This window comes from Triticum urartu, chromosome 7A (assembly GCF_056163025.1).
Source record: "Triticum urartu cultivar PI428250 chromosome 7A, HENAU_Tu73, whole genome shotgun sequence".
Classification (NCBI taxonomy): Eukaryota; Viridiplantae; Streptophyta; class Magnoliopsida; order Poales; family Poaceae; genus Triticum; species Triticum urartu.
Window position 1 is genome coordinate 81,919,627 of NC_141879.1, and position 144,179 is coordinate 82,063,805.

At 45.2% G+C, this 144,179-nt stretch overlaps 4 protein-coding genes and 3 pseudogenes across 5 annotated transcripts; 2 read left to right on the forward strand and 5 right to left on the reverse strand.

Annotated features, from left to right (window-relative positions):
- Window positions 1-1,503: 1,503 nt before the first annotated feature.
- Window positions 1,504-2,162, reverse strand: LOC125526055 (uncharacterized; annotated as a pseudogene).
- A 16,833-nt stretch (window positions 2,163-18,995) lies between these two features.
- LOC147958013 (uncharacterized) lies at window positions 18,996-78,308 on the reverse strand. Its single transcript, XM_087531920.1, has 2 exons — window positions 78,134-78,308; window positions 18,996-19,470 (listed from the first exon to the last, which is right to left on the reverse strand). The coding sequence occupies exons 1-2, from the start codon at window positions 78,211-78,213 to the stop codon at window positions 18,996-18,998; spliced, it is 555 nt and encodes a 184-aa protein (XP_087388046.1). The 5' UTR covers window positions 78,214-78,308.
- Window positions 78,309-80,592: 2,284 nt separating this feature from the next.
- Window positions 80,593-83,994, forward strand: LOC125518361 (U-box domain-containing protein 21-like; annotated as a pseudogene).
- Window positions 83,995-85,748: 1,754 nt separating this feature from the next.
- LOC147958014 (uncharacterized) lies at window positions 85,749-86,615 on the reverse strand. Its single transcript, XM_087534374.1, has 3 exons — window positions 86,590-86,615; window positions 86,052-86,181; window positions 85,749-85,925 (listed from the first exon to the last, which is right to left on the reverse strand). The coding sequence occupies exons 1-3, from the start codon at window positions 86,613-86,615 to the stop codon at window positions 85,749-85,751; spliced, it is 333 nt and encodes a 110-aa protein (XP_087390500.1).
- An 11,300-nt stretch (window positions 86,616-97,915) lies between these two features.
- LOC147958015 (uncharacterized) lies at window positions 97,916-99,463 on the forward strand (annotated as a pseudogene). Its single transcript, XR_015612191.1, has 2 exons — window positions 97,916-98,058; window positions 98,559-99,463. The product of XR_015612191.1 is annotated as an uncharacterized LOC147958015 (transcript).
- A 4,226-nt stretch (window positions 99,464-103,689) lies between these two features.
- LOC147958016 (uncharacterized) lies at window positions 103,690-106,105 on the reverse strand. Its single transcript, XM_087531921.1, has 5 exons — window positions 105,855-106,105; window positions 105,419-105,749; window positions 104,062-105,298; window positions 103,757-103,971; window positions 103,690-103,704 (listed from the first exon to the last, which is right to left on the reverse strand). The coding sequence occupies exons 1-5, from the start codon at window positions 106,103-106,105 to the stop codon at window positions 103,690-103,692; spliced, it is 2,049 nt and encodes a 682-aa protein (XP_087388047.1).
- Window positions 106,106-106,403: 298 nt separating this feature from the next.
- Window positions 106,404-108,092, reverse strand: LOC147958017 (uncharacterized). The gene has a single exon (XM_087536835.1). The coding sequence runs from the start codon at window positions 107,585-107,587 to the stop codon at window positions 106,973-106,975; it is 615 nt and encodes a 204-aa protein (XP_087392961.1). The 5' UTR covers window positions 107,588-108,092; the 3' UTR covers window positions 106,404-106,972.
- Window positions 108,093-144,179: the final 36,087 nt, after the last annotated feature.

Below are 144,179 nucleotides of genomic sequence, written 5' to 3' on the forward strand. Positions count from 1 at the left end.
ATGCGTTAGCGCGTTGGGCGCATTGCCAATCCAAACACGGACGGATGGGTCTTGTCCATCACATGCTAAGCTAACGGATGGGTCTTGTCCATCACATCATTCTTTTAATGATGTGATCCCGTTATCAAATGACAAATAATGTTCATGGTTAGGAAACATTAATCATCTTTGATCAACAAGGTAGTCAAGTAGAGGCTCACTAGCGACACAGTGTTTGTCTATGTATTCGCACATGTATTTAGGTTTCCGATCAATACAATTCTAATATTTATAATAAACATTTATCATGAATGAGGAAATAAAATAATAACTTTATTATTGCCTCTATTGCATATTTTGTTCATAAATACAGTTTGACTTTTCAATAAATTATAAATACACTCTTTCAAGGACAGAGGGAGTACATACAATACTGGTCTGTAGCTAATGATTCTATGCTGTGTGAATTCTAGAGCTTGTCCCTCGGTTCAGCAACATCTACTGCCTACATTTCAATGATAAGACGCCACGTATCTCAAAATTAAACTTTGACTATAAATAAAATGGAATGCAGTACTACCTTCGTTCTGGTTTATTGGTCCCATTGTATATTGTGTCAAATTTTAACTATAGATTGAACTAATAAAACATTCATGCATGTTACCAAAAATTATATCATTAAAAAGTATGTTTACGAAACAATATAATCTTTGTTGGCATGCATTAACATTTTGTTAGCTAAATCTTTGATCAAAATTTGGCACAAACTATAAAAGTGACCTATAAACCAGGACGAAGGTAGTACTCGGGAAGCAGGTTCAGTTTTCCAATGACCAATGAAATGCAGGAGCCGGCTCCTCTGACTTGCAGGAGCAAAGGCAAGGAAGCTACAGTGGTTGATTGTGTAAATTAGCGGAGGCAAGTCAGAGAGTAAACAAGGCACTGTAGACCAAAATACTATAGGTAATTACTATATTGAATTACTGTAGATAAGTATGTGTTCCAACCATTGTTCACGCATGGGTAGTGAAGCAATGTCAGGGAACAACCCATGCAACACCTGACATCCTAGCTTGTCTCAACTGTTATTAGTTTGATTCAGCTCAGATTAATTCGTTCGTTCCTAGAGTATTTTGTAGTTTTAGATCAGTTTTGAGGTGAGTTTTCAAGAGCAGTGTAATGCGAAAACATTTCCCCCTTCGCTATTCAGTCATACGCATCATGCCGCTACCTGTGTACTCACACTGTGTGTACCAGTAGACAGCATTGATCTGCAGCTAATGATTCTACGCTGTCTGAATTTTAGAGCTCGTGCAGCGAACTCTGTTCAACGACAACGAATTTGGTTTATCGTAGATTGGTTTCAGTGTCACTCCCAGTTCCTCTTTCAATAACAAGCAGATCAGTATGCCTAGAGTGCAATTTGAAGTTACACATCAGAGTACTCTGCCTAATGGAAAAACCAACCAACAACTTCAGTTGTTTATATATTCAGAAGACTTGCAGAAAATCTGCTTGCTCGGAAGAACATATTTCTGAATCTCAAAGAGAAATCATTAAAGCACAGGAAATTTACCCATTGCTTCTATTATGAATGAGCTCTACAAGTTACAGAATTTCTAGAGAGCCCGCCGCGAGCTCATAGACGAGAGCCGTGGGGCGCCTCGAACCCCAGGCTCGCCGCGGTCACCGGCTTCAGCAGGCTCTCCGGGCGATCACCTCCACCAGCCGCGGCCACAGCCTCGTGCCGCCCACGAACCATGAGCCGTCCCCACCCGGGCAGGGCACGACCGTCACGGACGCCGACCCCAGCCGGCCGTAGCCACGGCAGGACCAGCCTCGGCTTCCCGAACCCCAGGTCCCCGTTGATGGCGAACGAGAGCAGCCCCGAGATCACCAGCGCCGGGCTCCCGAGGCCGAGGTTCACCGCCTCTGTCCACTTCCCGCCGTCCTTGTACGTCGATTTGTTCACCTCCACCCAGTCCACCAGCTCCTGGAACCTGCTCCTGGTCATCACCGACGTCATGGCCGCGCGCGGGGCGGCCGCCACGTCCTGCAGCGGCGCGCGCCGCAGCTCCGCCACGCTCGCCGCGGGACGTGTAGGTGACCACGTTCTCCATGTACAGGTCCAGCGCGCCCTCCGACGCCTCCACGCACTTCCGGTCGTCGATGATCCACGCCATCCGGCAGTTTGGTAACTACTCGGATATTTTTCTTCTAAAAAATAATGATCTAAACGCTCTTACATTTTTTTACCGAGGGAGTCGCCGACCGCACGGGCAGTTGGGATCGGACGGAGTCGCCGCCTGCAGTCAAAAGAAAGAAATAAAAATCAAGTGATTAATTTCTCTAAGAAAGAATAAACTAGTGGCATTGGTATTACCTTTAGAAAGAAAATTAAAATAAGAAACATGCACACAACTTTGCATTGAAATGACACTTTTTAAATATGGATGAATCTCTACTATTAGAGGAGAATGGAACGTCGTGATGGTTTGATCTCCTCTCCTATAACCCAACGCTAGAAAAGATCGCATGAAAAACCCACGTTCGAGTATAGCGAAGAAAAAACATCTCGCACGATCTCCCCCCCCCCCCCCCCCCCCCGACCTTCCCATTTGCATCCCAGATCTCTTTCCCCAAACACGACCCGTCCGAACCCTTCTCCCATGACCACCCAGCGCCTCCGATGGACGCAACACTCTCGGGCGACCGCCCGACTCCCGTGAGCGTGACTCCCTCTACGCCAAGCTATTATGTGCCGCCTGGCCATGGAATTTTCGCCATGGGCGCCTCCTTTTGCCATGCCCGCAAGGTAGGCATGGTCGGGACCGGCACAACACGGCGGAGACAGTGACGAAGGTCTAGGATGGGAGGCACGAGAGCTGCGGCGGTGGAGGCGGCGGCAGAGGTCGGGGAGGAGGAGGAGGAGTGCTCGGGGAAGTGTGCAGGGTGCTTGCCAGAATACCTACGCCGCCGATGGGCACCATCACTCTCCCCGGCGGGTTCAACTTTGTCGTCTACTCTAGCGGCATCACGGCTGCCGCGCTCTACCGAGTCACGGCATCACCACCCTCGACAACTCGTTCAGGCACGACGCTCACGTCGGTGGAGACTAGGGAGGGACGAGTGCAATGACTACCTCCGCGGTGGGTGCCACGCCGTCCTCCCTTGACGCAGGGCCGGTCCTGAGATATTGGGGGCCCGGGGCGAAACTAGAACCCGGGGCCCCTTAATACAACATCAAAATAATAGTAAGCATGCCTAAATTCCATTTAATAACTATGTATAGGATCATTAATTTGCCGAGAAACTTAAGTTACTTACTCCAAGAAATAAGTTGCAATGATGTTTCATATTAGACAAAAGGTAAATTTGATTTTCACACACCTCTTGTGAAATCAGACACAAGTGAAACTCCATATATTAGGTGGGCAAGAAGTTGTCTATCCACCAATAACCTATCCTCCTATAATCATCCACGAACAAACAAAAAAATTGACGGCATGAGAAAATTCCATCGCATAAAATGTACAATCGGCCAGATGACAATTACGATCAGCATATGCAAAAAAAATAAGGACTAGAGAAGGATCCTGAAATTTTATACTAAATTATAGTGATAAAACAATCAGCTGTAATTTATAACATAAATTTGGACGCCATAAAAACCAGGGAAAACAAAAATACCTACGGTGCCGCACCTCTGTTTCGCTATCACCACGATGTGCGCCCAGGCGGGAAGCCTCGTTGGCCGTGCGTGCAGTTCGTAGATCACCGCCGTTTTATTTTACTTTGTTAGGGTTTGGCTCGGTGTGCTGCTGCTTTTTGGCCGCCGCAGCTAAACGAGGAAGGTATAAATCAATCGATCGCTTCCTTCCAAAACAGGATTGCTATTTTGTGCTAAAAAAGGCCCTGAGACAACCAGCCCACCACCACGTAACTCACGTTATAGTAATACTAATAAAGAAATAAAGGCCCAAGGCCCATTGCGCTAGAGCATAAACATAACATATCGTCTTTCTTCTTCGTTGAGACAACAGAACAGCAGTTGGAGCGCCTTCAATGCCTGAATTCAGGGTACCAATGCTCACACATATACCTGGAGAGGGGGCCCCTTGGCTTGGGGGGCCCAGGGCGGCCGCCCCCCCTGCCCCCCCTCAGGGCCGGCCCTGCCTTGACGACTCGTTCAGGCATGGCGCCCACGTCAAACAGTCCAAGCTCGACTGGGGAACTTCACCATCTGTCTCGGATACTGCCCAATTAGTACGTGCTTGCCATTGTCTCGAATTCTCACACCCGGATGGATTTGTACTCGGACGACGACTCACACCTGACATGTCTCCTCCTCCCTCGCTGCCGGTAGGCAACTTTGCCTTTCTAAATTTCTTCAGCGACGTTAGACGCATGGTTAAACATGTGATTTTGGTTCTGGCTAGCTTGATCATCTGTCATGTGTGATGATGCGCAACGCCCAATAGAGTGGCTCTACTTGTCTATATGCTTTTCGGAAGTTAATTTTGCAGGCACCCCTAAATTCTTGCTTAATATGCTAAGTTAGTTTTTGTTGTATGTTGCTTTTGATGGATGGATCAACTTCTAACTTGGATTGACTTTTGTATGAACTAAAGGTGTACTTCTCAGCTACCTTGGAACCTGTCATCCTTGATTTTTTTCTGAAGAATTAGAACTGCATACGAACTATGCGTCTGCCTTCTGTATCATCATTGGTGCTGACCTAGACCATGTTTTTGCACAGTTTTGCTACCACCTCGCTGCCCCTGGTACAACAACAATAAGGGCAACAGATGGCTTGACAAATTAGGAGACGGAGGACGAGGATAGCCTGTCCCTCAGCAACACTATTATCATACCATGAATTAGAGCAACTCTAGCAAACCCTGCATCCTCCCGATCCGCAAAACGTTTTTGCAGTTCGCGGAAAAACGTCTTTGCGGGTCGGCGCGGACGGCCGCAGTTGCAGACCCCGCATAATGAACCCGTAAAAAAGGATATTCCCAGAATATGCTTTTTTTCGGGTTGGGGTTGCGGCGTCTGATCTGGCGCATCTCCTACCGGCCCGCAAAACTTAAATTTGCAACTCAATTTGATCTAGCATATTGCATTGCTTTGACAACATTGGATACAAAAAGCATCACCAAATCTTTGCTAGAATAGCAAGACCAAAGAAAACAAGAACTACAAGAATGCATTTTAGAAGATTTCCAATTTTCATAACTGCTCCCACTAGTTGGACTAATATCTTCTCCATGCATTCGTTGTTGATCTGTGGATTCTTGATTTTGCATTCTTCTTTCTTCATCTTTGGTTCAGAAGAAGTAGATGTTGCTTCCCCTCTAGTTGCACATGCAGCCGCATCATTGCCTTCGATTGTACCAAGGAGTGCACTAACATCTATTAAATTTCTTTCTATCAACAAATCAATGTATTGCCCTTCCCAAAACCAAAATGAGCATCCTTCGTCCTACACAAAAGAATGAGCAACCTCGAAGTGAGCCACCGCAATTTAGCTAAAGAATGAACTGTGAAACTGTTGGGGAACGTTGCAGAAAACAAAAATTTTCCTACGGTTTCACCAAGATCCATCTAGGAGTTCATCTAGCAACGAGTGATTAGATGCATCTACGTACCTTGTAGATCGCAAGCGGAAGCGTTCAAAGAACGGGGATGATGTAGTCGAACACGACATGATTCAAATCACCGATGATCAAGCACCGAACGGACGGTGCCTCCGCGTTCAACACACGTACGAAACGAATGATGTCTCCTCCTTTCTTGATCCAGCAAGGGGGGAAGATAGGTTGATGAAGATCCAGCAGCACGACGGCGTGGTGGTGGATGCAGGGCGTCACAGTAGCAGGGCTTCGCCTATACTACGAGAGAGAGACGTAACGGGGAGAGAGGAAGCACCAAAGGCTGAGGTATGAAATCCCTCCTCTCCCCCACTATATATAGGAGGGCCAAGGGGGGGTGGTGCGCAGCCTAGGAGATCCAATCTCCTAGGTGCGGCGGCCAGGGGAGGGTTTCCCTCCCCCCCAAGGCACCTCGGGGTGCCTTCCACCACTTGGACTCCTCCGTGGTGGAAACCCTAGGCGCATGGGCCTAGTAGGGATGGTGCCCTTGGCCCATGAAGGCCAAGGCGCACCCCCTACAGCCCATGTGGCCCCCCGGGACAGGTGGCCCCACCCGGTGGGCCCCCGGGACCCCTCCGGTGGTCCCGGTACAATACCGATAACCCCGAAACTTGTCCCGATGGCCGAAACAACACTTCCTATATATAATTCTTTACCTCCGGACCATTCCGGAACTCCTCGTGACGTCCGGGATCTCATCCGGGACTCCGAACAACATTCGGATTACTGCATATACATATCTTCATAACCCTAGCGTCACCGAACCTTAAGTGTGTAGACCCTACGGGTTCGGGAGACAAGCAGACATGACCGAGACGACTCTCCGGTCAATAACCAACAGCGGGATCTGGATACCCATGATGGCTTCCACATGCTCCATGATGATCTCATCGGATGAACCACGATGTCGAGGATTAATCAACCCCGTATACAATTCCCTTTGTCAATCGGTATGTTACTTGCCCGAGACTCGATCGTCGGTATCCCAATACCTTGTTCAATCTCGTTACCGGCAAGTCACTTTACTCGTACCGTAATGCATGATCCCGTGATCAACCACTTGGTCACCTTGAGCTCATAATGATGATGCATTACCGAGTGGGCCCAGTGATACCTCTCCGTTATATGGAGTGACAAATCCCAGTCTCGATCCGTGTCAACCCAACAGACACTTTTGGAGATACCTGTAATGCACCTTTATAGTCACCCAGTTACGTTGTGATGTTTGATACACCCAAAGCACTCCTACGGTATCCGGGAGTTACACGATCTCATGGTCAAAGGAAAAGATACTTGACATTGGAAAAGCTCTAGCAAACGAACTACACGATCTTTGTGCTATGCTTAGGTTTGGGTCTTGTCCATCACATCATTCTCCTAATGATGTGATCCCGTTATCAATGACATCCAATATCCATAGCCAGGAAATCATGACTATCTGTTGATCAACGAGCTAGTCAACTAGAGGCTCACTAGGGACATATTATGGTCTATGTATTCACACGTGTATTACGATTTCCGGATAATACAGTTATAGCATGAATAAAGACAATTATCATGAACAAAGAAATATAATAATAATGCTTTTATTATTGCCTCTAGGGCATATTTCGAACAGTCTCCCACTTGCACTAGAGTCAATAATCTAGTTACATTGTGATGAATCGAACACCCATGGAATTCTGGTGTTGATCATGTTTTGCCCTAGGGAGAGGTTTAGTCAACGGATCTGCTATATTCAGGTCCGTGTGTACTTTGCAAATCTCTATGTCTCCATTTTGAACATTTTCACGAATGGAGTTGAAGCGACGCTTTATGTGCCTTGTCTTCTTGTGAAACCTGGGCTCCTTGGCAAGTGCAATAGCTCCAGTGTTGTCACAAAAGAGTTTGATTGGCCCCGACGCATTGGGTATGACTCCTAGGTCGGTGATGAACTCCTTCACCCATATTGCTTCATGTGCTGCCTCCGAGGCTGCCATGTACTCCGCTTCACATGTAGATCCCACCACGACGCTCTGTTTGCAGCTGCACCAGCTCACTGCTCCACCATTCAACATATACACGTATCCGGTTTGTGACTTAGAGTCATCCAGATCTGTGTCGAAGCTAGCGTCGACGTAACCCTTTACGACGAGCTCTTCGTCACCTCCATAAACGAGAAACATTTCCTTAGTCCTTTTCAGGTACTTCAGGATATTCTTGACCGCTGTCCAGTGTTCCTTGCCGGGATTACTTTGGTACCTTCCTACCAAACTTACGGCAAGGTTTACATCAGGTCTGGTACACAGCATGGCATACATAATAGAACCTATGGCTGAGGCATAGGGGATGATACTCATCTCTTCTATCTCTTCTGCCGTGGTCGGGCATTGAGCTGAGCTCAATCTCACACCTTGCAAAACAGGCAAGAACCCTTTCTTGGACTGATCCATTTTGAACTTCTTCAAAATCTTATCAAGGTATGTGCTTTGTGAAAGACCTATGAGGCGTCTTGATCTATCTCTATAGATCTTGATGCCTAATATATAAGCAGCTTCTCCAAGGTCCTTCATTGAAAAACTCTTATTCAAGTAGGCCTTGATGCTGTCCAAGAGTTCTATATCATTTCCCATCAAAAGTATGTCATCTACATATAGTATGAGAAATGCTACAGAGCTCCCACTCACTTTCTTGTAAACGCAGGCTTCTCCATAAGTCTGCGTAAACCCAAACGCTTTGATCATCTCATCAAAGCGAATGTTCCAACTCCGAGATGCTTGCACCAGCCCATAAATCGAGCGTTGGAGCTTGCACACCTTGTCAGCATTCTTAGGATCGACAAAACCTTCCGGCTGCATCATATACAACTCTTCCTTAAGGAAACCATTAAGGAATGCCGTTTTGACGTCCATTTGCCATATTTCATAATCGTAGAATGCGGCAATTGCTAACATGATTCGGACGGACTTTAGCTTCGCTACCGGTGAGAAAGTCTCATCGTAGTCAACCCCTTGAACTTGTCGATAACCCTTAGCGACAAGTCGGGCTTTATAGACGGTCACATTACCATCCGCGTCTGTCTTCTTCTTAAAGATCCATTTATTCTCTATGGCTCGCCGTTCAACGGGCAAGTCAGTCAAAGTCCATACTTTGTTTTCATACATGGATCCTATCTCGGATTTCATGGCTTCTAGCCATTTGTCGGAATCCGGGCCTGCCATCGCTTCTTCATAGTTCGAAGGTTCACTGTTGTCTAACAACATGATTTCCAAGACAGGGTTGCCGTACCACTCTGGTGCGGAACGTGTCCTTGTGGACCTTCGAATTTCAGTAGGAGCTTGATCAAAAGTATCTTGATCATTATCAATAACTTCCTCTCTAGTCGGTGCAGGCGCCTCAGGAACATTTTCTTGAGTTGCGCCGTTTTCCGGTTCAAGAGGCAATACTTCATCAAGTTCTACTTTCCTCCCACTTACTTCTTTCGAGAGAAACTCTTTCTCCAGAAAGGATCCATTCTTGGCAACAAAGATCTTGCCTTCGGATCTGAGGTAGAAGATATACCCAATGGTTTCTTTAGGGTATCCTATGAAGACGCATTTTTCCGATTTGGGTTCGAGCTTTTCAGGTTGAAGTTTCTTGACATAAGCATCGCATCCCCAAACTTTTAGAAACGACAGCTTAGGTTTCTTCCCAAACCATAATTCAAACGGTGTCGTCTCAACGGATTTCGACGGAGCCCTATTTAAAGTGAATGCGGCAGTCTCTAAAGCATAGCCCCAAAAAGATAGCGGTAAATCGGTAAGAGACATCATAGATCGCACCATATCTAATAGAGTGCGATTACGACGTTCGGACACACCATTTCGCTGAGGTGTTCCAGGCGGCGTGAGTTGTGAAACTATTCCACATTTTCTTAAGTGTGTGCCAAATTCGTGACTCAAGTATTCTCCTCCATGATCTGATCGTAGAAACTTGATTTTCCTGTCACGTTGATTCTCAACTTCACTCTGAAATTCCTTGAACTTTTCAAAGGTTTCAGACTTGTGTTTCATTAAGTAGACATACCCATATCTACTTAAGTCATCAGTGAGGGTGAGAACATAACGATAGCCACCGCGAGCCTCAACACTCATTGGACCGCACACATGAGTATGTATGATTTCCAATAAGTTGGTTGCTCGCTCCATTGTTCCTGAGAACGGAGTCTTGGTCATTTTACCCATGAGGCATGGTTCGCACGTGTCAAATGATTCATAATCAAGAGACTCCAAAAGTCCATCTGCATGGAGCTTCTTCATGCGTTTGACACCTATGTGACCAAGGCGGCAGTGCCACAAGTATGTGGGACTATCATTATCAACCTTACATCTTTTGGTATCCACACTATGAATATGTGTAATATTACGTTCGAGATTCATTAAGAATAAACCATTGACCATCGGAGCATGACCATAAAACATATCTCTCATATAAATAGAACAACCATTGTTCTCAGATTTAAATGAGTAGCCATCTCGTATTAAACGAGATCCTGATACAATGTTCATGCTCAAACTTGGCACGAAATAACAATTATTGAGGTTTATAACTAATCCCGTAGGTAAATGTAGAGGTAGCGTGCCGACGGCGATCACATCGACCTTGGAACCATTCCCGACGCGCATCGTCACCTCGTCCCTCCCCAGTCTCTGTTTATTCTGCAGCTCCTGCTGTGAGTTACAAATATGAGCAACGGCACCGGTATCAAATACCCAGGAGTTACTTCGAGTACTGGTAAGGTACACATCAATTACATGTATATCACATATACCTTTTGTTTTGCCGGCCTTCTTGTCCGCTAAATATTTGGGGCAGTTCCGCTTCCAGTGACCCTTCCCTTTGCAATAAAAGCACTCCGTCTCAGGCTTGGGTCCATACTTTGACTTCTTCTTCCCAGCAGCTTGCTTGCCGGGCGCGACAACTTCCTTGCCGTCCTTCTCAAAGTTCTTTTTACCCTTGCCCTTCTTGAACTTGGTGGTTTTATTGACCATCAACACTTGATGTTCCTTCTTGACTTCTACCTCTGCTGATTTCAGCATTGCAAATACTTCAGGAATGGTCTTTTCCATCCCCTGCATATTGAAGTTCATCACAAAGCTCTTGTAGCTTGGTGGAAGCGACTGGAGGATTCTGTCAATGACCGCATCATCCGGGAGATTAACTCCCAGCTGAGTCAAGCGGTTATGTAACCCAGACATAGTGAGTATGTGCTCACTGACAGAACTATTTTCCTCCATCTTACAGCTGAAGAATTTGTCGGAGACTTCATATCTCTCGATCCGGGCATGAGCTTGAAAAACCATTTTCAGCTCTTCGAACATCTCGTATGCTCCATGTCTCTCAAAACGTTTTTGGAGCCCCGGCTCTAAGCTGTAAAGCATGCCGCACTGAACGAGGGAGTAGTCATCAGTACGTGTCTGCCAAGCGTTCATAGCGTCTTGGTTTTGTGGGACAGGAGCTTCACCTAGCGGTGCTTGTAGGACATAATCTTTCTTGGCAGCTATGAGGATGATCCTCAGGTTCCGGACCCAGTCCGTATAGTTGCTGCCATCGTCTTTCAGCTTGGTTTTCTCTAGGAACGCGTTGAAATTGAATACAACGTTGGCCATTTGATCTACAAGACATATTGTAAAGATTTTAGACTAAGTTCATGATAATTGAGTTCATCTAATCAAATTATTAATGAACTCCCACTTAGATAGACATCCCTCTTCTAGTCATCTAAGTATAACATGATCCGAGTTGGCTAGGCCGTGTCCGATCATCATGTGACACGGACTAGTCAACGTCGGTGAACATCTCCATGTTGATCGTATCTTCTATACGACTCATGCTCGACCTTTCGGTCTTCTGTGTTCCGAGGCCATGTCTATGCACATGCTAGGCTCGTCAAGTCAACCTAAGTGTATTGCGTGTGTAAATCTGTCTTACACCCGTTGTATGTGAACGTAAGAATCTATCACACCCGATCATCACGTGGTGCTTCGAAACGACGAACTGTAGCAACGGTGCACAGTTAGGGGGAAAACTTTCTTGAAATTATTATGAGGGATCATCTTATTTACTACCGTCGTTCTAAGCAAACAAGATGCAAAACATGATAAACATCACATGCAATCAAACAATAATAGTGACATGATATGGCCAATATCACATAGCTCCTTTGATCTCCATCTTGGGGCTCCATGATCATCCTGTCACCGTCATACTCATCGACATGTAAGTTGTGATTCCTATTACAATAGCATGAACATCTCATACATCACATATAGATCATTCATCATTCATCACAACTTTGGCCATATCACATCACACAGCATACCCTGCAAAAACAAGTTAGACGTTCTCTAATTGTTGTTTGCATATTTTACGTGGCTGCTATGGGTTTCTAGCAAGAACGTTTCTTACCTACGCAAAGACCACAACGTGATATGCCAATTGCTATTTACCCTTCATAAGGACCCTTTTCATCGAATCCGATCCGACTAAAGTAGGAGAGACAGACACCCGCTAGCCACCTTATGCAACTAGAGCATGTCAGTCGGTGGAACCTGTCTCACGTAAGAGTACGTGTAAGGTCGGTCCGGGCCGCTTCATCCCATGATGCCGCCGAATCAAGATAAGACTAGTAACGGCAAGCATATTGAACAAAATCAACGCCCACAACTACTTTGTGTTCTACTCGTGCAAGAGAACTACGCATAGACCTAGCTCATGATGCCACTGTTGGGGAACGTTGCAGAAAACAAAAATTTTCCTACGGTTTCACCAAGATCCATCTAGGAGTTCATCTAGCAACGAGTGATTAGATGCATCTACGTACCTTGTAGATCGCGAGCGGAAGCGTTCAAAGAACGGGGATGATGTAGTCGAACACGACGTGATTCAAATCACCGATGATCAAGCACCGAACGGACGGTGCCTCCGCGTTCAACACACGTACGGAACGAATGACGTCTCCTCCTTTCTTGATCCAGCAAGGGGGGAAGAGAGGTTGATGAAGATCCAGCAGCACGACGGCGTGGTGGTGGATGCAGGGCGTCACAGTAGCAGGGCTTCGCCTATACTACGAGAGAGAGACGTAACGGGGAGAGAGGAAGCACCAAAGGCTGAGGTATGAAATCCCTCCTCTCCCCCACTATATATAGGAGGGCCAAGGGGGGTGGTGCGCAGCCTAGGAGATCCAATCTCCTAGGTGCGGCGGCCAGGGGAGGGTTTCCCTCCCCCCAAGGCACCTCGGGGTGCCTTCCACCACTTGGACTCCTCCGTGGTGGAAACCCTAGGCGCATGGGCCTAGTAGGGCTGGTGCCCTTGGCCCATGAAGGCCAAGGCGCACCCCCTACAGCCCATGTGGCCCCCCGGGACAGGTGGCCCCACCCGGTGGGCCCCCGGGACCCCTCCGGTGGTCCCGGTACAATACCGATAACCCCGAAACTTGTCCCGATGGTCGAAACAGCACTTCCTATATATAATTCTTTACCTCCGGACCATTCCGGAACTCCTCGTGACGTCCGGGATCTCATCCGGGACTCCGAACAACATTCGGATTACTGCATATACATATCTTCATAACCCTAGCGTCACCGAACCTTAAGTGTGTAGACCCTACGGGTTCGGGAGACAAGCAGACATGACCGAGACGACTCTCCAGTCAATAACCAACAGCGGGATCTGGATACCCATGATGGCTCCCACATGCTCCACGATGATCTCATCGGATGAACCACGATGTCGAGGATTAATCAACCCCGTATACAATTCCCTTTGTCAATCGGTATGTTACTTGCCCGAGACTCGATCGTCGGTATCCCAATACCTTGTTCAATCTCGTTACCGGCAAGTCACTTTACTCGTACCGTAATGCATGATCCCGTGATCAACCACTTGGTCACCTTGAGCTCATAATGATGATGCATTACCGAGTGGGCCCAGTGATACCTCTCCGTTATATGGAGTGACAAATCCCAGTCTCGATCCGTGTCAACCCAACAGACACTTTCGGAGATACCTGTAATGCACCTTTATAGTCACCCAGTTACGTTGTGACGTTTGATACACCCAAAGCACTCCTACGGTATTCGGGAGTTACACGATCTCATGGTCAAAGGAAAAGATACTTGACATTGGAAAAGCTCTAGCAAACGAACTACACGATCTTTGTGCTATGCTTAGGTTTGGGTCTTGTCCATCACATCATTCTCCTAATGATGTGATCCCGTTATCAATGACATCCAATATCCATAGCCAGGAAATCATGACTATCTGTTGATCAACGAGCTAGTCAACTAGAGGCTCACTAGGGACATATTATGGTCTATGTATTCACATGTGTATTACGATTTTCGGATAATACAGTTATAGCATGAATAAAGACAATTATCATGAACAAAGAAATATAATAATAATGCTTTTATTATTGCCTCTAGGGCATATTTCCAACAGAAACGAGCTACCGCAAGTGCACGTACCCCGTCGTTTTCGCATTTGAAGAACACCCATCCGGGGTGCTTTGGCGTGCTCGAAGTGAGCCGCAGCCCTTTCCGCGTGCAGTCGTCGCACTCTATGAGCGGCATCGGCAAGCCACAAAGACGCTGCGCGAGCGCCGAGCCCGGTGGACGGCCGGACGAGTCCATGCCCGCAAACCTTCGGCGACGGCGGGCGGACGAACTCGCACCTGCATGCGCCGATGCGCCCTTGCCTGGGCTGCGGGAGAGGCTCCCCGACAACTCCATAGCTTGGCGCAGCAACCGGCGGCCGGAAAAAGCCAAATCCGGCGGCCCACGATGAAGTGCCGTAGATCTGCAAATCCGGCGGCCCGCTGACGCAGGGGGGAGGCCTCGTGCGCGTGGCGGCCTTCTGGCGTGCTCCTGCCGGCTGCGGTCGCCGGAATCTTGGGCGGCGGCCGGCGGCGCGCGCGAGAGAGGAGAGGAGAGGTGGTTGGTGGGAGAAAGCGTGGGATGAAATGTCCCCCTACCAACCGCTTCCGCTTATATACAGGGCACCGCAGCCGCGAGGGAAAAACCCGCGTTTTCCCGGGTTGGCCTTGGGATTTTGCCGCGCCCCCTAAAAATTTTTGCGGGCCGGGGCGTGATGCGGGATCTGATCGGGCGGGTTTTTCCGCCCCGGCCCGCATTTTGGCGGTTATTTTACGGGTCGGGGTGGGATGCGGGGCCTGCTAGAGTTGCTCTTACTACTGGTTAATGTCGGTAAAATTCAGGATGATGTCTTTTTCTATCTCTTGCCTGGCACAACACATGTGCGCAAGTCTTCTCTGCTGTAGCTGAATATTTGCATTCCCTACTTGGGTAACATTATTTCCACTTCTCTAACCTTTCTTTCTACTTAATTGATTAATTATCATGGTTATTCATTTAGCTTTGTTTTTCCCATGAGCAGAGCAACTTCCTTGTAGATGACAAAAGAAATGAGTCCGCAAAATATTTTAAATTCATTCTTTATATCTGGTGCAAGGAAGCCTGCTTTCACTTGTGCAACCTGCTACTAAGAAGTTTCACTTTTTTACGAGTCAGGACACGGAGGATGAGGACGACCAGGCCCTCGATCAGCAACATTATTATCATACCATTAATTACTACTGGTTAATGTTGGTAAAATTTAGGATGATGTCTTTTTTATCTCTTGTCTGGCACAACAGACGTGCACAAGTCCTCTCTGCTGCAGCTAAATATTTGCATTCCCTACTTGGGTAACATTATTTCCACTCTCTAACTTTTCTTTCTACTTAATTGATTAATTGTCATGGTTATTCATTCATCTTTGTTTTTCCCATGAGCAGAGCAACTTCCTTGTGGATGACAAAAGAAATCAGTCCGCAAAATATTTTAAATTCATTCTTTCTACTAAGAAGTTTCACTTTTTTACCAATGCACATCAATTGGTAAGGATGAAATGATGACACTTTGCTTTACGTTGGTTATACATGTGCATACTTTGCTATGTTAGATTTAGGAGAAAGAGTTATTTTATTCACCCACCCATCTCTATGTTTTTGTTGGTAATGCTGATATGTTTTTTCATCTTCCGATCTAGGAGTACTTTGCTGCAGTTGTGCTCTTGTTACTTTGTTTGCAGGTCAGCGGGACTGAATTTTTCATGTTAACATGAGTCATGGTAGTAGGCTATTGCGACGCTGAACTAGGAGCCCCCCTAGTAGAAAAAAAATTGAAAATGGCCCCATCCTCCTATCCATGCTTATCTTAAATACTTCGCTATGGTTTGATGTGTATTTTAACGCTGTAGCTTACTAGCTTTCTACTTTTGTGTATAATTTCAATTCGGTTCAACTCATTTAGCTTGACTATAACTGAAAGTGGATAAAACATATGCATCAGTTTGTCAAAATGCACACTGGTTATCTTATGAAGGAGTATATTTATCACCAGAGCACGAACAAATATCTTTCTTTTCTCATGAAGCAAACTCATATTATATTTATCACATTTTGATATTGGACCAATGGCCGACTTTAATAAATGGTTAATGTAGTCTACACCTGTCCTTAGCACTTGCATTTAGTGTGCTTCCTAATTTTTCGATCACAAAAACCGAGATTACATTGTGGTTGTAGAGGTAGGAAAAAGCAATATATATTTGGACCGAGTGTAGTTTGCTTTACAATTCCATAGTTTTTCATATGCTAAATAATTCCTCACCGTATGTTGCTAAACTATGCTTGAATAGGTCAATCGCAGTTGGCACGTGAGAGCCCCACCTTTCAACTGAGAATGTCAATAGTGATATAGCCTGAGACCATGGTGAGTGTAGATTCTGTACACTCTGCATCTTGATGGAAAGGTAAATGAAGTTGGGTGTTATTATGTACACACATGATCTGCTAAGCCTATTTTTAGCATGTGCATTCTTTTTAGTTTTGTAAATTTTATTTTGAATGCCGTCTTGGTGCAAGGAAATTTGCAAATGTCTATTGCTTGTTCATAGCCCTCTGGATGGTGCATGATGCAAATGTTGTTTGGTTGTGTACTTAACTATATGGAATTGACGAGGATGAATGAATGGGGGGTTTTTGGATATAGATATGTGTTTGATGCAATATGCATTTACACGAAACCTGTGAATCTAGCACATTATTACAGGTGAGTCTACAAACCGGTTGGATTGGTGGGGAGGCATGATAGACAGTGAGGGGTGGACGAAGAGGCAAGATATGCCTGAGGAGAGGGAAGGCAACATCGTCAAAAAAAAATAAGTAAAAAAACAGGGGAGTTAGGAGAGGAATTTGGTAATGTATAGGGTTTCAGTACCATGCCACGACGGACTGAGTTTCTTGGCTCCATCGCCACCACGATAACGTAAATATGCTAAGCCTATTTTGTTAACATGTGCGTCATTTTAACTTTTCTAAATTTAGGAGTGCAGTCTTGGTGCAAGAAAGTCTGCAAATGTTTATATTGGTGAATGCCTAAATTATAGTTGGTTTGCAACATTTCAGTATGCATGTGACAGAATATAATTGCTTTGCTTCGTATTGCATTTGTCTCTCCTTCCACTCTTATATAACAGATATCATCCTAGCGAGGATTGTGATGACGTGTTAATACATTTGTTTCCAAGGCTCTTCTCTTTCTATCTAGCTTATTCCCTTAGTGTATTGCTTCTTTTGTTTTGGTTACGGATATTTTTGTTTGCACATCAGTTAATGAGAACCAAAAGTAAAGTTACTAATGTATGCCCACTTTCAAGTCTGCTTTCAGAAGTACACAATGAAAGACTTTTTATCTTTCTATTTTGACATAAATTGGTGTGCCTAATAGCGGTGCCAAGTGTGCTTTGAAAAATACTGCACCCAACCTAACATGTAGGTTCCATGAATTTGGTATTTAGTTACAAAACATAGTGCCAATATGGATCTGTGAATACACTATGACCTAACAACTTTGAACTGTATCTATTCCAAGTTGCAACTAAGATTTCTTTTAAGTATACTGAGATGCCCCTTGTGCTAGATTTTCTATGATCGGTGGAGGTTACGACTTGATGCGGCGGAGATTTACTTTACGACATTAGTTCCAATGTGTATGTGGGCTTAGTAGTGTGGTTGTTCTTGTCTTTCCTTCACTCCAACAACATGTGCTGTGCCTTTCGTATGTGGTTTTTGACTGATTTTCCGAATTAATTAGGAAATCTTCCTTGCCCCTTTCAAGGTGCTATATGACAAAATCTTAAATATTTCAATAGTTCTACATACATTTTAAATTACAGACATGTTTAATTAATATTTGTATGTCTAATTTTACTGTCCCATGGCAACACACGGGCATTCAACTAGTAAACATATAATAGTGCAATTTTCACACCCTAGTGTGCGAGAGATAAGGACAACTAACCAGGGCAGCCGGCGGATGAAAAGAAGAGGGAGAAGAAATCAAAATCATGCGTTGGGTGAGCTTGGAATCGCCATGAACAGAAGCAACTGCCTCCGCCTCCTCCGTCGCTTGAGCTCTCTCCAGTGGCAGAGCCAGCCCATAAATGCAGCCCGGGCATGACTGAACTGTGACAGCGTGAGCTGCAACCCAAAGAAATAAGTCTTCTAACCATAGATTATCAGTAGTGCTTAGTAGTAATTTTTTGGACTAGCCCGGGCAGCTGCCCGGGGTCGCCGGGAGGTGGCTCCGCCACTGGCTCTCTCCCTCTGCCTTAACGAAATGAGAAAGGGGAACGACACCCTGCTCCTACATTCAAAACGACAAAAGCCAAGAATAAAGCTGCCGGGGAGGGCGGGGCCAAGGAAAACGGGCTAAAAGCAGAAAACAACTCCTGATAAGAAAACCAACACAAAGCAAGACAGGACCAGGCGCGAATCTCAGTGCGAGATCGAACAGACACAAAATTGAATGAAGGCGAATTGAAAAACAGTCGACTGAAAAATAGCAAATCCGTATTAATATCAAGCGACGCTCACATCGTCCGCTAAAAGTTCAAACATTAAATCCAAAGGTTGTTCACATCTTCCCAATCACATATGCGGTGAATCAATACGTCCATTTTGCGTTAGCACATGAGCAACCATATCAAACTTCTCTTTCCTTGCTCTTCCCAATCTCAATATTCTCCGGTTATTCTCTCAGCAAAAAGAAAAGTCCAATTGTACGGCGAATTCGTGATTGAAGCGCTTGGTTATCTAGAGGAACTACGTGAGTCAGTCTACTTAGTCCATAGTATGGTATGGATCAAACGTTACGTAGTAATCATCTTGTGCACATTTCGCTCGAAATGAAAACCAAAGGAAACATCTCACCGGCCTTATTAGTCAGAGAAGAGCAGACAATTACACGTTTCTATGAGGATTCAGTTCCAGTCCTCGGATTAGAAGCTCTGGTTGTGCTGCGATCGTGTCAGGAATAAGCTCGGACGCTCCGAGGGCTGCTGCGTAGGCGGCCGCGTAAACAGCGAGCTCTTCTTCTGATGCTGCGGAGCAATGGAGGGTGCCGAGCCGGCCCCTGTGTTGGCGTGGAGGGCACGATAGCGAGCGGCGAACTGCTCCGCCAAGCCGAGGTCGGTGACGCAGGCGGTGATCCTCGCCTCGACCCTCTGGAACTTGGCTGCCGTCGTGCCGCTGGTGATCAGCTTCTTGACCCCGCTGCCAAAGCCGCCCGGCTGCTGGGACTCCACGAGCTCAAGCGCTTCTTCGAGCGCGGCCTTCAGACTCTTCAGTGGGGGCTCTCTCATAATCATCGTGCACCTGGTGCCGCTGCCGCTGCTCCTCTTGCTCGCCGTGGAGGATTCGAGGTGGTCGATGATGTGGCCGACGGTGTGGGCGCGGTCGGCGAGGGCAAGGCATCTCTTACCGTTCTCTCGGTCCCTCGTCGCCGCCTTCACTATCGCCTCACTAGTGCAGAACAGGGCAATAGCACCGGTTCGTAAGGCCCTTTAATGCCGGTTTCGGAACCGGCACTAACATTTCGGCACTAAAGGCTCCCCCCCCCCTTAGTACCGGTTCAGCACGAACCGGTGCTAAACGGCAACCACGTGGCACGAGCCAGCTCCGGGGGCCGGGAGCCCTTTAGTACCGGTTGGTAACACCAACCGGTACTAAAATGTTTGGGGGATTTTTGGTTTTATGATTTCTTTTTCATTTAATTTTGTGTTTTCCATTTTAATTCTTTTTCGTTTGCTGGTATTTTACGGTACTACACATTGTACACGTTGTGCATATATATATATAAATAGAATTTCTAGTAGAACCAATCATATATATATATCATCAATGTCTCACAAACCACCATATTAATTTACATATACACACATGTATAGCTATATACAATTTCTCCTACATATGCATGTTGCCTTCGGAGCCAGTGGCATTAGCCTAATTGGTGCCTTCGAAGCACGATGACAATTGGAAGTGGTTCATGACATGTTCGATGGGGGCGGTAGCGGGTAATAGTATTCTCCCTTCGGATTTATGACCTGGTCGAGCAAAAATCCCGCTATTTCCTCTTGAAGTGCTTCTACACGCTCCGTTTCTAGGAGCTTGTCCCGCACCTCTTTGAACTGTTAAGAAGGAGATCAATATGCATGTGTATTAGTTGTGTGACTAGATATCGACAATGGTATAAAAATTGTGAATAGTGTTCTGACAAGCGTACCCATTCCTGTCTTTGAGATCTGCTCCTTTCGGACGCCATCATGCGAATGTTCTCGCAAACGCAGTATGCACACAGATTAGTCCCCTGCGCCTGCTTCAGGGCCTTTATTACGAGAATGAAATTTAATTTGATCAGATAATAATTAATCAAGCATGATAATTAAAGAGATGGCAGCTAGCTAGCTAGCTAGTACTACTTAATTACTTACCTTGGATCGAAACCATTTCAGCTGTGGTTTCCATTCGCCTTCCGTGACGCTGATGAACCTTGCCCAAGCCCTGCCCGCCGACAAAGAAAATGAATAAATGAGTTATTAAATAGTTCATATCATGAAATGACGAACTAAATAGGCCGAGATATATAGTTAATAATGATTGAAATTACCTGTTGACTATCCCATACAAGATGTTGTAGTCACTATTTGCTTTGAGTAGCGAGTCCAGTATTTCAACTGTTCCGGCGTCAACTTTAATGATACACAAGATCCAGTGAAATCTGCATGCACACATGTTTGCATGTCTTAATTAAGCGGGCATATGTAAGCAAAAACATGTAGCTAGCTAGTAGGCAAAAACAGAGAATTTGTAGTACAAGAAAGTGTGACTCACTCGAAGTTGTAAGAAAGTAGTATATCTTCATTGTATTTGAGGCGCTTCAAGAACTCTAGCATGCTGTCCTCTACCTGCTTTTCATAATACTTGCTCATTTTCCATGTGTATTGATTAACGGTGTTTGGTTCAATGAACCCAATGCCATAGCGCCCACCTTTTCTCATTTCATACATCTTCATCCTGCATAATACCACAGAAAAGAATATAGTGAGGATAATTACAGGTAATGATTGATCAAAAGGATCACTACAGCTAGCTTGAGACTTAAATTACAGAAAGAAATCACTTACAGACAATAGCAACTGACGATAGATTTGTCGAGTGCGTCTTGATTGTATAACTGAAACAGTTCAGAATACTCAACGGCCACAGCTTTCTCATGGTACTAATGATCCTTCTTGACATACACCATGAGGGACTCTCGATCGGATCTCTTGGTAATGTCCATGTACCATTGATGCAATTCATACATTCTTGTTGGGACCTTCTTGACATCTTCTGGCTTGACCAAAGGTTGGCCCCGGACATATTTCCGTTTTATTTCCTCCTCTGTAATCACAGGCATGTCCTCGATCTCGAGGAGTTGTCCAACAGTGATCTTGAGTTCTTCAACCTGCATTATATGCTCCTGGGTTATTACCACATCGCCCACCTCGGGAACGTAAACTGTTTGGCCACAATAATATTGGGCGCGCGTACTTTCACGTGTTGTCGGCACAACAAGCGGGGGGGGGGGGGTCGATTGCGCCGCCTGTTCTCCCAGCTGGGCAACGGTTTTCCCGCATTTTTTGACAGCTGCTTGTTGTTTGCTCGAGCTCGAGCTCGCCTCCTTCTGTAGACGTTGTCGATGTAACTTCCTGATGTGGCGCTCATAGTCTGTGTCAACAGGCTTAGGAGCTGGTGGTTGAGCCATACGAATGAAGTGGTCAACTACTTCCACAGGCACTTTCTCCCTTGGCAGCGGTGGCGGTTTCGGTCCAAAATGGGCGTCAACTTCTGCCCGCACTATGGCATTGGTTTGCTCCTCGGTCCTGTCGTAAGCCCTCACAGGAAGAGGAGTAGTGAGGTTTGGACCATATTTATATCGCTTGCCTCTGCCTGTACTTCCTGTACTATGACCTCGACTGGTACCGCTACGCACCATAGCTGCGGGGTGTCTCTTCTGCGATTGCTGAGGCGGCGGAGACGGCTGACGGGGCTGAGTTGGACGAGGAGGAGTGGCCTGAAGCTGTGCCGGACTTGGAGAAGGAGTGGCCTGAGGTTGTGCCGGACTTGGAGGAGGAGTGGACGTCTGACGCTGTGTCGGACTTGGAGGAGGAGTGGCTTGACACTTTGCTGGACTTGGAGGAGGAGGAGTGGCCTCACGCGTTGGTGGACTTGGAGGAGCGGGAGTCTGCTGACTCGGTGGCGGATTTCGACGAGGAGTCGGGTGACGCGGTGTCGGTGGCCTTCGAAAAATGATGCAATCCTTTCTCCATAGGATGATACGATGTTTGGCATCTCCGAGTGTGTGCTCCTCATCACCTCCAGGAATGTCAAGCTCTAGCCCCGAATATTGGTCCACCACCTCATCAACCAAGACACGAGCATAGCCCGCTGGAATCGGGTTGCAATGGAAGGTTGCCTCGGGGGAATTTGAAAAAGCAACGGCGTCCGCCACCTTCATGGATATGTTCTTCATTTTGAAGTGTAGCTCGCAGTTAGTGTTCTCCGTGATGTCATCCACGGGGTATCTATCCAGCACTACTGCGTCGCCCGGGGCGGAACCCACGCTGCTTCTCGGCATGGATGGGGCGGTGGTATCCAATGCTGGATCATCCGCTAACTGCTGCAGCTGCTGAGACCCCCTTTGCTGGCTAAGTGAGTCGATCTGCTCCTGCTGTTGCTGGAATTTAGCTGCCAATTCCGCTTGACTTGCTTCTAGGCCTTGAAGGCGTTCATAGTCGAGCTTCCTTTGCTCCTCCTCCATCTTCCTCTTCTTCTCCTCCGCAATCTTCTTTCTCGCACGGATTCTGTAGTCGGCGTTCCAGTCCGAAAACCCCTCATACCACGGAATAGCGCCCTTGCCTCGTGTTCTTCCCGGGTGTTCAGGATTTCCCAGGGCACGCGTAAGCTCGTCGTTCTCTCTGTTGGGCTGGAACACCCCCGATCGAGCCTCTTCTATTGCAACAAGTAGCGCATCGTCGGCTCCGTTCAGACATGCCTTCGTCGAAACATTGCCTGTCTTCGGGTCCAACTCCCCCCATGCGCATAGAACCAAGTCCTGCACCTGGGGGGCCAGCTCTTACTAACCGGAGTGACACCTGCATCCTCCATCTCTTTCTCAGACTTATCCCACTTAGGCATTGCCACCGCGTAGCCACCTGGCCCCAGCTTATGAAACTTATCCTTTTTTTCGGCATTCTTCTTGTTTATTCTCGACCGTTCCTTAGCTAATTCTGAATCCTTGAATTTCACGAAATCGTCCCAATGAGCACTTTGATTCTCTAGTATCCCCTCGAATACTGGAGTCTTCCTTCCTCCCTTGACGTACTTCTCCCACGTCATTCTCTTGTGGTTCTTGAATGCAACCGCCATCTTCCTAAAAGCAGCGTCCTTGACTTTCCGCACGTCTGCTTCTGTGAAATTATCTGGTAAGGTGAAATGTTCCATGAGAGTATCCCAAAGCAGATTTTTTTGCTTCTCGTCGACAAAAGTAACATCTGGACGTGGATTTGCTGGCTTTCTCCATTCTTGAAGGGAGATCGGGAGTTGGTCCTTCACAATAACTCCGCACTGACGAACGAACTTGTCCGCAATCTTCTTAGGCGCTAATGGTTCGCCATTAGGTCTGATTGCCTCGATATTGTACTTTACGCCCTCCTTCAACTTTTTGTTCGGGCCTCGTTTCGTCCTTTTGCCTGAAGATTTGCTCGATCCGGATGGCTGAAAGAAGAAAGATCGATTCGTTAATATATCTTCAACTCATTTAAAACATGCGATGATCACCAGATTCCTGCTTATATAAATATATATACCTCGCCGGTGTTTGTTGTTTCAGGATCAACATGTTCTTCGTCGTAGTTCATGACTTCATCTTCTCGGTCGTCGCGATCGAATATCATATCACCCTCTCCGGTGTTGTTTAGAAATTCGGAGCCGTCAAAATCTTCTTCATTCTGATAATCATCTGGCCCGCGTATGATATCGAGCATGGTCTGTTCTCTCTCTGTCGGTATTGTCCGCCATAGCTTTTATTTAACTATGCCAAAAGAAATATAAAACAATTTAGTATAATCTTGAATAATAGATATAATCTCGAATACATCGTCTCGAATAATAGATATAATCTCGAATACATCATCTCGAATAATAGATATAATATTGAATACATCACTAGCTAGCTAGCTAGCAAGCTAATAAAGATCGAATAGTACAGAGTAATCTAGGCCACTCGAGGTTCCTGAGGTGCGGGCGGTGGACACCCAAAGAGAAGGAACCATCACTGGATCATAGCTCGGGTGATCTCCCCAAAGAACCTGTCAGGTATTGGAGAACCTGACGTCCATAGCAGCCATGTAGCGATGGACGTGCTCGTCCTCCTCCCTGACACGGCGACGTACCACCTCCGGCGGGGCCGGCTCCCTCCGCACCAAAAGTGGCCCACGTGAATGCCACCAAAGGAGATGAGGGTCGACGACGGGACCCGGGGCCGGGTTCCTCACCAAGCGTCGCGCCCCTGAAGGTAGCACCTCCCAGTGCCAGCCCGGCGGAGCCCAGTCCCGGACATGGGTCCTCTGAAGCAGGACGTCGTCGTGGACGTGTCGACGGCGAGGATGCGGGCCGGGCATCGTCGACAACAAAATACTATATGCCGCAAAAGTAAAGTAACATTTTTTAAATGATGGATTGTGATGATTTCATATATGCAAATTCTAAATTTTATAACTAAAAATATAAGAAACTAAAAAACCATCGATCATCGTCTAACAATTTGAAATTAATCTAATTCATCTAGCTAGCTAAAACTAACATTTCCAAAATTTCTAACATTTCTATATAACTAACATTTCTATAACATTTGACATTATATATATTATAACTAACATTTCTACATACTATTTGACATTAATCTAATCTAATTAATTAATTCATCTAAAACTTTGTATGAAAAACAGAAAAACAGAAAAAACTAAAAGCTAAAAACAGAAAAATTGTGTGTGTGTGCGTCTAGTGTGTGTGTAGTGTGTGTGTGTGTGTGTGCATGTAGTGTGTGTGTGTGTGCGCGCGCGTGTGTGCGCTACGGTCGGCGCCGGCGCCGGCGCCGGTGTGCGCTACGATCGATTGGAGGGAGGAGAGGGGCCGGGGGAGGGGCTCACAGCGCACGCGGGCAAGGTCTAGGCGACGGCGACGGCGAGGGCGAGGTCGATCCAAAGGCGACGGCGACGGCGAAGCGAGGGGATCGGCGACCGGGACGGCGACGGGGGTGCCGCGGAGTCGACGAGGACGACGCGACGAGGACGGCGCGGAGTCGACGGGGACGGCGCGACGGGGGCGGCGACGGTGCGGGACGGGGCGGCGGCAGAGAGAAGTGGGAGATGAGAAACTGAAATTTTTTGAAGTGTTTCTTATATAGGGGACACCTTTAGTACCGGTTGGAGCCACCAACCGGTACTAAAGGCCTGTTTTGGCCAGGCCAAGCGGGGGGGGGGGGGGGGGCACCCCCCTTTAGTACCGGTTCCTGGCTCCAACCGGTACTAAAGGCCCCCCCTTTAGTACCGGTTGGTGCCACGACCCGGTACTAAAGGGGGTGCGCTGCCAGGCGAGGGGCGCAGAAGTTTAGTCCCACCTCGCTAGCCGAAGGGCGCTCACACCTGCTTATAAGCCCCGCCGCCGCTGCTGTCTCGAGCTCCTCTCTAAAGCAGGCCTTCTGGGCCTACCTCTGCTACTCTGCCCTATGGGGCCTATTGGGCTTGCGGGCCTGCATCCTGGCCCAACAACAGGTTGGGTTTCTAGTCGTATGCAGGCCGCTGTGGCCCAGTAGGTGGGCTTTTTTCATTTAGTTTCTTCTTTTCTGCTTTATTTATTTTGTTTTATTTATTTTGTTTTATTTATTTTTAGTTGTTTTTTGTTGTATTTAGAGTTTCTTTGTGAATATTTTTGATAGTTTTTAGAAACTTTCAGTTAGTGCCGGTAGTTTTTAAATTTGAATAGTTTAAATTTTGAATTATTTGAAATTTGTGTGAATCACTAGTTTGTGAATAACTTAACTTTAAAAATACATTTTCCAGTGATTCTTTTTTATTATGTTTAATATTAGTGTGTTTTATCATTATATTCAATTTGGTAATGCTTAAGTTATTTAAAAATGAAATGCCTTTGTAACGGATGAGTTTTCGTCCGAAACTCTGATACTTCGAAACAGATTGTCCATTTTGTACACGAAGTGTATCCAGTTTTTGCGGTAATCCTCTCTACTTTTTTGCACATGCTATGTGGGTGAAATTATGATACCATGCCAACTTTCATCCTTTTCTGAGTTCATTTGAAATGCTTTTCAATTTCAGGGTCATTTAGCTGAAAAAAATCAATAAATGCATGAAAGAATTTGCCTGCACATAAAATTTCTTCGCGTTTCAAATGCCAAAACACATAGCTAGCTACCCTAACTATTACAGAGATTCTCTCCTAGGTGTGAAACACAGAAGAAAGTGATGATAGCTAAGCCGATCACATCCCAGATCTTTGGGTGTGAAACTTTTTCTTCGCGTGTGTCCCTTTGCGTCGTAGCCATGGAAAATCTTCATCATTTAACGGGATGCTCGGGTCAATATTCACTGTGAATGGAGCAATTTCATCAAACTTTTCATAATCTTCTGACTTGTCTGTCTTGTCATCCACTCCCACGATGTTTCTCTTCCCAGAAAGAACTATGTGCCGCTTTGACTCATCGTACGATGCATTCGCTTCCTTATCTTTTCTTTTTCTTGGCTTGGTAGACATGTCCTTCACATAGAAAACCTGTGCCACATCATTGGCTAGGACGAATGGTTCGTCTGCATACGCAAGATTGTTGAGATCCACTGTTGTCATTCCGTACTACGGGTCTTCCGTTACCCCGCCTCGTGTCATATTGACCCATTTGCACCGAAACAAAGGGACCTTCAAACCACGTCGATAGTCAAGTTTCCATATGTCCTGTATATAACCATAATATGTTTCCTTTCCCGTCTTGGTTTCTGCATCAAAGCGGACACCACTGTTTTGGTTGGTGCTCTTCTTATCTTGGGCGATCGTGTAAAATGTATTACCATTTATCTCGTACCCTTTGAAAGTCATTATATTCGAAGATGGTAACTGGGACAGCAAGTACAGGTCATCTTCAATAGAGGTGTCATGCATGGTACGTGCTTGCAACCAGCTGGCGAAACTCCTGGTTTGTTCACGTGTAATCCAGTCATCAGAACGCTCCGGGTGTTTGGAGCGTAGCAAATTCTTGTGTTCATCCATATACGGAGCCACCAAGGCGGAATTCTGTAGAACTGTGTAGTGTGCTTCAGTGAGAGAATGTCCGTCCATATATATTATTTGTTCCCCTCCTAGCGTGCCTTTTCCATCCAGTCTGCCCTTATGCCGCGATTCAGGAACACCAATCGGCTTAAGGTCAGGAATAAAGTCAATACAAAACTCAATGACCTCCTCATTTTGACGGCCCTTGGAGATGCTTCCTTCTGGCCTAGCACGGTTATGAACATATTTCTTTAAGACTCCCATGAACATCTCAAAGGGGAACATATTGTGTAGAAATACAGGACCCAAAACGTTAATCTCTTCGCATAGGTGAACTAGGACGTGCGTCATGATGTTGAAGAAGGATGGTGGGAACACCAACTCGAAACTGACAAGACATTGCACCAAATCATTCTGTAACCTTGGTATGATTTCTGGATCGATTACCTTCTGAGAGATTGCATTGAGAAATGCACATAGCTTCACAATGGCTAATCGAACGTTTTCCGGTAGAAGCCCCCTCAATGCAACCGGAAGCAGTTGCGTCATAATCACGTGGCAGTCATGAGACTTTAGGTTCTGGAACTTTTTCTCTGCCATGTTTATTATTCCCTTTATATTCGACGAGAAGCCAGACGGTACCTTAATACTGAGCAGGCATTCAAAGAAGATTTCCTTCTCTTCTTTGGTAAGAGCGTAGCTTGCATGACCCTGATGTATGCCGTCTTTTCCGTGCATACGTTGCTGGTCCTCCCGTGCCTCAGGTGTATCTTTTGTCTTCCCATACACGCCCAAGAAGCCAGGCAGGGTCACACAAAGATTCTTCGTCACGTGCATCACGTCGATTGCGGAGCGGACCTCGAGGTCTTTCCAATAGGGCAGGTCCCAAAATATAGATTTCTTCTTCCACATGGGTGCGCGTCCGTCAGCGTCATTCGGAACAGGTTGTCCACCAGGACCCTTTCCAAGGACCACCTTCAAATCCTTGACCATATCATGTACATCAGCACCAGTACGGTGGCGAGGCTTCGTCCGGTGATCTGCCTCACCTTTGAAATGCTTGCCTTTCTTTCTTACGGGATGCCTGCTCAGAAGAAATCGACGATGTCCCAGGTACACATTCTTCTTACAATTAGCCAAATATATATTGTCGGTATCGTCCAAACAGTGCGTGCATGCGCGGTATCCCTTGTTTGTGTGTCCTGAAAGGTTACTGAGAGCAGGCCAATCATTGATGGTCACGAACAACAACGCCTTTAGGTCAAATTCTTCCCCCATGTGCTCATCCCACGCACGTACACCTGTTCCATTCCACAGTTGTAAGAGTTCTTCAACTAATGGCCTTAGGTACACATCAATGTCGTTGCCGGGTTGCTTAGGGCCTTGGATGAGCACTGGCATCATAATGAACTTCCGCTTCATGCACAACCAAGGAGGAAGGTTATACAAACATAGAGTCACAGGCCAGGTGCTATGGTTGCTGCTCTGCTCCCCAAAAGGATTAATGCCATCTGCGCTTAGACCAAACCATACGCTCCTTGCGTCATCCGCAAACTCCTTCCCGTACTTTCTTTCGATTTTTCTCCACTGCGACCCGTCAGCGGGTACTCTCAACTTTCCGTCTTTCTTACGGTCTTCTCTGTGCCATCGCATCGCCTTGGCATGCTCTTTGTTTTGGAACAAATGTTTCAACCGTGGTATTATAGGAGCATACCACATCACCTTGGCAGGAATCTTCTTCCTGGGGCGCCGGCCCTCGACATCACCAGGGTCATCGCGGCAGATCTTATAGCGCAATGCACCACATACCGGGCAAGCGTTCAAATCCTCGTACTCACCGCGGTAGAGGATGCAATCATTAGGGCATGCATGTATCTTCTGCACCTCTAACCCTAGAGGGCAGACAACCTTCTTTGCTTCGTACGTACTCTCGGGCAATTCGTTGTCCTTTGGAAGCATATCCTTTATCATTACCAGCAACTTTCCAAATCCTTTGTCAGATATACCATTCTCTGCCTTCCATTGCAGCAATTCCAGTGTGGTGCCCAGCTTTTTCTTGTCACCTACGCAATTCGGGTACAACAATTTTTTGTGATCCTCTAACATGCGCTGCAACTTCTTCTTCTCCAAATCACTTGCGCAGTTTCTCTTTGCATCGATGCAATGGCCCGACCTAGATCATCAACGGGCTCATCTGATGCCTCTTCTTCAGCTTCTTCCCGCATTGCTGGCTTAGCTTCTTCCCGCATTACCGGCTCAGCTTCTTCCCCCATTGTTGTATCATCGTATTCAGGGAACCCATGGCCAGGATAGTTGTTGTCGTCCTCTTCTTCTTCATTGTCTTCCATCATAACCCCTCTTTCTCCGTGCTTGGTCCAAACATTATAATGGGGCATGAAACCGGTCTTAAACAGGTGGACGTGAATGGTTCTTGACATAGAGTAATTGTGACCATTCTTATAGCGAGCACATGGACAAGGCATAAAACCATCCGCCCGCTTGTTTGCCTCAGCCGCAAGCAGAAAAGTACGCACGCCCTCAACGAACTGGGGAGAGCATCGGTCATCGTACATCCATTGCCGGCTCATCTTCATTACACAACACCGAATAGACCAAATTAATACAAGTTCATACATAAAGTTCATACAACACTTAAATGCAACAAACAAATAACTCTCTAGCTAAAGCATTTAAATGCAACAACAAATACGATCAAGATCGCAACTAAGGTAACAATGGATCCAACAGCATAATGATACCAAGCCTCACTATCGATGGCATATTTTCTAATCTTTCTAATCTTCAAGCGCATTTTCTCCATCTTGATCTTGTGATCATCGACGACATCGGCAACATGCAACTCCAATTCCATCTTCTCCCCCTCAATTGTTTTCAATTTTTCTTTCAAGTACTCGTTTTCTCTTTCAACTAAATTTAACCTCTCGGCAATAGGGTCGGTTGGAATTTCAGGTTCAGATACCTCCTAGAAAAAATTTCTATGTCAACTTGATGGGCATAATTTGTCATAAACACGAAATGCAACTAGTTTTAAAAGAGAATATACATACCACATCCGAATCATAACAAGGACTAGGGCCGACGGGGACGGATATCAAAACCATGGCACTATATGTATAACAAACAACGTACGGGTAAGATAATTATACGAGTAACTATATATCCAAATCACACACATCAATTTTTATATAAAATTTCATGAACAAGAGGCTCACCACAAGGTGGTGCCGGCGACGGGACGGTGCGGGCGATCGACGGTGGCTACGATGGAGATTTAGAAGGCACTAAGTAAACCACACCTACATATGCAAACTAAGTGTTATTTTTGACCTCAAATTGCATATAAATCAAATACTAGCACATATATATATCCTCCCAAATTACTAAACTCACAAATTAATCACTATATAAACCAATGCAAGAGCTAATCTAGCAATGAGAGATGAAAGGACAAAGTTGCTAACCTTTGTGATCATTTGAATGGATGAGGGCCTTCAAATCTTGACAAATTTTGGGCAAATTTTGTGATGAACTCGAGAGGAAGAAGGGAAGAACAGAGGAGAGGGCCGGAGAGGGGAAAGGGGGAAGAACAGAGTGCTGGTGGACGAAGGGTTTATATAGGACGACCTTTAGTACCGGTTCGTGGCACGAACCGGTACTAAAGGTGCTGGAGGGGCCCCACTCTGGCAACATCCTGCCACCACTCTCATTAGTACCGGTTCGTGGCACGAACCGGTGCTAAAGGTTCACCACGAACCGGTACTAATGAAAGCGGCCCGGCTAGCCGTTGGAACCGGCACTAATGTATACATTAGTGCCGGCTCAAATACAAACCGGCACTAATGTGCTTCACGATTGACCCTTTTTCTACTAGTGCCTGCACCACCTTGGCGATCGCGCTCACCGCCTCCATGATCTCGATCTCGAGTGTCGACGTTGCTTGTGAGTTCTCGATGGATGAAGAGCTCGAAAGGAGGATGGCTTACCTACTGGACGAAGAGTTGAGACGATTTCGGATAGCTTAATAAGCTTGTGATAACTTAATTAATGGTCAACTTGCGTTAAAAAGACAGAGAAAAACGCGTACCCATTGTTTGTTGATTTCGGCTAGCTTAATATGCAGACTTGCGTTGAGTCGATTTCGGCTAGCTTAATATGCAGACTTGGAAAAACGCGGTTGCTAGACAAGAGTCGCAGCCAAAAAGACAGGGTAGGTATCCGGCAAGGAAAACGCGGTTGCTAGACAAGGGTCTCTTTTATTTAAGTGCACTGTAGATTCTTGAACTATTTAAGAAGTGTCATGTAGGTTCTGGAACTATAAAAATTATCATACAGGTCCTCGAAGTGCAGTAAGTGTGTCATTCAGGTCCAAAATCTGCCTGATCCCATCTAACTGGCCAGCTAGCGCCGTTAACCGTAACACGCCGGACAGGGGGCCCCGTAGGATAACGGATGTTGGTGAACAGTGCATCGGCGAACAGTTTTCGTACGCGATGAACAGTGCACGGGTGAAGAGTAAATTCAAAAAAATAGCAAAAAACAGTCAAAAAATCCTATAGTGCACTACCATACTGCTCAAGAACGATAATTTTGAAAATGTTCACGAATGATAAATTCAAAAAATATTTGTTCATGACTTTTAAAATTTTCGCGAGCAATAATTTTGAAGATGTTCGCGAATGGTAAATTTTAAAAAATAAAAACATATTTGTTCACGACCTTAAAAATATATGTGGTTTGCGACATAAAAATGTTCATGAACAATAAATTCGAAAAATATTTGTTCACAACTTTATAAAAATGTTCGCGAAAGATAAATTTGAAAAACATTTGTGATTTGAGAACATATTTTTAAGCTATGAACATTTAAAAAAATTGTGACTTGTGACTTTAAAACAATGTTCGCGAATGATAATGTAAAAAACGTTTATTAAAGATATTTTTTATTCATGACTTTCAAAAAGATGTTCGCGAACGAAAAAATTGAATATGTTTGCGAAAGATAAAGTTGAAAATGTTTACGGACGATAAATTTGAAAATGTTCATGAACGATTAATTTTAAAAATATTTGTGATTCATGAACATTTTTTAAACTTGTGAACATTTAAAAAAAATATTTGCGATTCGCAACTTTAAAAAAATGTTCACGAACCCTAAATTAAAAAATATTTTTGAAAAATAATTATGATTAGTGACTTTAATAAATGTTCGCAAACGATTAATTTGAAAATGTTCACGAACGATAAATTTGAAAATGTTCCTGAACGATAAATTTGAAAATGTTCTTAAACAAAAATTTTGAAAAATATTTGTTCACGAATTTTAGAAAATATTCACGACAAAAAAATTTGAAAAATGTTCCCGAATGATAAATAAAAAAACCGCAAATAGTAAATTTGAGCCGGTGCACTGGTGGTTGTTCAATTGGCGCACTGTTTATCGCGTATGAAAAACTATTTGCCGGTGCACTGTTGACCAATGTCCGTTACCCTGTGTGTCCCTCTATCCGACATGTCACGGTCAACGGCACCAGTTGGCCAGTGAGATGGGGTCAAGCAGATGTTGGACCTGTATGACACATTTACTGCACTTCTAGGACCTGAATGACAATTTTCATAGTTTAAGGACCTACGTAACACCCCAGAAATAGTTTAAGGACCTACAGTGCACTTTACTCTTGTAGGATCTTTGAAGGATTAGAAACCTTAGGATTTTTTCTTATGTTGATCGTTTGATTCGTAGGATTAAATCTTATAAGATCTTTTTCTAAGGATTTATTTGTACTACATTTCACTGGAATTCTAACATTCACTTCAACTTCTTGAAAGAAATCCTTTGTTTTTTCCACGACACAAACAAACAAACTCAAATCCTATAGGGAGTCAATGGACATGCTATTCCAATCCTACGCTTTTTCCTATTCCTGTGTTTTGCAATTCTATGAATCAAAGAGACCCTATATGGGTAAAGCAAGGACGCGTTGCATGGCGAAATTGTTACGACACAAAGCCACCAAACAAAAAGCTGAGACTCACGACTCCCTCTTCCTTGCCCAATCTTAGACAGCTAGGGTAAACATTTTCCTTCAGACTTCATCAACGAGTTCATGGATTTGACTCCTCTTTGTCTGCCGCTCCACAGACAATGATGGGGAGAGAAATCTCGATGTCTCTGTTCAGGTTAGTAGTTTTGTTTAGGGTTTTTCTTAGTCCTCCCAGGTACGGCGCTCAGGCAGATGGCGGCACTTCTTTTTTGAATTTGTCTTCTTTCCGCAAAAATGGGACACACCACATGACATTCGCCCACAAAGGGATTACCGCTGGAGTACCCGCCTCCTGGGAGCTTCGCAGGAGCTCTCCACGCCACCTGATCTGCCATGCAACAAACACCGGAGGTCCATAATGGATGGACCGCGACCATTGCCGGGGCCATGCTCATGTGGGGATTTTTACCACACCCGCGTGCGCCCTCCTGTGTGTTGGGCCGTGCACGACGGCCAAGCCCGAGCCGGTTGCATCTGCATGCCCTGAATGGTAGGAATTAGTGGCGGAGACAGGGGGCAGCAGGGGCCTTACCCCCCCCCCCCAAAACCTATTTTTCACTGGCTTGCCCCCACCCCCACCGCCCAAGCAATTTTCCTGGCTCCGCCACTGATGGGCATGCCCGTGCTGTTGGTCTTGGTCAGACACAGAGGGGGCTTCGATACCCTAGCACAACCGAACGCGGCTCAGAGACTTTCCTATAGTTCACTGTTTGCCGCCGTCGGCCGCCGCCCACATGTGTAGCTATCCGACCTCAGATGGTCAAATCTCTAGGCATAAGTGACATCCCTGGATCGGCAATGCTGACACACACAGTACTCGAAGGATTTATAATAGAGTAGCAATCACACACTTATTACATCGATAGTCTCAAGAGAAAACTTAATACAATAAATATGGCTTAAGGCCATCTAAATAAGATAACAACAGATGGCTTGAAAGATAAAATGAGTCCATCAACTCCAACGACATAGCTGAGTGCACGACAACGACCTAACGCACCTTACTCTTCGTCTGAAAAGTCTGCAACATGATTTGTTGCAGCCCGAAAAGAATCAGCACATGGAATATGCTGACAATGTAACACAGTAGAGCAATGAACAGAATAAAAGCTATCACTACATGCATATATGGCTGGTGGAGGCTCTATGGTCACAATGTTTTGCGAAAAGCCAATTTTTTCCTACAACAAAGGAATATAATTTGTTTAACTATCATGGTAGTTGTTAAATATTGAGAAGGTTCCTCCAACAAAATCCCAATTAAGCAGTATTAATAACCCAACAAATTAATTTAGAGTAATGAGATCAACATGATAATCCAAGAACCAGATACTCAAGATGTCCATAACAGGGGACACGGCTAACCATGATTAGTTTGTACACTCTGCAGAGGTTTGCGCACTTTTCCCCACAAGACTCGATCTCCTCCGTTGGATTTGTCGCACTACATGGTGTTTGAGAAACGGATGACCGAGACACAGTCTTTCAGAAACATTAACTCTTTACTCTGGATGGACAGTTACACCTACTTTCCCCTACATCTGCTAGCCCATCACTGAAAGAGGTCATGCAACATACTCAACTATGCTAGAGCCCATAATAGCTTGTGGCTGCACATGGAAGTTTCTAGCATGAATAATCTTATGATCCCTTTGAGCCTGGGTGGCGAACCATAGTATGATCACACGGGTACTCCGGGATATCCTAGGACAACACTGGATTCTCCAGGTGCCCGCAACCAATCCACCCAGATGTGTATGTAAGTAGCCACCTTAAGTTAACCATTAATTAACAATCTCACATCTGTCATGGATACACTCAAACCCAATCCACGTCTACTAGCATGGCATGGCAATATAAGCATAACGTAGAAGTAACTCCCAAGGGTTTGATAATAAAAGGGCAATAGGTTCTACCTCATCATCTACTTCCCAATACCCACATGTTAAGATATCCTACTCATGCAATGGTTGATGGGTGAAACTAATGCATAAAAACTGGGTATGAAAAGAGTATGATCAATGCCTTACTTGCCTTGCTGACGATCTGCAAACCCTAGAGACTTGTAGTAGCATGCTTCGCACTCCGGTAATTCTATCGCAAACAAACAATAGCATACATAAGAAATCAGGCAAAGATGCACAGGTAAAACTCAAATAAGAAGATCCAATCTGAAAGTTCAACTGAAGAGATTCGATCTGCAAAAAGAATCAATCGAATCGGAGCTATGGAATTGAAACTACGGTCAAAAGAACCTCAAATTAAAATATGCTTGAAACCAAATTTTAAATTGTCATAACCTTGTTCAAGTTGATTAAACAGAAAGAGGGGCTCGAGACGAAGATTTTGGCGTTGGTTTCACTCGATTTGGACAAACGGTTTAGAAACAATGAGGGTTTAAAGTTCAGGGGCTAATCTGCGATAAAAATAATCACGGATAGGTCCCTTGTCGAAAATAAAATAAAAAAGAAAAGACTAACAAATGAACGTTCTCTGTCTGAACCTAACCGGCGAACAACGTTCGTTAAAACGAACGAACGGACGAACGTCCGCTAAATAAAATAAACCGACGAAAACCGATCTAAGAAATTAAACTGGAAAACTAAAAAAACCGGGGTTTAACCGAGAAAGACGGACCGGTCTAACGGGTCAACGGCGGCGGCTCAGTCGAGATCCATGGCAGTGGAGACGGCGTCGGGCGGCTGCGGGGTGATGGGGCGTGGCTACGGGCGACGGTGGCGCGGCGCAGGGCAGCGGTGGCGAGCGGGGGCACAGCAGGGGCAGCGGCAGCAGCGGCGGGCTCGGGGTGGGGTGGAGGCGGCGGGGGCAGCGCCTTTTAAAATCCCGAGGGAGGGGCGACGTGCGGTAGAGGGCACGAGGGGAGTCCGGCTCGGATTCCGTCGACGGCGTGCGGCTGCGGGATTCCTCCCGCTCGGGAGGAAGGCGACGGGGAGGTGGGCTGTGGCCCGGCTCGGTTGGGCCTTCAACCCAGTCAGGCGAAGTTTTTTTTAAGATTCCGCCGAAAAATCCTAAGTAAATAAAAATAAACATCTAAAAATGCCAAAACAAATTTTCACCGTCTAAATAAAATATTTAGAACTCAGTGAAAATTTTCTTGACCTAAAATGCATAATTTTCTAATTCAAATAAAATAACAATAAAATCCAGTTAAAATTATTTATGTGATTTTAACATTTTTCCTCCAATATTTCATTTATTTTGGAGAAGTCATAATATCTCCTCTCATATATTTTTAATATGAAATATTTTTGGAAAGAAAAATAATTAAAACCCAAAATGATCTGTGTTTTGATATTTGAGAAAATTCAAATATGAAACGGTGAAATCCCCAACTCTCTCTGTGGGTCCTTGAGGTGCTTAGAATTTCGAGGACCGCAAAGCAATATGCAAATAAAAATATGATATGCATATGATGACCTATGTATAACATTCCAAATTGGAAATTTGGGATGTTACAAACCTACCCCCCTTAATATGAATCTCGCCCTCGAGATTCGGGTTGGCTAGAAAAATAGGTGTGGGTGGTCTTTGCGTAGATCTTCCTCTCATTCCTAGGTGGCTTCATCCTCGATATGGTGGCTCCACTGAACTTTGCAAAACTTGATAACCTTGCTGCGTGTGGCTCGGTCGCAAACTCGAGAATCTTGACTGGTTTCTCCTCATAGGTCAGTGTTGGGGAACGTTGCAGAAAACAAAAATTTTCCTACGATTTCACCAAGATCCATCTATGAGTTCATCTAGCAACGAGTGATCGGATTGCATCTACATACCTTTGTAGATCACGCGCGGAAGCGTTCAAAGAACGGGGATGAGGAAGTCGTACTCGACGTGATCCAAATCACCGGAGATCCTAGCGCCGAACGGACGGCACCTCCGTGTTCAACACACGTACGGTCAGCGTGACGTCCCCTCCTTCTTGATCCAGCAAGGGGGGAGGAGAGGTTGATGAAGATCCAGCAGCACGACGGCGTGGTGGTGGATGCATCAGTCACCGCAGCAGGGCTTCGCCGTTCTTCTGCGAGAGGGAGAGGTGTAGCAGTGGAGAGGGAGGCGCCAAGAGTCAAGGGTGTGGATGCCCCTCCCTCCCCCCCTTTATATAGGCTCCCCAAGGGGGGGGGAGCCGGCCCTAGGAGATGGGATCTCCTAGGGGGGGCGGAGGCCAAGGGTGGAGTGGCCCCCAAGGCAAGTGGGGCGCCCCCCCATCCTAGGGTTTCCAACCCTAGGCGCAGGGGGTGGGCCAAGGGGGCGCACCAGCCCACTATGGGATGGTTCCCCTCCCCACTTCAGCCCATGGGGCCCTTCCGGGATGGGTGGTCCCACCCGGTGGACCCCCCGGGACCCATCCGGTGGTCCCGGTACAATACCGGTGACCCCTGAAACTCTCCTGATGGCCGAAACTGCACTTCCTATATATAATTCTTCACCTTCGGACCATTCCGGAACTCCTCGTGACGTCCGGGATCTCATCCGGGACTCCGAACAACTTTCGGGTTACTGCATATTCATATCTCTACAACCCTAGCGTCACCGAACCTTAAGTGTGTAGACCCTACGGGTTCGGGAGACATGTAGACATGACCGCGATGGCTCTCCGGTCAATAACCAACAGCGGGATCTGGATACCCATGTTGGCTCCCACATGCTCGTCGATGATCTCATCGGATGAACCACAATGTCGAGGATTCAAGCAACCCCGTATACAATTCCCTTTGTCAATCGGTACGTTACTTGCCCGAGATTCGATTGTCGGTATCCCAATACCTCATTCAATCTCGTTACCGGCAAGTCACTTTACTTGTACCATAATGCATGATCCCGTGACCAGACACTTGGTCATTTGAGCTCATTATGATGATGCATTACTAAGTGGGCCCAGAGATACCTCTTCGTCATACGGAGTGACAAATCCCAGTCTTGATCCGTGTCAACCCAACAGACACTTTCGGAGATACCCGTAGTATACCTTTATAGTCACCTAGTTACGTTGTGACGTTTGGTACACCCAAAGCACTCCTACGGTATCCGGGAGTTACACGATCTCATGGTCTAAGGAAAAGATACTTGACATTGGAAAAACTCTAGCAAATGAACTATACGATCTTGTGCTATGTTTAGGATTGGGTCTTGTCCATCACATCATTCTCCTAATGATGTGATCTCGTTATCAATGACATCCAATGTCCATAGTCAGGAAACCATGACTATCTGTTGATCAACGAGCTAGTCAACTAGAGGCTTACTAGGGACATGTTGGTGTCTATGTATTCACACATGTATTACGATTTCCGGATAACACAATTATAGCTTGAATAAATGATAATTATCATGAACAAGGAAATATAATAATAATCCTTTTATTATTGCCTCTAGGGCATATTTCCAACAGTCTCCCACTTGCACTAGAGTCAATAATCTAGTTACATTGTGATGAATCGAACACCCATGGAATTCTGGTGTTGATCATGTTTTTCTCTAGGGAGAGGTTTAGTCAACAGATCTGCTACATTCAGGTCCGTATGTACTTTACAAATATCTATGTCTCCATATTGAACATTTTCACGAATGGAGTTGAAGCGACGCTTGATGTGCCTGGTCTTCTTGTGAAACCTGGGCTCCTTGGCAAGTGCAATAGCCCCAGTGTTCTCACAGAAGATTTTGATCGGCCCCGACGCATTGGGTATGACTCCTAGGTCGGTGATGAACTCCTTCACCCAAATTGCTTTATGCGCTGCCTCCGAGGCTGCCATGTACTCCGCTTCAGATGTAGATCCCGCCACGACGCTCTGCTTGCAACTGCACCAGCTTACTGCCCCACCATTCAAAATATACACATATCCGGTTTGTGACTTAGAGTCATCCATATCTGTGTCGAAGCTAGCGTCGACGTAACCCTTTACGACGAGCTCTTCGTCACCTCCATAAACGAGAAACATTTCCTTAGTCCTTTTCAGGTACTTCAGGATATTCTTGACTGCTGTCCAGTGTTCCTTGCCGGGATTACTTTGGTACCTACCTACTAAACTTACGGCAAGGTTTACATCAGGTTTGGTACACAGCATGGCATACATAATAGAACCTATGGCTGAGGCATAGGGGATGACACTCATCTCTTCTATATCTTCTGCCGTGGTTGGACATTGAGCTGAGCTCAATTTCACACCTTGCAACACAGGCAAGAACCCCTTTTTAGACTGATCCATATTGAACTTCTTCAATATCTTATCAAGGTATGTGCTTTGTGAAAGACCTATGAGGCGTCTTGATCTATCTCTATAGATCTTTATGCCTAATATATAAGCAGCTTCTCCAAGGTCCTTCATTGAAAAACTCTTATTCAAGTAGGCCTTAATGCTGTCCAAAAGCTCTATATCATTTCCCATCAAAAGTATGTCATCAACATATAATATGAGAAATTCTATAGAGTTCCCACTCACTTTCTTGTAAACGCAGGCTTCTCCATAAGTCTGCATAAACCCAAACGCTTTGATCATCTCATCAAAGCAAATGTTCCAACTCCGAGATGCTTGCACCAGCCCATAAATCGAGCGTTGGAGCTTGCACACCTTGTCAGCATTCTTAGGATCGACAAAACCTTCCGGCTGCATCATATACAATTCTTCCTTAAGGAAACCATTAAGGAATGCCGTTTTGATGTCCATTTGCATATCTCATAATCATAGTATGCGGCAATTGCTAACATAATTCGGACGGACTTCAGCTTCGCTATGGGAGAGAAAGTCTCATCGTAGTCAACCCCTTGAACTTGCCGATAACCCTTAGCAACAAGTCGAGCTTTATAGATGGTAACATTACCATCCGCGTCCGTCTTCTTCTTAAAGATCCATTTGTTTTCTATCGCTTGCCGATCATTGGGCAAGTCTGTCAAAGTCCATACTTTGTTTTCATACATGGATCCTATCTCGGATTGCATGGCTTCAAGCCATTTGTTGGAATCTGGGCCCGCCATCGCTTCTTCATAGTTCGAAGGTTCACCGTTGTCTAACAACATGATTTCCAAGACAGGGTTGCCGTACCACCCTGGTGCGGAATGTGTCCTTGTGGACCTACGAAGTTCAGTAGAAACTTGATCTGAAGTTTCATGATCATCATCATTAACTTCCTCTCTAGTCGGTACAGGCACCTCAGGAACATTTTATTGAGTTGCGCCATTTTCTGGTTCAAGAGGTAATACTTCATCAAGTTCTACTTTCCTCCCACTTACTTCTTTCGAGAGAAACTCCTTCTCTGGAAAGGATCCATTCTTGGCAACAAAGATCTTGCCTTCGGATCTGAGGTAGAAGGTATACCCAATAGTTTCTTTAGGGTATCCTATGAAGACGCATTTTTCTGACTTGGGTTCAAGCTTTTCAGGTTGAAGTTTCTTGACATAAGCATCGCATCCCCAAACTTTTAGAAATGACAGCTTATGCTTCTTCCCAAACCATAATTCATACGGTGTCGTCTCAACGGATTTCGACGGAGCCCTATTTAAAGTGAATGCGGCAGTCTCTAAAGCATAACCCCAAAATGATAGCGGTAAATCGGTAAGAGACATCATAGATCGCACCATATCTAATAGAGTGCGATTACGACGCTCGGACACACCATTACGCTGAGGTGTTCTAGGCGGGGTGAGTTGTGAAACTATTCCACATTTTCTTAAGTGTGTGCCAAATTCGTGACTCAAGTATTCTCCCCCACGATCTGATTGCAAGAACTTGATTTTCCTGTCACGTTGATTCTCAACCTCACTCTGAAATTCCTTGAACCTTTCAAAGGTCTCAGACTTGTGTTTCATTAAGTAGACATACCCATATCTACTCAAGTCATCAGTGAGGGTGAGAACATAACGATAACCACCGCGAGCCTCAACACTCATTGGACCGCACACATCAGTATGTATGATTTCCAATAAGTTGGTTGCTCGCTCCGTTGTTCCTGAGAACGGAGTCTTGGTCATTTTACCCATGAGGCATGGTTCGCACGTGTCAAATGATTCATAATCAAGAGACTCTAAAAGTCCATCTGCATGGAGCTTCTTCATGCATTTGACACCTATGTGACCAAGGCGGCAGTGCCACAAGTATGTGGGACTATCATTATCAACCTTACATCTTTTGGTACTCACACTATGAATATGTGTAGCATTACTCTCGAGATTCATTAAGAATAAACCATTCACCATCGGAGCATGACCATAAAACATATCTCTCATATAAATAGAACAACCATTATTCTCGGATTTAAATGAGTAGCCATCTCGTATTAAACGAGATCCTGATACAATGTTCATGGTCAAACTTGGCACTAAATAACAATTATTGAGGTTCAAAACTAATCCCGTAGGTAAATGTAGAGGTAGTGTGCCGACGGCGATCACATCGACCTTGGAACCATTCCCGACGCGCATCGTCACCTCGTCCTTCGCCAGTCTCCGCTTATTCCGTAGCTCCTGCTTTGAGTTACAAATGTGAGTAACTGCACCGGTATCAAATACCCAGGAGCTACTATGAGTACTGGTAAGGTACACATCAATTACATGTATATCACATATACCTTTCGTTTTGCCGGCCTTCTTGTCCGCTAAGTATTTGGGGCAGTTCCGCTTCCAGTGACCACTCTCCTTGCAATAAAAGCACTCAGTCTCGGGCTTGGGTCCATTCTTTGGCTTCTTCCCGGCAGCTTGCTTGCCGGGCGCGGCAACTCCCTTGCCGTCCTTCTTGAAGTTCTTCTTACCCTTGCCTTTCTTGAACTTAGTGGTTTTATTCACCATCAACACTTGATGTTCCTTTTTGACTTCTACCTCTGCTAATTTCAGCATTGCAAATACTTCAGGAATGGTATTTTCCATCCCCTGCATATTGAAGTTCATCACAAAGCTCTTGTAGCTCGGTGGAAGCGACTGAAGGATTCTGTCAATGACCGCGTCATCCGGGAGATTAACTCCCAGCTGAGTCAAGTGGTTATGCAACCCAGACATTTTGAGTATGTGCTCGCTGACAGAACTATTTTCCTCCATCTTACAGCTGAAGAACTTGTCGGAGACTTCATATCTCTCGACCCGGGCATGAGCTTGAAAAACCATTTTCAGCTCTTCGAACATCTCATATGCTCCGTTTCTCTCAAAACGCTTTTGGAGCCCCGGTTCTAAGCTGTAAAGCATGCCGCACTGAACGATGGAGTAATCATCAGCACGTGTCTGCCAAGCGTTCATAACGTCTTGGTTCTGTGGGACGGGTGCATCACCTAGCGGTGCTTTAGGACATAATCTTTCTTGGCAGCTATGAGGATGATCCTCAGGTTCCGGACCCAGTCCGTATAGTTGCTGCCATCGTCTTCCAGCTTGGTTTTCTCTAGGAACGCGTTGAAGTTGAGGACAACGTGGGCCATTTGATATACAAGACATATTGTAAAGATTTTAGACTAAGTTCATAATAATTAAGTTCATCTATTTAATGAACTCCCACTCAGATAGACATCCCTCCAGTCATCTAAGTATAACATGATCCGAGTTAACTAGGCCGTGTCTGATCATCACGTGAGACGGACTAGTCAACATCGGTGAACATCTTCATGTTGATCGTATCTTCTATACGACTCATGCTCGACCTTTCGGTCTTCTATATTCCGAGGCCATGTCTGTACATGCTAGGCTCGTCAAGTCAACCTAAGTGTTTGCATGTGTAAATCCGTCTTACACCCGTTGTATGTGAACGTTGGAATCTATCACACCCGATCATCACATGGTGCTTCGAAACAACAAACTGTCGCAACAGCGCACAGTTAGGGGGAACACTTTCTTGAAATTATTATGAGGGATCATCTTATTTACTACCGTCGTTCTAAGTAAACAAGATGCAAAAACATGATAAACATCACATGCAATCAAATAATAATAGTGACATGATATGGCCAATATCACATAGCTCCTTTGATCTCCATCTTGGGGCTCCATGATCATCTTGTCACCGACATGACACCATGATCTCCATCATCATGATCTCCATGATCATGATCTCCATCATCGTGTCTCCATGAAGTTGCTCGCCAACTATTACTTCTACTACTATGGCTAACACGTTTAGCAATAAAGTAAAGTAATTTACATGGCATTTCTCAATGACACGCAGGTCATACAAAAAATAAAGACAACTCCTATGGCTCCTGCTGGTTGTCATACTCATCGACATGCAAGTCATGATTCCTATTACAATAGAATGAACATCTCATACATCACATATATATCATTCATCATTCATCACAACTTTGGCCATATCACATCACAAAACACTTGCTGCAAAAACAAGTTAGATGTCCTCTAATTGTTGTTGCAAGTTTTACGTGGCTGCAATAGGGTTATAGCAAGAACATTTTCTTACCTACGTGAAAGCCACAACGTGATTTGTCAACTTCTATTTACCCTTCATAAGGACCCTTTTCATCGAATCCGCTCCAACTAAAGTGGGAGAGACAGACACCCGCCAGCCACCTTATGCAACTAGTGCATGTCAGTCAGTGGAACCGGTCTCACGTGAACGTACGTGTAAGGTTGGTCCGGGCCGCTTCATCCCACAGTACTGCTGAAGCAAAATAAGACTAGTAGCGACAAGAAAGTTGACAACATCTACGCCCACAACAAATTGTGTTCTACTCATGCAAAAGGAACTACGCATAGACCTAGCTCATGATGCCACTGTTGGGGAACGTTGCAGAAAACAAAAATTTTCCTACGGTTTCACCAAGATCCATCTATGAGTTCATCTAGCAACGAGTGATCGGATTGCATCTACATACCTTTGTAGATCACGCGCGGAAGCGTTCAAAGAACGGGGATGAGGAAGTCGTACTCGACGTGATCCAAATCACCGGAGATCCTAGCGCCGAACGGACGGCACCTCCGTGTTCAACACACGTACGGTCAGCGTGACGTCCCCTCCTTCTTGATCCAGCAAGGGGGGAGGAGAGGTTGATGAAGATCCAGCAGCACGACGGCGTGGTGGTGGATGCATCAGTCACCGCAGCAGGGCTTCGCCGTTCTTTTGCGAGAGGGAGAGGTGTAGCAGTGGAGAGGGAGGCGCCAAGAGTCAAGGGTGTGGATGCCCCTCCCTCCCCCCCTTTATATAGGCTCCCCAAGGGGGGGGGGAGCCGGCCCTAGGAGATGGGATCTCCTAGGGGGGGCGGAGGCCAAGGGTGGAGTGGCCCCCAAGGCAAGTGGGGCGCCCCCCCCATCCTAGGGTTTCCAACCCTAGGCGCAGGGGGTGGGCCAAGGGGGCGCACCAGCCCACTATGGGATGGTTCCCCTCCCCACTTCAGCCCATGGGGCCTTTCCGGGATGGGTGGTCCCACCCGGTGGACCCCCCGGGACCCATCCGGTGGTCCCGGTACAATACCGGTGACCCCTGAAACTCTCCTGATGGCCGAAACTGCACTTCCTATATATAATTCTTCACCTCTGGACCATTCCGGAACTCCTCGTGACGCTCGGGATCTCATCCGGGACTCCGAACAACTTTCGGGTTACTGCATATTCATATCTCTACAACCCTAGCATCACCGAACCTTAAGTGTGTAGACCCTACGGGTTCGGGAGACATGTAGACATGACCGCGATGGCTCTCCGGTCAATAACCAACAGCGGGATCTGGATACCCATGTTGGCTCCCACATGCTCCTCGATGATCTCATCGGATGAACCACGATGTCAAGGATTCAAGCAACCCCGTATACAATTCCCTTTGTCAATCGGTACGTTACTTGCCCGAGATTCGATTGTCGGTATCCCAATACCTCGTTCAATCTCGTTACCGGCAAGTCACTTTACTTGTACCGTAATGCATGATCCCATGACCAGACACTTGGTCACTTTGAGATCATTATGATGATGCATTACCGAGTGGGCCCAGAGATACCTCTCCGTCATACGGAGTGACAAATCCCAGTCTTGATCCGTGTCAACCCAACAAACACTTTCGGAGATACCCGTAGTATACCTTTATAGTCACCCAGTTACATTGTGACGTTTGGTACACCCAAAGCACTCCTACGGTATCCGGGAGTTACACGATCTCATGGTCTAAGGAAAAGATACTTGACATTGGAAAAACTCTAGCAAATGAACTATACGATCTTGTGCTATGTTTAGGATTGGGTCTTATCCATCACATCATTATCGTAATGATGTGATCTCGTTATCAATGACATCCAATGTCCATAGTCAGGAAACCATGACTATCTGTTGATCAACGAGCTAGTCAACTAGAGGCTTACTAGGGACATGTTGGTGTCTATGTATTCACACATGTATTACGATTTCCGGATAACACAATTATGGCATGAATAAAAGACAATTATCATGAACAAGGAAATATAATAATAATCCTTTTATTATTGCCTCTAGGGCATATTTCCAACAGTCAGATCACTATCCAACTGAATTGCTTCCAAGGGCACTGTATCTCTTAGAGGAATATCAGCCATCTCAGCATGACACTTCGGGTAACTCCAACTTGTAGGCCACCTCTCCCATACGCTCTAAGACTCGGTATGGTCCTATAAATCTCGGGGCTAACTTTCCCTTAACTCCAAATTGTTTAACTCCTCGCACAGGTGACTGATACGTCCATTTTGCATCATGCTTTTATATCGATATTTATTGCATTATGGACTGTTATTTCACTTTATGTCACAATACTTATGGCTATTCTCTCTTATTTTACAAGGTTTACATAAGGAGGGAGAATGCCGGCAGCTGGAATTCTGGGCTGGAAAAGGAGCAAATATTAGAGACCTATTCCGCGCAACTCCAAAAGTCCTGAAACTCCACGGAACATCTTAAAATAAATAAAGAAAAATTCTCGCCAAAGATGAAGGCCAGGGGGCCCACACACTGCTCACGAGGGTGGGGGGCGCGCCCCCTACCTCGTGGGCCCCCTGGTGGCTCTCCGACGTCCATCTTCTCCTATATGAAGTCTTTCGATGAGAAAAAATAAGAAGGAACTTTTCGGGACGAGACTCCGCCGCCACGAGGCGGAACCTTGGCGGAACCAATCTAGAGCTCCGGCAGAGCTGTTCTCCCGGGGAAACTTCCCTCCGGGAGGGGGAAATCATCACCATCGTCATCACCAATGCTCCTCTCATCGGGAGAGGGCAATCTCCATCAACATCTTCACCAGCACCATCTCATCTCCAAACCCTAGTTCATCTCTTGTATCCAATTCTTGTCTCAAAGTCCGGGATTGGTGCTAGTAGGTTGCTAGTAGTGTTGATTACTCCTTGTAGTTGATGCCAGTTGGTTTATTTGGTGGAAGATCATATGTTCAGATCCTATATGCATATTATTACCCCTCGGATTATGAACATGAATATGCTCTGTGAGTAATTACGTTTGTTCCTGAGGACAAGGGAGAAGTCTTGCTATTAGTAGTCATGTGAATTTGGTATTCGTTTGATATTTTGATAAGATGTATGTTGTCTAGCCTCTAGTGGTGTTATGTGAACGTCGACTACATAACACTTCACCATTATTTGGGCCTAGAGGAAGGCATTGGGAAGTAATAAGTAGATGATGGGTTGCTAGAGTGACAGAAGCTTAAACCCTAGTTTATGCGTTGCTTCGTAAGGGGCTGATTTGGATCCTATGTTTCATGCTATGGTTAGGTTTACCTTAATACTTTTGTTGTAGTTGCGGATGCTTGCAATAGAGGTTAATCATAAGTGGGATGCTTGTTCAAGTAAGAACAGCACCCAAGCACCGGTCCACCCACATATCAAATTATCAAAGTATCGAACGCGAATCATATGAACGTGATGAAAATTAGCTTGACGACATTCCCATGTGTCCTCGGGAGTGCTTTTCCTATTATAAGAGTTTGTTCCGGCTTGTCCTTTGCTACAAAAGGATTGGGCCATCTTGCTGCACTTTATTTACTTTTGTTACTTGTTGCTCGTTACCATTTATCTTGTCAAAAAACTATCTGTTACTACTTATTTCAGTACTTGCAGAGAATACCTTGCTGAAAACCGCTTATCATTTCCTTCTGCTCCTCGTTGGGTTCGACACTCTTACTTATCGAAAGGACTACGATAGATCCCCTATACTTGTGGGTCATCAAGACTCTTTTCTAGCGCCGTTGCCGGGGAGTGTAGCGCCTTTGGTAGGTGGAATTTGGTAAGGAAAATTTTATATATTGTGTTGAAATTTACCGTCACTTGTTACTATGGAAAGTAATTCTCTGAGGGGCTTGTTCGGGGTATCTTCACCCCGTCCAGTAGAGCAAAGAGTTGCTCCTCAACCTACTGAACCTATTGAAAATGAAACTCCTTTTGAATTTCCTTCGGGTATGATGGAAAAACTACTAGCTAACCCTTTTTCAGGAGATGGAACAAAGCATCCTGATGAGCACTTAATATATGTGGATGAAGTTTGTGGATTATTTAAGCTTGCAGGTATACCCGATGATGTTGCTAAGAATAAGGTCTTCCCTTTATCTTTGAAGGGAGACACATTGATATGGTATAGGCTATGTGATGATATGAGATCATGGGACTATAAAAGATTGAAGTTGGAATTTCATCAAAAGTATTACCCTATGCATCTTGTTCACCGTGATTGCAATTATATATATATATATATATATATAATTTCTGGCCTCGCGAAGGATAAAGCATCGCTCAAGCTTGGGGGAGGCTTAAATCAATGTTATATTCATGCCCCAATCATGAGCTCTCAAGAGAAATGATCATTCAAAATTTTTATGCTCGGCTTTCTGAAAACAATCGCAGCATGCTCGATACTTCTTGTGCTGGCTCTTTTATGATGAAGACTATTGAATTTAAATGGAATTTATTGGATAGAATTAAACACAACTCTGAAGATTGGGACCTCGACGAAGGTGAGGAGTCAGGTATGACACCTAAGTTTTATTGTGTTAAATCTTTTATGGACACCGATATTTTCTGTAAGTTTAGCACTAAATATGGACTTGACTCTGAGATAGTAGCTTCTTTCTGTGAATCTTTTGCTGCTTATGTTGATCTCCCTAAGGAGAAGTGGTTTAAATATCATCCTCCCATAGAAGTAAAAGTAGCTGCACCTATTAAAGTTGAAGAAAAGACTGTCACTTATAATGATCCTATTGTTCCTACTTCTTATGTTGAGAAACCACCTTTCCCTGTTAGAATAAAGGATCATGCTAAAGCTTCAACTGTTGTTCGTAAAAGCAATATTAGAACTTATACACCCCCTGAGCAAGTTAAAGTAGAACCTAATATTGCTATTGTTAAAGATCTCTTGTCTGATAATATTGATGGGCATGTTATTCAGTTCGAAGGTGAAACTGCTAGAATTGCTAAGCCTTGTGATAAAGATAAACATAGACATGTGGTAGGCGTGCCTGTTATTTCTGTTAAAATAGGAGATCATTGTTATCATGGCTTATGTGATATGGGTGCTAGTGCTAGTGCTATACCTTATGACTTTTATAAAGAAATCAAGCATGAAATTGCACCTGCTGAGTTAGAAGATATTGATGTCACAATTAAACTTGCCAATAGAGATACTATTTCAGCGATGGGAATTGTTAGAGATGTTGAAGTCTTGTGTGGGAAAACTAAATATCCTGCTGATTTTCTTGTTCTTACTTCTCCGCAAGATAGCTTTTGTCCCATTATATTTGGTAGACCCTTCTTGAACACTGTTAATGCTAGGATAGATTGCGAAAAGAATGTTGTTACTATTGGCTTGGATGATATGGTTCATGAGTTTAATTTCTCTAAATTTAGTAAACAACATCATGAGGAAGAATTACCTAGTAAGGATGAAATCATTGGTCTTGCTTCTATTGCCGTACCTCCTAGTGATCCTTTAGAACACTATTTACTAGACCATGAAAATGATACGTTCATGAATGAAAGAAGGGAAAGAGATGAAGTATTCTTTAAATAGGAACCTATTCTGCAACACAATTTGCCTGTTGAAATTTTAGGGGATCCTCCTCCACCCAATGGTGATCCCATGTTCGAGCTTAAACCGTTGCCAGATAATCTTAAATATGCTTATCTTGATGAAAAGAAGATATATCCTGTTATTATTAGTGCTAACCTTTCAGAGCATGAAGAAGAAAGATTATTGAAAACACTGAAGAAGCACCGTGCTGCTATTGGATATACTCTTGATGATCTTAAGGGCATTAGTCCCACTCTATGTCAACATAAAATAAATTTGGAAGCAGTGTTGGGGAACATAGTAATTTCAAAATTTTCCTACGCACACGCAAGATCATGGTGATGCATAGAAACGAGAGGGGAGAGTGTGATCTACGTACCCTCGTAGACTGACAGCGGAAGCGTTATGACAACGCGGTTGATATAGTTGTACGTCTTCATGGCTCGACCGATCAAGCACCGAAACTACGACACCTCCGAGTTCTAGCACACGTTCAGCTCGATGACGATCCCCGGACTCCGATCCAGCAAAGTGTCGGGGAAGAGTTCCGTCAGCACGATGGCGTGGTGACGATCTTGATGTTCTACTGTTGCAGGGCTTCGCCTAAGCACCACTACAATATTATCGAGGACTATGGTGGAAGGGGGCACCGCACACGGCTAAGAGAACGATCTTAGAGATCAACTTGTGTCTAGGGGTGCCCCTGCCCCCTTATATAAAGGAGCCAAGGGGGGTTGTGGCCGGCCCTATGAGGAGGCGCGCAGGAGGAGTCCTACTCCTACCGGGAGTAGGACTCCCCCCTTTCCCTAGTTGGATTAGGACTTGGGGAAGAAGGAAGAGAGGGAAGAAAGGAAAGGGGGGCGCCCCCCCTCCTTGTCCAATTCGGACTTGGGGGGGGGGGGAGGGGCGTGCGGCAGCCCCTAGGCCTCCTCTCCTCTTCCTCCACTAGGCCCATTAAGGCCCATTAGGTTACCGGGGGGTTCCGGTAACCTCCCGGTACCCCGGTAAAATGCCGATTTCACCCGGAACACTTCCGATGTCCAAACATAGGCTTCCAATATATCAATCTTTATGTCTCGACCATTTCGAGACTCCTCGTCATGTCCGTGATCACATCCGGGACTCCGAACTAACTTCGGTACATCAAAATATATAAACTCATAATGAAACTGTCATCGTAATGTTAAGCGTGCAGACCCTACGGGTTCGAGAACAATGTAGACATGACCGAGGCATGTCTCCGGTCAATAACCAATAGCGGAACCTGGATGCTCATATTGGCTCCCACATATTCTACGAAGATCTTTTATCGGTCAGACCGCATAACAACATACTTTGTTCCCTTTGTCATCGGTATGTTACTTGCCCGAGATTCGATCATCGGTATCTCAATACCTAGTTCAATCTCATTACTGGAAAGTCTCTTTACTCGTTTCGTAATACATCATCTCACAACCAACTCATTAGTTGCAATGCTTGCAAGGCTTATGTGATGTGCATTACCGAGAGGGCCCAGAGATACCTCTCCGACAATCGGAGTAACAAATCCTAATCTCGAAATACGCCAACCCAACATGTACCTTTGGAGACACCTTTAGAGCTCCTTTATAATCACCCAGTTACGTTGTGACGTTTGGTAGCACACAAAGTGTTCCTCCGGCAAACGGGAGTTGCATAATCTCATAGTCATAGGAACATGTATAAGTCATGAAGAAAGCAATAGCAACATACTAAACGATCGGGTGCTAAGCTAATGGAATGGGTCATGTCAATCACATCATTCTCCTAATAATGTGATCCCGTTAATCAAATGACAACACATGTCTATGGTTAGGAAACATAACCATCTTTGATTAATGAGCTAGTCAAGTAGAGGCAGACTAGTGACGTTTAGTTTGTCTATGTATTCACACAAGTATTATGTTTTCGGATAATACAATTCTAGCATGAACAATAAACATTTATCATGATATAAGGAAATAAAATAATAACTTTATTATTGCCTCTAGGGCATATTTCCTTCAGTCTCCCACTTGCACTAGAGTCAATAATCTGGATTACACAGTAATGATTCTAACACCCATGGAGCTTTGGTGCTGATCATGTTTTGCTCGTGGAAGAGGCTTAGTCAATGGGCCTGCTACATTCAGATCCGTATGTATCTTGCAAATCTCTATGTCTCCCACCTGGACTAGATCCCGGATGGAATTGAAGCGTCTCTTGATGTGTTTGGTTCTCTTGTGAAATCTGATTCCTTTGCCAAGGCAATTGCACCAGTATTGTCACAAAAGATTTTCATTAGACCCGATGCACTAGGTATGACACCTAGATCGGATATGAACTCCTTCATCCAGACTCCTTCGTTTGCTGCTTCTGAAGCAGCTATGTACTCCGCTTCACATGTAGATCCCGCCACAACGCTTTGTTTAGAACTGCACCAACTGACAGCTCCACCGTTTAATGTAAACACGTATCCGGTTTGCGATTTAGAATCGTCCGGATCAGTGTCAAAGCTTGCATCAACGTAACCATTTACGATGAGCTCTTTGTCACCTCCATATATGAGAAACATATCCTTAGTCCTTTTCAGGTATTTCAGGATGTTCTTGACCGCTGTCCAGTGATCCACTCCTGGATTACTTTGGTACCTCCCTGCTAGACTTATAGCAAGACACACATCAGGTCTGGTACACAGCATTGCATACATGATAGAGCCTATGGTTGAAGCATAGGGAACATCTTTCATTTTCTCTCTATCTTCTGCATTGGTCGGGCATTGAGTCTTACTCAATTTCACACCTTGTAACACAGGCAAGAATCCTTTCTTTGCTTGATCCATTTTGAACTTCTTCAAAACTTTGTCAAGGTATGTGCTTTGTGAAAGTCCAATTAAGCATCTTGATCTATCTCTATAGATTTTAATGCCCAATATGTAAGCAGCTTCACCGAGGTCTTTCATTGAAAAACTCTTATTCAAGTATCCCTTTATGCTATCCAGAAATTTTATATCATTTCCGATTAGTAATATGTCATCTACATATAATATCAGAAATGCTACAGAGCTCCCACTCACTTTCTTGTAAATACAGGCTTCTCCAAAAGCCTGTATAAAACCAAATGCTTTGATCACACTATCAAAGCATTTATTCCAACTCCGAGAGGCTTGCACCAGTCCATAAATGGATCGCTGGAGCTTGCACACTTTGTTAGCTCCCTTTGGATCGACAAAACCTTCCGGCTGCATAATATACAACTCTTCTTCCAGAAATCCATTCAGGAATGCAGTTTTGACATCCATCTGCCAAATTTCATAATCATAAAATGCGGCAATTGCTAACATGATTCGGACAGACTTAAGCATCGCTATGGGTGAGAAGGTCCCATCGTAGTCAATCCCTTGAACTTGTCGAAAACCTTTTGCGACAAGTCGAGCTTTGTAGACAGTAACATTACCGTCAGCGTCAGTCTTCTTCTTGAAGATCCATTTATTCTCAATTGCTTGCCGATCTTTGGGCAAGTCAACCAAAGTCCACAATTTTTTCTCATACATGGATCCCATCTTAGATTTCATGGCTTCAAGCCATTTTGCGGAATCAGGGCTCACCATCGCTTCTCCATAGTTCGTAGGTTCATCATGATCTAGTAGCATGACTTCCAGAACAGGATTACCGTACCACTCTGGTGCGGATCTTACTCTGGTTGATCTATGAGGTTCAGTAGTATCTTGTTTTGAAGTTTCATGATCATCAACATTAGCTTCCTCACTAATTGGTGTAGGTGTCATAGAAACCGGTTTCTGTGATGTACTACTTTCCAATAAGGGAGCAGGTACAGTTACCTCATCAAGTTCTACTTTTCTCCCACTCACTTCTTTCGAGAGAAACTCCTTCCCTAGAAAGTTTCCGAATTTAGCAACAAAAGTCTTGCCTTCAGATCTGTGATAGAAGGTGTATCCAATAGTTTCCTTTGGATATCCTATGAAGACACATTTCTCCGATTTGGGTTCAAGCTTATCAGGTTGAAGCTTTTTCACATAAGCATCGCAGCCCCAAACTTTTAGAAACGACAACTTTGGTTTCTTGCCAAACCACAGTTCATAAGGCGTCGTCTCAACGGATTTTGATGGTGCCCTATTTAACGTGAATGCGGCCGTCTCTAAAGCATAACCCCAAAACGATAGCGGTAAATCAGTAAGAGACGTCATAGATCGCACCATATCTAGTAAAGTACGATTACGACGTTCGGACACACCATTACGTTGTGGTGTTCTGGGTGGCGTGAGTTGCGAAACTATTCCGCATTGTTTCAAATGTACACCAAACTCGTAACTCAAATATTCTCCTCCACAATCAGATCGTAGGAATTTTATTTTCTTGTTACGATGATTTTCAACTTCACTCTGAAATTCTTTGAACTTTTCAAATGTTTCAGACTTATGTTTCATTAAGTAGATATACCCATATCTGCTTAAGTCATCTGTGAAGGTGAGAAAATAACGATATCCGCCACGAGCCTCAACATTCATCGGACCACATACATCTATATGTGTGATTCCCAACAAATCTGCTGCTCTCTCCATAGTACCGGAGAACGGTGTTTTTGTCATCTTACCCATAAGGCACGGTTCGCAAGTACCAAGTGATTCATAATCAAGTGGTTCAAAAAGTCCATCAGTATGGAGTTTCTTCATGCGCTTTACACCGATATGACCTAAACGGCAGTGCCACAAATAAGTTGCACTATCATTATCAACTCTGCATCTTTTGGCTTCAACATTATGAATGTGTGTGTCACTACTATCGAGATTTAATAAGAATAGACCATTCTTCATGGGTGCATGACCATAAAAGATTTTACTCATATAAATAGAACAACCATTATTCTCTGATTTAAATGAATAACCGTCTCGCATCAAACAAGATCCAGATATAATGTTCACGCTCAACGCTGGCACCAAATAACAATTATTTAGGTCTAATACTAATCCCGAAGGTAGATGTAGAGGTAGCGTGCCGACCGCGATCACATCGACTTTGGAACCATTTCCCACGCGCATCGTCACCTCGTCCTTAGCCAATCTTTGCTTAATCCGTAGTCCCTGTTTCGAGTTGCAAATGTTAGCAACAGAACCAGTATCAAATACCCAGGTGCTACTGCGAGCATTAGTAAGGTACAGATCAATAACATGTATATCGCATATACCTTTGTTCACCTTGCCATCCTTCTTATCCGCCAAATACTTGGGGCAGTTCCGCTTCCAGTGACCAGTCTGCTTGCAGTAGAAGCACTCAGTTTCAGGCTTAGGTCCAGATTTGGGTTTCTTCTCTTGAGCAGCAACTTGCTTGCTGTTCTTTTTGAAGTTCCCCTTATTCTTCCCTTTGCCCTTTTTCTTGAAACTAGTGGTCTTGTTGACCATCAGCACTTGATGCTCCTTCTTGATTTCTACCTCCGCAGCTTTCAGCATTGTGAAGAGCTCGGGAATAGTCTTATTCATCCCTTGCATATTATAGTTCATCACAAAGCTCTTGTAGCTAGGTGGCAGTGATTGGAGAATTCTGTCAATGACGCAATCATCTGGAAGATTAACTCCCAATTGAATCAAGTGATTATTATACCCAGACATTTTGAGTATGTGCTCACTGATAGAACTGTTCTCCTCCATCTTGCAGCTATAGAACTTATTGGAGACTTCATATCTCTCAATCCGGGCATTTGCTTGAAATATTAACTTCAACTCCTGGAACATCTCATATGCTCCATGACGTTCAAAACGTCGTTGAAGTCCCGATTATAAGCCGTAAAGCATGGCACACTGAATTATCGAGTAGTCATCAGCTTTGCTCTGCCAGACGTTCATAACATCTGGTGTTGCTCCAGCAGCAGTCCTGGCACCCAGCGGTGCTTCCAGGACGTAATTCTTCTGTGCAACAATGAGGATAATCCTCAAGTTACGGACCCAGTCCGTGTAATTGCTACCATCATCTTTCAACTTTGCTTTCTCAAGGAACGCATTAAAATTCAACGGAACAACAGCACGGGCCATCTATCTACAATCAAACATAAACAAGCAAGATACTATCAGGTACTAAGTTCATGATAAATTTAAGTTCAATTAATCATATTACTAAAGAACTCCCACTTAGATAGACATCCCTCTAATCCTCTAAGTGATCACATGATCCAAATCAACTAAACCATGTCCGATCATCACGTGAGATAGAGTAGTTTCATTGGTGAACATCACTATGTTGATCATATCTACTATATGATTCACGCTCGACCTTTCGGTCTCCGTGTTCCAAGGCCATATCTGTATATGCTTGGCTCGTCAAGTATAACCTGAGTATTCCGCGTGTGCAACTGTTTTGCACCCGTTGTATTTGAACGTAGAGCCTATCACACCAGATCATCACGTGGTGTCTCAGCACGAAGAACTTTCGCAACGGTGCATACTCAGGGAGAACACTTCTTGATAATTAGTGAGAGATCATCTTAAAATGCTACCGTCAATCAAAGCAAGATAAGATGTATAAAAGATAAACATCACATGCAATCAATATAAGTGATATGATATGGCCATCATCATCTTGTGCTTGTGATCTCCATCTTCGAAGCACCGTCATGATCACCATCGTCACCGGCGCGACACCTTGATCATCATCGTAGCATCGTTGTCGTCTTGCCAATCTTATGCTTCCATGACTATCGTTACCGCTTAGTGATAAAGTAAAGAATTACAGCGCAATTGCATTGCATACAATAAAGCGACAACCATATGGCTCCTGCCAGTTGCCGATAACTCAGTTACAAAACATGATCATCTCATACAATAAAATTTAGCATCATGTCTTGACCATATCACATCACAACATGCCCTGCAAAAACAAGTTAGACGTCCTCTACTTTGTTGTTGCAAGTTTTACGTGGCTGCTACGGGCTTAGCAAGAACCGTTCTTACCTACGCATCAAAACCACAACGATAGTTTGTCAAGTTGGTGTTGTTTTAACCTTCGCAAGGACCGGGCGTAGCCACACTTGGTTCAACTAAAGTTGGAGAAACTGACACCCGCTAGCCACCTTTGTGCAAAGCACGTCGGGAGAACCGGTCTCGCGTAAGCGTACGCGTAATGTCGGTCCGGGCCGCTTCGTCCAACAATACCGCCGAACCAAAGTATGACATGCTGGTAAGCAGTATGACTTATATCGCCCACAACTCACTTGTGTTCTACTCGTGCATATAACATCAACGCATAAAACCTAGGCTCTGATACCACTGTTGGGGAACGTAGTAATTTCAAAATTTTCCTACGCACACGCAAGATCATGGTGATGCATAGCAATGAGAGGGGAGAGTGTGATCTACGTACCCTCGTAGACCGACAACGGAAGCGTTATGACAACGCGGTTGATGTAGTCGTACGTCTTCACGGCTCGATCGATCAAGCACCGAAACTACGGCACCTCCGAGTTCTAGCACACGTTCAGCTCGATGATGATCCCCGGACTCCGATCCAGCAAAGTGTTGGGGAAGAGTTCCGTCAACACGACGGCGTGGTGACAATCTTGATGTTCGACTGTTGCAGGGCTTCGCCTAAGCACCACTACAATATTATCAAGGACTATGGTGGAAGGGGGCACCGCACACGGCTAAGAGAACGATCTTAGAGATCAACTTGTGTCTAGGGGTGCCCCCTACCCCCGTATATAAAGGAGCCAAGGTGGGTTGCGGCCGGCCCTAGGAGGAGGCGCGCAGGAGGAGTCCTACTCCTACCGGGAGTAGGACTCCCCCCTTTCCCTAGTTGGATTAGGACTTGGGGAAGAAGGAAGAGAGGGAAGAAAGGAAAGGGGGGGCGCCGCCCCCCTCCTTGTCCAATTCGGACTTGGGGGGGGGGGCGGCAGCCCCTAGGCCTCCTCTCCTCTTCCTCCACTAGGCCCATTAAGGCCCATTAGGTTACCGGGGGGTTCCGGTAACCTCCCAGTACTCCGGTAAAATGCCGATTTCACTTGGAACACTTCCGATGTCCAAACATAGGCTTCCAATATATCAATCTTTATGTCTCGACCATTTCGAGACTCCTCGTCATGTCCGTGATCACATCCGGGACTCCGAACTAACTTCGGTACATCAAAATATATAAACTCATAATGAAACTGTCATCGTAACGTTAAGCGTGCGGACCCTATGGGTTCGAGAACAATGTAGACATGACCGAGACATGTCTTCGGTCAATAACCAATAGCGGAACCTGGATGCTCATATTGGCTCCCACATATTCTACGAAGATCTTTTATCGGTCAGACCGCATAACAACATACTTTGTTCCCTTTGTCATCGGTATGTTACTTTCCCGAGATTCGATCGTCGGTATCTCAATACCTAGTTCAATCTCGTTACTGGCAAGTTTCTTTACTCGTTTCGTAATACATCATCTCACAACCAACTCATTAGTTGCAATGCTTGCAAGGCTTATGTGATGTGCATTACCGAGAGGGCCCAGAGATACCTCTTCGATAATCGGAGTGACAAATCCTAATCTCGAAATACGCCAACCCAACATTTACCTTTGGAGACACCTGTAGAGCTCCTTTATAATCACCCAGTTACGTTGTGACGTTTGGTAGCACACAACGTGTTCCTCCGGCAAACGGGAGTTGCATAATCTCATAGTCATAGGAACATGTATAAGTCATGAAGAAAGCAATAGCAACATACTAAACGATCGGGTGCTAAGCTAATGGAATGGGTCATGTCAATCACATCATTCTCCTAATAATGTGATCCCGTTAATCAAATGACAACACATGTCTATGGTTAGGAAACATAACCATCTTTGATTAAAGAGCTAGTCAAGTAGAGGCATACTAGTGACGTTTAGTTTGTCGATGTATTCACACAAGTATTATGTTTCCGGATAATACAATTCTAGCATGAACAATAAACATTTATAATGATATAAGGAAATAAAATAATAACTTTATTATTGCCTCTAGGGCATATTTCCTTCAAGCAGATGCCAAACCAGTTCGTGATCCTCTCAATGACGTCTGAATCCTAAAATGAAAGTAGTGGTAAGAAAAGAAATACTAAAGCTTCTGGAGGCAGGTATAATCTATCTCGTTGCTGATAGTGAGTGGGTAAGTCCTGTCCATTGTGTCCCTAAGAAGGGAGGTATTACTGTTGTTCCTAATGATAAAGATGAATTGATTCCACAAAGAATTATCACAAGTTATAGGATGGTAATTGATTTCCGCAAATTAAATAAAGCTACTAAGAAAGATCATTACCCCTTACCTTTTATTGATCAAATGCTAGAAAGATTATGCAAACATACACACTATTGCTTCCTAGATGGTTATTCTGGTTTCTCTCAAATACCTGTGTCGGCTAGAGATCAATCAAAGACTACTTTTACGTGCCCTTTTGGTACTTTTGCTTATAGACGTATGCCTTTTGGTTTATGTAATGCACCTGCTACCTTTCAAAGATGCATGATGGCAATATTCTCTGACTTTTGTGAAAAGTTTTGTGAGGTTTTCATGGACGATTTTTCCGTCTATGGTTCCTCTTTTGATGATTGCTTGAGCAATCTTGATCGAGTTTTGGAGAGATGTGAAGAAACTAATCTTGTCTTGAATTTGGAAAAGTGCCACTTTATGGTTAATGAAGGTATTGTCTTGGGCATAAAGTTTCTGAAAGAGGTATTGAAGTTGATAAAGCCAAGGTCGATGCTATTGAAAAGATGCCATGTCCCAAGGACATCAAAGGTATAAGAAGTTTCCTTGGTCACGCCGGATTTTACAGGAGGTTCATTAAGGACTTCTCAAAAATTTCTCGGCCTCTGACTAATTTATTGCAAAAAGATATATATCATTTGTCTTTGATGATGATTGTGTAGAAGCATTTGAAATACTTAATAAAGCATTAGTCTCTGCACCTGTTGTTCAGCCACTTGATTGGAATTTACCCTTTGAAATTATGTGTGATGCTAGTGATTATGCTGTAGGTGCTGTTCTAGGGCAAAGAGTTGATAAGAAATTAAATGTTATTCATTATGCTAGTAAGACTCTTGACAATGCTCAAAGAAATTATGCTACTACTGAAAAGAGCTTTTAGCAGTTGTATTTGCTTGTGATAAGTTCAGATCTTATATTGTTGATTCTAAAGTAACTATTCACACTGATCATGCTGCTATTAAATATCTTATGGAAAAGAAAGATGCTAAACCGAGACTTATTAGATGGGTTCTCTTGCTACAAGAATTTGATTTGCATATTGTTGATAGAAAGGGAGCTGAGAACCCCGTTGCAGACAACTTGTCTAGGTTAGAAAATATTCTTGATGACCCACTACCTATTAATGATAGCTTTCCTGATGAACAATTAAATGTTATAAGTACTTCTCGTAGTACTCCATGGTATGCTGATTATGCTAATTATATTGTTGTTAAGTTTATACCACCTAGCTTCACATACCAGCAAAAGAAAAAGTTTTTCTATGATTTAAGACATTACTTTTGGGATGACCCACATCTTTATAAAGAAGGAGTAGATGGTGTTATTAGACGTTGTCTTGTTTTGTGATGACCCACATTTTTCCATAATCCCATCCCTGCCCCACGTTCACATGTCCCACGACAATTTTACACTTTTTTTTATCTAAACCATGCATAAGAAATCACACAATCCCCATCGTAACTTTTATAAGTTGACAGTCTATCCCCTCTGTAACATACTCCAACATCCCTTCCCTTATTTTTATCTCCTTCTTAAATGACTCATCATTCTCATCAGTTAGAAAAATACTAAATGATCTTAGGTTGTTACTGGATGTTGATTTACCATAAGTGAATCCTAGCCTACCACGAGGTGAAGAATGGAAGAGTTTATGTTAATATTGTGTTATGTTTTATTTACATGTCTCGAGAGGAACCAATGGATATCCAGTGGATATGGATATCCATCGGATTTGGACATGGACACAATTTTTCACCCATGGATTTTTTCATGGGCGGGCAAAGACTGTCTTCATGGATATGGATATGGATTTGATATTGTTCAACCAGATCCAAACCCGACCCATTGCCATCCTTAATTGCATCTCCTTATCACCCACAGTCTAGTGGTCAAGTAGAATTGAGCAATAGGGAGCTCAAATTAATTTGCAAAAGACTGTTAATAGGTCTAGAAAGAATTGGTCCAAGAAACTTGATGATGCATTATGGGCTTATAGAACTGCATACAAAAATCCTATGGGTATGTCTCCGTATAAAATGGTTTATGGAAAAGCATGTCACTTACCTCTCGAACTAGAACATAAGGCGTATTGGGCTATTAAAGAGCTCAACTATGATTTTAAACTTGCCGGTGAGAAGAGGTTATTTGATATTAGCTCACTTGATGAATGGAGAACCCAAGCTTATGAAAATGCCAAGTTGTTTAAAGAAAAAGTTAAAAGATGGCATGACAAAATGATACAAAAGCGTGAGTTTAATGTAGGTGATTATGTATTGCTATACAAATCTTGTTTAAGATTTTTTGCAGGGAAACTTCTTTCTAAATGGGAAGGCCCCTATGTTATCGAAGAGGTCTATCATTCCGGTGCCATAAAAATCAACAACTTCGAGGGCACAAATCTGAAGGTGGTAAATGGTCAAAGAATTAAACATTATATCTCAGGTAATCCCATAAATGTTGAAACCAATATATTGAAACTGTAACCCCGGAGGAATACATAAGGGACACTTTCTGGAACGTTTCAGACCCAGAAAAGGAATAGGTATGTGGTACGGTAAGTAAAACGACTCCAAAACAATTTTTAAGGCAATATTTCTCCGTTTTGGAATATTTAGAAAAATAGAAAAATAAGTAGCAGTCTGGGAAGGACACGAGGGCCCCACAAGGGTGGTGGGCGCGCCCTACCCCCCTGGGCGTGCCCCCCTACCTCGTGAGCACCTCGTATGCCTTCCGGACTCCATTTTCTTGCACGATACGTATTTTGGGCGGTAAAAATTCATTATATAACTTCCTGAAGGTTTTGACTCCCGTATCACGCAAACCTCCTCTGTTCTTGTTTCGAGCTGTTTTCTGTCAGGGTTTTCTAGGCTAGGCATCATGTCGTCTCCCTCCTCCAACAATGGTGAGAACGATGCTTGGCTAATGAAGATAGATCTGAAGAGGGAAGAACCCACGAGGGTCAACAAGGATGAAAGGATCAAGAAGGCCACAGAGGATCAAGCTCCGGCAGCAAAAGACATCCTTCAACTTGATCATAACCTTCTTACCCCAACTGAAATCGAAGCTTTCAAGATGATTGAGTTAGCTCGTATACAAAACAAGTATCTCACACAAGAAAATATTTTGTTGAAGGAGCATATTGTTGCACTCAAGGGCATTATTCGCAAGCTGGAGGACCTCTTACGCTCGATGTGCGATTATCCGTCACCTCCACCTTCTTCACCGACAAAGGAGATATAATCACATGGGTATGGGCACTCCCCTTGGCAACTGCCAAGCTTGGGGGAGGTGCCCCGGTATCGTATCACAATCACAACTCCTATCTTTACCGTTTTTTCTTAGTTCAATCCTATTAGTAGTATCTTGATCTAGTAGAATAAAGTTTATGGCATGATCTTGTTTTGAGTTTTGCTTTATGATCTCTCTTTGTAATCGAGTTCGTGAGCTATATATATAATAAAGATTAGCGTTGAGTCAAGGGCTTGATTATTTTGCCATGATCTTGGGTGAATAAAAGAAAATAGAAGAAGAATAAAAAGAAACAAAAAGTTCATATTGATCTTATTGAGAGTAATGACTTCACATAGAAAGAGTATGATTATTAAAATTTGTTGGGAGTTGGCGGACATAGCTTTGGTCATAGTTGCAATTAATAGGAAGTAATAAGGAAAGAGAGGTTTCACATATAGATATATTATCATTGACATCTTTTATGATTGGGAGCACTCATTAAAATATGACATGCTAAAGAGTTGATGTTGGACAAGGAAGACAACGTAATGAGTTATGTCTTTCTTATATCTGAGATAAAGTATGTTGTCATGGATCCTCTAACTTGTTGAGCTTGCCTTTCCCCCTCATGCTAGCCAAATTCTCAGCACCAAGTAGAAATACTACTTGTGCTTCCAAATACCCTTAAACCAGTTTTGCCATGAGAGTCCACCATATCTACCTATGGATTGAGTAAGATCCTTCAAGTAAGTTGTCATCGGTGCAAAGCAATAAAAATTGCTCTAAATATGTATGATTGATTGGTGTGGGAGAAATAAGCTTTATAAGATCTTGTGATGTGGAAGTAATAAAAGCGATGGACTGCATAATAAAGGTTCATATCACAAGGGGCAATATAAAGTGATGTTCTTTCGCATTGAGATTTTATGCATCCAACCATAAAAGCGCATGGCAACCTCTGCTTCCCTCTGCGAAGGGCCTATCCTTTATTATTATCTTCTACCTTATGCAAGAGTCACGGTGATCTTCACCTTTTCTTTTTCATTTTATCCTTTGGCAAGCTCAGCATGTTGGAAAGAACATGATATATATATCTAATTGGATGTAGGGGAGCATGAACCATTATTGTTGACATTACCCTTGAGGTAAAAGGTTGTGGGGCAAAACTATAAGCCCCTATCTTTCTCTGTGTCCGATTAAAACTCCGTAACCACAAGTATTGCGTGAGTGTTAGCAATTATGGAGGACTAAATGATAGTTGAGTATGTGGACTTGCTTTTTAGCTCTGACATAGACTCTTTCCGATGTTCTGATAAATTCCAATTGCTTCAATGACTGAGATTATAGTTTGTCGGAGCCCAATAAGGTTTATGATTTATACTTTTGCATTGTGAATAGATCATCACTTGAACATAAGTAATCATATGACAAAATCTATATATGTTGCTGTTATGAGAATAATCATGATGCCTTCATGTCCGTATTTTATTTTTATCGACGCCTCTACCTCTAAACATGAGGATATATTTATTGTTATCGGCTTTTCGCTTGAGGACAAGCGAGGTCTAAGCTTGGGGGAGTTGATACGTCCATTTTGCATCATGCTTTTATATCGATATTTATTGCATTATGGACTGTTATTTCACTTTATGTCACAATACTTATGGCTATTCTCTCTTATTTTACAAGGTTTACATAAGGAGGGAGAATGCCGGTAGCTGGAATTCTGGGCTAGAAAAGGAGCAAATATTAGAGACCTATTCTGCGCAACTCCAAAAGTCCTGAAACTCCACGGAACATCTTAAAATAAATAAAGAAAGATCCTTGCCAAAGATGAAGGCCAGGGGGCCCACACCCTGCTCACGAGGGTGGGGGCGCCCCCCCTAGGGCGCGCCCCCCTACCTCATGGGCCCCCTGGTGGCTCTCCGACGTCCATCTTCTCCTATATGAAGTCTTTCGATGAGAAAAAAATGAGAAGGAACTTTTCGGGACGAGACTCCGCTGCCACGAGGCGGAACCTTGGCGGAACCAATCTAGAGCTCCGGCATAGCTGTTCTGCCGGGGAAACTTCCCTTCGGGAGGGGGAAATCATCACCATCGTCATCACCAACTCTCCTCTCATCAGGAGAGGGAAATCTCCATCAACATCTTCACCAGCACCATCTCATCTCCAAACCCTAGTTCATCTCTTGTATCCAATTCTTGTCTCAAAGTCCGGGATTGGTGCTAGTAGGTTGCTAGTAGTGTTGATTACTCCTTATAGTTGATGCCAGTTGGTTTATTTGGTGGAAGATCATATGTTCAGATCCTATATGCATATTATTACCCCTCTGATTATGAACATGAATATGCTTTGTGAGTAATTACGTTTGTTCCTGAGGACAAGGGTTCTTGCTATTAGTAGTCATGTGAATTTGGTATTCGTTTGATATTTTGATAAGATGTATGTTGTCTAGCCTCTAGTGGTGTTATGTGAACGTCGACTACATAACACTTCACCATTATTTGGGCCTAGAGGAAGGCATTGGGAAGTAATAAGTAGATGATGGGTTGCTAGAGTGACAGAAGCTTAAACCCTAGTTTATGCGTTGCTTCGTAAGGGGCTGATTTGGATCCATATGTTTCATGCTATGGTTAGGTTTACCTTAATACTTTTGTTGTAGTTGCGGATGCTTGCAATAGAGGTTAATCATAAGTGGGATGCTTGTTCAAGTAAGAACAGCACCCAAGCACCGGTCCACCCACATATCAAATTATCAAAGTATCGAACGCGAATCATATGAACGTGATGAAAATTAGCTTGACGATATTCCCATGTGTCCTCGGGAGCGCTTTTCCTATTATAAGAGTTTGTTCCGGCTTGTCCTTTGCTAAAAAAGGATTGGGCCATCTTGCTGCACTTTATTTACTTTTGTTACTTGTTGCTCGTTACCATTTATCTTATCACAAAACTATCTAGTACTACTTATTCCAGTACTTGCAGAGAATACCTTGTTGAAAACCGCTTATCATTTCCTTCTGCTCCTCGTTGGGTTCGACACTCTTACTTATCGAAAGGACTACGATAGATCCCCTATACTTGTGGGTCATCAGTGACACACGAAGATATGTTCTGTCTCCGATTTCATATACTACCTCCTTGCGTTTTGAGTCTGCATAACTCTTCTGCCTGGACTGAGCTACCTCCAGTCTATCTCAAATCAACTTACGATGTGTTTGGTTCGCACTCAGGTAACGGATTCGTTCTGGTATCGGGAAGCCCTGGTTTCCAATGGTTTTCTACTGAATACACGTCTAGTTTGGTTCGAGCATCCGACCCCGTTTTCCGAATCACCTTCGCTCCGGCCGTATTCGATTTTGTGAATCGATGTATCGGAAGACACGGATACCTAATACGTAGTATGCGTACCAAACGCTGGATGCCATTTCAGAAAGCGCTGGTTTGGGAAGCCGCGACTTTTCTGCCCAACCAAACGCGTCGTTAACCTTATCTTCGGACTCTTTAATCAAATCCGGTCCAAACAACTGATGGTCTCCAACTTCATCCAACATTAACGGTGTCCTGCACCTCCTTCCATACAAGGCTTCGAAGGGTGCCATCTTCAAACTGGCTTGGTAGCTGTTGTTGTATGAGAACTCTGCGTATGGCAAATTATCATCCCAACTAGATCCATAATCTAGCGCACAAGCTCTCAACATGTCCTCCAGAATCTGATTGACTCTCTCGGTCTATCCATCGGTCTCCGGATGAAAGGTTGTATTGAACTCTAGTCTGGTTCCCAAAGTCTGGTGCAGCTGGTGCCAAAACTTTGAAGTAAACTGGGTCCCTCTATTTGATACGATGGTCCTCAGAACTCCATGCAGACATACGATCTTAGTCATATATATCTTGGCCAACTTCGCACTCGTATAAGTGGTTTTCACTGGGATAAAGTGAGCTACTTCGGTCAGACGATCCACTACTACCCAAATAGAATCATATCCCGATCGGGTCCTAGGTAATCCGGTGATAAAATCCATGTCAATCTTGTCCCACTTGCATTCGGGTATCAGCATAGGCTGCAGTAATTCTGCTGGCTTCTGATGTTCTGCCTTCACTCTCTAACATACATCACATACGACTATATACTCGGCAATATCCTTCTTCATACCAGTCCACCAGAAATGCTCCTTCAAATCCAAATACATCTTGGTATTTCCGACGTGTATCGAATATGGCCAGTCATGAGCTTCCTGAAGTATCAATTTCCTGATCTCTGCATTATTGGGCACATAAACACGGTCCTCAAACCACAAGGTGTCGTGCTCATCATCACGAAAACCTTTGGCTTTTCCTTTACTCATCCTCTCCTTTATCTCGGCAATCTCTTTGTCCTCGTTCTGAGCTTCTCGAATCTTTCCCAATAATGTTCACTATACTTCCAATGCTGCAACAAAACCTCTAGGGACTATCTCCAAACGAAGCTCCCTGAGATGTTCGGCTAACTCCTTTGGTAATCCTCCGCTTACGAGGGTATTGGCGTAACTCTTCCAGCTCAAAGCGTCTGCTACGACATTGGCCTTGCCTGGATGATAGTGCAGATTCATATCAAAATCCTTTATAAGCTCCAACCATCTCCTTTGCCTGAGATTCAGCTCCTTCTGTGTGAAAATGTACTTCAAACTCTTATGATCCGTGTACACATCACAATGATTTCCAATAAGAAAATGTCTCCAGGTCTTGAGTACATGCACGACGGCTGCTAACTCCAAATCATGCGTGGCATAATTCAACTCATGTGGTCAAAGCTGTCATGAGGCATATGAAACAACTCTTCCATCTTGCATAAGTACACCTCCAAGTCCTAAGCGAGAAGCGTCGCAATACACTTGGAAATCCTTGCGTATATCCGGCAGAATCAGCACTGGGGCTGTAACCGACGTTTCTTCAACTCTTGGAAACTTGCCTCACATTCATCTATCCATTTGAGCTTGGTGTCCTTCTTCAACAACTCCGTCATGGGCTTTGCAATCTTAGAGAAATTCTCAATGAATCTCCGGTAGTATCTCGCGAGTCCAAGAAAACTGCGGATCTCTCCTACTGAGGTGGGTGCTAGCCAACCAGCGACAGACTGAACCTTGGTAGGGTCTACTGCTATACCTTCTCCTGATATAACATGTCCAAGAAATCCAACTTCCTTCAACCAAAACTCGCATTTGCTGAACTTGGCATATAACTGATGTTCCCTGAGCTTCTCGAGAACTAAACGCAAATGCTCCTTGTGTTCCTCTTCATTCTTCGAGTATACCAAGATATCATCAATGAACACCACAACAAACTTATCCAAGAACTCCATGAACACCTTATTCATCATACTCATGAAATAGGCAGGGGCATTAGTCAATCCAAATGACATAACCGTATACTCGTATAGCCCGTACCTTGTGGTGAAAGTTGTCTTAGGTATATCATGTTCTCGAATCTTCAGCTGGTGGTATCATGATCATAGATCGATCTTGGAGAATACTTTAGCTCCTTGTAGCTGGTCAAAAAAATCATCGATCATCGGCACTGGGTACTTGTTCTTGATTGTCACTTCATTCAAGGCACGATAATCAACAACCATTCTCAAAGATCCATCCTTCTTCTCAACCAGGAGTACTGGGGCTCCCCATGGTGACGAACTTTGTCGAATGTAACCTTTCTCCAATAACCCCTTAATCTGCTTCTTGATCTCCTCCAGATCATTTGCCGGCATCCGATATGGTCTCTTCGATATTGGTCCGGTGCCTGGAAAGAGCTCTCTCAAAAACTCAATGTCTCGATCCGGCGGCATGCCTGGTAGTTCCTCTGAAAATACATCCGGATAATCCTTTACTACAGGTACTTCCTCCTGAACAACTCCTGAAAGGGAATTTACTTGGGTTCTCCTTGGCGCATGCCTGGATACATACTTGATCCTTTTTTCCTCCGGTGTAGTGAGTAAAATTGACTTACTTGCGCAATCGATGTTCCACCATACATCGATAGCCAATCCATGCCTAGTATCACATCCAATCCTTGTGACTCCAGAATTATTAAGTCTGAGGGGAAAACATGCTTACCTATGGTCAATGGCATCTGAAAACATCCTTGGCTTGCCATATACTCCGCTCCTGGCGAGCTTACTAACATAGGTGTCCTAAGAACTTTGGTGGGCAACTTATACTTATCCACAAATCCCCTTGAAATGTATGAATGCGATGCACCAGTATCAAAAAGAACGAGAGCGGTAAATGTCTTAACCAAAAACTTACCGATAACTGCATCTGGCTGCTCTTCAACCTCCTCCACGTTCACATGGTTGACTTGTCCCCTGTTGAAAGGGTTGGGCTTCTTCCCAAAGCTTCCATTGCCATTTCCATTCTTTGCTTCAGAACATTCGGTGGCGTAGTGTCCAGTCTTCCCGCACTTGAAACAAGTAATGTGACTTAAATCCTTCTTGGTGGGCGTGGCTGGGTTAGAGCGGTTCTGGTTGCTGCCTGCTCCATTCCCGTTTCCATTCTTGGAGCCACTGTGGTTAGGCGAACTTCCTCCATTGTGGCTATGGCCTCCATGGTTATGGGTATATCCTCCCAAGTTCGGGGTAAAACGAGGCTTCTGCTGAGCTCCTGAATTGTACTTCCCTTGTCCATACTTCCTTTTGCGGCTCTCAATCTGCTTCTGCTTCCCTTCAATCATAAGAGCCTTATCTACCAACTCCTGGTAGTTGTTAAATGTTGCCACCATTAACTGCATACTCATCTCATCATTCAACCCTTCCATAAACTTCTCCTGCTTAGCGGCATCTGTGGCCACATCATCTGGGGCATAGCGGGCTAACTTACTGAACTCAGCCACGTACTGCCCCACAGTATGATTTCCTTGGCGCAAGTTGCGAAACTCACGCTTCTTCATGCTCATAGCTCCAGTTGAGACATGAGAAGTGCAGAATGCTTGCTGAAACTGCTCCCATGTGACATTGGCTATAGGGAAAGTGGCTGTGTAATTCTCCCACCATGAGGCTACAGGTCCATCCAATTGATGTGCGGCAAAACGCACCTTCTTAGTATCTGTGCAACCTGCGGTGGTCAACTCCCTTCCAATCCTGCGTAGCCAATCATCAGCAACTATTGGCTCGGTGCTACTGGAAAACACCGGTGGCTGTAACCTCAGAAAACGGGCTAAGTTGTCAATTGGAGGTGGTGGCGGTGGATTGTTGTTCTTGTTGTTCTTGCCTTGGTTCTGGACTTCTGTTGTTGGATTAACTGAGTGAGCTCCGATGGGAAGACAAATCCGGGGTCATGTCTCGGAGGCATCTGATGGGTATAGAGGGGAGAGATTAGAATAGAATGAGGTCTAGTGCGAAAGCACTACCCATATGCACATGATACAAACACATTCATATCACACCAAAATCAATTCAAACAAGGGCATACAATTGATCTAACTATCGTTACAGTGCTTGGACTACTAATATATACATGGGGGGAATACTACTGATAATGTGGTGGTCTACTAGAAATTTTGATCAGTGGAAGACTCCATGACATCCGCTCCAGCTTCATCTTCATAGTCATCATCACTACTGTCGGGGTCGGAGTCGGTGTCGTCGATGATGATGTAGTCTTCAGAACGAATGTCATCGGGATGGTCGCCATCTCCTCCTGGCGCAGGGTCTCCCATGAATACGCCTAGCTTCCTCGTCAGGTCGTCATTCTTCTCCACTAGTATCCGTCGCGTGTAGACTTCAGTTCCTCTTCTAGCTCCATGTTCCGAGTCATCACCTTCTTCAGATCTATCATGCTTGCACACATCTGGTTCTCTTGTCGACGAATATGCTGATTTAACTCCTGGATGAAGGCTGCAATGGACATGTCCCTCCTGGTGCTGATCATCTGCCATTGCTCATCTCAACGCCCACATATCTGGTAGATGGTGTCCTTAAGATCCTTGTGGTAAACTTCGCCGATGCGCCCCATGGCGATGTGGGCTGCCATGCTCTTACCTAGACTCCAGGTTGGTCCATCAAAGGAAAACTCTATGGGCTCAGTGACTAGTGTGAATGTCCTTCCTGGAACTTGAACTCAAATCATCCATCGCTCCTCCTCTGGTAAAGTGGCGGTGTAGGTCCCGGTGAAGCTTGGTATTCTGATGTTCAGGTACCTAGTGACTTCCTTCAAGTGTCGTCCAAAGGGTGTGTCTTCATCCGGTTGTGCAAACTTGTTCCTTGAGTCTGCCATCCTATAGAGTAGAAAATGGAGAGGAGTTAGAAATGAGTAGAGAAGAGTGACCTATGGCTCATCTTAGTGGTCGTGTCCTACATTCAGCGTGTGCTCTGATACCATCTTGTAGCGATCCGACCTCAGACGGTCAAATCTCTGTGCATAAGTGTCATCCCTGGATCGGTAATGCTGACACACACAGTACTCGAAGGATTTATAACAGAGTAGCAATCACACACTTATTATATTGATAGTCTCAAGAGAGAACTTAATACAATAAATATGGCTTAAGGCCATCTAAATAAGGTAACACTAGAAGGCTTGGAAGATAAAGTGAGTCCATCAACTCCAACGACATAGCTGAGTGCACGACAACGACCTAGCGCACCTTATCTTCGTCTGAAAAGTCTGCAACATGATATGTTGCAGCCCGAAATGGGTCAGCACATGGAATATGCTGGCAATGTAACACAGTAGAGCAATGAATAGAATAAAATCTATCACTACATGCATATATGGTTGGTGGAGGCTCTATGGTTACAATGTTTTGCAAAAAGCCAATTTTTCCCTACAACAAAGGAATATAATTTGTTTAACTATCATGGTAGTTGTTAAACATTGAGAAGGTTCCTCCAACTCAATCCCAATTAAGCAGTATTAATAACCCAACAAATTAATTTAGAGTGATGAGATCAACATGATAATCCAAGAACCAGATAATCAAGATGTCCATAACCGGGGACACGGCTAACCATGATTAGTTTGTACACTCTGCAAAGGTTTGCGCACTTTTCCCCACAAGACTCGATCTCCTCCATTGGATTTGTCGCACTACATGGTGTTTGAGAAACGGATGACCGAGACACAGTCTTTTAGAAAAATTAACTCTTTACTCTGGGTGGACAGTTACACCTACTTTCCCCTACATCTGCTAGCCCACCACTGAAAGAGGTCATGCAACATACTCAACTATGCTAGAGCCCATAATAGCTTGTGGTTGCACACGGAAGTTTCTAGCATGAATAATCTTATGATCCCTTTGAGCCTGGGTGGCGAACCATAGAATGATCACACGGGTACTTCGGGATATCCTAGGACAACACTGGATTCTCCAGGTGCCCGCAACCAATCCATCCAGATGTGTATTTAAGTAGCCACCTTAAGTTAACCATTAATTAACAATCTCTCATCTGTCATGGATACACTCAAACCCAATTCACGTCTACTAGCAAAACATGGCAATATAAGCATAACGTAGAAGTAACTCCCAAGGGTTTGATAATAAAAGGGCAATAGGTTCTACCTCATCATCTACTTCCCAATACCCACATGTTAATAGATCCTACTCATTCAATGATTGAGGGGGTAAAACTAATGCATAAAAACTGGGTATGAAAAGAGTATGATCAATGTGTTACTTGCCTTGCTGACGATCTGCAAACCCTAGAGACTCGTAGTAGCACGCTTCGCACTTCGGGAATTCTCTCGCAAACAAACAATAGCATACATAAGCAATCAAGGAAAGATGCACAGGTAAAACTCAAATAAGAAGATCAAATCTGAAAGTTCAACTGAAGAGATTCGATCTGCAAAAAGAATCAATCGAATCAGAGCTACGGAACTGAAACTACGGTCAAAAGAACCTCAAATTAAAATCTGCTTGAAACCAAATTTAAATTGTCAAAACCTTGTTCAAGTTGATTAAACAGAAAGAGGGGCTCGAGACGAAGATTTTCGCATTGGTTTCACTGGATTTGGACAAACGGTTTAGAAATGGCGAGGGTTTGAAGTTCAGGGGCTAATCTGCGATAAAAATAATCGCAGATAGGTCCCTGGCCGAAAATAAAATAAAAAAAGAAAAAACTAGCGAACAAACATTCGCTGTCTGAACCTAACCGGCGAACAACGTTCGTTAAAACGAACGAACGGACGAACGTTCGCTAAATAAAATAAACCGACGAAAACCGATCTAAGAAATTAAACCGAAAAACTAAAAAAACCGGGGTTTAACCGAGAAAAACTGACCGGTCAAACGGGTCAACGGCGGCGGCTCCGGCGAGATCCGCGGCGGCGGAGACGGCGTCGGGCGGCTGCGGGGCGCGGCTGTGGCAGCGGCGGCGCGGCGACTGTGGCGGCGGGGCTACGGGCTCGGGGTGGGGTGGAGGTGGCGGGGGCGGCACCTTTTAGAGGCCCGAGGGGGGCGACGTGCGGCAGGGGGCAACAAGGGGAGTCCGGTCGGACTCCCTCGACGGCGTGCGGCGGCGGGATTCCTCCCGCTCGGGAGGAAGGCGGCGGGGAGGTGGGCTGTGGCCCGGCTCGGCTGGGCCTTCAGCCCAGTATGGCGAAGTTTTTTTTTAAGATTCCGCCAGAAAAAATCCTAAATAAATAAAAATAAACATCTAAAAATGCCAAAACAAATTTCCACCGTCCAAATAAAATATTTAGAACTTAGTGAACATTTTCTTGGCCTAAAATGCAATTTTTGAAAAATGCATATTTTTATAATTCAAATAAAATAACAATGAAATCCATATAAAATTATTTATGTGATTTTAACATTTTTCCTCCAATATTTCATTTATTTTGAAGAAGTCATATTATCTCCTCACATATATTTTTAATATGAAATATTTTTGGAAAGAAAAATAATTAAAACCCAAATGATCCGTGTTTTGATATTGAGAAAATTCAAATATGAAAACGTTGAAATCCCCAAATCTCTCCGTGGGTCCTTGAGTTGCTTAGAATTTCGAGGATAGCAAAGCAAAATGCAAATAAAAATAGGATATGCATATGATGACCTATGTATAACATTCTAAATTGGAAATTTGGGATGTTACAACATGGCCCCTCGATTTTGCTTCGCAGCCCTTGTGCACGTTAAATACTATATGGCTGCTCATTTACAACCGCTCATCCACTATTCTTAAAAAGTTCATCCCAATTCTCTTAATATGTAAATTGCAAAGTGTCCATCTCATCGTCTTCACAAAGCAAGCCATGTATTTAAGTCTTCTCTCCCATGAAGCGATGCATTTAGTCTACCACATAAACAAGCCATGCATTTAACTTATAAATTATGATTATTTTTGCAGTAGCATATGCATGTAACACTGGCACATCATACATGCATGTTAGTCATCCTTCACATTTTTGTTCAAAAATAGCAAGATGCCCGTGCATTGCACGGAACATGAAGATGCATTTTTTACAAAACACCTGTTGTGCTTGACCCATGCGGGAGTAATTCTATGTCTAAAAACTAATGATATCTCAAGAAAGAGGAGAGATAAGGTGAGGAGGAGTGGGGCATGGTGGTGATTGGTGGTCGGACTGAGCGGAGGCATTGGGATGGACGATGCCGGCAGCGGCCACCATGCCAGATTGTTCCAGAGGCTTCCTTTTTTAATTGCTCAACAATGAGGTTGTGGGAGTTAAGGATGAACGAGGGAAGGCCTTATCTGCAAATGTGGAGAGAGGTGTGGCTATATTTTTGCAAAATTGTCATAGTTTACTTTCTATCCATCAGATATAGATCGGACGGTCTATATTGTAAGATGGCAGGCACACCATCACCACCAACATGGTTTTTTTATAAGAGTAGAGATGACATTTTTATCTGTAATTCAATTTTTTTAGACACTTTTTTATTGATTCAAGCTTATATTTTTTCATTTGATTTAGTTATTTTTAGCAACTATTTATGCATTTGTAACAATGTTACCGTGGCAACTTGTTGGGCATCATCTAGTTTACAGTGTACCACATACACCAAAAATCAACTGGAGCCTGAGCAACCTTGTAAAACTACCTCCCATTGAGATCCAGAGTGGAGTCCACTTTTTTCTACTAGTGTACACTAAAAGTCCCTTAAAATCTTTGTGCACGTTTATGTAGCTGTTGTCTACCCAAGTTCTGGACAGAAGGTTGATGAAATGAACCGATTTGAGGATGATGTTTGTTCTTCATAGCTCGCTTTTGCTGGATTTTGCAGGCTTCTTCTTTCCCTTCCACCAATTCTTTACCACCTTGGACACCTTTCTCACATGCCCTTTCAGTTTCTTCCCGGTATCCTTGATCTGTTTCACCAGGGCCGGCCCATAGGCCGGGCAAACGGGGCGCCCGCCTTGGGCCCCCGGCAGGTAAGGGCCCCATCCCAGGTATTATTTCCTCTATAGTACTAGGAAGCCCAGAAAAACAGCGAGAGTACAGAGGGCCCGTTCAGCGTCGCTCTTTCCCGTGCTCCTCGACTCCTCTACCCCAAATCCCATACTCCGAAAACAGCGCCGCCGTTCCCGAGCATCTCCGATTCCTAGATCGCCGCCGTTCCGAGCGTCTCCGATTCCTAGATCGCTGTCGGCCATTAATGGGGACTAAAGGCACAAATTGGCTCTCCTTCCTTCTTCTATGTTCTGCTCGTTCCCCGTCAGCTAGATGTTGGAGACTTGGAGGCATTACGTGTTCTTCTTTTCCTCCTCCCCATAATCCTGTTCCTCCTTTCAATTAAGTAGATGTGCCCTCCGACGACTCCACATCTCTTCTTCTTATTTTATACTCTTCAAACTTCAGTGGATCTAAGTGTGAGTGCTCGGCAGTCAGGAGATTAGGGAGCTCCTGAACTGGAGAAGGGGGGCAAATTATCCAGTTCATGGTGTTGTGTTCTCGTTCGTGCTGACTTCAACCTGCGGATCTGCTGATTTGGCCACCTACATCCACATTCAGGTGCTTTTGTTCCCTGTTTCAATCATTTTATGCTGCTTGTTCTTGTTTATTGACATGTCCTCTAGAAAGTATTTATCTGGTAGTAACAAAAGGAAGAGAAAAAAGCAAATAGATGAAGAGGTAAAATCCCTAAAAGGATCACTTGACAAATTTTTCAGACCTAGTAGTTCTTCTAGAGATCCCCTAGAATCAATTGGCCATAGCAAGTGTTGAAGAACTACCAGCTAAGAAATGAAGTCTCCATTCAAATTTAGGAATACAAGCTATTGTGGAAAGCGGGCTTTTGCCGAACTACATCATTTCATTAGTTCACTTGATCGATAAATAAATTGTACTATCAGTTTTAGAGTCCAAATTAAGAAGCTATGCACTGGATATTACTTTGCTTTTTGAAATATAAAATATTTTGAGCTTTTGAGTAAACAGGGGCCCCTTATTGCTGTCTTGCCCCTGGGCCCCATATATCTATGGGCCGGCCCTGTGTTTCACCACCTGTTGCTTCAGGTCTTCTTTTGTGGACCCTTGTTTTTTAGAATGTTTCCCTGGAAGGGAGCAGAGGAAATACGATTTAACCCTCAGCAGTTGAAATAAACATGTTTAGCTGAGAAGTTACGGAGAACTGTGAGGAGCCAACTCTAGAGCAAGAGGACTGGGTTGGGGTCAACCTAGGGTAACATACCAAGTTCTTGGGTAAGTTGTATTCCTCGTCTTTATGGTCATCTTCATCACCTTCGGCACCAAAGTTGTTCTTCACCAAATCGTCTTTAGAGTACATCTTCATGTTTGGGGCTCCCGACATGCCCTGTATCATCAATAGTGTATTGTAACATTTTTATCTTTCTATAGTCTTGGATATAGTTACACATAGTACAGCTAAAATATCTACCTCCATTGATCTCATTATATTCTCCATCCCAGCATCCTTTGATGGCTTTGCTGCAAAGGTTCTCTTGGAACCTGGTCCTGCAATTATTAGAATTGATGTGTTTCAGTAATTCGATGTGGAAGATGGATCCTTGAATCTGAATACTTCCCCGAAAAAGAAACACTCTCATTAGAAGAACGCTCGACAATATTTTGACCAACTTCAAGAAGATTTCTCGGATGCCTAAGGAATATGACTCCTCAGCCAGAGTTGAAATCACTTCGGAAATGACGTGGAGGATTGAACCCGCTTGCAAGATTAAAGACTGAAGATTGGGGGCACTCGAAGAAACCGAGGAATGCCCTCGGCTTGAAGGCCGGTTCAGGGACTACTAACGAAGTCCTGGATTAGGGGGTGCTCAGCAATGCCGGTTGCTGGTCCTTTGGGCTGGGCCAAAGAACCCCCCTAAGCTCATCAACTAGTGGGCCTCGTTCATCTGGCCCAAGAAGACGTAAATGAATGGTCTGGAATACTTGACGTGTAGCCCAAGACTCTGAGGTAGTCCTCGGCACATCTGCCCCTAGATTCAACATACTTATCTATAACCATAGATACCCTGGTGTCTGTATAAACCAAGGTACCAGGACCGTAGAGGACACATTCATTCTCATACGATCTTGTGGTAGATCACCTTACTCTGTATACCATCCACAATCAATACAACAAAGCATGGCGTAGGGCTTTACCTTTTCGAGATGGCCCGAACCTGGGTAAACATCGGTGTCTCCTTTTGTCCTGTTATCATCTAGCTAAGACTACCAGATCGGGACCCCCTACCCAAGATTTGGCAGATTTAGCTCCGTCAGACATCACCGAGTCAGACAGACCCACTTTGAGACACAGTAAGATATTGTCACATGTTAGTCTCAAGTATGCTGTATATTCCATGTCATAGACCTAAGGTCCTCGCATGTTCCCGGGACGAGGATCAACACACTTAGGGTCTATCAAATGTTACTCCGTAACTGGATAATTATAAATGTAGCTTTCGGGTCAGTCGTGAGACATGCCGTGAGACATGGTTGACCAAGATGAAATTTTCCCCTCCTATACGAAGAGATATTCTTCGGGCCCTCTCAAGTGATCAGATTTAGAAAGCATGACCATGGGACTTGGATTAAGTGTTAACCCGGTTCTGAAATCTGTACACGGTTTCTAGAAGAGAGGTCGACCTACCACAAGGGTGACAAGTACTCGTCTTGAGCTCGACAACATATATCTTGAGGCAAAATGAATATTGCATATGACACATTGTCTAGATTCATCGAACGACTTTACGCACACATGGGAGTTGGCACGTTCTGCTAGGAGCCGCTACAAACAATCGATTCGGGTCGTGTCCATGTGTACGTGAACCTATAGGGTCGCACACTTAAGGGGCAGGAGCCCATTCGGATTGGATCCGAATAAAAAATGGGTGTAGACTCCTAGTGGGCCTCAAGTGTTGATCCCACCTAGGAGGTCTATATAAAGAGGAGTGTGCGCACCTCTTAGGATTGACCTTTCTCCTCCCTACACAGCCGCCTCCGCCACTCCCCACACACCCATGCCTCATGGTTGGATCTAGCAGTTTGTTGCCCGACGTTGCTCCCCGTATGTGTGGATACCTTCTAGGCATCGCATCTGCGGTGCTTGGACGAACCGTTTGAGGGAACCGCAAGGAATTGTTCGAGGGATCCGCGAGGAATCCTTCGCGGAAGATCGACTACACAAGGAGGAGCCAACTCAGCTGATCGGCTACACGCATCACCAACTCTAATTTCGCTACGGTGTCTGTGCGTCTAGTGGTAAACCCGATCCCATCATATATCTATCCCAGCAACATTTTCTTGGTTGTGTGGGAGGAATTTTTTTATTTGGCGCTAGGTAGTGTGCCGCGTGTCCCAACAGCATGGCGCGAGCGCTGTGTGTGGGAGGGGCCTCGTCGGTGCAGCGATTGAAGTTGTGCTGAGGGACGACAACGTCGTCAGGCCATTGGCGTCCTCGATGACCCAATTGTAATTTAGTTTTTACTTTAAGGGTGCTTTGTGCTATTTTTAGGGACCTTATTGTAAATTTAACTGCTGACAAGTGGGCTCCACATCTGACCTGAAACAAAATTTACGAGATCTATGCCGGCGGAACACATGTCATACTGTAAAAACGAACATCAGCCATGAAAAAATTAGAATCAAGACCGAAGAATCCAACTTGACACACGCCCATCACCTGTCAGCTGTCACCAAACAAAAAACAGGTCACGTCTTTGCCCGAGCGCGACACGGCTTCATGCCGCTTTGCAGACCTCCATAGTGGCTCATCAATGATGAAGTCATTGCCGTTAAACGAATCAGACCGAAGCAACACCATAAACATAAACACGTAATCAAACTTCAAATCTAGCACCCCAGGCACCTCTCCTTGTTCCGGCGGGCCGTCTCGGCCGCCTTGGCGATCTTCTGCGCCAGCGCCAGGATCGTGCTCACCGCCTCCATGATCGGTCTCGCCAAGTAAGGACACGAGACTATGCTCCCCCGCGGCCCGCCGGAGAGAATGTAGTGCTAGTATTATATGTTCTGCAGACGCGTCAGAGTGGTTGAAACTGTGGTTAGGCTTTGGAAGGCGACGGCTTATATTACCTGCTGGAACAAAGAGAGTTTGGATACGTCTAGCTTATGATAACTTTGTTATTGATCAACTTGTTAGTGCGTTGTTTTGTTCAGTGATTCGATCCATGATATAAAGGATGAGGTAGCTTACAGATGGATCGTCAGTATTATAAATCTCTGAGCTCACTGACATCGCCGTTGGTATGCACGGCAAACGCACACAGGTTGCTCGAGAAAAAAAAAATCACCAATATATACCGCTCTGGACGAGTGGGAAGACCAAACTTGTCCGGTTTCAAAAGCTAATGCTACAATTTGTTTGGCTTTAGACTTGAAGGACGAAACCCACACTTCTCAATTAGTTGAGTGGCGAAAATAGACCTTTCTCTAGATAAAAGAGAACATCAAGTACAACCAGATAATGGGGTAGCTGAAACCACAAATACATATAAGAGACTCTGAACAAAGTGGGGAAACAACCAAGAATTCGCCTCGAAATTCTTGCTGAAATCGCAACGGAACTTGTCATCCTTGTGCCATCATATCATATATCTCTCGACGATAGGCACCATCAAGAAATTCAGCCGCTAAAACAAATGCAAAGATCTGTAGAGGATCGAAACCTCATTGAGTCGCCAGAGTAGCAGACCATCGTGTAAGATGGAGATCGATCGGTAATTGCACCAAGCATACTAGTAGGGGCACCACACTGATCTGGGCAAACAATCGTGCACAGCAGGACTAACCCGAAGACCTTGCTTGCAAAGGCTCGAAAGAAGAGGTTGACGATGTTGCCCACGTAGCTATGTTGACGAACAACAAGAAGGAACCAACTCATCGTCCATGAAGACCGCCAGAGACAAAACACCGTTCTAGGCACCATCAAGACGAGATGCAAGCTAGAGGAGGATTTCAAATCGAGATAACACCACCATCACCGTCAATGCGACGATGAGGGTGGAGAAGAGTGAACTTGCATGTATGAGCAGTTGGTTATTATGCCATGTAGAACAATAGAAGCCATAAGACAACCAATGATATAATTTAATGACATGGCCGTTCATTTATATAGTATCATATATACCAAAAATGGATTTCTGAGCATAAGTTACCTTGTAAACTACTCCCTCTGTCTCATAATGTAAATGTTTTTTAACACTACACTAGCGTCGAAAAACGTATTACATTATGAGATGGAGGGAGTACCTCCCATGAACCATCCCGGCTCAACACCAGAAGTCCACTCCTTTATACTTTTCGACAAAGGATGAATTTTATTGACTCAAAATGAAGCATCAAGTTGATACAAACACGATGAGAACACACCCGGCCTCTGCATAACTAAGATGCACACAGCCAACACCAACGCACACAAAAACCCGCTAGCAAATAGCAAAGTCATATAAGACCAAAGCTATACCTAAGCGAGAGAAAAACCTGAAGCGAACAAATCCGCGATCGACAAACTACAACAATGATCATATCCACACCAACCATCTCATGACACCATAAGGACAACGGGGTTCTTCAACATCAACGCCTTCATGAACAGAGCGATGCTCGAGCGTCGCCTCGCCGGATCCAACTACCAAAGGTTGGACTCTAAGTTTTCACCCTGAAGAATTAGTCTATGCATATACGAGCAATGCCTTCAACAAGGGAATGACGCAAAAACATCACCATTGCCATGTATGACCACTCGTGTCAGACATAGGTTTTCACCTCGAAGCTCGAGACCGGGTACTCGAAAGCACCACCATCAAAGTCAATCATATGTTGTCGCCACCGCTTTTCCACAATCCTAGCAGCTGCTCGCCGCTGTACAATCATATCCTCTGCGTAAGTCATTGTCCATCGTTTGCTCGCCGAACGAAACCACCGGATCTGAAGAGAGTAATCCTCGCAAAGATCTTTCGATGGCCATCGCAATCCACAATAAGGCCGCCCCTGACCGAAGTGATCATCATGGATCAACATCGTCGGCGGAGCACATAACCGGTGAGTGCCATCTGGCCAAAGAGAGCCCTATCCAGGCCTATAGACCAAAAGTAGACATGACCAGATCTGAAGCACGAAAGACAGATCTGTCCACCAGGCAAGAACCACGGCACCATAGCCAACCTGGCCACAACACCACGGCCAAAATCCACCGAGGCGCCCCTATGGCCAAATTCCAATGCTTAGCAGGAGCACTGCCACCACAAAGCGCATGGATCTGGCCGTCGCGCTGCACCGGTCCCGCGCCTCCGGCACAGCCTCGCCGCCATGCCACCGGTAGCCGTCACCACGCCCCACAGGAGGACGTCGAGAACAGTCGCCGGTCGCTGCGACCCAGCCGAGTCCCGACACGCGCCGACATGCCGCCCGAAGCTGCCGCCCTACAGATCGGAGGCCGTCGCGAGAAGGCGCCCCGCCGCCGCCGTCGGCCGCGTGAGCTTTGCCAGCGGCGTCCTCCGGCAGCGACGCGGCGAGGTGTGTAGAAAGGAGCTGCGGCGGCGCTAGCAACCGCGTTCCGCCCGAGTCGCCCAGGCGCAAACTCCTTTTTACAGGATCCGGGAGCTACCAGCATAGCATCCACCCTCCACATGCTTTGTGATCTGTGCATAAATGGGGCCCATCCATATGTATAATCATGTATTGAGACAGGTGACCTTTTGTATATAGTCAAATCAATGTCAGACTAATAGGGTTCATGTCAGGGAAAGACAGTACTTTTTGCAATGGGATGTACGCATGCATGCAGCATCTCTCCTCTCTCAAAAACAAATCCATGCATTTTATTTTTTGTTACAATTTTAGATGACCAATATTTTTTACAGCATTGTTCTATTATTTAAAATTTTCATATATTTAAATTCTTGAACATAAGATCTTTATAACGAGACCAATCTTGAATATATTTAAACTAGTTTAATTTTTACTATTTCAATCACATCAAAATATTAATTTTACTAATTTCAAATTACAATTTTTGAAATGATTGATGTCAGTTATTGAAATGATTGAAACCACTTTTCCGAATATAGTTTTCTTTGTGAGTTTCATATTCTAGCTTATGAAATTGTTTCTTCAATGGAGTAACTGTGATGTGTTTTACTGAAACTAGTGAAATCTATCTTTTGTAATGAGTGTAATCAGTTTTTTGAAACAAGTGAAATATAGTGTTTCAATTGAGCGACTGTAGTGTGTTTTCTGAAATGAGTGAAATGAGTTATTTGAAAAAGTGAAATATATCTTTTTGGTGTGAAACGACTTTTTCATTGTGTGATACTGATATTTCTGTTGAGTGAAATATGTTTCAATTTTTTTTCATAAATGTGAAGTGAAATTAGTTTCTCAGATATATTTTGTAATGAGTGAAATCAGTTTTCTGAAAGTAGTGAAATGGGTGAAATCTATATTTTGTAAATGAGTGCAGTGTGTTTTCTGAAATGAGTGAAATAAGTTATTTGAATAAAAGTGAAATAAAAAAAAGATAGTTAAAATATAAATATAAGAAATTAGTAAAATAGGTTATTTAAAATATGTGGAATTGACTATTTCAAACAGGTCTAAGTTGCAGTCCACATATTTCACTCAAGTTTTTTAGTGTGTTTGTCAAGGTGCATATTCCCCCGCGCCAAAATATGTGAAATTAGTTATTTGAAATATGAGAATCTTCATTGTGTTGAATTTATTATTAAGAATATAGTAAACTTCTATTTTACTACTATATCAAATATATATTTGTCTTTGTGAGTTCCATATTCCAGTTTGTGAAAATGAGCGAAACACTAGAAAAAACTTTTATGAAATAGTGAAACAATTTAGTGTTTTATGAAAGTGATTTCAAAGATAATTGAAACATATAAAATAAAATATATTTCAAACATATCCAAAATTGATCTTGTTCTGTAGATCTTGTCTCCATGAATTCAAATATACAAAAAGTTTCAATAATGGACATTTGGTTCAAAAGATATAAGTCATTAAAAATAGGAGGACGAAAATAAAATGCATATCATATGTATCCCGTGAGTGAATGCATGCATGCATGCACCGTTGTCTCTACTCTAACTCTCTCTCTTCTGCAAAAGCTGACAATATCTGACACTATTACATGTATTGCTATGTGTAGTCTGATATCTGAAAATAGAGTATAAAACCTGCACGGATCTTGATGAAAACTACGAAGGGTGGATTGCCCACCGGTACATCCCGACACCGGTAAAATTACTTAGTTGGTCGCCCAGGGCCAGGCGACGCGGGCGTTCTGTTGTGGCCTCGATCTATCCTAAAAAGCAACCGTACCCCACTCCTTTCTACTAGTCTCTATTATTAAAGGTGATCTGCAGTCATCGTGATGGTTCGACTCCCCACCTGTATGACCCCGCGCGCAAAAAGATCGCAGGAGCAGCCCACCTTCGCTCGAAGCAAGCCTTCCTTCGTGCAATTAAAAGAAGAAAAAAAAACAACCACGACCCACTACCGTCCCACGTCCCATGTATCCTCTACCAGTTTCCCCCACCTCGAGCTCCTGATCCATCCCCTCTCTCGATCTCGTGAGAAAAATCGCCGCCGCCGCCGTCGAGGCAATCGCCGCCGTGTCCACCGCCCCGAGGCGCGGGAATGCGGCGGCCTGCTAGCAAGTGGCTGCCAGGGCCAGGGCTATCGGGTAGGAGAGCGACCGCAACCGCCGGTTCCTCGCAGCTGCTCGCCTCGGCTTTCCAGAGCCTCACCGGTGAGCCCGTGTATGGCACCAGCGCCACAGTATTGGGCGCGTTGGGAAGATCTTGGCGGCCCTTACCGTGTTTTTCCGGCTCGACGAAGAGGCCCGGCGCTACATTGCCTACCCGACATCTCTCAAGACCCTCGTCTCGGTGCTCTCCCCGCGAGCTCGACTCGTCCCCCGACCGGCACACCGTCGACGTCATCTCGAGGAGGCCCGGCGTGTGCAGCACGCTCGTCGGCCTCGTCAGGAAACCCATGTCCCCGCAGGCCACCAAGGCCGCGCTCGTCAAGGCCTACTACCTGTCTACCTCGTCTCCGGCAGCAACCAGCCAACCACGCGGCCACCCGCTTCGCCAAGCTAGGGGCAGTGCTCGTCGTTGTGGAGCTCGTCCTGGACGCTGACAAGAGGACGAGCGAGAAGGCACTGGCCGTGCTGGACGGCGTCCTGTGCCAACACACCGGCCTCGAGTCCGTGCGTGCATGTCCGACATGGCCACGTGGTCCGCCGTCTCTGCGCTCTGGCGCCTCTGCCGTGCCACGGACACTGGCGCCGGCGCGTGCTGCGATAAGGCGCTGCGTGTGGGCACCTCCGAGAAGCTGCTCCAGGTGGGCTGCGGCGGCGTGACCAAAGATCGGGCCAACGAGCTGCTCAAGCTGCTCAATGGTTTCAGGGGCAGCGTAGAGTGCATCGAGATGGTGGACTTCAAGGGGCTCAAGAGGCCATTTTGATCGGTGTGAATGCTGAATTTTTAGCGTCTGCTTTCACCCTTGTTTCGATTGTACTGGGAGCTAGATTGGATGTGTGGATAAAACATACTCCAGGATGACTAGATTTTTTTACCCCATAACTGAATACTCGTACACAAAATGATCAGCACAAAAGAGAACTGAACATTGTCATGTTTATTTATCTTCATAGTTTGAAAGTTATTTCGTGTTATTTACGATTTTGAAGTGATCCACACATTACAGAATTCCATGAAGAGTTGAGAAACATAAGTCTATTTTTGTGGTCATCATGATGTTGATAAACTCCTATATGCCTCTTTCTCTGAGTAGTATGCTCCAATTTTGGGGTCATCATGTGTATTGTGGCTTGAATCATGTTCAGTCCCTCTCTCTACACGTTTGGAAATCGATCATGCATAGCAAGATAGAAAATCTATTTTTAATTACGATGTCCATAAAAAAATTAGTTGTGAACATTTGAATAACGGAGCAAGATATGTACCCTTGCCTTCTCCCTGAAGAAATGATGCCCGTTGTGAATTAGGTCAATCTCGAACACCATATTTACTACTCCTATTTAGTAGGCCAACAAACGTGCTCTTATCATATTTGTGTATCCTTACTGTTTTTAATTAGAGAAAGGATACAAGTATGATGGTGGAGAGCTTGGAATCTATTCTGTGTGCACGTATTCATCCAGTGTTGCGCTCACTCTTTTTCCATAGAGGCTCAACCAGGAGAAGCACCTGGGCCTGTCACTCATGGACATACTTGTTCATGCATATCAAAGGCAACACTCACCTTGCTTCAACAAAGTGATCATACTAGGGCGTTGGAGCGTTCGTAATCATGAAAATATCTTCATATTTGATGGAGACATATTAGTTCAATACATGTTCCAAGTTACATTGGTTATACACGTGGCTACCCCACTAGAGATATACAAGGGGAGTTGGTGATTGTATGTCCCTTTGTTTGTATGTTGTTGTCGCAACCCACTATTTCTCTCGACACATATGCACCATTTCATATATCTTCTAATGTTTTGAAGAAGTGGCCAAGCGATAGTTAAGGCAAAATGACCAACATTTGAATTGACGACAATGATAGAGCAAAGATGGATGAATTCTATGGATGTGGAGAGGAGGGATGACCGGGAGAAAGCCGCTTTTTCTAGATGCAAGGAAGGTAGTGAAAGAGACGATGGCATAGGAAGTTATGGACACACGGACGTGGAGTTTCTACACCTGAGCTCATATGCTCCTGCTATGAACAGTAAAATAAATAAAATAGAAAAACATTTCAAAAAATTCTGAAATTTTTTTGTGGCATACTTTAAGAAATGTTTGTTGTGCATGTAAAATTTCGTCATGAAATGACATTGGTGGAAGGCATGGTAAAAAAAACAAAAACGATAATCTGAAAATGTTACTTTCAAATGCATTTTGGAGCTCTGATTTTGTTTTTTTTTTGTGACGACCTCCACCAATGTGATTTCGTGATGAAATTTTGCATGCACAACAAACATTTCTTAAAGTATGTCACAAAAAAAATTCAGAATTGTTTGAAATGTTTTTCTATTTTATTTATTCTACTGTTCATAGCAGGAGCATATGAGCTCACGTGTAGAAAGGTACTTTCGTGGACACACTTCTAATTTGTAAAATATACATTAGGGGTCTCTCTTACTATTTCACGTTAAAAAAAGAGACATGATAGAGAAAGCAACGGGAGAAAGAATTGGAGTTGTTGTTATATCGATCAATCTCCGTCATGTTTGACATGCACTTCTGAATTAAAATAATGATTGATGTATACTTTTTTCAAGTCCCGTGGCAACGCACGGGCATTCAACTAATGTACACTAAAAGCGTCTTAAAATCATTGTACACATTTATGTAGCTGTCCTCTAGCCAAGTTCTAGTAGACCGAAGGTTGATTTACTGAACCACTTTGAGATCCTTCGGTACGCCTTCAACTCTTCATAGCTCGCTTTTGCTGGACTTTGCAGGCTTCTTCTTCCCCTTCCACCAATTCTTCACCACCTTGGACACCTGGCTCACATGCCCTTTCAGTTTCTTGCCGGTATCCTTTATCTGTTTCACGACCTGTTGCTTCAGGTCGTTCTTTTGCGGACCCTTGTTTTTTAGAATGTTTCCCTGGAAGGAGCAGAGGAAATACGATTAACCCTCAGCAGTCCAAATAAAAATATTTGGCTGAGAAGTAACGGAGAACTGTGAGGAGCCAACCATAGTAACATATTTGGGTAACCTATGGTAACATACTAAGTTCTTGGGTAAGCTATCCTCGTCTTCATTGTCATCTTCATCATCCTCATCACCCTCAACGCCAAAGTTGTTCTTCATCAGATCGTCCCTGGAGTACATCTTCATGTTTGGGGCTCCCAGCATGCCCCGTCATCAACAATAGTGTAATTTCGGGACGGTAAATTCAAAAAACAAGCAAAAAATTCTGAAACTTTTTGTAGATGTTCATGTTAGTGTCACAAGCATGCTTGATAAATTTCATGTGAAACAAAGCAGCAATGTTTCGTCGGTGAAAAAGAAAATTTGGGGTGACATTTTGTCTTCAACTTGTTTTTTTGCACAGGCCAAAATGCTTAACCTTTTTGCCTCAAAATTTGCAGGTAGCATTTGTATATGGCTAAGATCACATAAAAAGTTTGTCTTGATTTTTTTGACATTTGAAAAATTATTTTTGGGCCCGAGAGCATGTGCTCCCGGGAGCCAAATTGAATTTCTGATTTCTAGCTTCGTATATTCTTGGATATAGTTACACATACCACAGCCAAAATAACCTACCTCCATTGATCTCATTATTTTCTCCATCTCGGGTTCTCCGGGGATTCGGTCCTGCAATTTTTAATATTGTTGCGTGTCAGAAATGCATGAAAATATCTGTCCCCAGTGCCTCAAATCCAGATACTTATTAGCAGCAGACAGTTAACTGTTACAACTTACAAGCGGAGCATTCAGACACGCATTATAATCAGGTCCTAAATCATGCCCTGGTTTTATGAAATACTTTCTCCGTCTCAAAATAAGTGTCTCAAGTTTAGTATAACTTTATATTAGAGTTAGTACAAAGTCGAGACACTTATGTTGAGACGGAGGGAGTATCTGCTTACATGGCCGAATGTTCTATAAACTCCTTTTACTTCTAGGAAAGGTTTCTTTAGTCTATCCTATATGGAATTTGTATCAATGCGCATCAGCACGTGATAATTAAGAAAAACTGGATTTACTACACGGCACACATATCCAGGGCATGTTTATGTAGCACTTCATATTGGAATCGTTAAAAGGACTTATATTTAGAAACGGAGGGAGTAGATTATATTCCGTTGTATGCATTCGTTCTGTACATGGTCTATGCTATATCCAACGAACTAAGAACCACTGTTTAAGATGGTGTGTATGCAGTTGGGGCGGGTGACTATGGTTTTTACTCAACATGGATGGCAGTATAATCTTCGGATCGGTCCACCACCTTCTTCGACATAGGTATAGTGCCAGTTATCTGACTCTACTGTTGCTAATACTTTCTCCGGTCCTTTTTACTCTGCATATTAGAATTATCTGAAGTCAAACTTCACAAAGTTTGACCGTATTTATATGAAAAAGTATCAACATCAGCCATGCTAAAGTTATATAATATGAAACTTTAAGTCATGACACATTTAGTGGTATTGATTTCGGATTATGAATGCTGACACTTTTTTTTACAAAGTTGGTCAAACTTTACGAGGCTTGACTTCAGTCAAATCTTATATGCGAACTAAAAAGGACCGGAGGGAGTATGTCAATTTTTATTTACTTGTGTTAGACCGTTGAAGCTTGGTTGTATGCGTCTTAATTATGCAGAGATCGACCCGCTCGTTGCTACATTTTGGATTAAGAAATCACGCCCTTTGTCCAAAAAATAATTCTTCACACGTGGTAAAGGTAGCCCGTTCTTTACATCAAAAAGAAAGGTGAAGGTAGCCGATCCCCTTCTCTTCCCTTGCTCTTACTGGTCTCAGTTTCCTCCAGTTGTATCGCGAATTCGTGATTAAAGTGCTTGCTGCTCTACAAGAACTACGTGAGTCAGTCTACACAGTCCCATGGTATGGATCAAATGCTACATACTTCCTCCGTTCCTAAATATTTGTCTTTCTAGATATTTTAATAAATGACTACATACGAAGCAAAATGAGTAAATCTATACTCAAATATATATCTATATACATCCGTATGTGGTAGTCCATTTAAAATGTCTAAAAAGACAAATATTTAGAAACGGAGAGAGTAGTAATCATGATCATGTGCGCATTTCCGTCGAAATGAAAACAATGAAACACCACAGGCAAACTAACACCAGGCTTGATAGCAAAGTATTTTGATAATACTTCCTCCGGTCCTTTTTTACTTTGCATATAAGAATTGTCTGAAGTCAAACTTCATAAAGTTTGACCATATTTATATGAAAAAATATTAACATCTACAATGCTAAGTTTATATAATATGAAAACTAAAGTCATGACGCATCTAATGTTGTTGATTTCACATTCCGAATGTTGGTATTTTTTTTCTATAAACTTGGTCAAAGTTCACAAGATTTGACTTTAGACAAATCTTATATGCGAACTAAAAAAGACAGAAGAGAGTACCATAGTTTTTCTAGTTACTGTAGTTTTAATTACTGTGACCTGTTTGGCCACCAACAAAAACTGTAGTATTTATCTTTAAAAAAACGGTGGTATTTTTTTCATCAGGAAGACTTTATTGAACTCAGCAGCACTTTACAGAAAGAATTGTGAAAAGATTCACAGAAAGATCGGAGAGGATATCTCTGCTTGCACAAAGACCTACATCCTGACATAGGCATCTGATAGCTAGAGATGTAGAGTTAATTCTTGTAGCTAATCTAGCTAAATGATGAGCTTTAACATTCAAGCTTCTGGAGATGTGATTGACTCTATTTGCTTGAAAAGAAGAGGAAGCTTGTATTGTCGCCAACCGCGGCCTGATCTCCCAATGATCTATGGTAGATAATATGTTGTTTGTAGAAGTCGCATGAGCCAAGACCTGACAATCTGTGAAATACTGGGGTTCTTGTATCTAGATAACATAGCCAATTTTGAAGCAACAAGAGCTAAAGCTTCAGCCTGAAGGGCAGATGCAGCAGGTGGGGACATGGCTGCAATATGTAGTTATTTGAAATGCTAATTATTATCCACCTGAATATAAATCCAAATTCCAGCAGGAGCCAACACTGGTAGAAAAAGGGCCTGTTGTCCCGGTTCGTAAGGGCCTTTTGTCCCGGTTCCTGAATCGGGACTAAAGGGTCGGTACTAATGCCCTGCCCCTTTAGTCCCGGTTCAATCCAGAACCGGGACTGATGGGCCTCCACGTGGCCTGTGCGCGGAGTCCAGGCAGGAGACCCTTTGGTCCCGGTTGGTGACACCAACCGGGACCAATAGGCATCCACGCGTCAGCATTTCTGTGGCTGGGGTTTTTGTTTTTTTTAAAGGGGGGGGGGGGGGGTTTGGGGGTTTTGGGGGGTTAATTTAGGTGTTTCATATATTGTGTTAGCTATCTATAATTAATAGAGAGAAGTGTCCTCTCTTATGTCCGTGCTTGGTCGACGCTACGTACTATACATACGTATAGAGAGGACTAGACACGCTAGCTAGCTAGTAAGCAAACGAAGGAAACAGAAGATCGTCATGAACATATATGCATACAGAGAGAAGTGATATCGACCACCTCTCCTTCTCCGAGAGATTGGTTGAACAACAAGTTCTCGTATATCTATCCGACACTACCGGCTACATACATACAATAATTATCTCTTACAAATATAATCATACGGACTCATGGTCCACATAGTATTCTCCGTCTTCAGCGATCACGTGGTCAAGAAAGAATGCCGCCAATTCCTCTTGAATTGCTCGCATGCGAGCTGGTGCTAGGAGTTCATCCCGCTTCCGAAACATCTAATTTAAAGAAGGGGGTCAATACATATATATATGAATGAATGAAACTCAACACAAATGATGGTAATAAAATAAAATTGTGAATGTTGTTATTTACGTACTTCATATTGTTCGTCCGTGTAGCCCCGTTCACAGGTCGTGTGGCGGATGGACTCGTAAACGTAGTATCCACAGAAATCATTCCCTTTTTCCTGCCATGACCACTTTACAAGAAATAGAGGTCAATCAAACTGATAAGCAAGAATGCCAAATCAATAGGAGATGCGCGGAACATGATACTATAGTACTTACTTTCAGGTGTCTAAATTGCAGCTTCTTCGGGAGTCCTGGAGCTTTTTTGGAGAATTTTTTCCAAACCCTGCCAGACAAAGAAAACAATTACTTGATATATCAGGAAATGAACAAAGTTGCTGATATGGTGGATAATGATCGATTTAACTTACTTCTCGAGCATTTGAGTCATGTCCGCATAGTCCTGGGGATCTTTTTGTTTTGAGTCTAAGATAGTTACTAGTCCCTGCTCAAGCTTAATCTCTAGGAGAATATAGTGGTAACTGCACACACATGCATAACTCATCAATTACATTACTATAACCTTGACTAATATATATATAAGGGAAACCGAATACGCACAAGACAGTAACACTCACTTGAAGTTGTAAGGAAAGAGTATTATATCTTTGTTTTCATTTATTACCAACGATCATAGCAAGTTGGCCTCGGTATCTGTGGCACGAAATTTAACCTGAGTTGCATCTATGAGATATGTGTTAATGAACCCAATATCACCGACTTGTCTTTTCTTTAATTCGGCGATCTTCAATCTGCATAATATAGTGAGGATGATTATAAATACATGCAATGAAAGAGCTGAGCTATATAGAGAGACTTAATGACAGAAGTAGTACTACTTACAGACAGTAGCAGGTGACCGTTATTTTATCGAGGGCCAATTGATTGAAAAACTGAAAGAACTCCTCAAATGGAACAGGCAACAGTTCAATTCCAACGAGGTCATGCTCCTTTTTAACTTTCACATACAAAGTACTCCTCCCCCAGAGTCTCTGCAGATTTTCAAGTACCAATCATGCAATCTTCGCATCATCGTTGATAGAGATCTTTCATCTTTGACGAGAGGCTTCCCGTACTCGTATCTTTGTATCTGCACCTCCATGGGTTCATAATGTACATCGTCGGGCAGGTAATCGGCAAGATTGCTATAACCGGGCACCATCCTCGGATCATTAGCGACGTTGTCGCTAGGCACCTTGAGCGGGGGGCACGATTGCTTCGCTTGTTCGCCGAGCTGGGCAATTTGTTTCCCAGCTCGTCGTTCTTTCAGCCTTTGATCACTAACAGTACTTCCCGACCGCTCCGCTTCGGCAAATTCCTTTCCAATAATGCACTCATAGTTTCCTTTCGGCGGAGACTTGGGTGGTTTTGTCAGGGCAGCTAGAGTGCGCTTCGCTTTCACCGGATCTACTTTCTCCTCCGGAAGTGGATGTCTCTTTGCTTTCAACCCTTGAAACCAGTCATCCACTTCGGTTCGCGCGATCTCGGCGTTCTCCTCCGGGGTCCTCTCGTATGGTAACTTCTCTGGAGTCTTTAGAGAAGGACCGAATCTGTATGTCCTCCCGCCTCTGGCTGTACTGCTAGACGCCGGCCGAGCAGACGGAGCGTTTGTCTTCTTTACTTGCTTACGAGGCGGCGGAGAAGGACTACGACGCGCCGGAGCAGCCGGAGCGGCGGCAGGTCTCTTCCGCCCTTGCTGACGAGGCGGAGAAGGAGGAGGCTGGCTGCTCGGGCGTGTCGGCGCAGGCAGAGAAGGCATATATAAAAATTTTCTAAAATTGTAACTTTCTATATATGAACAAAAAACTTTCTATGAACAAAAAAACATTTTTAACATATATATTTAGCAAATTCTAGCCACATACATCACATACACATATACATTATAGCCACATACACATATATATCACATATGAACAAAAAAATAAACTAATAAAAATAAAAAACATATTGCAACATATGAACAAAAACATATAGCCACATACATACACATACATTATATATATATGAAAAAAAATTAAACTAATAAAAAAAGTGGTGGCGCCGGCAGGGCAGAGGGGCATGGCGGCAGCGGTGGCGCCGGCGGGGCATGGCAGGGCAGGGGCGCGGGAGCGAGGCAGGTGCTCACAGAGGGGTGGCGGAGCACGGCGGGCGGCGTCGGGGCGCGGGGACGACGGTGAGGAGGAGGGCGGCGTCGGGGCGGCGGCGACGGCAAAGTTGAGCAGCCTGACGGCGTCGGAGGCGGCGACGATGGTGAGGTGGAGCAGCCTGACGGCTCGGCGGCGACGGCGACGAGGCAGAGCAGCAGGCGTCGGGCGGAGAAGAAAGGGATGGATTTGGTCGAAAACTGCTAAGTTCTGTATATATAGCAAGATCATTGGTCCCGGTTCGTGAAACCAACCAGGACTAATGCCACCTTTAGTCCTGGTTGGTGCCACCAACCGGCGGCCTTTGGTCCCGGTTGGTGGCACCAACCGGGACTAAAGAGGGGCATTGGTGACGGTTCGTGGCACCAACCGTGAGCAATGCCCCCTTTAGTCTCGGTTGGTGCACTGCTCCGGGTGTTTGGAGCGCAGAGTGCTCTGTGTAGTGTGCTTGAGACCAAGAATATCCGTCCCTGCATATTATTGAGTCTCTTTCAAGAGTGTCTTTTCCAGTCAGTCTCCCCTCATACCGCGATTTAGGGAGACCTATCTTCTTAAGGCCAGGAATGAAGTCAACACAAAACCCGATAACATCCTCTGTTTGATGGCCCATGGAGATGCTTCCTTCTGGCCTAGCGCGGTTACGGACATATTTCTTTAGGACTCCCATGAACCTCTCAAAGGGGAACATATTGTGTAGAAATACGGGCCCCAGGATGGCAATCTCGTCGACTAGATGAACTAGGACGTGCGTCATGATATTGAAGAAGGATGGTGGGAACACCAGCTCAAAACTGACAAGACATTGCGCCACATCACTCCTTAGCCTTGGTACGATTTCTGGATCGATCATCTTTTGAGAGATTGCATTGAGGAATGCACATAGCTTCACAATGGCTAATCGGACGTTTTCCGGTAGAAGCACCCTCAATGCAACCAGAAGCAGTTGCGTCATAATCACGTGGCAGTCATGAGACTTTAGGTTCTGAAACTTTTTCTCTGGCATATTTATTATTCCCTTTATATTTGACGAGAAGCCAGTCGTGACCTTCATACTGAGCAGGCATTCAAATAAGATTTCTTTCTCTTCTTTCGTAAGAGCGTAGCTGGTAGGACCTTTATACTGCTTCGGAGGCTTGCCGTCTTTTTCGTGCAAACGTTGCAGGTCCTCCCGTGCCTTAGGTGTATCTTTTGTCTTCCCATACACGCCCAAGAAGCCTAGCAGGTTCATGCAAAGGTTCTTCGTTACGTGCATCACGTCGATTGAGGAATGGACCTCTAGGTCTTTCCAGTAGGGTAGGTCCCAAAATATAGATTTCTTCTTCCACATGGGTGTGTGTCCCTCAGCGTCATTCGGAACAGCTAGTCTACCGGGACCCTTTCCAAAGATTACGTAGTGTAAATCATTGACCATAGCAAGTACGTGATCACCGGTACGCATGGCGGGCTTCTTCCGGTGATCTGCCTCGCCTTTGAAATGCTTGCCTTTCTTTCGACATTGATGGTTGGTCGGAAGAAATCAACGATGGCCCAGGTACACATTCTTCCTGCATTTGTCCAGGTATATACTTTCAGTGTCATCTAAACAGTGCGTGCATGTGTGGTATCGTGCATGTGTGGTATCCTTTGTTTGTCTGTCCTGAAAGGTTACTAAGAGCGGGCCAATCGTTGATGGTCACGAACAACAACGCCTTAAGGTTAAATTCCTCCTGTTTGTGCTCATCCCACGTACGTACACAATTTCCATTCCACAACTGTAAAAGTTCTTCAACTAATGGCCTTAGGTACACATCAATTTCGTTGCCGGGCTGCTTAGGGCCTTGGATGAGAACTGGCATCATAATGAACTTCCGCTTCATGCACATCCAAGGAGGAAGGTTATACATACATAGAGTCACGGGCCAGGTGTTGTTATTGCTGCTCTGCTCCCCGAAAGGATTAATGCCATCTGCGCTTAAAGCAAACCATACATTCCTTGGGTCCTTTGCAAACTCATCCCAGTACTTTCTCTCGATTTTTCTCCACTGCGACCCGTCAGCGGGTGCTCTCAACTTCCCATATTTCTTTCGGTTCTCACTGTGCCATCGCATCAACTTGGCATGCTCTTCGTTTCTGAACAGACGTTTCAACCGTGGTATTATAGGAGCATACCACATCACCTTCGCAGGAACCCTCTTCCTGGGGGGCTCGCCGTCAACATCATCAGGGTCATCTCGTCTGATCTTATACCGCAATGCACCGCATACCGGGCATGCGTTTAGATCCTTGTATGCACCGCGGTAGAGGATGCAGTCATTAGGGCATGCATGTATCTTCTCCACCTCCAATCCTAGAGGGCATACAACCTTCTTTGCTGCGTATGTACTTTCGGGCAATTCGTTATCCTTTGGAAGCTTCTTCTTCAATATTTTCAGTAGCTTCTCAAATCCTTTGTCAGCCACAGCATTCTCTGCCTTCCACTACAGCAATTCCAGTACGGTACCGAGCTTTGTGTTGCCATCTTTGCAATTGGGGTATAACCCTTTTTTGTGATCCTCTAACATGCGATCGAACTTCAGCTTCTCCTTTTGACTTTCGCATTGCGTCCTTGCATCGACAATGACCCGGCGGAGATCATCATCATCGGGCACATCGTCTGGTTCCTCTTGATCTTCAGCAGCTTCACCCGTTGCAGCATCATTGGGCACATCGTTTGGTTCTTCTTGATCTTCACCAGCTCCCCCCGTTGTAGCATCACCGTATTCAGGGGGCACATAGTTGTCATCGTACTCTTCTTCTTCGCCGTCTTCCATCATAACCCCTATTTCTTCGTGCCTCGTCCAAACATTATAGTGTGGCATGAAACCCTTGTAAAGCAGGTGGGAGTGAAGGATTTTCCGGTTAGAGTAAGACCTCGTATTCCCACATTCAGTGCATGGACAACACATAAAACCATTCTGCTTGTTTGCCTCAGCCGCATCGAGAAACTCATGCACGCCCTTAATGTACTCGCAGGTGTGTCTGTCACCATACATCCATTGCCGGTTCATCTGTGTGCATTATATATAATTAAGTGTCCAAATTAATAGAAGTTCATCATCACATTAAAACCAAAGTGCATACATAGTTCTCATCTAACAACATATAGCTCTCCAGAGCATCTAATTAATTAAACCATACATTGAAACTATGTAAAACATTTCAATGCGAAAACAAATGCGATCATAATCGCAACCAAGGTAACAATTGATCCAACGGCATAATGATACCAAGCCTCGGTATGAATGGCATATTTTCTAATCTTTCTTATCTTCAAGCGCATTGCATCCATCTTGATCTTGTGATCATCGACAACATCCGCAACATGCAACTCCAATATCATCTTCTCCTCCTCAATTTTTTTTATTTTTTCCTTCAACAAATTGTTTTCTTCTTCAACTAAATTTAACCTCTCGACAATAGGGTTGGTTGGCATTTCCGATTCACATACATCCTACATAAATAAAATCTATGTCACGTTGGTCGGCATAATTTTCATAAACAATAAATGAACCAATAGTTATAAAGATAATATATATACCACATCCGAATCATAGACAGGACGAGGGCCGACGGGGGCGGATACCAAAACCATCGCACTATATAAGATGCAATAATAAAAGTAAGAAAATAATACAAGTATCTATGTAAACATACAAGTAAGAATATTTTTCCTTTCAGAAAGAAGATAAGAACAAGAGGCTCACCATGGTGGTGCCGGCGATGAGCTCGGCGCGGGTGATCGACGGCGGTGAAGACGAGGACGGGGCGTGACGGACTGCTAAACCTAGACAAATATTATGGAAAATGGAGCTTGGAGGTCGAGCTTGGAGAGGAGAAAGCTTAAGTAGTGTGGCTCGGGCATTCCCTCGAACAACTTGTGTGCATAGGAGGTGAGCTAGAGCACCACCAAGCCCTCTCCCCCTCGGCCAGAGAAAAACAGAGCACTGGGGTGCTCTGCTCGCGAGCGAGGGGTATATATAGGCACCTCATTGGTCCCGGTTGGTGACATGAGCCGGGACTAAAGGGGAGCCTTTGGTCCAGGTTCAAGCCACGAACCGAGACCAATGGTGGTGGGCCAGGAGCGAGGCCCATTGGTCCCAGTTCATCCCACCAACCGGGACCAAAAGGTCCAGATGAACCGGGACCAATGGCCCACGTGACCCGGCCGGCCCCCTGGGCTCACGAATCGGGACCAATGCCCACATTGGTCCCGGTTCTGGACTGAACCGGGACTAATGGGCTGACCCGGCCTGGACCAAAGCCCTGTTTTCTACTAGTGCAATGAAGCATTTCCATCAACCTTCCATGTTGCATCACAACAAATGTAGCAACCTACAGCAAAAGAGGGGATCTGTGTCGCATTGATAGCGTAAAGTGTTGTGAGGCTGAGAGTGATCTGCATTAGTCAGTATTCCTTCTAAATTACTTCCCTCTAAGATGGCGTTAAAGACAACAACACTTGGGTAGTATTTCGGCTTTTTTTGCCAAAAAAGTATCATTTCTAGATTTCCAAAGGCACCAAAGGAAAGTATACAGATTTGTAGTATTTATCTGTGGTATTAAAACTAGAGTAATCTCAAAACCGAAGTGTTTTCTCTGTCTAAAAAAACCACCAAACCTTTTTCTTTTAAAACAGAGCAGGCAAAAAAGACGAGCTTGTCACACATCGATCATTATCTTCTTCTATGGATGTTTGCAACAACTCGCGCCGCGCTGCCGTATTGCCTCTCGAGATGTCTCCTTCGGAAGACGGCAACATCGAGAACAAAGGCACTTCCCTCTTCTTCTTCTCACGCCTTTGCACCGGTCATCGGCCCCGACTTCCATGCCGTGCTGATCCATACTCTTGCCTGGCCACGACGGTGGCGGGAGCTACTCTAAGAAGAAGCAGATGGTGGACTATTGGAAGGAAGTGCCCGCGTCGTGGAAGAAGGCCAAACCGTTCATGCGCAGCTTCGCCCATGATGATCAAGACACTTACGCCGTGGTGTTCTAATAGGAAATCTACAAGTCTTGTGCATGCCGGTCCAGTTTATGCATATGAGCTGCTACCTTTGTACCAAAATACTTGTAGTTGGGGGATCTTGTACTAGTTTCCCTCAGTTACATGTATTGTGATACAGAGGGAGTACTACGGTTTACATACGTCCGGCTAGCTAGCTTCAAGAACGCGCATGTTTTCAACCGTTAACGGCTACATTTACGTTGTTAGGCACAGCGCTAGCCAAACCGGTCCTCTGCATTGTTGCTACATTAAAATACTTTGATAACTGCAGTATCTTGCACCAATAGGTTAACATAATATACTTCATCCGTTTCAAAATAAATGTTTCAACTTTGCACTAGCTTTAGTACAAAATTGTACTAAGCTTGAGACACTTATTTTAGAGTTAATTGCAAGACACTACCACACTTCAGCACGTTGTGACGAATCAGTACCACTAGTCATTTTTTTGCCATGCAGTGCGAACTCTAAGCCTAAGTGTTGCAAAACGGTCTGACAGCCGTATAAGCTCATATTGAGCATGTATCTGACCGACCGGGCCCACTTGTCAGGTGCCACGGTGGCCTACCCGCGCGCACCCGCTCGGTAACTCTCGCACCCCTCTCGGTCGCTCCATGTAGCCGGGTCCGGTCGAACCCAACCGGAGCCAGCCGCACTCTGTCCCTCTCCTCGGCATCGCCCTCGTCTCTCCAGCCGCCGACGCCGCCGCTCTCCGCGCAGACCGCCGCATCCGCCACTGCCGCCGCGCCATGGTCTTCGAGGATGAGAGCAGCGACGACATGTCCGGCATGCAGATCCCCTCCTCCGACGGGATGCATTATCAGGTCAGTGGTAGAGCTAGGGTTAGGGTTTGGTGATTTGGGGATTTGCTCTTGTTTTCTGATTTGAGGATTTGCTCTCTGTAGATTCCTGCTAGCATTGAAGACCAAGACTACAATGGCTTGGAGAATGCACCAGAGGGGCTCTGCGTGGAGCATCGGCTGCCAACTGAGCGCCGTGTAGCTTTTGAATCATTTGAGACGGGCAGGAGGTTTCTAGTTTGTGCTCAGCCTGTAAGATTCATGCTTTCTTTATGTTCAATGTAATATAGTTACTAGTACTGATGATGAAGCACCTAGTTACCACTTATTAGTTTTGATGCTTCTAGTACTGATGCTCACTGCAATAGCTTAGTTGGCTATGTTCACTGTAATATATATGGTTTGAGGCAGTGTAGTTAGGAAGCAAACTGTTAGTTGATTGAGGCAGTGTAGTTGCTAAATTTTATTAGTAGTTCTGATGATTATTTATTAGTAGTTCTGATGATTATGGTTTTGATGCTTATGTTCACTGTAATATGTATAGTTTGAGGCAGTGTAGTTATGAAGCAAACTGTTAGTTGATTGTGGCAGTGTAGTTATGAAGCAAACTGTTAGTTGATTGTGGCAGTGTAGTTGCTAAACTTTAATTGAGGCAGTATAGGTTGCAGTTGAAGTAGCATTGTTTAGTTGGCCACATGTATATAATGGTAATTCTTCAGAAATTAACAATATAAGTGTTTGCTATATTGCAGGAAGCTGTCAATTGTGGTTTCCTTGCTTGGGTTGACCCGGAGTGGCCTCCCACAATGCAAAATGCATTGTTGAAGCTTTGGGAAATGTTTGAAGACAGCAGGACTGCTAGGAGGAAGGATAACCTGGAAAGTTCACTTACTATCCACCACCTTAAAGAAGAGAAAAGGAATCTGGATGCCAACTATGACAAACTAGTTGAAGATGTCCATCAACTTCTCAGTGCCCAGGAGGACAGGGCATTGGATTTCAGCTCTCTGCAAGCTAAGGAGAAGAGAGATGAGAGAGCCAGTGCATCAGTTGTGGCTGCCATGAAGAATGAGATGGAAAAGAAAGAGGCAGATAACTTCAAGATGAAAGAGAAGTACAAAGTGGTGATGAACCTGGTAGAAGCTCAAGGCACTGTCATTAGGAACATGAATATGAATCATTTGAAAGAGAAGGAAAAGCTAGCTGAAGGCAACAACAATTTAAAGATCCAGGTTGATGAGCTCACCAAGTCTTTGGAAAAAGTCGAAGAAGAGAATGTGCAGTTGAACCTTCACATGTCTGATCTCAAGAGGGGACATGAGAATCTAATAAAACGCAGGGATGAGGTAAAGCTCTAGCTTGCTGTTCAGTTGAAGTCACTGGAGAAGAGCCAAGAGAAGTTGAAGTTGATCCATGACATCTTGAAGGAATGAGGTAGATGAAGATGATCTGGGTAGATGGAGCAGAGCATACCTATCATGATATAAGTTGCTTTGATAGAAGGCTTTGCTAATCTTTTGTGAAGGGTGGTTTAGTTAAGTGTAATATATGGATGTAGTAGTTGTGAACAATGTTGAACTCCACTATGCTATGGTCTTTAGCTAATGTTGTAAGAATCTAGTAATTATGGCTTTAAGAATCTATGGTTATTTAGCTAATGTTGTAAGAATCAATGTTGAACTCCAGTATGTATGCTATGTTGAACTCCTCAAATTATATCTCCTCTTGAACCTCTGGCCAAATGCTCAAGTTAGATGTTTTTTTTAAAAGAAAGGGGCAATATATTCATTTAGGTCCATCTAAATTCTTGATTCTTGTTAGTATTCAAGCATTCAAGTTTAGCTTCTATTTCTTCTGAGCCCTTCTGAGCTTGGCAGAATTATACGCTAAAAACAGTCAAATTAGAGCATGACCGTTGCTTGAATTTGGGTCTCTGTAGGTTAAATCTCCTGTAGTCTGTGGAATATCCTCTCTTGGGTATGATCATATGGAAATTCTTGGTTGGTCATGAAACTGGCAATTAAAGTACCCCTTTTATTAGGAAAATTAGTTTCAAGAGGGTCCAGAGAGTAGCTGCCACAGACAGAGAAAAGCAAAGATCTGAACTGCCCTATTACAAGTTTCAAGAGGGTCCAGCTAGGAGGGGTACATAACCAGGTGACAGACTAGATACAGAATAAGCTAAGATAGCAGGCTAGATAGCAGGCTCAACATCAGGCCCCTGGTAGCAGCATCACCACGAGTACTCCATCACCGCCTGATCGTTGCCCCCAACAGGTCCAGGACACAGCGTATACTTCGCCGTCTTCTCCCCTGGAAAACAAAATCATTCCGAAATCGCCATAAGCTTCAGTATTTTCTTCTCTTCCAGAAAGAAGATAGCAGTTCAAAAGATTCAGGATAGATGCTGCCAACAACTCACCAGGCCAAGGTGGGGGATCGATGGGTCGTCGCTGCGTCTGAACCAGTCTGGGCAGCCGATCTACTAGCGGCGTGGGGGCCAAACGGTCCCCGGCGGGATGAACTCCGGCGGGATGTTGGCGATTCCCTCCCACGATGGTGGCCTGATGTTGAGCCTCAAAGGATTCGCCGTCCTGAAGTTCTCCCAGTGGGCGGCCTGCCGCGGATCCGGTGACTCCGCCTCCTGGATCGCCCAAAACAGTAGCTCCACATTGTCGCAGCCGTCGTCGCCGATGAAGCACGCACGCTCGAGGAAGTTCGCATGGAGGAGGATGTGCATGTAAATCTCCCCCCACTCGTCGCGGTCGGGGAAGCGCTCCCGTACCACCCGAAGCATCTCGTGGCGGGCCTCCGGCGAGTTCGGGTCGATCTCGGGCAGCTGAGCCACTGCGGGGGATGGAAGTGCCCGTGGCTCCGCTACCCGTGCCGCCGGCATAAGCCGACGAACCCGTACGCCGCGTCGACGCGCTCCAACCATGCGGATACTCAGATGGGGATCTGGGGCGGGGAGGACTGAGATGCGGGTGTGGGTGGGAGGTGGAGTTGGCTTTAATGGCGGTCTCGTTGCTTCAACCGAGGGGGGGGGAGGGGGAGGGCAGACTCAGGGCGGGAGGGGGAGATGGCCAAATGCTCAATAAAATCACACATTACAGCAACACAAATGCTGACGTGGCCACTGTCAACAGGGATTGCACTGAGTGGTGGCCCTGGTTATTAAAGCAATGCACACGGCGAACAGGAGAGAACGGTTGAGTGAAATTTGTGCATTTGGGGGAAAAACTAGGGTTACGCGAGGGCGGAGGCGATTCCTGAGCGGGCCCGTGGCGGAGGCGATCTCGCAGGCGACGGCGGCGGAGTCAATGTCGATGTCGTGGTCTTCGGGTCGTTCTCAGGCTACCAGCTTCCGTCGAGCCTCTGGAAGGAGAGGGGACGAATCGAGGTCGCCGGTGCCCTACCGTGAGAGCCCGATGGCCTATGATCCGGAGAAGCTCTGCTGGTGCAGGCCGCGTAGAAAGGCGCCCAAATGGATCTCATGGAGCCGCCAGAACCCAGGCAGGCGGTACTACGCCTGCGTGGATGCCATGGTAAGTTTCATTTTAGTTCTACTTTTCTGTTCATTACATCAGATCCCCTCTCAAACCCTGATTTCTGTTGGTACAGCATGGTGGTTGTGGCTTCGTTGAATGGCATGATGATCCTCTGCCTAAGTTTTGGAGTGATTTGATTGGATATTTGCGAGATGAAGTGCGTAGGCTGAGAGGTGAAACTGGCTTGGTGTGTTTGAAGATGACTGTGGAGTTGTGGCCTTGCCTAAAGCTCAAAGAGGAAGAGAGGTGGTGGCTTTGGAAGATCAGCTCAGGGAGAAAAATGCAGAGCTAGATGCAGTGAAGGCCAAATATCAGAATGTTGTCTTTCTTTTTATTGTCTTTGTGGTAGGTTTGGTGACAGCCAAGATGCTGCTTCAGAGCTAGATGCTGGTTCAGTTAGATGCTGCTGCAGTTAGTGTCAGTGGTTTTGGCACTGAAGCTTGTTTTGGCAGTGAAGATGCTAGTAGTGGTCAGGTTTATCCTTGTAAGTTAGTGTCAGGTTGATCCTTGTTAAGGAGAGATGCAAGTTAGTGTCAGTTGTGGTCAGGTTGATCTTTGCAACTTACTGTCAGGTGTTATTAGTTAGTGTCTTTGTAAACAATATTTGGTATGTTCATCTAAGTAATGAAGTATGTGGCCATTGTGGCAGTATCATCCAGTACATGCATGGTTTCTTGACACATGTGCATTGTGTTGTTTCACAGAAATCACATGAGCATGGTTTCTTGACACATGTACATGCATGGTTTCTTGACACATGTGCATTGCCAAATGACTCAACTTAGTTCACAACAGACTCAACTTAGTTCACAATAGACTAAAGTAGCAATCCATTAGAACATACATCAGTTTTGTAGCACCACTCAGACTAAAGTACCAACATTCATTCACTCAGAAGTTACCACTAGTAGTAAAGAATGACATCAAACGAGTATAATTCCCTGTGGCACTTGAAGGAGCACGAGAAGTAGAAGGACCAGAAGATGAAGCTCCTTCAGCAAATCTTGGGGCAGTGAAAGGCCTTGCAAATCTTGCACTTGCACTGGCTGACCCTCTGGCAGTTCTTGAAGCAGATCTTGAAGTAGCAGATCTTGAAGTAGCAGATCTTGCAGTAGCAGATCTTGCACTAGTAGATCTTGCACTAGCAGATCTTGCATAAGTAGTTCTTGCAGAAGCAGACCTTGCTGGTGGCTGCTGTGATCCTGATGGAGTATCTTAATTCCTTGATCTTGCAGGTGCCTTGCAAACATACAAAGAAACATGATAGTTTAGGGTTCAGGTTTAGCACAAAAAACATAGAAGGAAAGAAGACCAAATAACAAGTACAATTCATAAGGGTTTACCACATGCTTGTTTTTCCTCAAAGCCAACTCTGGTCTCAACTGTTGCTTGCAGTTGGTGTACCTATGGCCCTGGAGCCCACAGTTGCTGCATGTTATAGTGGCCATTCTTGAACTGTCCTTGGGTTTTGGAACCTCAAATTTGCCCTTTATTCTCTTCTCTTTCCTTCTTCCCTTCTTCACATGAAATTTGGGTGGCTCTATGTCTGGTCCACTTGTCCTTGTCCAATCATGTTCACCAGGAACTGGATATATCATTGGTTCATATGCAGCAAGGTAAAAAGGTTTTTTGAAGAATTTGCAGACATAGTCCTCTGGAAATCTTTTTGCATTGTTAATTGCTGATATTGCATGGTTGCATGGTATGCCTGACAGGTCCCACTTTCTGCAGCCACATGTATAGATTTCCAAGTTTACAGCATGTGTTTGCTGCCCACTGGTCACTTGCCAAAGATTTACACCAGCTTGAATAGGTTTGCAGAATTTGGCCCTTTCCTTTTCCACCTCAAGCTTCTCAGCATAATGTGGTGTGATATCCCACAAAGATGCCTTTCCCCTCTCTCTGTTATTATGCCACCTCACCATCTGCTTGTCCTTGATACCATCAATCATAGTCCTAATAGGTTTTTCCTAAAATCTAGGATGTACTTGTTGAACACCTCAGACAGGTTGTTAACAACCAAGTCTGTCTTACAGTTAGTGTCAAAAGCATGCCTAGCCCATGTGTGCTTAGGTATTCTACTTAGCCACTTCCAAGCTTCCTCACTCTCATTTTTTAAGTCATTCATGGCAATGTTAAACTTGTGCTGGTTGTAAGCATAGCTGACATTATCCATGCATTTCTTAAGATCTTCCCCCTAAACCCAGCATCCTGGAAATTTGCATAGAGGTGTCTAAGGCAAAATCTTTGATGACAGTTTGGAAAAACTTGGTTTACTGCATTTAGTAACCCCTGTTCACATAGCATGCTAGTCTTAGCTGAAGTACTGTTACATCTAGAACATAACATGCTAATGCAGAAGAACAGAAAAGCAATAACATAACAGAAAGATGCATGCATACCTTCTGTCTATCAGACATGATAGTGTAAGGCCCAAATTTGCCAACTTCTCCTCCTAGACATATCTTCAGTTGGTGTAGAAACCAACACCAGTTAGTTGTGTCCTCTTGTCCAACAACAGCAAATGCAAGTGGGAAAATATTATTATTCCCATCTCTTCCAGTGGCAGCTAGGATTTGAGCACCAGTGGTGAGCTTAATAAAGCATCCATCAACACCTATTGTTGTAACCAAAGAACAATTTAAACTTTTAGAAAGCATTACTAAACAATATATTTAAGTATAAAGAAGTATAAAGCATTACTAACCAATGAATGGTCTGCATCCATTGAGAAATCCCTCTCTTGCTCCATTTATGCACAAGAACATAGCATGAAACCTTGGTCCTGGATGTGGTATTTTTGAAGTTGGTCTTGGAGTAACTGTTGCAACTATAACTCTACTACCAGGGTTTGTATCCATGATGGTCTGAGCATAATCCCTAAGTCTGGGATACTGAATCTTGTGCTCTCCTAGCACAGCTTCTACAACAAGGTTTTTGGCCCTATAGGCCATGTGCCTTGGCACATCAACACCATACTTCTCATTGCAGTTGTCAATTAGAGTGTGTATGCTGGTGCATGGATCAGACCTGAACAATGACTCATAGGTCTTTGCAAGCCACTTGGCACTGATCCTTGATGACTCAGTGCTGGTAGGGCAAGTGTGCTCTAGCCTCATCTTCTTAATAGCAAAAGTTTTCTCCCCTTTGATAACTGCAGCAACTATGCAAAACTGGCAGTGCTCTTGCTTATAACAGGCAATGATCCTTTGGTCTGAATTCCTGTGATACCTGAAGTCTCTGGCCTGTGTGATGTGCAAGCTCAACAAAGCATCCCTGAATTGCTGTTGATTCTTGAAGCACATGTATAGACATAACTGCTGATGTGGTTGCTCAAGTTTGTCATTGTACCAGATCCTTGGTTTCCTTTTCTTGGCCCTACTCTTCCTCCCTTTAGGTAGAACAAAGGACATTGGCTCATGTCCATCATCATCATCCTCAAACAGCAACCCATCATCTTCTTCATCTGATGAAGGAATGAAATCAAGTTGCACCTCCTCCAACACACTTGAATGTGTCCTAGTAGTAGGGCCTCTCCTAACTGCCAGCTTCTTCCTCTTTTTTGGAGGTTTTTGCATTGGTGCTTCTTCTGTTGCAACAACATTGACCTCATCCTCTTTCTCCTTCTCCTGCTCCTCCTCCTCCATCTCAAACAAGTCCTCAACCTCAGTGTCACCCTCATAATGTAATTGTTCCTCTTCTGAATCCTCATCATCTTCATCTGAATCTTCATCTTCAACTTCTTGCTCTGCTAGTCTGTTCCCCTCAATTATCTCCGTGTCTTCAATTATCCTGTACTTCTCCATGCAGAAAGGATTGTTATCACTGTCATATGCAGCAGCCTCAGAGTCATAACTGTTATTATGTTCCTCCTCTAGCACTGCCTCTTCCTCCATTACAGCTTTGAGCTTCTCCTTACTTAAACTTATGCTCTCTTGTGTGCACTGACTATGAAAAACAACACCTAGTTGATCAACAGCAAGAACTGCAGGCTCACTAAGGTCATACACAACAGGTGGTCTATACAATATAGTTGCTAAATTTTCTTCTCTCCTCTAACAGACATTGCTGTAGTTTGATCTCACTAAATCTGCTTCCATCTGACATACAAAAGGTGATGTTGCCCTCACTAGCAAATTCAGAACTAAACTATGCTCATATTCCTTCTTAAGTTGCTGCAGTTTGATGTTTGTGTCAATTAACTCTAACCCATGCTCTCTTTCCTCTCCACTGCCTAAATTCTTCATGTGATATAGTTCATCAGAGAAAGAATAACCTTGTGTGTGCATCAGTGCATATAAGTTCAGAAATGTAACATCTGAACTGCATATCTTCCTATCCAGATTGTGTTGTGCATCAAAATGAAGACGAACATCCCAAACAGCATAATCCAAACTACAATTGATAGCCCAAATTTATACTGTCATCACCAACACTAACCCTAGGCCCCTGTTTTGGAAAATACAGAAAGAAGCAGAAGCAGAGAAGAGAATGACTTACAGCACGCCGCCAGCAGCTCCACTGGTCCACTGATGGCTACTAGTAAGGTGGGCCACCCATATCTCTGCCAGCTTCACCCTGTCCTCCATGGACAGCGCGGGCTCCTCCTCCAAATCCTCGTCGTCTGCGCTGGAGTCGTATGAACTGGAGCCGTCGACGTCGTCCAAACCTAAGTGGTCATCGGGGCCGAGGCCAGGAAGGTCCCCGTACCCGCCCGCACCGTCGACGCCGCCGGGAGTCGCCGCCGCCATCGCCTGAGAGGGGAGAGGAAGACGAGGGCGGGGGGAGAGGAAACTAGGGTTCGTCGCGTATGGGTTCGACCGGACCGGACCAAGCTACTTGGTTCGACCGAGCTGGCTGGGACGAGTGACCGCGCGGGTGGGAGTGCGGGTGCGGGTGCGCGCGGGTAGGCCACCGTGGCATCTGACAAGTGGGCCTGGTCGGTCAGATACGTGCTCAATACGAGCTTATATGGCTGTTAGACCGTTTTGCAACACTTAGGCTTAGAGTTGGCACTGCATGGCAAAAAAATGACTAGTGGTACTGATTCGTCACAACGTGCTGAAGTGTGGTAGTGTCTTGCAATTAACTCCTTATTTTAGGAATACTTCGATCTTTACAATACTTTACTGCCAACAACCAAACACAACCTTATTAGTTACACTGTCCCATACACGTTCTATAGGGAATTAGTTCCAGGACAGGAGATGGCCAGCTAGACTGCTGTACTGTACTAACTGTAGCTTCGATACATGCCCGCATACCTCGCCTCGCCACAAGCCGGATCGCTTAACAACGTATCAGCTTCTGGTGTTGCTGCGACGGTGGTAACACGGACTGAAAGCTCTGGTGCCGCTGAGCTGAGACAGCAGCATCGCCAGCTGAGAGTTATTGTGCTGCTGGCCCGCGCGGTGGTACTGCTGGCTGCGAGCTCCCGTGCTGAATTGCTGATGCAATCTCTCGAGCTGAGAGATAAGGTGTGATGCTGCTCCGACGGTGGTAGTGCGGGGCTGCGGGCTGAGAGATAAGGTGTTCTGCTGCCCCGCGAGGTGGTAGCGCGGGCTGCGAGCTCCCGTGCTGAATTGCTGATGCAATCTCGCGAGCTGAGAGATAAGGTGTCATGCTGCTGCGACGGTGGTAGTGCGGGGCTGCGGGCTGCGAACTCTGGTGCTGATGCAAGCTCGCGGGCTGGTTCTGCTGCGACGATGCCAGCCGTAAGCTCCGGCGTGGGTGCAACGGCGACGTGGCGGGCTGCGAGCTCTGGCGGTGGCGCTCCGGAGCAAGGCGGGGGGGGGGGGGGGTGCCGAGACGGTCCCCCTGTTGGCGCGGCGGGCACGATGGCGAGCGGCGAACTGCTCCGCCAGGCCGACGTCGGTGACGCAGGCGGTGATCCTCGCCTCGACACGTTGGAATCTGGCGGCCGTCGTGCCGCTGGTGATCAGCCTGTTGACATGGTCGCCAAGGAAGCCGCTCGGCTGCTGGGACTTGACGAGCTTGAGCGCGTCGTCAAGCGCGGCCTTCAGCCTCTTCAGCGAGGGCTCTCTTATCATCACCGTGTGGCCGCTGCCGCTGCTCCTCGTGCTCGCCGTGGAGTCGTCGAGGTGGTGGATGATGTCGCCGACGGCGCGCGCGCGGCTGGCGAGGTCAAGGCAGCTCTCACTGTTCTGCCGGTTCGTCTCCACCGCCTTCACTATCTTCTCCACCACCTTGACGATCGCGCTTACCACCTCCATGATGGATCTCGAGACTCGAGTCTTGACGTTGCTTGTGAGTTCTAGAAGAATGAAAAACTCAAAGGAGGGCGACTTGCCTACTGGATGAAGACTGGAGCCGATTTTGGCTAGCTTATAAGGCTTTTGATAACTTTGCTAATGATCAACTTGCGCTATACAAGGAAATTAAGGAAAGCTCGTGAGCTCTTTGTTGGCGCAAATCCGGAAACCATACGCACAAAGAAACTCAATTCGAGCATGAACCCTCAGAGCAATGGCGACGAACACCGCGGCCACGAACCGGCATGTATCTTGGCAACCTTTATTCACTGGGTTTGGCACAATTCAACGCTTTATACACGCAGCGCCCATGCATACCTGACCCCCACACACGCATTACACAACCAGCACTACCGGCCACTAACTCAAGGCCGGCTAACCAGCTAACAACCAATGCATGCACTAACAGCCCGCTAGCCAACCTTGTAGCTAACCACCTAGCCAAACACACACGCAGGCTCGCCACGTCGCTCGGCACACACTGATCGCCATGTCCTCGGTGTCTTATTCCTAACACTCTTCTCTTCCCTATGCTACAAACCAGTATACATCACCCGTTGTTTGTCGCATGCAGACTTTTTTTTTTTTGAAACCGCGCATGCAGACTTTGAAAAACGCGGTTGCTAGATATGAGTGGTGGCAAAGAAGATGGGGTAAGTGGGTCACCCAAGGACGCGTTGCATGGTATTTGTCCACAAAGGGATTACCGGGCAGATCCTATTTTTGACGTTTCATGCCTCCGTTATAGGCCATTTTTCAAACCAGAGACCTCACTGTTTAGAGCACAGAGAAGTAACCGGCAATCGTGATCGACTGTACTAACTCTACTCTTTTCTTCCTTTTATCCTCTTCAATTTGGGTAATTTCTTTCTTTCTCTTTTTCTTTTTTGTTCTCGGAATGGTTTTGTACTGTTTTCTTCTTTCTTTTTCATTTGCTAAATGCGTAAACTTTTTTTCCAAATATGTGAACTTCTTTTCAAAATCGATGATTTTTTTCAAAACCAATGAACTTTTTTCAAATTGATGAACTTTTTTCAGAATCAATGAAAGATTTTTCAAATTGCGGTGAACTTTTTTTCAATTCGTGAACATTTTTCAAAATCAAGTGAACTTTTTTTTCAAAATTTGTGAACGTTTTTTATTTTGTGAACATTTCCAAATTCATGAACATTTTACAAAATCCTGTGAATTTTTTTAAAAAAATCGTACGTTTTTTGTGAACATTTTTTTCAAAATCCGGTGAACATTTCAAATTCGTGAACATTTATCAAACGTGATGAACGATTTTCGTTTTTGTGAACAATTTTTTGAAATCCGTGAATTGATTTTCAAAATCGATGAACTTTGTAAAAATTTATGAATTCTTTTTGAAAAATATGTTTTCATTTTGTCAAATAATTTATAATAGGACTGAAAGAAGGGCCAATAAGGTTGTCTTCGGATATAAAACGTTGCAGTCATTGTGATGCAGTGGTTATTGCGCTAAGTGCCTCCACAGTAGCATGTGAGTTCGAACCCCACTACGATTAGGAGCTCCCAGATTACTGCTGGAGTATCCCTCCTTGGGCTTCACGGATGAGAGTGCCCTCCATGCTAACAGTTTCTGGGGATTTGCCTTGACGGCCGGCACCCCAACGACATGCCTCAAGGATGCATACTGAATGAAATATGCCCTAGAGGTAATAATAAAGTTGTTATTTATATTCCCTTATATCATGATAAATGTTTATTATTCATGCTAGAATTGTATTAACCGGAAACTTAGTACATGTGTGAATACATAGACAAACAGAGTGTCACTAGTTTGCCTCTACTTGACTAGCTCGTTGAATCGATGATGGTTATGTTTCCTAACCATAGACATGAGTTGTCATTTGATTAACGGGATCACATCATTAAAAAATGGTGTGATTGACTTGACCCATCTATTAGCTTAGCACGATGATCGTTTAGTTTGTTGCTATTGCTTTCTCCATAACTTATACATGTTCCTATGACTATGAGATCATGCGACTCCCGAATACCGGAGGAACACTTTGTGTGCTACCAAACGTCACAACGTAACTGGATGATTATAAAGGTGCTCTACAAGTGTCTCCGATGGTGTTTGTTGAGTTGGCATAGATCGAGATTAGGATTTGTCACTCTGATTGTCGGAGAGGTATCTCTGGGCCCTCTCGGTAATGTACATCACTATAAGCCTTGCAAGCAATGTAGCTAATGAGTAAGTTACGGGATGTAGCATTACGAAATGAGTAAAGAGACTTGTCGGTAATGAGATTGAACTAGGTATTGAGATACCGATGATCAAACCTCGTGCAAGTAACATACCGATGACAGAGGGAACAACGTATATCGTTATGCGGTTTGACCGATAAAGATCTTCGTAGAATATGTAGGAACCAATATGAGCATCTAGGTTCCGTTATTGTTTTTTGACCGAAGACGTGTCTCAGTCATGTCTACATAGTTCTCAAACCCGTAGGGTCCGCACGCATAACGTTCAATGACGATCGATATTATGAGTTTATGTGTTTTGATGTACCTAAGATAGTTTAGAGTCCCGGATATGATCACACACATGCCGAGGAGTCTCGAAATGGTCGAGACATAAAGATTGATATATTGGATGACTATATTCGGACACCGGATGAGTTCCGGGGGTCACCGGATATTTATCGGAGTGCTGGGGGGTTATCGGAACCCCCGGGGGAACTAATGGGCCTACATGGGCCTTGTGAGAGAGATGGGAGGGGGCCTAGGGCTGCCCCTCCCCCTTGGGAGTCCGAATTGGACAAGGAGGGGGCGGCGCCCCCTCTTTCCTCCCACTCTCCTCTCCTTCCTTTCCACTTCCCTCTTCCTAGTTGGACTAGGAAAAGGGGAGTCCTACTCCTACTAGGAGGAGGACTCCCCCTCTCCTTGGCGCACCCCTAGGACGGCCGGCCTCCCCCTTGCTCCTTTATATACGGGGGCAGGGGCACCCTAAAACACACAAGTTGATTGTTTTCAGTCGTGTGCGATGCCCCCCTCCACCATAATCCACCTCGGTCATATCGTAGCGGTGCTTAGGCGAAGCTCTGTTCTGGTAGCATCATCATCACGTCATCACGCCATCGTGCTGACAAAGCTCTCCCTCGACACTCTACTGGATCGTGAGTTCGTGGGACTTCATCGAGCCGAACGTGTGTAGATCGCGGAGGTGTCGTACCTTCGGTGCTAGGATCGGTCGATCGTGAAGACGTACGACTACATCAACCGCGTTGTCATAACGCTTCCACTTATAGTCTACGAGGGTACGTAGATAACACTCTTCCCTCTCGTTGCTATGCATCACCATGATTTTGCGTGTGCGTAGGAAAATTTTGAAATTACTACGTTCCCGAACAGTGGCATCCGAGCCAGGTTTATGCGTAGATGTTATATGCACGAGTAGAATACAAAGGAGTTGTGGGCGTGAGTATCTACATATTGCTTGCCATCACTAGTTGATTCTTGATTTGGCGGTATTGTTGGATGAAGCGGCCCAGACCGACATTACGCGTACGCTTACATGAGACTGGTTTTACCGATGTGCTTCGCACACAGGTGGCTGGTGGGTGTCAGTTTCTCCAACTTTAGTTGAATCAGATTCAATGAATAGGGTTTTTTCTGAAGATCAAAAAGCAATCACTATACCGCGTTGTGGTTTTTGATGCGTAGGTAAGAACGGTTCTTGCTCAGCCCGTAGCAGCCACGTAAAACTTGCAACAAAAAAGTAGAGGACGTCTAACTTGTTTTTGCAGGGCATATTGTGATGTGATATGGTCAAGACATGATGCTAAATTTTATTGTATGAGATGATCATGTTTTGTAACATAGTTATCGGCAACTGGCAGGAGCCATATGGTTGTCGCTTTATTGTATGAAATGCAATCGCCATGTAATTGCTTTACTTTATCACTAAGCGGTAGCGATAGTCGTAGAAGCAATAGTTGGCGAGATGACAACAATGCTTCGATGGAGATCAAGGTGTCAAGCCGGTGACGATGGTGATCATGACGGTGCTTTGGAGATGGAGATCAAAGGCACAAGATGATGATGGCCATATTATATCACTTATATTGATTGCATATGATGTTTATCCTTTATGCATCTTATTTTGCTTAGTTCGACGGTAGCATTATAAGATGATCTCTCACTAAATTTCAAGGTATAAGTATTCTCCCTGAGTATGCACCGTTGCTACAGTTCGTCGTGCCGAGACACCACGTGATGATTGGGTGTGATAAGCTCTACGTTCACATACAACGGGTGCAAGCCAGTTTTGCACACGTAGAATACTCGGGTTAAACTTGACGAGCCTAGCATACGCAGATATGGCCTCGGAACACTGAGACCGAAAGGTCGAGCTTGAATCATATAGTAGATATGATCAACATAGTGATGTTCACCATTGAAAACTACTCCATCTCACCTGATGATCAGACATGGTTTAGTTGATATGGATCACGTGATCACTTAGATGATTAGAGAGATGTCTATCTAAGTGGGAGTTCTTAAGTAATTTGATTAATTGAACTTTAATTTATCATAAACTTAGTACCTAATAGTATTTTGCATGTCTATGTTGTTGTAGATAGATGGCTCGTGCTGTTGTTCCGTTGAATTTTAATGCGTTCCTAGAGAAAGCTAAGTTGAAAGATGATGGTAGCAACTACACGGACTAAGTCCGTAACTTGAGGATTATCCTCATTGCTGCATGGAAGAATTACGTCCTGGAAGCACTGCTAGGTGATAAACCTGCTGCAGGAGCAACGCCAGATGTTCTGAGCACCTGGCAGAGCAAAGCTGATGACTACTCAATAGTTCAGTGTGCCATGCTTTACGGCTCAGAATCAGGACTTCAACGACGTTTTGAATGTCATGGAGCATATGAGATGTTCCAGGAGTTGAAGTTAATATTTCAAGCAAATGCTCAGACTGAGAGATATGAAGTTTCCAATAAGCTCTACAGCTGCAAGAAAGAGGAGAATAGTTCTGTCAGTGAACATATACTCAGAATGTGGGTACCACAACCACTTGACTCAACTGGGAGTTAATCTTCCTGATGATAGTGTCATTGACAGAGTTCTTCAATCACCGCCACCAAGCTACAAGAGCTTCGTGATGAAACATAATATGCAAGGGATGGATAAGACGATTCCTGAGCTCTTCGCAATGCTAAAGGCTACGGAGGTAGAAATCGAGAAGGACCATCAAGTGTTGACGGTCAACAAGACCACTAGTTTCAAGAAAAAGGGTAAAGGGAAGAAGGGGAACTTCAAGAAGAACATCAAGCCAGTTGCTGCTCAAGTGAAGAAACCCAAGTCTGGACCTAAGCCTGAGATTGTGTGCTTCTACTGCAAAGGAACTCGTCACTGGAAGCGGAACTGCCCCAAGTATTTGGCGGAGAAGAAGGATGGCAAAGTGAAAGGTATATTTGATATACATGTTATTGATGTGTATCTTACTAATACTCACAGTAGTGCCTGGGTATTTGATACTGGTTCAGTTGCTAACATTTGCAACTCGAAACAGGGGCTACGGATTAAGCGAAGATTGGCTAAGGACGAGGTGATGATGCGTGTGGGAAATGGTTCCAAAGTCGATGTGATCGCCGTCGGCACGCTACCTCTACATCTACCTTCGGGATTAGATTTAGACCTAAATAATTATTATTTGGTGCTAGCGTTGAGCATGAACATTATATATGGATTTTGTTTGATGCGAGACGGTTATTCATTTAAATCAGAGAATAATGGTTGTTCTATTTATATGAGTAATATCTTTTATGGTCATGCACCCTTGATGAGTGGTCTATTTTTACTAAATCTTGATAGTAGTGATACACATGTTCATAGTATTGAAGCTAAAAGATGCAGAGTTGATAATGATAGTGCAACTTATTTGTGGCACTGCCATTTAGGTCATATTGGTGTAAAGCGCATGAAGAGACTCCATTCCGATGGACTTCTGGAATCACTTGATTATGAATCACTTGGTACTTGCAAACCATGCCTTATGGGCAAGATGACTAAAACTCCGTTCTCCGGAACAATGGAGAGAGCAACAGAGTTATTGGAAATCATACATACTGATGTATGTGGTCCAAAGAACATTGAAGCTCGCGGTGGATATCGTTATTTTCTCACCTTCGCAGATGATTGATATGTCTCCAATGTATCTACTTTTCCAAACACTTTTACCCTTGTTTTGGACTCTAACTTGCATGATTTGAATGGAACTAGCCTGGACTGATGCTGTTTTCAGCAGAATTGCCATGGTGTTATTTTTGTGCAGAAATAAAAGTTCTTGAAATGACCTGAAAATCAACGGAGAATATTTTTGGAATATATAAAAAATACTGGCAAAAGAATCAAGGCCAGGGGGCCCACACCCTGTCCACGAGGGTGGGGGCGCGCCCCTGCTTAGTGGGCCCCCTGACGCTCCACCGACCTCAACTCCAACTCCATATATTCACATTTGGGGAGAAAAAAAATCAAGGAGAAGGATTCATCGCGTTTTACGATACGGAGCCGCCGGCAAGCCCTAATCTCTCTCGGGAGGGCTGATCTGGAGTCCGTTCGGGGCTCCGGAGAGGGGATTCCGTCGCCATCGTCATCATCAACATTTCTCCATCACCAATTTCATGATGCTCACCGCCATGCGTGAGTAATTTCATCGTAGGCTTGCTGGACGGTGATGGGTTGGATGAGATTTATCATGTAATCGAGTTAGTTTTGTTAGGGTTTGATCCCTAGTATCCATTATGTTCTGAGATTGATGTTGTTATGACTTTGCTATGCTTAATGCTTGTCACTAGGGCCCGAGTGCCATGATTTTAGATCTGAACCTATTATGTTTTCATGAATATATGTGAGTTCTTGATCCTATCTTGCAAGTCTATAGTCACCTATTATGTGTTATGATCCGTTAACCCCGAAGTGACAATAATAGGGATACTTACCGGTGACGATCGTAGTTTGAGGAGTTCATGTATTCAGTAAGTGCTAATGCTTTGGTCCGGTACTCTATTAAAAGGATGCTTTAATATCCCTTAGTTTCCAATAGGACCCCGCTACCACGGGAGGGTAGGACAAAAGATGGCATGCAAGTTCTTTTCCATAAGCATGTATGACTATATTCGGAATACATGCCTACATTACATTGATGAACTGGAGCTAGTTCTATGTCACCCTATGTTATAACTATTGCATGAGGAATCGCATCCAACATAATTATCCACCACTGATCCGTTTCCTATGAGCTTTTCATATATTGTTCCTCGCTTATTTACTTTTCCGTCGCTACTGTTACAATCACTATAAAACCAAAACTGCTACCATTACTTTTGCCACCATTACCACTACTATCATATTACATTGCTACTAAATACCTTACTGCAGATATTAAGTTTCCAAGTGTGGTTGAATTGACAACTCAGCTGCTAATACTTGAGAATATTCTATGGCTCCCCTTGTGTCGAATCAATAAATTTGGGTTGAATACTCTACCCTCGAAAACTGTTGCGATCCCCTATACTTGTGGGTTATCAAGACTATTTTCTGGTGCCGTTGCCGGGGAGCATAGCTCTATTCTTTGAGTCATTTGGGATTTATATCTGCTGATCACTATGAAGAACTTGAAAGATAAAAGAACCAAGATTTTTCCCTCAACTACGAGGGGAGGTAAGGAACTGCCATCTAGCTCTGTACTTGATTTATCTTCTATTTTAAGTAAACTTGCGACACCTACTCCTGCTATTCATTCTGATATGTCGCATGTTATTGATGATGCCACTTATGCTTTGCATGATACTTATGATGAAACTACTTCTATGCTTGATAATATTGTGCCACTAGGTGAATTTCTTGATGAACAACTTGCTAGGGTTAGAGAGAATGAAATTATTGAAACTGATAATATTGATGAAAGTGATGATGAAGATTCTCCCCCTAGATATGAATTTCCTGTTGTGCCTGGGGATTATGTTATGGATGAAGAAACTGCTAGAGACTTCTTAGCTAAGCTTAAAGAAATATGATCCTGCTTTTGCTACTTCACCTATCTGTATTTCTGGTAAGGATTATGATTTCTCTGTTGATCCTGAGTTAATTACTTTGGTTGAATTGGATGCTTTTTATGGCTATGAATCTGAAACTGTTGTGGCACATCTTACTAAATTAAATGATATAGCCACCCTGTTCACTCATGATGAGAAAACTCGCTATTATTTTATCCTTAAGGTTGTTTCCGTTCTCATTAAAGGGTGATGCTAAAACATGGTTTAATTCTCTTAATCCTGGTTGTGTGTGTAGTACCCAGGATATGATTTATTACTTCTCTGCTAAATATTTCCCCGCTCATAAGAAACAAGCGGCCTTAAGGGAAATATATAATTTTGTGCAAATTGAAGAAGAGAGTCTCCCACAAGCTTGGGGGAGGCTTCTCCAATTACTTGATGCTTTGCCTGATCATCCTCTCAAGAAAAATGAAATACTTGATATCTTTTATAATGGACTAACCGATGCTTCCAGAGACCACCTGGATAGTTGTGTTGGTTGTGTTTTCAGGGAAAGAACATTTGATCAAGCTGAATTGCTATTGAATAATATGTTGAGTAATGAAAATGATTGGACACTTCCTGAACCAACTCCTAAGCCAACTCCGAAGAAAAGGGGTATTCTATTTCTTAGTCCTGAAGATATGCAAGAGGCAAAGAAATCTATGAAATAAAAAGGTATTAAAGCTGAAGATGTTAAGAATTTACCACCTATTGAAGAAATACATGGTCTTGATAACCCGACACAGGTAGTAAAGGTAAATTCTCTCTATAGATTTGATGAAGATGATATTCCTCGTAATAAGTCTTCTAGCCAATGCTTAGATGAGTTTGATAATTTTATTGTTAACCAAGGAAACTTCAATGCTTATGTTGATAGACAATTGAAATGCAATGCTGATATGCTTGAACACCTGAGTGATTATATGTCTAGAGTTAAAGGTGAACTTAAACTTATTAGTAAACATGCTTCTATGGTTACCACTCAAGTAGAACAAGTACTTAAGGATCAGAATGATTTGCTCAATGAATTAAATAATAAGAAAAATGATAATGCTGTTAGAGTTATGACTAGAGGGGGTAAAATGACTCAGGAACCTTTGTATCCTGAGGGCCACCCTAAGAGAATTGAGCAATATTCTCATAGAAATAATGTTGATGCACCTAGTTCTTCTAAGAAGAAGAAGAAGAAGAAGAAAAATGATATGACTTTGCATGCTCCTAGTGAACCTGTTGTTGACACACCTGAGAATCCCAATGATATTTCTATTTCTGATGCTGAAACACAATCTGGTAATGAACATGAACCTAGTGATAATATTAATGATGATGTTCATGTTGATGCTCAACCTAGCAATAACAATGATGTAGAGATTGAACCTGTTGTTGATCTTGATAACCCACAATCAAAGAATCAATGTTATGATAAGAGAGACTTTGTTGCTAGGAAGCACGGTAAAGAAAGAGAACCATGGGTTTAGAAACCCATGCCTTTTCCTCCTAAACCATCCAAGAAAAAGGATGATGAGGATTTTGAGCGCTTTGCTGAAATGATTAGACCTATCTTTTTGTGTATGTGTTTGACTGATATGCTTAAAATGAACCCTTATGCTAAATACATGAAGGATATTGTTACTAATAAAAGAAAGACACCGAAAGCTGAAATTTCCACCATGATTGCTAATTAGACTTTTAAGGGTGGAATACCAAAGAAACTTGGAGATCCTGGAGTACCAACTATACCATGCGCCATTAAAAGAAACTATGTTAAAACTACTTTATGTGATCTTGGAGCCGGTGTTAGTGTTATGCCTCTCTCTTTATATCGTAGACTTGATTTGAATAAGTTGACACCTACTGAAATATCTTTGCAAATGGCTGATAAATCAACTGCTATCTGCTACCTCTTGAGCAATGCGTTGGATTTCCTTGAAGAGGAAAGGATGATGCAGCAAAGTAGTGTAAGTATTTTCCTCAGTTTTTGAGAACCAAGGTATCAATCCAGTAGGAGGCTGCACGCATGTCCCTTGTACCTGCACAAAACAAATAACTCCTCGCAACCAACGCGATAAGGGGTTGTCAATCCCTTCACGGTCACTTAAGAGAGTGAGATCTGATAGATATGATAAGATAATATTTTTGGTATTTTTGTGATAAAGATGCAAAGTAAAATAAAAGCAAAGTAAAAAAGAAAAGGAAATAACTAACTATTGGAAGATTAATATGATGAAGATAGACCCGGGGGCCATAGGTTTCACTAGTGGCTTCTCTCAAGAGCATAAGTATTTTACGGTGGGTGAACGAATTACTGTTGAGCAATTGACAGAATTGAGCATAGTTATGAGAATATCTAGGTATGATCATGTATATAGGCATCACGTCCAAGACAAGTAGATCGACTCCTGCCTGCATCTACTACTATTACTCCAGTCATCGACCGCTGTCCAGCATGCATCTAGAGTATTAAGTTCATGAAAACAGAGTAACGCCTTAAGCAAGATGACATGATGTAGAGGGATAAATTCATGCAATATGATAAAATCCCATCTTGTTATCCTTGAGGGCAACAATACAATACGTGCCTTGCTGCCCCTACTGTCACTGGGAAAGGACACCGCAAGATTGAACCCAAAGCTAAGCACTTCTCCCATTGTAAGAAAGATCAATCTAGTAGGCCAAACCAAACTGATAATTCGAAGCGACTTGCAAAGATAACCAATCGTACATAAAAGAATTCAGAGAAGATTCAAATATTGTTCATAGATAATCTTGATCATAAACCCACAATTCATCGGTTTCAACAAATACACCGCAAAAACAAGATTACATCGAATAGATCTCCACAAGAGAGGGGGAGAACATTGTATTGAGATCCAAAAAGAGAGAAGAAGCCATCTAGCTAATAACTATGGACCCGAAGGTCTGAGGTAAACTACTCACACTTCATCGGAAAGGCTATGGTGTTGATGTAGAAGCCCTCCGTGATGGATGCCCCCTCCGGCGGAGCTCCGAAACAGGCCCCAAGATGGGATCTCGTGGAGACATAAAGTTGCGGTAGTGGAATTAGGGTTTTGGCTCCGTCTCTGATCGTTTGGGGGTACGTAGGTATATATAGGAGGAAGGAGTACGTCGGTGGAGCAATAGGGGGCCCACGAGGGTGGAGGGCGCGCCTGGGGGGTAGGCGCACCCCCTACCTCGTGGCTTCCTCTTTTATTTTTTGACGTAGGGTCCAACTCTCCTGGATCATGTTCGGTGAGAAAATCACGTTCCCGAAGGTTTCATTCCGTTTGGACTCCGTTTGATATTCCTTTTCTTAGAAACCCTAAAATAGGCAAAAAAAACAGCAATTCTGGGCTGGGCCTCCGGTTAATAGGTTAGTCCCAAAAATAATATAAAAGTGGATAATAAAGCCCAATAATGTCCAAAACAGTAGATAATATAGCATGGAGCAATGAAAAATTATAGATACGTTGGAGACGTATCAAGCATCCCCAAGCTTAATTCCTACTCGTCCTCGAGTAGGTAATTGATTAAAATAGAATTTTTGATGCGGAGTGCTAATTGGCGTAATTTTAATGTAATTCTTCTTAATTGTGGTATGAATATTCAGATCCGAAAGATTCAAGATAAAAGTTCATATTGACATAAAAAAATAATACTTCAAGCATACTAACTAAGCAACTATGTCTTCTCAAAATAACATGGCCAAAGAAAGTTCATCCCTACAAAATCATATAGTTTAGTCATGCTCCATTTTCGTCACACAAGAATGCTCTCATCATGCACAACCCCGATGACAAGCCAAGCAATTGTTTCATACTTTAGTAATCTCAAACCTATAAACTTTCACGCAATATATGAGGGCGAGCCATGGACATAGCACTATGGGTGGAATAGAATATGGTGATGGGGGTTATGTGGAGAAGACAAAAAAGGAGAAAGTCTCACATCAACGAGGCTAATCAATGGGCTATGGGATGCCCATCGATTGATGTTAATGCAAGGAGTAGGGATTGCCATGCAACGGATGCACTAGAGCTATAAATGTATGAAAGCTCAACAAAATAAACTAAGTGGGTGTGCATCCAACTTGGTTGCTCACGAAGACCTAGGGCACTTGAGGAGGCCCATTGTTGGAATATACAAGCCAAGTTCTATAATGAAAAATTCCCACTAGTATATGAAAGTGACAAAACAAAAGACTCTCTATGATGAAGATTATGGTGCTACTTTGAAGCACAAGTGTGGCAAAGTATAGTAGCATTGTCCCTTCTCTCTTTTTCTCTCATAACTTTTTTTGGCCTTCTCCTTTTTTATGGCCTTTCTCTTTTTTTAATTCCTCACTTGGGACAATGCTATAGAAAATGATGATCATCACACTTCTACTTATTTACAACTCAATGAGTACAACTCGATGCTAGAACAAAACATGACTCTATATGAATGCCTCCGGAGGTGTACCGGGATATGCAATGAACCAAGAGTGACATGTATGAACGAATTATGAACGGTGGCTTTTCCACAAATACTATGTCAACTACATGATTGTCGGTGTCAAAACCGGCAGATCTCAGGTAGGGGGTCCAGAACTGTGCGTCTAGGCCGGATGGTAACAGGAGGCAGGGGACACGATGTTTTACCCAGGTTCGGGCCCTCTTGATGGAGGTAAAACCCTACGTCCTGCTTGATTGATGTTGATGATATGGGTAGTACAAGAGTAGATCTACCACGAGATCAGAGAGGCTAAACCCTAGAAGCTAGCCTATGGTATGATTGTATGTTATGGTTGTTGTCCTACGGACTAAAACCCTTCGGTTTATATAGACACCGGAGAGGGTTAGGGTTACACATGGTCGGTTACAAAGGAGGAGATATCCATATCCGTATTGCCTAGCTTGCCTTCCACGCCAAGTAGAGTTCCATCCGGACACGAGACGAAGTCTTCAATCTTGTATCTTCATAGTCTAACAGTCCGGCCAATGGAGATAGTCCGGCTATCCGGAGACCCCCTAATCCAGGACTCCCTAAGTAGCCCATGAACCAGGCTTCAATGACGATGAGTCCGGCACGCAGTATTGTCTTTGGCATTGCAAGGCGGGTTCCTTCTCCGAATACATCACAGAAGAATTTGAATACGAGGATAGTGTCCGACCCTGCAAAATAAGTTCCACATACCGCCATAAAGAGAATAATATTTCCGCAAATCCAATTTGCTGACTTGTTTTGGCAGCATGATGTTATGTCATGGCCCGGTGATTATTCGAACCGTTTCCTTTAACCAGCCCCGCACATAACGCGAGGCAGTTTTTCGACATGTCTTGTTAAAGCAAAGATCGTGTCCCCTTATTACGGGATTCTCATCAATACGGGTGTGGGTAACCCAACCGCGCCATCAATTACGTCGCTTGGGGGATAAGCGAGTTTTACCAGGCAAGTGGGGACGCTTAGCTTCATCCGCCCATATAAATGGATAAGGATCCACCTTTCTATCCATGCCTTCTTCCTCCTTTGCTCATCCGTTTTCGCACACTCGAGCTCTAGCGCGCAACTCCACACTTCCCACCTCAACCTTCTCCAACCATGTCCGGAGCAGGAGGCAGGTGGATGGTCTCCTCCGTCACAGAGGGAGACATCAAGAAACTGAGGAGAGCCGGATACCTGCCCGACGACATCGCGCACCGGCTTCCAGATGAGGGGCAGCTCATCCCCACCCCCAGGCCCCATGAGAGGGTAGTATTCCTCACCCATTTCCTCCACGGACTGGGATTCCCTCTCCATCCATTCGTCCGGGGGCTCATGTTCTATTACGGCCTGGATTTCCACGATCTGGCCCCGAACTTCATCCTCAACATCTCGGCGTATATCCTCATGTGCGAGGCCTTCCTCCACATCAAGCCCCACTTCGGCCTATGGTTGAAGACCTTTAATGTCAAGCCGAAGGTGGTGGGCGGCCGCCAGGCGGAGTGCGGAGGCGCCATGGTGGGCAAGATGCCCAACATAACATGGCTCGAGGGCTCCTTTGTGGAAACCATAAAGGGGTGGCAATCGGGGTGGTTCTACATCACCGAGCCGCGCGACCTTGTATGGGCAGCGGCCCCCGAGTTCCGATCTGGCATCCCCACGTGGCTCACCTCCTGGAAAGAGAAGGGCATGTCCTAGGGTAGTTCGAAAGAGCTGACCGAACTCCAATCATGTATTCAAAACATGGTGAACAAGAAGCTCAAACTTGTCAACGTGGTCCAGGTCATGCTCCACCGCCGGATTCTCCCGTGCCAACAACGGGAGTTCAACTTGTGGGAGTTCGACCCGACGCGGCACCGAACTCTGAACAGACTTTTCGACACAACCCACGAAGATGCCTGGAGGGTGCTGTTCAAAAGCGCCGAGGTCCCCCCTCCCATTACTGAGGATCGTGCATTCAGCGCGAAGCGCCAAGCCAAAGTGGTAAGCTGCTTTACCTCTCGCAGGATACTTATTTTTTATAGGTTGACTCCATGCGGGATCTAAACTCCCGTACCTTTGACAGGACTGGCAGGAGACGGCCGGACAGATCGATTGTCCGGCTCCTTTGCCCGAAGGCCCAGCAGATGCTCTTCTGGCGAAGATGCTGACTCCGGCTCCTTATACGGTGCCGGAGAAGACCAAGAAGGCCAAGGGAACCCGAAAGAGTTCCCGACGCCAGGCGTGAGTCCGATGACTCTGCGGCACACTCCTTCCCCAAAGACGAGGAAGAAGAAGAAGATGCTCCCCCTTCTGCAGGGGAAGATAAGAAAAGGAAGGCCGCCCTAACTGGGGGGGCCGAAGGGTCCAAGAAGGGAAGGACTCTCCTTCCGGAAAGCTCCACCGCCGCCGACGAAGACAAAGACGAGTGGTTGCCCAGGGCCAAGCCCCTGGGGAGATTGTAAGTATTCGGATACCAGAGTAACTCATAGCATTCCTTTGTCGCACTGCTTTCCCTAACGCTGAACATGATTATGCAGGCCGCCGCGAACCAGCATCGATGTATCATCAGACGGCTCCTTGGGCTCGTCGGACATGGATAGCGATCCTGTCCCGACCGCCACCTCCCCTCATCCTGCTGACGACACCGAGGTGCTGTCTCAAGAGGCACCGGGTCGAGGGGAGACAGTCCTGGAGGTGCCTCAAGGCGACCTTCCAGACTCCGGGAGCCGAGGGGCCGGGGCTCCTGAGAGCCCCGAGTTCGGCCCTCAGCCGAACACCGCGCCGGACCCTCCAGCAGTTCCGGGCTCGGGCATGCGGCCTCCTTCTAAGAAGGGCAAGACGCCTGTGCCAGTGACCTCTGTCCTTCCAGAGGCGCCGGACAATCTGCTGGAAGCGCTTCGCAGCGCTTCCATCGATGAGGAGCACCGCACTATCATGAGTGCGGTGATCCAGAAGGTTCAGTCCGCCATGAGCGGATTGACTGAAGCCTGTGCCAGCCTTCTAACAGGCTTTGAGGTAAGTGTTTTTTTTAAATGTAGTAGAAATATTACCGCATAGACAGTAGCCCCTGATGCTTTGTTCGTTGTTCACAAAGAAAAGCCGAATAGAGGATCAAATAATATCGCAGGAGTCTAATATAAGTATGTCAATATGCATATGCAGGCTTCGCTGTTGGCGTCCGCCGCACTGACTGCGGAGGTCGCCGTACTGAAGCAGGACCTCGAGGGGTCCAGGAAAGAGCTCGGCCTCGCCAAGAGGCAGCTCGAGGAGAACAAGGGTAAGTAATACCCTGTCTATAGATATGTATATATAAAATAAGACGCGATTGCAAAATGACAGGATCAACGTATATTTTCCAGGGGCCACGACCGAGGTGGCGACCCTGAAGCAAGCGCTAACCAAGGCCAAAAATAACGCGGCCAAGGAGCGCACCGAGCGAGAGAAGCACGAGGTTCGGGTGGGCGAGGTGCAGGAAGAGCTCCAGGCTCTCGTGGCGAAGCACGAGGCGTTGGAGCTTGACTCAAAGACGCGGGAGTCTGAGCTTGCCGCGGCCCTCGAGAGTGCAAGAAGTGCCAAGGCCGAAGCCCAAAAGGCCCTCCAGGAGATCGACGCAATGAAGAAGATAGCGGCGGGTAAGGCTTTCTATATGCAAAGCAAGCATGTAAAAGTAAATTGCCGATTACTTACCCGAATCTGGAGCTCTCCGGGAGCATTCGCAGATTTGCCCCGCAGCGTGTCCGATGCCGCACAATTTTACCAAGCCGAGGATGGAAGCTCAACGGAGAAGCTGTTCTGGTCTCAGTATGCTGAGGCCGAACACCCGGTGCCAATGAGCGACCAGTTGAAGCAGATGGTCGAGCTACATAAGGCGGCCGATCGGGCCATGAAGAGCTTTATAGTCCGGATGTGGCCTGGCGACGCCCTTCCGAACAGCTTCTTCGGCCTGGTGAGGCGGCTTGTGGATGCCTGCCCGCGGCTAGAGGTCGTCAAGCGATCTGTCTGCATTGAAGGTGCACGCCGGGCTTTCGCCCGTGTGAAATTGCAGTGGGTCAAGCTGGACGCCGTGAAGCTGATCAAGGAGGGGCCGCCGGAGGCAAGGAGCACCGCCACCCCGAGATGTACTATGAGGGTGTTCTGCCGGGTGCCCGTCTCATAGCGGACGAGTGTTCCAAAGATGTAATATTTGAGTGAGACTTGCTCGTTTTATCCTGTATTTATGAAAACTTGTTTCATATGCGCTATGCAACGCTTGTTTGAATTTAAAATATTGCCTTCTGTTTGGCTGTTTATCCAATCTGAGAGATTGCTAGTCCTCGGCTTCTGCCCCCATGCCACGAGTGCTGGGGTGTTCGGGATAAACCTGAGCCCTCTTGTTCCCATGTTTGGGTCCTTCGAGGGAGGTGCTCAAAACAACGAACAAGGCAACCGGACTAATAATGCTTTATCACTCTCACTTAGCCATAGAATTCTATAATTTTAAATTTCGGCGAAGCCCTGGTATTCGAAAGGCCGAATTTGGGGCGCGATACACGCCTTTAAGCCGGACAGGGCTGGCCCCTCGCTCTAAGCGGCATAAGTCTTTAGGGACTTGAAAACCTCGCCGAACAGCGACCAGTCTCTCGCCTTATCATGACAATCAGTTTTAGCTTTCTCTACTGAGGTGCTGAACCCGGCAGAACCAGGGCACAATCGCAGTAGTTCTCCTAGCGCTACCTTAGCCGATAGAGCGGAATGTAAGGTAACAAAACATAGGAGCCGGGCAAACCCAACATTTAACCAAAGACATGATTCGGAGCCGATGCATATAATGCTATAAGTTCGGGGTGCCGCACTTGTGAAAGTGTTCGGACTTTTTCACACCGCATTGTGGGGTACGTAAGCCCCTGGTGTATTGGCCGTACCAAAGTGTACGGTTGCAAGGCGTCATTAATGAACACATAGATATATGTATATATAACAAAAATGCAATAATAGTCGTAATGGCATGCATTGTTTATTAAAAAAATTGCGTTAAAGTAGAGTGATACAGATAGTGCGATAAGCAAAGAGTAGGACTATGTCCCTTCCAAGGGCAAGCTGAGGAATGATATTAAATCGAATATTTCGCTCGTTACTGTAATCAACCTGGGAATTCTGTGGTATGACGTAGATGTCTGCCTCCTTGGTTGCTGCATCATGTGTTCGGCAATAGTGCTGCCAGATAGTGTTTCCAGAGATTAGGGCCCTGAAAAAAGGGAAAATAACAAAACGGGAAGCCCCTAGTGCGGTTTAAGCCGCGTCTTGGGGCGTGCTGCAGCTGTGCCCCCCTTCCCACCTGTGCCCATGGTATTTTTAATGTGTAATTATGTACGCGCGGCATGAGTTTCGCCGTTGGGATGGGATTGGGGTGGCCGCCGTATTGCTACGCGAGCTTAGATCGCGCCAGGAGGTCTATTTGCCGATTGCCCCGAGCGCGCTTGAAGGCGTCCGGGCTTTGAAGCGCCGAACTGGTTGATTGCCTTGAGAGGCTGCTTTGCGCTTCTGCTGCGAGGGCCGCGGTGTGCTCCTCTGTTCGGAGAGAGCGCTCTGTGTTTCCATTGACTGTAATAACTCCGCGAGGTCCTGGCATCTTGACCTTGAGGTATGCATAATGCGGTACCGCATTGAATCTAGCAAATGCGGTTCGCCCGAGCAGCGCGTGATAACCACTGCGGAACGGGACTATATCGAAGATTAACTCTTTGCTTCGGAAATTATCTGGGGATCCGAAGACCACTTCCAGTGTAATTGAGCCTGTGCAATGGGCCTCTACACCTGGAATGACGCCTTTAAAGGTCGTTTTTGTGGGTTTGATCCTTGAGGGATCTATACCCATTTTGCGCACTGTATCCTGATAAAGCAGGTTCAGGCTGCTGCCGCCATCCATAAGGACTCGAGTGAGGTGAAATTCGTCAATGATTGGGTCTAGGACCAGTGCGGCAAATCCGCCATGACGGATACTAGTGGGGTGGTCCCTACGATAGAAGGTGATCGGACAGGAGGACCAAGGGTTGAACTTTGGGGCGACTGGCTCCAACGCATCCTGAGCGCACGCTTCCGCTCCCTCTTGGGGATGTGGGTTGCATATATCATGTTCACCGTCTGCACTTGCGGGGGAAACCTCTTCTGTCCTCCGGTGTGCGGCTGCCGGGGCTCCTCCTCGTCATCGCTATGCGGCCCCTTGTCCTTGTTTTCGGCAATTAACTTGCCGGGGCTGCTAGTTCTTTGACATGTTATTACTGCAAGCCAGCCAGCTGTCTTCTCCCGCACAAAAGCGGGTCATGAGTGTCGTGAGGGCTGCCATAGATTTCGACTTTTCCTGACCAAGGTGCCGGGCTAGCCACTCGTCTCAGATGTTGTGTTTGAAAGCCGCTAAGGCCTCTGCATCCGGACAATCGACGATCTGATTTTTCTTTGTAAGGAACCGAGTCCAGAATTGCGTGGCTGACTCTTCTGGTTGCTGAATTATGTGGCTCAAGTCATCGGCGTCTGGTGGTCGGACATAAGTGCCCTGAAAGTTGTCGAGGAATGCGGCTTCCAGATCTTCCCAACAGCTAATGGAGTCCGCTGGCAAGCTGTTAAGCCAATGCCGTGCTGGTCCTGTGAGCTTTAGTGGGAGGTATTTGATGGCGTGTAAGTCATCACCGCAGGCCATGTGGATGTGGAGGAGGAAATCCTCGATCCATACTGCGGGATCTGTTGTGCCATCATATGATTCAATATTTACAGGTTTGAAATCTTCTGAGAATTGATGTTCCATTACTTCGTCTGTGAAGCATAAGGGGTGTGCGGCGCCTCTGTATTGGGCTATATCGCGACGCAGCTCGAAAGGGTCTTGCCCACTGTGTTCGGCCCCGCCGGATTTGCTTTTACTGTATCTGGCGTGACGTTTATCGTCTCGCGGAGTAGTGCACCCTCGTGATCCGTAGATCGATCTTGCATGCTTTGCTTTGTCCTCCAATATGTCTCGCAGGTCTGGCGTATCTCCCCATGCCTTTTTATTTGAATGGCGCTGGTGTCGGTGTCAAAACCGGCGGATCTCGGGTAGGGGGTCCCGAACTGTGCGTCTAGGCCGGATGGTAACAGGAGGCAGGGGACACGAAGTTTTACCCAGGTTCGGGCCCTCTTGATGGAGGTAAAACCCTACGTCATGCTTGATTAATATTGATGATATGGGTAGTACAAGAGTAGATCTACCACGAGATCGGAGAGGCTAAACCCTAGAAGCTAGCCTGTGGTATGATTGTTGTTCTGTATGTTGTCCTACGGACTAAAACCCTCCGATTTATATAGACACCGGAAAGGGCTAGGGTTACACAAAGTCGGTTACAATAGTAGGAGATCTACATATCCGTATCGCCAAGCTTGCCTTCCACGCCAAGGAAAGTCCCTCCCGGACACGGGACGAAGTCCTCAATCTTGTATCTTCATAGTCCAGGAGTCCGGCTGAAGGTATAGTCCGGCCATCCGGACACCCCCTAATCCAGGACTCCCTCAGTAGCCCCCGAACTAGGCTTCAATGAAGATGAGTTTGGCGCGCAGATTGTCTTCGGCATTGCAAGGCGGGTTCTCCTCCAAATTCCGTGTACCTGTTGAATAAAGTCCGGTTTCTTGTAAATGTTGCGCTCCTCGGCTTCTACGCCCAATAATGGTCGTCTCCCACGTGTCAAATGAATATGAAAAGTCTGAGTGTTTTTACATCCACACCCCTAGCCGCGCATCTGAGCCGCCCATTTAAGGGGACGAGGATTTAGATCCAAACCACACCTTCTCCCATTCGCGAGTGTTCATCAGAGTGCATCCGACAAAGGTCCATACCACCATGGCCAGCCGTCGCAACTCCTCCTCTCGCCCTTCCAGCCCTCAGCCTGGATATTGGGAGAGATGCTCCATCCCGCATAGCGAGCTAGTGACGCTCCAGACCAAGGGTTTTCTCCCCCCGGCCTATATGGTCCCGGTTCGAGCCGGTCTTGCCATCTATAATGGCGGAGAGCAAGCGGAAAGTGCCCCTAATCCCTCCAAAGGAGAGCGAGTGTGCCTCGTCCCTTACTTAATAAGGGGGATCGGATTTCCAATCCATCCATTTCTCCGGGGGCTCCTGGAGTTCTATGTCCTCCAACTACACAATCTCACGCCTGCCTCCGTATTGCATATCGCGGGCTTCGTAGCCCTCTGCGAGCTGTTCTTGGGTGTTGAGGCTCATTTCGGGCTATGGAAAGAGCTATTCTGCCTCGTGCCCCGTTCTAAGAAGGGGTCAATATATCAAGTGGGCGGAGCCGAAGTGTGGCACATCGCCGGGACCGGATATCTATCCGGAACCCCAAAGAAGGCGTCCGAGGACTGGCCTTCGAAATGGTTTTACATAGAGGACGTCCCGCTGCCGGATCCTATCCGGACCGGCCTCCCTGAGTTCGACAGTGCTCCACTAAAGAAGCGCCTAAGTTGGCGTCCACGGAGCCCTCAGAGGGAAAGTGACAAGGACGTCCATTACCTGATGGGCCGGATAAGATTGTTAGCTCATTCCGGACTGACCATGATCGGGGTCACGGCCGCATGCATTATGCGAGGGGTGCGGCCGCTACAGTATAGAGGCCACCCCATGTGGGAATTCAACGGGGAGGACGACGCCACCCGCTACGGCCGTAAGGGGCCGGATTCGGCTGCGGCTCTAACAAAGACCTTGTCTGCTTTGTACAAGGGAGAAGAGGAGGAATTTCTCCGCGTCGACCCAAAGGGTGGATTTTCTATGTACAATCCCCCAAGCTGGGTAAGTGGCCACATTTACCTGCCCATTCGTTTTATATTCCCATTGTTAAATATTCAGTCTAACGACTTCAACGCAGGAACTGCACCAAGCTGTTAAAGAAATAAACAACCCTCCTCCACAACCCGAGGACCCAGGACGGTCCCTCGACCCGGCCTCTCAAGAGGATCCGGACTTATCTATGGAGCTGATTGATGGAGTGTTCCATCAATTGAGCAAGGATAACGCCTTGGTGGCCATTATGGCCGATTACCCAGGGCTAATCCCGGCCTCCCAGGTAACTGAGATTGAAGTCCCAGTACCCCGAATAGGGGTCCGCCCTCTCGCATTTTCAGTTTCCTGATTACAACCGAACTTTGCAGGGGAGGTTTTTCAGACGGGAGGCCGAACCTGCGGCGATAAGCCAACGAGGGGCCGCAGGGCCCCGTGGGTAGAAAAGAGGTGCAGTCCGGACCGAGGCGTCAGCGCAAAGGTATGGTGCGCCCCCTTATCCTAGGTGTTATACCTTCAAGGTATATTAACACTCATGCTTTCTTCAGGACAAAGAGACCTCGCCGGACTATATCCGGAGGGGCTGCCAATCGCACCTCCACCAGCCAGGCTCCAAAGCTTGGTCCGGAGGCGGAGGCGAACACAAGGTGCGCATCGGACGCTTGTTTCTCCCGAGAGGCATTAGACGCCTTCAATTCGGGAGATGCGTACCTCCGTGCCGCTCAAAATGGTCAGAGCCACAGAGCAATATGTAAAAGACATACGGGTAAGAAAATTTTGGTAATTATATATATATACCAGTAGCCCCCGAGACTTGAAATAGTTAGAATAACTGATTTAAGGATCATATGTTATGCAGGTTCTTACAGAAAAGAATTCCCTACTGTCCCGGGAGCTGGAAGAGTGCAAAGCCCAACTTGAGGCCGCACTAGCCGCGGCAGGGGAGCCCAAGGAGACCCCCTCTGGTAATATACACTTCGAAAGATAAGTATTTTTCTAAGCACGGCATGGGTGCGAATCTGACAAATGAAATTGCAGATGGAGCCGGATTGAATCCGGAAAGGCAACACCTCCTACGCCAGCTGAAGGCTGGTGAGAAGGTGCTGACAAAGGTGAGGCGGGAGAAGAACAATCTCCAAGATGCCAACACCAAGCTGGGCGTCGAGCTGAAAGATGTTCATGCCCAGCTGTCAGACTCTGTTAAGGAGAATCAGCGGCTTCGGCACAGCATATTTAGTAAGTGCTTGAACGAACCTTTGGAGAAAAAGAAGTTCGGCAAGGAAGTCGACTAACAGAGTAATGTCTGTAGGTGTGCTAACAGGTCGTCCTGCAGAGGAGATGCCCGGTTCTACGGGTGACCTTCTTCCCGAGCTCTCACAACTGCTCGAACGAGTTCGGAAGGTGATGCGAGGCGTTGCCCAGGCCCTGTGGCCATCCATCTCCGTGCCCGAAGGTCTTGGAGAGCTTGCGGAGAAGCTAAAGGGAGCATGGCGGCGCTTCCGATTGTGGAAGGTATCGGCCTGCCGTCAAGGCGCTAGGGAGGCCTGGGCCATGGTGAAGACGCGGTACACAAAGGCTGACCCCAACCACATGGCCGAGGTCGGTCCTGTGGGGCCCGACGGGAAGGAGATCCCTGTAAGCTTAGTATACGGCCAAGTAGAATTGGCCGCAAAGTATTCCCAGCAGGACTGTAAATTAGATAGCCTGTTGGATGGTATGAAGAGGAATACAATCAGTCAGAATGACTATGTAATTTAATTGACATTTATAATGCCTTCTAGCCGGATTGTAGATCGTTTGTCATGTCCGACCTTTTCGCTTCAGCCTCGGGACCTGACGGTCCGGAGTGTGTCCGAATTCCCATGCGGTTATATAAGAACCGGGGAATGCATGGAGACCAGGCATAGGGGTCATTAGTGCGTGAACAGACAAGTGCCCGACTAGTTATGTTATATTACATGGTTAGTAAGAAACATCTTCCAGGGAGAATAGTTCCGTTAGGGGTTCCTTTCCCTGGGAGGCATGCCCTAAAGTGCATGCCCATTCTGCGAAAAAGACGCAGGAAAAAGCATCTGGGGGCGCATAAATAAATAAGTGAAAAGATCATATTTTAGGTCACCGACCAAATATTCCCTTAAGAACGCTAGCTTTCGGTTTCACCTAGTTTGAGGTACACATCCGGCTGATCCGGCAGTAACAATCGCAGAGGTGCTCCCTTTACCGCCTAGCCGAATAATCGGGAACGTAGGGGTAAGCACAGGAGCTAGGCAACCCAGCTTAGCCAAAACTTAAGTCATATCGGTGCATATAATGGTGAAATAAAAGGTACATGCAGAAGTGTAACACATGTGTTGGGCATGAAGCCCGTATAAATAAGCTTCTGTTAAAATAAGCCCCCAGGTTTAATGAGTGCGAATAGCACGTCATTTTATGAGCCTTTAAAGGTTATAAGAGAAAGGAAGGGGTGAAGGAGAGAAATGTAAGACAGACAATATATATATAAAAAATGGACAGAGGAAGGAGACGAACACAGAGTCCGGCGCTAGGCATAGAATCTTCGGAGACGGGCTGCGTTCCATGGGTTCGGCTCGAGTCGGTTATCCGATGCATCTCGCAGGCGGTGCGCTCCACCAGTCAGGACTTGGTCAATTATGAAGGGGCCTTCCCACTTGGGCTTGAGTTTGTCCTTTTTCTTGTCTGGCAGGCGTAGAACTAATTCGCCAACGTTGTAATTTTTGGCCCGTACTTCTCTACTTTGGTATCTTCGAGCCTTCTGTTGATAGAATGCGGAACGTGCTTTTGCCACGTCGCGCTCCTCCTCCAATGCGTCCAAACTGTCCTGCCGATCAAGCTCGGCTTCTCTTTCTTCGTACATGCGCACTCGAGGTGAGTCATGAATTATGTCGCAAGGCAAAATTGCCTCTGCGCCGTACACCATAAAGAATGGTGTGTATCGGGTGGTGCGATTCGGCGTGGTCCGCAGCCCCCAGAGTATGGAGTCGAGCTCCTATACCCAGTGCGTGTTAGATTCCTTGAGGGACCGCACTAATCTGGGTTTGATGCCGCTTATGATAAGACCATTTGCACGTTCGACCTGGCCGTTAGTTTGTGGGTGATAGACGGAAGCATAATCGAGCTTGATGCCCATGTTTTTGCACCAGAGTTTTACCGCGTCGGCCGTAAAGTTCGTGCCGTTATCAGTGATGATGTTGTGGGAGACGCCGTAACGGTGTACAACCCCGGATATAAAGTCTATCACCGGTCCGGATTCGGCCGTCTTAACAGGCTTGGCTTCTATCCATTTGGTGAACTTATCCACCATGACCAGTAAGTATTTTTGCTTGTGGGTTCCACCTTTAAGGGGTCCAACCATGTCACGCCCCCAGACCGCTAAGGGCCAAGTAATGGGGATAGTTTGGAGGGCGGTGGGTGGCATATGGCTTTGGTTTGCGAAGAGCTGGCAACCGGTGCATCATTGGACCAAGTCCTGGGCGTCTGCCCAGGCCGTCGGCCGATAAAAGCCTGTACGGAAGGCCTTGCTTACAAGGGACCGAGCTACAGCGTGATGACCGCCGAGTCCGGCATGAATTTCAGCCAGGAGGTTCCGGCCTTCCTCTTCGGAGATGCACCTTTGAAGGACTCTAGTAGTGCTTTTCTTATAAAGCTCTCCCTCGTGGACTCTGTAGGCTTTGGATCGCCGCACTATGCAGCGTGCCTCATTTTGGTCCTCGGGGAGTTCCTGCCTAGTAAGGTAGGCGAGGAATGGTTTTGTCCACGGGGCGATGACGGCCATTATTACGTGGGCTGAAGGTGTTATTTCATTGGCAGAGCCTCCGATTGCGTCAGAATGTTCGGTGTCGGGCAGTGCGGTTGGGTCCGGGCTGTTATTGTTTGGCTCCCCTTCCCATACTACGGATGGCTTGAACAGCCTTTCCAAGAAGATGTTGGGGGGGACTACATCACGTTTTGAGCTGATGCGTGCCAGGACATCTGCCGCCTGATTATTTTCCCGAGCTATATGGTGAAATTCAAGCCCTTCGAACCGAGCTGACATTTTTAGGACGGTGTTGCGGTAAGCTGCCATTTTTGGATCCTTGGCATCAAAGTCTCCATTTATTTGGGATATTGCGAGGTTCGAGTCCCCGCGCACCTCTAGGCATTAAATGCCCATGGATACTGCCATCCGGAGACCATGTAAAAGGGCCTCATATTCGGCTGCATTGTTGGAGTCTTTGTACATAATCTGGAGTACGTATTGAACTGTGTCTCTTGTGGGGGACGTCAAAACGATGCCAGCCCCTAGTCCGGCCAACATCTTGGAGCCATCGAAATGCATGATCCAATTTGAATATGTGTCGTACTCTTTAGGGAGTTCGGCCTCCGTCCATTCTACGACGAAGTCGGCCAAAACTTGCGACTTGATGGCTCGCCGTGGCTTATAAGTTATGTCGAACGGGAGGAGCTCAATGGCCCATTTTGCAATCCGGCCTGTTGCGTCACGGTTGTTTATAATATCGTTAAGTGGTACTTCCGAGGCTACTGTTATTGAACACTCTTGAAAGTAGTGTCGTAGCTTCCAGGATGCCATGAATACCGCGTAAGCAATCTTTTGATAATGCGGGTACCGTGATTTGCATGGAGTGAGGACAGTGGACACATAATAGACCGGCTTTTGAAGGGGCAATTTGTGTCCGTCCGTTTCTCGTTCGACGACGAGCACTGCGCTTACCACCTAATGTGTTGCTGCAATGTACAATAGCATTGGTTCGCCAATGTTTGGCGCAGCCAGGACTGGGTTTGTTGCCAATATGGCTTTTATTTCGTCAAGTCCGTCCATGGCTGCATCAGTCCATTCGAAGTGTTCAGTGCGCCGAAGGAGGCGGTAAAGGGGTAGGGCCTTTTCTCCCAAGCGGGAGATAAAGCGGCTTAGAGCCGCCACGCATCCGGTTAACTTTTGTATTTGTTTGAGGTCCTTTGGGATATCCAATTGTGACAGAGCTCGGATCTTGGCTGGATTTGCTTCAATTCCTCTACCGGATAGAATGAAGCCCAAGAGCTTTCCGGCTGGGACGCCGAAAACGCATTTTTTCGGGTTGAGCTTGATGTCGTATGTTTGGAGGTTATCGAATGTGAGCCTCAAGTCGTCTACTAGAGATTCGACATGTCTTGTTTTGATGACCACATCATCTACATATGCCTCCACCGTTTTGCCGATCTGGTTTGCCAGACATGTCTGAATCATGCGCTGATATGTTGCGCCGGCGTTTTTGAGCCCAAAGGGCATTGTGTTGAAGCAGAATGGGTCGTATGGTGTGATAAATGTCGTTGCGGCTTGGTCTGATTCTGCCATCTTGATTTGATGGTAGCCGGAATATGTGTCGAGGAAACACAACGAATCGTGTCCTGCGATAGCGTCGATAATTTGATCGATGCGGGAGAGGGGGAAGGGATACTTTGGGCAAGCCTTGTTAAGGTCTTTAAAATCAACGCACAGGCGCCAGGATTTGTCCTTCTTTGGTACCATCACCAGGTTTGCTAGCCAGTCCAGATGTTTTATATCTCTGATGAATCCGGCCTCCAATATCTTTGCTAGCTCCTCTCCCATGGCCTGTCTCTTAGGTTCGGAAAAACGCCGAAGAGCTTGCTTGAAAGGTTTGAATTCTTTTAGGATATTTAAGCTGTGCTCGGCCAGCCTGCGTGGGATTCCTGGCAAGTCTGAAGGGTGCCAGGCGAAAATGTCCCAGTTCTCTCGTAGGAACTATTGCAGTGCGGCATCTACATCAGGGTTTAAATGTGCCCCGATGGAAGCTGTTTTATTGGGGTCCGTTGGATGGACCTGGAATTTGACTATTTCGTCCCCCGGTTTATAGGAGGTGGACTTGGATCTTTTGTCGAGTACCACATCGTCTCTATTCACCATGGAGCGCAGCGCAGTCAGTTCCTCAGTCGCTAGGGCTTCGGATAGTGCCTCGAGGGCCAGTGCGGCTGTCTTGTTTTCGGCGCGGAGTGCTATGTACGGATCACTAGCGAGAGTGATGATCCCGTTGGGCCCGGGCATCTTGAGCTTCATGTACCCGTAATGGGGTATTGCTTGGAAGATTGTAAACACTTCCCGCCCTAGCAGAGCGTGATAACCGCTGCTGAACGGAGCCACATGGAACGTGACCTCTTCGGACCTGTAATTATCCGGCGTGCCGAACACCACATCTAGTGTGATTTTTCCTGTACAGCGCGCTTCCCAACTGGGGATTATTCCTCTAAAGGTTGTGCTGCTTCGCTCAATGCGGTTCCAGTCTATTTCCATTTTTGAAGGGTTTCCTCATAAATGAGGTTCAATCCGCTGCCGCCGTCCATGAGTACCTTGGTAAGACGAAAGCCATCCACTATTGGACTGAGGACCAATGCGGCTGGTACTCGGGCTGTTCAGAATTTAGGTTCATCACTGGCGTTAAAGGTAATAGCCGTGTCACTCCATGGGTTTATTGTTGCCACTTGGTAGATTTCGGCAAGGCTGCAGAGTGTCCTTTTTCACATGTTATTTGATGCGAAAATCTCGAAGACTGTTAATACCATATTGGTGTCTCTGGGGTGTGAAAGTGCAACTATCCCTAGGTGGTTATGGTAATTCATAACAACATATAGCTCATTGAGCTAATGCTATTCCAAGATGACTATTTCAGGAAAGCTCAATGATTGGCATGGCATGGATGTGAAAGTGGAACCCTCAAAATGCTAAGGACAAAGGATTGGCTCAAGCTCAAAAGCTCAAGACTCTTCATTTTATATTTTAGTGATCGAAGATCACATTGAGTCTTTAGGAAAAGCCAATACTATCAAGGAGGGATGAGGTGTTGCTTAATGAGCCTCTTGCTTCATGTGCTTAGTGATATGCTCCAAAACCCTCAACTACTTTCCCATATCCACATATGACCTAAACCCTAAGCCAAACTCGGTCCTACTGATTCTTTCTATCCGGCGCCACCGAGTTTCACTTGTCATAAGCCACTGCCAAACCCTAGCAATTCGGTTCTACCGATAGGGATCTCGGTCTCACTAAGATGGGATTGCAAACTCTCTGTTTCCTTTTCGTAACTTTTCGGTCTCACCGAAAGAGCGGATCGGTCCCACTGAGATTGCAATGTAAATTCAGTGTTTCCTTTTTGTAACTTTTCGGTCTCACCGAAAGAGCAAATCGGTCCCACCGAGTTTGCCTGACCAACTCTCTGGTTAGCTAATTACTAAAATCGGTCTCACCGAGTTTGTGTAATCGGTCTCACCGAGATTACGTTATGCCCAAACCCTAACCATATCGGTCCTACCGAGTTGCATGTCAGTCCCACCGAAAATCTCTAACAGTCACTAGGTTTACCTTTTCGGTCCGACTGAGTTTGTTGATTTGGTCCCACCGAGATTGGAAAACTGTGTGTAACGGTTGGATTTTGTGTGGAGGCTATATATACCCCTCCACCTCCTCTTCATTCGAGAAGAGAGCCATCAGAACACATACACAATTCCAACTCATATGTTCTGAGAGAGAACCACCTACTCATGTGTTGAGACCAAGATATTCCATTCCTACCATATGAATCTTGATCTCTAGCCTTCCCCAAGTTGCTTTCCACTCAAATCTTCTTTCCACAAAATCCAAATCCTATGAGAGAGATTTGAGTGTTGGGGAGACTATCATTTGAAGCACAAGAGCAAGGAGTTCATTACCTACACACCATTTGTTACTTCTTGGAGAGTGGTGTCTCCTAGATTGGCTAGGTGTTACTTGGGAGCCTCCGACAAGATTGTGGAGTTGAACCAAGGAGTTTGTAAGGGCAAGGAGATCGCCTACTTCGTGAAGATCTACCGCTAGTGAGGCAAGTCCTTCGTGGGCGATGGCCATGGTGGGATGACAAGGTTGCTACTTCGTGGACCCTTTGTGGGTGGTTGCTTCTTTGTGGACCCTTCGTGGGTGGAGCCCTCCATGGACTCGCGCAACCGTTACCCTTCGTGGGTGGAGCCCTCCGTGGACTCGCGCAACCGTTACCCTTCGTGGGTGGAGCCCTCCGTGGACTCGCGCAACCGTTACCCTTCGTGGGTTGAAGTCTCCATCAACGTGGATGTAGGATAGCACCACCTATCCGAACCACGGGAAAAACATCCGTGTCTCCAATTGCGTTTGAATTCTCCAAACCCTTCTCTTTACATTCTTGCAAGTTGCATGCTTTACTTTCCGCTGCCAATATACTCTTTGCATGCTTGCTTGAATAGTGTGATGATTGCTTGACTTGTCCTACAATAGCTAAAATCTGTCAAGAACTAAAATTGGGAAAAGGTTAAGTTTTTATTTGGTCAAGTAGTCTAATCACCCCCCCTCTAGACATACTTTCGATCCTACAGGGTGGCTTTCTGTGGCCTCCGGAATTAGGAGATCTTCGCCAATTTTGGCCACCTGCCGGAGTATCCAACATGCTCTAAGGCTATGAGTTGGTGTGGCGTCCTCTGTACTGTGAATTTTACAGGGTCCATTAAGCCATCCTTCCAATACGGTTCCATGCCCTGTAGAGGGTTTTTGCTTTTTGGTGTTTGACCCGGGTGTCTGGCGATGATGCACCCTTTTATTTCAGACTGGGTTTGTATTCAGGCCCGGATTGTCCCAAAATTTTATTTTGTTTTCCAGGCGCTTTCCATCGCACAGTGCTTTCGTACTATGGACGCCAAGTCAGCGAAGCGTGTAATATCACGGCGACTTATGGCGTTGAGTATTCCCTTGTCCGTGCAATTATTGCAGAAGAATGAAATTGCATCTTCCTCGCGGCAGTCCTTCATCCTGTTCATAACCAGGAGGAATCTGGCCTAGTAATGATGTACTGTTTCTTCGGGCTCCTACCTAATTTGGGATAGATCGCTAATGTTTGGGTGGGTGGGTGGAATTAAATCCGAAGCCTCACCCCATCTGAGGCTCAGAGGCCGAGGAATTTCTGAACTCGAAAATTTGGATTCCTGGATGTTGTCCAATGAATCCAGTCCATCGCCTGACTCTAAGTTCAGGTCTTGAGTGATATCCTCCCCTCCGCGGGTATCTGGCTTGGAGGGATCGGGAATCCGGACGTAGCTAGTCCTTAAGATAGATGAGGGGTCGCCGCACTGTCCCTCTACCACGGCAACGTGATGGGTGACTTGGGGAGAGTTAATCTCTCTCAGATCGGGCTTAGGCCCAATCTAGTCGTAATCCGTAGCGACTCCCAGGGCGGCGATGCGATCCAAGAGCTCGTTTATGGAGGAGAGCTCCATTGGATCTAACTGCTCGGCGAGTTCCGAGCTGACATGAAGATTGTTTTCGATGGCTCGAGAGGTCATCGTCGGCGCAGAAGCCGAACAGGCGGTCATAAGAAAACCACCTAGCCGGAGGGTTTGGCCAACAGCCAAAGCTCCCTTAGCAATGGTGCCGTCTTTAAAGACGGGACGGGGCATCCTTCCTGATGGCGACGACATAGAGGAAATCTCAATGAAAGCACCAATGTTGGTGTCAAAAACCAGCGGATCTCGGGTAGGGGGTCCCGAACTGTGCGTCTAGTCCGGATGGTAACAGGAGGCAGGGGACACGAAGTTTTACCCAGGTTCGGGCCCTCTTGATGGAGGTAAAACCCTACGTCCTGCTTGATTAATATTGATGATATGGGTAGTACAAGAGTAGATCTACCACGAGATCAGAGAGGCTAAACCCTAGAAGCTAGCCTATGGTATGATTGTTGTTCTGTATATTGTCCTATGGACTAAAACCCTCCGGTTTATATAGACACCGGAAAGGGCTAGGGTTACACAAAGTCGGTTACAATAGTACGAGATCTACATATCCGTATCGCCAAGCTTGCCTTCCATGCCAAGGAAAGTCCCTCCCGGACACGGGACGTAGTCCTCAATCTTGTATCTTCATAGTCCAGGAGTCCGGCTGAAGGTATAGTCCGGCCATCCGAACACCCCCTAATCCAGGACTCCCTCAGCTGGGGTGGAGGCTGAGCTTTTGGCTGGAATGCCTCTCTATCGCGGCCACGAGGTGGCCGATCAGCCATATCGTACGCTTCTTCCTCTGATCAGGGTAGTAACCTGCACTTTGGGTAATTCTTGGAGGGGCGCTCGAGTTTATATTCCTCGACCGCGAGGACTTCAGTCCATCTATCAGCTAGCAAATCTTGATCAGCTTGAAGCTGCAGATGCTTTTTCTTCAGGCTATTTGCCGTGGCCATAAGCCAGCGCTTGAAGCGCTCTTGTTCGACGGGATCCTCTGGTACGGCGAATTCATCGTCGCCGAGGCTTGCCTCGTCTTCAAAGGGGGGCATGTAATTGTCATCCTCCTCCTCTCCGTCTGCCGCTCTCTCAAGAGAGCTGGCTCCTTCATCCTCCTGCTCTAAATCTTGCTGGAGGGGATTGTTGTTGTCTTCGGCACTATCCGGAGTGTTATTATCTCCTGTGTCGGTATCACCACTTTTGCTTTGGCGGGACTTAGAGCGGCGCCGCTGACGTCGGTGCTTGGGTTGCTTCTTGGAGGGGTCATCCTCCGCTATCTCGTGCCATTGCCTTCGTTGGGTGTATCCACCATGTATATGTCATATGACGAGGTGGCTTTCCAGTGCCCTATAGGCGTTGGTTCATGTTCGTCTCCTACATCATCCTCCATACCGTCGATGTCTTCGGAGTCAAAGTCGAGCATGTCGGTTAAATCATCGACAGTGGCTACGAAGTGGGTGGTGGGTGGGCGTCGAATTTCTTCGTCGGCCGCATCCCAATCCTGTTGGCCATAGTCCGGCCAGGGCTCTCCTGACAAAGAGAGAGATCTTAGTGAATTCAGAATGTCGCCGAAGGGTGAGTGCTGAAAGATATTCGCGGCGGTGAATTCCATGATCGGCGCCCAATCGGATTCGATTGGCGGGGGCGCGGGCGGTTCGGAGTCCGAAAAAGAGTCCGGCACCTTGGAGTCACGGGCTGCGCAGAGGGTTAGGCTGGTGTTTGGTTCGATCGCCGTTGAGACTGCAGCCCCTGAGGCGGTGTCTAACCACCCGTCCTCGATTGCCGCAGTTGGCTCCAAGCTAAGGGTCGAAGCTGATGCCGGCGCGGCCTCTGGGGTACTGTTCGGCGGCAGAGCTAGGTCATACCCATGGTGACAGTGCGGCGCGCCCGACTGTGGCTCGAATCCGTCGAAGATCAAGTCTCCACGGATGTCGGCCGTGTAGTTCAAACTTCCAAATCTGACCTGATGGCCATCGGCGTAGCTTTCAATCTGCTCCAGATGGCCAAGCGAATTAGCCCGCAGTGCAAAGCCGCCGAATACGAAGATCTGTCCGGGGAGAAAAGTCTCGCCCTGGACCGCATCGCTATCGATGATAGTAGGAGCCATCAAGCCTAACAGCGACGACACAGAGGAACTCTCAATGAAAGCACCAATGTCGGTGTCAAAACCGGCGGATCTCGGGTAGGGGGTCCCGAACTGTGCCTCTAGGCCGGATGGTAACAGGAGGCAGGGGACACGATGTTTTACCCAGGTTCAGGCCCTCTTGATGGAGGTAAAACCCTACGTCCTGCTTGATTGATATTGATGATATGGGTAGTACAAGAGTACATCTACCACGAGATCAGAGAGGCTAAACCCTAGAAGCTAGCCTATGGTATGATTGTATGTTATGGTTGTTGTCCTACGGACTAAAACCCTTCGGTTTATATAGACACCGGAGAGGGTTAGGGTTACACAAGGTCGGTTACAAAGGAGGAGATATCCATATCCGTATTGCTTAGCTTGCCTTCCACGCCAAGTAGAGTCCCATCCGGACATGAGACGAAGTCTTCAATCTTGTATCTTCATAGTCTAACAGTCCGGCCAATGGAGATAGTCCGGCTGTCCGGAGACCCCCTAATCCAGGACTCCCTCAATGATCATGCTAAGCAATATTACAATGATGAATGTGTCGTGATAAACGGAATGGTGGATAGTTGCATGGCAATATATCTCGGAATGGCTATGGAAATGCCATAATAGGTAGGTATGGTGGCTGTTTTGAGGAAGATATAAGGAGGTTTATGTGTGAAAGAGCGTATCATATCACGGGGTTTGGATGCACCGGCGAAGTTTGCACCAACTCTCAATGTGAGAAAGGGCAATGCACGGTACCGAAGAGGCTAGCAATGATGGAAGGGTGAGAGTGCGTATAATCCATGGACTCAACATTAGTCATAAAAAACTCACATACTTATTGCAAAAATCTACAAGTCATCAAAAACCAAGCACTATGTGCATGCTCCTAGGGGGATAGATTGGTAGGAAAAGACCATCGCTCGTCCCCGACCGCCACTCATAAGGAGGACAATCAAAGAACACCTCATGTTTAAAATTTGTTACATAATGTTTACCATACGTGCATGCTACGGGACTTGCAAACTTCAACACAAGCATTTCTCAAATTCACAACTACTCAACTAGCACGACTTTGATATTATTACCTCCATATCTCAAAACAATCATCAAGCATCAAACTTCTCTTAGTATTCAAAACACTCATAAGAAATTTTTTACTAATCTTGAAGACCTAGCATATTAGGATTATTTAAGCAAATTACCATGATATTTAAGACTCTCAAAATAATCTAACTGAAGCATGAGAGATCAATAGTTTCTATAAAACAAATCCACCACCGTGCTCTAAAAGATATAAGTGAAGTACTAGAGCAAAACTATATAACTCAAAAGATATAAGTGAAGCACATAGAGTATTATAACAAATTCCAAATCATGTATGGCTCTCTCAAAAGGTGTGTACAACAAGGATGATTGTGGTAAACTAAAAAGCAAAGACTCAAATCACACAAGACGCTCCAAGCAAAACACATATCATGTGGTGAATAAAAATATAGCTCCAAGTAAAGTTACCGATGGAAGTAGACGAAAGAGGGGATGCCTTCCAGGGCATCCCCAAGCTTTGGATTTTAGGTGTCCTTAGATTATATTGGGGTTTCCATGGGCATCCCCAAGCTTAGCCTCTTGCCACTCCTTGTTCCATAATCCATCCAATCTTTACCCAAAACTTGAAAACTTCACAACACAAAACTTAAAGTAGAAAATCTCGTGAGCTCCGTTAGCGAAAGAAAACAAAAGACCACTTCAAGGTACTGTAAAGAACTCATTCCTTATTTATATTGGTGTTAAACCTAATGTATTCCAAATTCTCTATGGTTTATAAACTATTTTACTAGCCATAGATTCATCAAAATAAGCAAACAACACATGAAAAACAGAATCTGTCAAAAACAGAACAGTCTGTAGTAATCTGTAACTAGCGCAAGATCTGGAACCCCAAAAATTCTAAAATAAATTGCTGGACGTGAGGAATTTATCTATTAATCATCTGAAAACAGAATTAACTAAATATCACTTTCCAAATAAAAATGGCAGCAGTTCTCGTGAGCGCTAAAGTTTCTGTTTTTTACAGCAAGATATCAAGACTTTCCCCAAGTCTTCCCGACGGTTCTACTTGGAACAAACACTAATTAAACACAAAAAACACAATCAAAACAGAGGCTAGGCAAATTATTTATTACTGAACAGGAGAAAAAAGCAAGGAATAAAAATAAAATTGGGTTGCCTCCCAACAAGCGCTATCGTTTAACGCCCCTAGCTAGGTATAAAAAGCAAGGATAGATCTAGGTATTGCCATCTTTGGTCTTAGGAAATAAAAGAGCAAACTTGCTATCTATAGAATTAATCCTTCTATTTTGATAAAGCACATGGCTATTACTGGTAGAGGAAAGATTAAGTATGTTACGGAAATTTGTATCTAGGCTAGCCTTTATCTCTTTAATAGATTCGTTTTGGTAAGAGAGCAAAAGAGATGTAGATTCAACTTTCTCATTCATGGGGTTCCCAAATATGGTTTTCATTTTTTCAGAAGTGTCTATGACATCCCCTTCAAGAAAACCTTCTTCAAATATAGAATCTAAGGCGTGCTTAAAAGAAGAAGGAAGGGCAATATAAAAGCTTTTTAAGTAAACTTCAATTTGGTATTGAGGCACATAGCTAGCCATGATCCTTAATAGTCTATACCAAGCATCTTTCAAAGATTCATCAAGTAAATAACGAAAAATTCTAGAATCATCTTCATCAAAATTATTAAGATTCTCATTTATAACTCCGGTAGGTTTTTCCACAGTATCCTTATTTATGAGCTTAGCGAGGATAGAAGGGTTGTCCAAAGTACTAAAACTCTGGAGAGAACCCCCAACCCTTTTTGATTCAGACATGGTGGAAGAAAGGCGAGCAAGAAGAGAGGGCAAATAAAACGGCAAGGGTGAAGTGGGGGAGAGGAAAACGAGAGGCAAATGACAAATAATGTAATGCGGGAGATAAGGGTTGTGATGGGTACTTGGTATGTTGACTTTTGCATAGACTCCCCGGCAATGGCGCCAGAAATGGCTCGTTGTCGGGAGTCAAATCTTGACTTGTGCGAACCTCCCCGGCAACGACGCTAGAAATGGCTCGTTGTTGGGAGTCAAATCTTGACTTGTGCGAACCTCCCCGGCAACGGCGCCAGAAATCTTCTTGCTACCTCTTGAGCACTGCGTTGGATTTCCTTGAAGAGGAAAGGATGATGCAGCAAAGTAGCGTAAGTATTTCCCTCAGTTTTTGAGAACCAAGGTATCAATCCAGTAGGAGGCTGCATGCAAGTCCCTTGTACCTATACAAAACAAATAACTCCTCGCAACCAACGCGATAAGGGGTTGTCAATCCCTTCACGGTCACTTACGAGAGTGAGATCTGATAGATATGATAAGATAATATTTTTGGTATTTTTGTGATAAAGATGCAAAGTAAAATAAAAGAAACATAAAAAAGCAAAGGAAATAACTAAGTATTGGAAGATTAATATGATGAAGATAGGCCCGGGGGCCATAGGTTTCACTAGTGGCTTCTCTCAAGAGCATAAGTAGTTTACGGTGGGTGAACGAATTACTGTTGAGCAATTGACAGAATTGAGCATAGTTATGAGAATATCTAGGTATGATCATGTATATAGGCATCACGTCCAAGACAAGTAGATCGACTCCTGCCTGCATCTACTACTATTACTCCACTCATCGACCGCTATCCAGCATGCATCTAGAGTATTAAGTTCATGAAAACAGAGTAACGCCTTAAGCAAGATGACATGATGTAGAGGGATAAATTCATGCATTATGATAAAAAAAAACCCATCTAGTTATCCTCGATGGCAACAATACAACAC

What these genes read in the sequence shown, in the direction of transcription:
- LOC147958013 (XM_087531920.1), bottom strand. Translation starts at nt 78,213, where the DNA reads ATGGAGGCGGTGAGCACGATCCTGGCGCTGGCGCAGAAGATCGCCAAG. An exon ending in GCCCGCCGGAACAAGGAGAG is followed by an intron (nt 19,471 to 78,133) that starts GTGCCTGGGGTG and finishes GAACGGTAAGAG; the next exon opens with ATGCCTTGCCCTCGCCGACC.
- LOC147958014 (XM_087534374.1), bottom strand. Translation starts at nt 86,615, where the DNA reads ATGGAGAAAATAATGAGATCAATGGA. An exon ending in AAAATAATGAGATCAATGGA is followed by an intron (nt 86,182 to 86,589) that starts GGTAGGTTATTT and finishes TTGTTGATGACG; the next exon opens with GGGCATGCTGGGAGCCCCAA. An exon ending in ATAGCTTACCCAAGAACTTA is followed by an intron (nt 85,926 to 86,051) that starts GTATGTTACCAT and finishes TGCTCCTTCCAG; the next exon opens with GGAAACATTCTAAAAAACAA.
- LOC147958016 (XM_087531921.1), bottom strand. Translation starts at nt 106,105, where the DNA reads ATGGCGGCGGCGACTCCCGGCGGCGTCGACGGTGCGGGCGGGTACGGG. An exon ending in GGAGCTGCTGGCGGCGTGCT is followed by an intron (nt 105,750 to 105,854) that starts GTAAGTCATTCT and finishes TATCAATTGTAG; the next exon opens with TTTGGATTATGCTGTTTGGG. An exon ending in TGGATGCAGACCATTCATTG is followed by an intron (nt 103,972 to 104,061) that starts GTTAGTAATGCT and finishes TTACAACAATAG; the next exon opens with GTGTTGATGGATGCTTTATT.
- LOC147958017 (XM_087536835.1), bottom strand. Translation starts at nt 107,587, where the DNA reads ATGGAGGTGGTAAGCGCGATCGTCAAGGTGGTGGAGAAGATAGTGAAG.